Source organism: Ambystoma mexicanum (genome assembly GCF_040938575.1).
Source record: "Ambystoma mexicanum isolate Mex_15411 chromosome 12 unlocalized genomic scaffold, UKY_AmexF1_1 Mex_chr12_unloc.1, whole genome shotgun sequence".
Taxonomy (NCBI): Eukaryota; Metazoa; Chordata; class Amphibia; order Caudata; family Ambystomatidae; genus Ambystoma; species Ambystoma mexicanum.
The window spans coordinates 403975-548153 of record NW_027182322.1 but is presented as its reverse complement, the minus strand read 5'-3'; positions in this window follow the sequence as shown (position 1 = coordinate 548153).

Sequence of the window (144179 nt, the reverse complement as noted above, 5' to 3'; positions counted from 1 at the left end):
CGTGAAAAAGGAGCGCGTTTGGTTGGCAACACCCCCGCCAAAAGAAGATTTGTACGCTGTCTGAGGAGACAGGACAACAGTAGAAGGGAACACTGTTTGAGGGAACAGGCCCAGGTAAACCAGTAAAAGAGAAAAAAGAGAAAAATCTGTCAGAGGTAACAGGGAATACGAACTTGAAACGCTGTGAAGTAAATCGCGTGTGAACCGACAAGAAGTACAGAATTCACCCACTCGCTCTCCACGAAAAGCACGTACAAGGAAATGGTGTTCTACGCGTACCTTTTATACAGGCCCACACGTCCATCGTCACTTACGCGGCGTGTACGCGCTAGGGCCATTTCCACCAATTACACGCTTTGTCACTTATGCGTGTAGGGCCATTTCCACCAATTACACGCTTTGTGACTTATGCGTGTAGGGCCATTTCCACCAATTACATGCTTTGTCACTTCTGCGTGTAGGGCCATTTCCACCAATCACACGCGATGACACTCTGACGTGCAGTCTTTCCACGTGTGCTCTGTCATCACGTGCTGTGTGGGAAACACCCGTGCGGGTCATGTCACAGACGCGCTTACGCGCTGAGGGCCTTTGGTCCAATAGAATCGCGTATGCGTGCTGACGCGCTTACGCGCTAAGGGCCTTTCCTCGGTTGTCACGCTGACGTGCAGGATTTTCACGAGCCAAATCACTCCGTACCAAGCTGGCCACGCGTAAGCACACGGAAGACCACGCTCCTGCCCAGAAGGCCGAACTACTGCCCCCCAGAGCCCCGAGCACGCTCCCACCTGCCATCTGCTGCTGCCTGACTGCCTGCTGCCCACGTGCACTGCCATTTGCTGCCTGCACATCAGCCAGGGGTGCTGTTGCTGTGACCACCCCTGCTGGAACCGAAGACTCCCGACTGGAATTCCATCGCTCCACAGCCCAGCCCCAGGACCCAGTTGCCCACGCACTCCTGCCTCTGGGGTTGTCATGTCGGGGCAAACGCCATCTGTGACCACTGACAACCCCCGGCCAGACAGGCAGAGGGGCACCAGCTTCAGTGCCACCGAAGTTGGTGTCCTGGTGGAGCAAGTCCTGGGGCAGTATGATGCCCTCTTCGGACGTTCCCGCGCCGACAAGGAAGGACGGACTCGGATCTGGACTGACATCGTGACTGCCATCAACGCGGAGGGGGTGGCAGTCCGGGACTTACAACATGTCAGGAAGCGCTGGGAGGACTTCAGGTCCAGGACCCTGAACAAGGCCCGGCGCCTCTTGAAGGCAGCGGATGCCAAGGGGCACCGGGGCCACTTGTCGGAAGAACAGATGGGGGTACTGGAACGCATATCCCCAGCGCTCCACGTCCAGGTCCTAGAGAAGCAGACCCGTCTGGAGTCGAGCGGTGAGTGTACATGCATCCTGATTGTGAGCAGTGCGTGTGGTGATTATTCGGCATTGTGCCGGTTGCACATCTGTTTGTATGGGGTCGAGTATGGGTGGGGGTGTACAGGGCCGTGGGGCTGACACATGCGAGGGCTGTAATGTGTGAGACATGGATGGTGCTTGTGTGTGTGGGCTTGCATGGCAAATGCAGTTGTGCGTGCACACATGTTTGGATGAATGTGTATGTAAGTAGACATGTCCGTGATGTCAGGCATGTATGTTGTTTTCAGCTGCATGTATGAGCACTGTGTACATGTGCATGTGTGTGTATTTGACAAGAATGCAACAGTGATGCAACATGGATGCATGTGACAGCGGTATGTGGAAGCCTGATTGGCAGATGTGACATGGATGCCCGTCTGAACAGTGCGACACTTGGCAGAGGTGTAGACATGCATGCAAGTGTGGTGGTGTGTGTACATGTCTGGTGCACTTCCTGGGTTGCATGTGATGTCTGGCTCCCCTTTGGCTGCTCATGCTGTTGTATGTGTATGGATGGTGGTGGCAGTTGCGATATGGCTGTGGTATGGCTCATGTGTGCGAGTTGCAATGACATGTGTGTTGGGGATTGTGATGACATGTCTGAGGTTTGCCAATGCCACTCATGTGCAACTGTCATGCGTGTATGTGTCCATTGTACAGTGCCCTGATGCCTGTGTTTTGTTTCTCCCTGTCTGCAGCGTCAACTGATGAAGAGGGCGGAGAAGGTGCTGTGGAGCACAGCGGCGGGGATCCGACCGCCAGCCGGAGACGCAAGGCCCGGCTCCCCTCCCGTGTTGTCATCTCGTCGGGGAGTGAGGAGTCCGGTGCCGCGTCCCAGGCCGCAGCTGTCGTGGGGAGGTCCAAGAGGCGGAGGTTGCAGTTGGACTCCTCGGCAGCAGAAGGGGCAGCTGGGACCCCACAGGGCCCAACAGGGGAAGATGGCACGGAGTCATCCAGGTTGGTGGGGGGTTTGGTGGAGGAGGAGGCTGCGCAAGCACCAGAGACGGGGTCTGGAGGTGGGGATCCCACTGGTGCTAGTGGTGCAGTGCAGGACCAGGGACAGGAGGCAGCACAGGCGGCCGCGGAGGTGCCTGTGTGCAATCCTGTCCCCGATCCTGTCCCTGCATCATCTTGCACCAGCAGGGATGCCTACGTCCAGACCCGTTTTCAGGCAGGGGATGAGCTGACGTCAACTGGCCTTCCTCTGCCTGCGGACGTGGCCATCCAGGTCCGGGTTGAGCCTGTCCTGGCAGGTGTGGCGTTGCGTAAACGGGCCATGCGAGGTGACCTGCAGTCTTTTCATGGAGAGACTGCACGTCATCTCGAATGGCTCGTTGACCACGTCAGCTTGCTGGGACAGGTCACCCAGGCCAGATTCCGCTGTCTGATTTGGCTTGCTTCGACCCGCTCCTTAACTGGACCCCCTACGCGCCAGTCGTCCTCTGTGCCATCTTCCCACCCATCAGTCACCTGGGTGCCCTGTGGAGCTGCCTCTGACGGTGCGGCCAGGCTGGTGGAGGAGGCATCCCTGCCACAGTCGGGAGTCGGAGGTCCAGCAGGGGTGGCCACATCAACAAGTGCACCCCAGCCGGCGGAGGATGTGCAAGCAGCAGGAGGCAGTGCACGGGCAGAGGCAGAGCAGCAGCAGCAGCAACATGGTGGGAGACATGAAGGCTCGGGGCTTTCGACATCGGAGGGACAAGCATCGGCCGGAGGGCAGGGGGACCCAGGACAGAGAGTGTCTTCCGTGTGGCAGCGGTTGGGCCACGCCATAGGTGCGGAGCGGCGGCGGGCGGAAGAGGTGCGGCTCACAATGGTCAGGGCGGAGAACTCCATGCGGAGGGCCCTGAGGCGGGCCGAGTGCCTCGAGGCAATCCGCAGGGGGTTGGAGGAGGACACGGCATCGTCCCTGCGGACCCTCGGGGCCATGGAACTGGACCGCCTCCGGGACATCGAACAGGAGTTCGATGATGCCCTGGCCCGGGACACCACGGAGTGAGCCGCTGGACTTGCCCGCCGCCTTTGTATATCGTTCTTTAGTTTTAGGTTTCCTTTCTTTCTTATTATGATTTGGAGTCGACGGACACTGCTCCACTTTTTGTATATAGTTGATTTTTTGGTAGGTTTTTTAGTAGGTTTCCTTTGTTCAGTTGGGCTCATGGACCCTTGGTAGTTTTGTACATAGTTCTTTATTGCATGGAGATTTTTTTACATTTGACTTTGGACAACATTTTTTTGGATTCGGATTTCCAGTTTTGTGTTTTTATACGGACATGCAGCTTTTTTTTTCTCATTCACATTGTAGTTTGTTTTCTTTCTTTAGCATTATTTATTTTTTTCAATACAATTTTGTTTCCATACTTCACTGTGTGGTATCATCTCATTGGTTTCATGCATGTCATGTTGTGTGTTTTCCCATTCAATTGCAACTATTGTGTGTGACGGACATGGGTTCATTAGCTTCATGAACATTGGGGGTGTAACATGTGATTTCCATTTCCATGTGGGTGAATGGGTTACTTGGTAGGGCTTTTTGGCTGTGGAGGCTGACCATTACGCACATGATTGGGGATTGTGAGGACCTGGTGGGGGCTGCCCATGGTGGCAGGGGGGTGGGGGTGGTGGGAGACATGAGTGGGGGCGTGGAGGCTGCCCCTGCACTGCTGGGGGGTGGGGGTGGTGGGAGACATGAGTGGGGGCCTGGTGGAGGCTGCCCCTGCACTGCCGGGGGGTGGGGGTGGTGGGAGACATGAGTGGGGGCCTGGTGGAGGCTGCCCCTGCACTGCCAGGGGGTGGGGGTGGTGGGAGACATGAGTGGGGGACTGGTGGAGGCTGCCCCTGCACTGCTGGGGGGTGGGGGTGGTGGGAGACATGAGTGGGGGCCTGGTGGAGGCTGCCCCTGCACTGCTGGGGGGTGGGGGTGGTGGGAGACATGAGTGGGGGCCTGGTGGAGGCTGCCCCTGCACTTCTGGGGGGTGGGGGTGGTGGGAGACATGAGTGGGGGCCTGGTGGAGGCTGCCCCTGCACTGCCGGGGGGTGGGGGTGCAGGGGGACATGAGTGGGGGCCTGGTGGAGGGTGACCCTGGATGCTGGGGGGTGGGGGTGGTGGGAGACATGAGTGGGGGCCTGGTGGAGGGTGACCCTGGATGCGGGGGGTGGGGTTGATGGGAGACATGAGTGGGTGCCTGGTGGAGGGTGACCCTGGATGCTGGGGGGTGGGGGTGCAGGGGGACATGAGTGGGGGCCTGGTGGAGGGTGGCCATGGTGGCAGGGGGGTGGGGGTGGTGGGAGACATGGGTGGGGGCCTGGTGGGGGCTGCCCCTGGTGGCTGGGGGGTGGGGGTGGTGGGAGACATGAGTGGGGGCCTGGTGGAGGATGCCCATGATGGCAGGGGGGTGGGGGTGCAGGGGGACATGAGTGGGGGCCTGCTGGAGGCTGCCCCTGGTGGCTGGGGGGTGGGGGTGGTGGGAGACATGAGTGGGGGCCTGGTGGAGTCTGCCCCTGGTGGCAGGGGGGCGGGGGTGGTGGGAGACATGAGTGGGGGCCTGGTGGAGGCTGCCCCTGCACTGCCGGGGGGTGGGGGTGGTGGGAGACATGAGTGGGTGCCTGGTGGAGGGTGACCCTGGATGCTGGGGGGTGGGGGTGCAGGGGGACATGAGTGGGGGCCTGGTGGAGGCTGCCCCTGCACTGCCGGGGGGTGGGGGTGGTGGGAGACATGAGTGGGGGCCTGGTGGAGGCTGCCCCTGCACTGCCGGGGGGTGGGGGTGGTGGGAGACATGAGTGGGGGCCTGGTGGAGGCTGCCCCTGCAGTGCTGGGGGGTGGGGGTGGTGGGAGACATGAGTGGGGGCCTGGTGGGGGCTGCCCCTGGTGGCTGGGGGGTGGGGGTGGTGGGAGACATGAGTGGGGGCCTGGTGGAGGATGCCCATGGTGGCAGGGGGGTGGGGGTGCAGGGGGACATGAGTGGGGGCCTGCTGGAGGCTGCCCCTGGTGTCTGGGGGGTGGGGGTGGTGGGAGACATGAGTGGGGGCCTGGTGGAGTCTGCCCATGGTGGCAGGGGGGTGGGGGTGGTGGGAGACATGAGTGGGGGCCTGGTGGAGGCTGCCCCTGCACTGCCGGGGGGTGGGGGTGGTGGGAGACATGAGTGGGTGCCTGGTGGAGGGTGACCCTGGATACTGGGGGGTGGGGGTGCAGGGGGACATGAGTGGGGGCCTGGTGGAGGGTGGCCATGGTGGCAGGGGGGTGGGGGTGGTGGGAGACATGAGTGGGGGCCTGGTGGAGGCTGCCCCTGCACTGCTGGGCGGTGGGGGTGGTGGGAGACATGCATTGTTGATCAGTAGTGCAAGGTGACATGTGGGTTGGCTGGGGGGCATGCCCATGGTGGATGGGCTGCCTGCGGGACATGAGCAGGGGTGCAGGGTAGTCCCCCGTGGTGTGGGCTGCCTGCAGGGGCCGTGGAGGTTGTGGAGCGTACACCTGGGAGGACCCACACGGCCAATTCACGTGTAGTACTCCCCAGAACCCCTGAAATACACATTCCCTGCTGGTATCGCGTGTGCAACTTCCCGCGCACCCCTGAAATACACGTACCCTGCTCGCACTGGGACAATCGCGTGTGGAACTTCCCGCGCACCCCTGAAATACACGTACCCTGCTCGCACTGGGACTATCGCGTGTGGAACTTCCGGCGCACCCCTGAAATACACGTACCCTGCTCGCACTGGGCCAATCACGTGTGGAACTTCCCGCGCACCCCTGAAATACACATACCTTGATGAAATCGCGTGTGGAACTTCCCGCGCACCCATGGAATACACGTACCCTGCTCGCACTGGCCCGTTCGCGTCTGTAACTTCCCGCGCATCCCTGAAATACACGTACACTGATGGAATCGCGTGTGGAACTTCCCGCGCACCCATGTAATACACATACCCTGCTCGCACTGGCCCATTCGCGTGTGGAACTTCCCGCGCACCCCTGAAATGCACGTACCCTGCAGAAATCGCGTGTGGAACTTGCCGCGCACACCTGAAATACACGTACCCTGCTGAAATCGTGTGTGCAACTTCCCGCGCACCCCTGAATTTCACGTACCCTGCTTGCACAGGGCCAGTCGCGTGTGGAACTTCCCGCGCACCCCTGTAGTATACGTTCCCCGCTTGGCGTTTGCTGTTTGCCAGCCCGGTGAACTGGTCCAGGGTTAGCGCAGCCCTTTGCGATGATTTAGCGATTTGGATGGCTTTTCCTTGCGCGAGGGCGTTCTTGGGGGCGTTACTGGCGCTGCTGCAGGGTCGCTACGATTCTCTTCCCCACGGCTGGTTTGGAAGCCTGAAATCCATGAATACGCTGTGCGCGGAAATCGGTTTTAGCGCACGTGCCTGGCGCAGTCAATCGCACGCGGACACTCTGCGTCAGCCGCTTGCGACACTTTTCTGCAAAATTCTATGAATTACCCTGTAAGTGTCAGTATGAAGATAAAGAAGACTTAACTATACTACAATCAAAACTAAACAATGAACAACGTAGCATTTTTGAAGAAGTAACAAAACAAATTGCACATGGTGTACAACATGAAAATAAAAAATGTTCCTGCCATAATTATAAACCTATACTACTGTACGTCAGTGGTGAAGCTAGTTCTGGCAAAACATTCCTAATCAAAATCATCAGTAAATTCCTTCAACAATTGACAAACAACAAACTGTCAGCTGTTGTCACTGCCCCCACAGGTTTAGCTGCCTACAACATAGGTGGTGTCACTTTACACTGATTACTACTATTGCCAGTAGAACACCAGAACAAATTAGACTATTACAAACTTTCTGCAGAAAATGCAATGGAACTACGCAGAGTATTAAAACAAATGAAAATGCTACTAATAGATGAAGTGAGCATGGTCTCCAACCTAATTTTGGCTTTGATTCACCTCAGATTACAAGACGTACTGAAAACAAACTATGAAGAGCTCTTTGTAGGAAAACACATTATTGTTTTCGGAGATCTTCTTCAATTAACACCAGTAAAAGGTGAGCCTATTTTTAAAACATTAGGACACAAACTCTGCCGTAAAACTGTTGGCAGCATTGGAAATGTCAACCTTTGGCAACATTTCCAATACAGAGAATTAACAGAAAACATGCGGCAATCTGCAGATCTCACTTATGCCAACATCTTAAAAAGTATCAGAGTTGGTATACTCTCTAACGAAGCAGAAACAATATTGAAAACCCGGCAAATTAATGCACTTTATGGCGATAATGCATGTGCTACAGATGTTATTGAAACATTAGCCTACAAAAATATCAATTGTATGGCCTTAATGCCAACTCTTGCAAGCTGTTTCAAATTCAATGAAATAGTGTTAAGTAAAGAAATGCAAACAATCATGGAAATTAGCGCCACAGACAAACTAGATGTACATGGTATGACACTACCTATGTGTGACCAAGCCACAACAAGACTAAATAGTTTGGAAAAATCAATCTCAAACACAGCAGGCTTAGAAAAGATATTAAAATTATCCTTAAATTGCAGGGTAATGCTTAAACATAACCTTGACGTGGACCAAGGACTAGTTAATGGAGCACTGGGTACAGTTGTTGGCTTTCAAACATACCCACGTGGCAACAAAATTCAGTTTGTCAATGTACTCTTTGACAAACTTTCAGAAGTTAAAAGGATAGGACGCTCAACAGCTCGATTCCTTTTCTTCAAAGACATGTATGTACGCAGAGAACAATTTTCTCTAACTCTTGCATACGCAGTCACGATTCATAAATCACAAGGTCTTACCCCAGACAACGCAATGATAGATATTGGTAACACAGTCTTTAAAGAAGGCATGAGCTACGTAGCAATATCACGCTTACGTACACTTGACGGTCTATTTCTAATCAACTTTGATGCAAGTAAAATAAACGCTGATATTCCTTGCATTTTAGAATACAATAGACTTCGCTCACTATACACTCCCCATCTAAACACATATTCTGTCCACAAAAAGTAAAACATTATAAAAGATAAATAAATCAAACAGAAAAGCAACAGGATGTCACTGCAAATCCTCCAAAGAGAGTAAAAGAAAGTAATACTTCATCAAGTACCACAAGCAAAAAATAATCAATTAGGGAAAGTAAACCAGGTACTTCCTCAAAGAAGGAAGACAAACTCCAAAAAAAGCAGTCAGATACAGACGTACCTGGTCCATTTAAACTCTCAAATATAGTTGGTGTAAGTTGCTACACAAATGTAGCAATGAATATTCTATTTCAATTACCACCAATTGTTGAGAACATTTACTTACACAGTACAGACCAATTGTGTTTGCAAATGTTAGTACTTCACAGAAATGCAGCAAACAATCCTGACAACGCGTATTGTGTTTATGGAATAAGACAACAATTGGACTACTGTGCTGGAATGGTGAAATTCACTATAAACTCACAGGAAGAGCCACAATAATGTCTAATGTACTTACTACAAGTACTGGAAAACAAAAACATACCTATAAATGAAATCTTCCAGATTTCATACATGTGGAAACATACGTGCACTCTCTGCAACAATGTGACACAAAAAGAAATCCCCAATGAACGCTTCGTATATATATCAATAGCTAATTGTGAATCCATTCCATTTCAGCAACTTGTACAAAATGCAAACCATGGTAGATTATGTTCTACCTGCAATTCAGATAATCGCTCCACGTTAGTAATACAAACACATAGTAAATACGTAATACTAATGCTTCTAAGTTACATTGCAGATGGTACCAAAAACAACTGCAAGCTGACTGGATTCACACATGGTCAAATATCAGTTGCTAAGAAAACCTTCACAAGAATAGGTATAATCTACCACGCAGGAGCCACAACCAATTCAGGGCACTACACTGCATATATAAAAAAAGAAATGTGGATGGTTTCAATGTAATGATAATACCATTACTCTAAAGCAGAGATTACCAGCAAATCTTACAAACGCGTATTTAATTTTCTTAAAACCAGAATTTGATAACTAAACTGTTCTTAAATCTCAAGTAAACTTGTAGTAAAAAATATAAACTGTTAGAATATTCCAAAAGCTATCTAACTGCCCAAAGATTCTACAGCAATTAATCACATAAGTGAATACCACTAAATTAGAGCAAAAACTAGACAATTAGAATACGCCAATTGGTATCTAACTGTGCCAAAATGTAACAATATCCAAACAGATAAATCAATACCACTAAAATATATCGAAAAATAGACAGTTAGAATACGCCAATTGGTATCTAACTGCTCCAACATTTCATAATATTGAAACAAATAAATAATATGTTACTGCTCCAAAAAAATGCAACAACCCAACGTATAAAGCATTAGCCAAAAACAACAAATGAACACTGAAAACAAACAAACAAATAAACTGTAGCATAACAGAAAAAGGTTTTTTTTAATACAACATGGATTTTCTTTTCTCCCACAGACCCAATGATTTTAGCAACGAACACAGAAACTGAGCAAATTGCACAGTACTCTGGTTTGTAATCTACTAAATATGAGGGTAAAAAAAAATGTTGATTATACAATGTAAAAAGTCATTACAAAATACTAATACTAACATGCTATTTTCTTTCATCACAGAAATTAACAAGAAATACATGTACTCCAGTTACTAAACCAAACAGTAAGTATATTATACACTTATAAGCAACTATAAATGTGATATGCTGCTGTGGTTGTGGCCAGGGTATAGAGTGTTGGGTGCATGGCCAGGGTATAGAGTGTTGGGTGCATGGCCATTTGGCAACACAACCACTGCAGCATATCACACCCATAGAGTAAAACATTTCAACTATGGCCTATGGAAACTTTTAATGTCCGCAGACATTACCAGTGTTCTTAGAACACTTTCAATTTGCCAGCGAACAATACGGACAGCGTCTTCAGAACACCCCCTACGAACATTTCAGGACAACGCGAAAGTTCTTAGAACACTTTCAACTTGCAATCGAACAATACGGACAGCGTCTTCAGGACACCCCCTACGAACATTTCAGGACACCGCGAGAGTTCTTAGAACACTTTCAACTCGACAACGAACAATACGGACAGCGTCCTCAGGACACCCCCTACGAACATTTCAGGACAACGCGTGTGTTCTTAGAACACACCCCCATTTTGTTTATGTGCGAACATTTCAGGACAACGCGAGAGTTCTTAGAACACTTTCAACTTGACAACGAACAATACGGACAGCGTCATCAGAACACCCCCATTTTGTTTATTTGCGAACATTTCAGGACACCCTGAGTGTTCTTAGAACACTTTCAACTTGCCATCGAACAATACGGACAGCGTCTTCAGGACACCCCCTGCGAACATTTCAGGTCACCACAAGAGTTCTTAGAAAACTTTCAACTCAACAACGAAGAATACGGACAGCGTCCTCAGGACACCCCCTACGAACATTTCAGGACACCGCGAGAGTTCTTAGAACACTTCAGGACAATGGGTGTGTTCTTATAACACACCCCCATTTTGTTTATCAACTTGACAACGAACAATACGGACAGCGTCATCAGAACACCCCCATTTTGTTTATTTGCGAACATTTCAGGACACCCTGAGTGTTCTTAGAACACTTTCAACTTGCCATCGAACAATACGGACAGCGTCTTCAGGACACCCCCTGCGAACATTTCAGGTCACCACAAGAGTTCTTAGAAAACTTTCAACTCAACAACGAACAATACGGACAGCGTCCTCAGGACACCCCCTACGAACATTTCAGGACAACGCGTGTGTTCTTAGAACACACCCCCATTTTGTTTATGTGCGAACATTTCAGGACAACGCAAGAGTTCTTAGAACACTTTCGACTTGACAACGAACAATACGGCCAGCGTCCTCAGAACACCCCCATTTTGATTAATTGCGAACATTTCAGGACACCCCGAGTGTTCTTAGAACACTTTCAACTTGCCATCGAACAATACGGACAGCGTCTTCGGGACACGCCCTGCGAACATTTCAGGACACCGAGACAGTTCTTAGAACACTTTCAACTTGCCATCGAACAATACGGACAGCGTCTTCAGGACACCCCCTACGAACATTTCAGGACAACGCAAGAGTTCTTAGAACACTTTCAACTTGACAACGAACAATACGGACAGCGTCATCAGAACACCCCCATTTTGTTTATTTGCGAACATTTCAGGACACCCCAGTGTTCTTAGAACACATTCAACTTGCCACAGAACAATATGGACAGCGTCCCCAGAACACCCAAATTTGTTTATTTGCGAACATTTCAGGACACCGCAAGTGTTCTTAGAGCGTCTTCAGGACACCCCCTACGAACATTTCAGGACACCGCAAGAGTTCTTAGAACACTTCAGGACAATGCGTGTGTTCTTAGAACCCACCCCTTTTTGTTAAGTACGAACATTTCAGGACAAGGCGAGAGTCCTTAGAACACTTTCAACTTAACAACGAACAATACAGACAGCGTCCTCAGAACACCCCCATTTTGTTTATTTGCGAACATTTCAGGACACCCCGAGTGTTCATAGAACACTTTCAACTTGCCATTGAACAATACGGACAGCGTCTTCAGGACACCCCCTGCGAACATTTCAGGACACTGAGACAGTTCTTAGAACACTTTCAACTTGCCATCGAACAATACGGACAGCGTCTTCAGTACACCCCCTATGAACATTTCAGGACAACGCGAGAGTTCTTAGAACACTTTCAACTTGACAACGAACAATACGGACAGCGTCATCGGAACACCCCCATTTTGTTTATTTGCGAACATTTCAGGATACCCCGAGTGTTCTTAGAACACATTCAACTTGCCACAGAACAATACGGACAGCGTCCCCAGAACACCCCCATTTTGTTTATTTGCGAACATTTCAGGACACCCCGAGTGTTCTTAGAACACATTCAACTTGCCACAGAACAATACAGACAGAGTCCCCAGAACACCCCCATTTTGTTTATTTGCGAACATTTCAGGACACCGCAAGTGTTCTTAGAACAGTTTCAGCTTGCTTGCGAACAAAACGGACACATATTGAGTTCTCAGAACACCCCCCATTCAGTTTATTTAGAACATTTCAGAACACCTAAGAACTAATGTCCGCAGACAAATCGAACACAAAAAGAACGTCTACCACATAAAAAAGCACAACATTTAACCTATCTCATACCCTTCCATCCTCGCCAAACACTCCTACACACCAACACACTCTACTAAATACACATTTTGAACAAACTTTCACCGCGCTGTCCGCGGACGTCCGCAAATCCAAGATGGCGGGCGCTACCGAAAATCTGACGCGCTTCACGCTTAACACCATCCAATCAGCGAACATGTTGCATGTCCGCGGACATCACGCAAACCGATTGGCCAATCAGGGCACTGTCCGCGGAGCGAACAGGGAAGTGTGTCCGCGGACCGAACACAGATATCACTATTTTTTTTTTACCTACTTTTTGGTCATTTAAAAAAAAACTACTGGACGGATTTTCACCAAATTTGCAAAAGCACGCTTTCGGGACCAAGCCACTGCTCCTGGTCCAAATTTGGTGAAAATCCGTCCAGCGGTTTGGGCTGTAGGCGCGAGCAAAAATCTTTTCCCATTCAGTCTATGGGAAAAAAAAAGTTTTGGGACCCCCCCTATAACTTTGCCCCCCCTGGATGAATCCTCACCAGACTTTGCAAAACAATTCGGAGTGGCCCATATACTGTTTTTGCAAAGTTTGATGAGGATTCGTCCAGGGGGAGCGAAGTAATAAGCCGCCCAAAAAGTGCTCTTCCTATGGAAACAGCAACTTAACCATAACTACATGGCCACCACCGTGGCCATCTAATATATATATATATATATCTTTGGTGGACTTCCTGCTGGGCTGGGCGAGGGATGGAAATGCTCATGCTATTTTTAAACGAATTGTTGATTAAAGGAAACTTTTAAACTTAATTCTTTTGGACAGTGGTACGATCTGTGGAGCGCAAATTTTGTGTAATTGAAGAGTGGTACTTTGCTCCGGGAGTGCGGCTCAGCACTACGCAGTCCTGTCGGCACAGAAAAGTTTGGATATATATATATATATATATATATATATATATATATATATATATATATATATATATATATATATATATATATATATATATAACATGGCCTGCGGTAGCGGCCATGTAGTTATGGTTAAGTTGCTAAACCCATAGGAACAGCACTTTTTGGGCGGCTTATAACTTCGCTCCCCCTGGACGAATCCTCACCAAACTTTGCATATATGTATATGGCACTCTGAATTTTTTGCGAAGTTTGGTGAGGTTTGGTCCAGGGGGGGCAAAGTTATAAGGGGGGTCCCAAATTTCTTTTTTTCCCGTAGACTGAATGGAGAAAAGATTTCTGTTGCGCCTACAGCCCAACCCGCTGGATGGATTTTCACCAAATTTGCGGCAGGAGCGGCGGTTTGGTCCCGAAAGTGTGCTTTGTAAATTTGGTGAAAATCCATCCAGTAGTTTTTTTTTAAACGACCAAAAAGTAGGTCTTAAAAAATTAGTGATATCTATGTCCGCTCTGCTATTACAGTATGTGGAGGGGCGCCTGGCGGTGGCCTGCCCATGGGCACCCTATGTGCCCTCTCTATGGAGAAGAACTTGGAAAAGGCATCGGGCTCGTACAGATCGGAAAGCCATTGTTCTAGAAAGAGTTCCATGCAGGCGCCCTCTGCCTTTTCGGGTATACCCAGGATGCGCACATTATTGCGTTTGGACCTGCCCTCTCCCTCTTCAATTCTGTCTTCCAGCACCTTCAATTTGGACATTGTGTTATGGAGCTGCTGTTGCACAGTGTTCATCCTGTCCTCCGTGTTGGAAATGCACTGCTACGCCTCCCCGGTACGTGCCGTCAGTTTTTGAAGGTCGTGCCCGAGGAGGGAAACATCCATGCTAATTCCGTCCATTTTCTGCTCCATGGACATGCAGGAGTCGGTAATGGCGGCCATCATGTCTTTGAGCGATATTCCTTGGTCCGTCTCCATGTCGTCTGAGAATTGCGGGTGATGTTCAGTAGGCTGGGGTGGAGGGATGGTGTACTGGTCCATTTTGCTTTGGGCATGGAGCTTCCTCGGCCTATCTTTCCCCATGGCACCCAGACCTCCTTGTACGCTATATGGGTCGATGTGGGCACCGGTCCAGCCAGCTTTTGCCTGAGCACCACGCTACCGGGTGTACTTCTTGTCTCTTTTACCATGTTGGCAAGTCGCACCCTTTGTTGCTGCTGTGCTCCGGGGATATGTCCTCACTCCAGGGCCGATGCACCCGCCCGTCGCCCAGCAGCCGCACGCTTCTCGGGGCAAGGCGTATCCCTCGGTCTTGCACCGGCCCACGCATCCATGCATATGCTACTGGGGCAGCGGCTCCCATAGGGGCGGAAAGGGCAGCCTCCCCGCTCCCTTATTAGTGGAGGGCAGGGCTCACACGGGTGCACGGTCCTCTCTCCCCTTGCAGGCCTTCTTGACTTCCCGGCCAGTGATGGTGCTCCGGCTGGGCCTCAGAGGGGCAGGAGCCGGCGCGGAGGCCTCTGGCTGCGCTGTGCTGTCCTGGAAGAGTGTATCCACCGATCGGGGCCTCCCCGGGACTCCGCTGGGTCCGCACCTTTTTTCCGCTGTGATCGACCAGTCCATTGCGGTTTGGACACTGTCTCAGCGCGGCCTCGCTGGGTATGCACAGGACGTACAGCTGCGTGCGCCCGCGACCATTTTGAAGATGGGCTGGTCGCTGTCGCCACGAAACTTCACACGGTTTTCTCCGGGGAATCCGACCGCAGTTCTCTTCGATCTTCGCTCCGGGTGTGCCCAAGGATGTTCACTGTCACATCGGAGTATTTCCAGCTCTTATTACCCACGAAAACAGGCTTTTTAATATCAGGATGTTAGTGCAGCCGCGGGAGCCGAGCAGACGCACGTCTAATGCATTCCACGGTTAGCCACGCCCCCCGAGGATAGGTTTTTAGATGGGGGTATAGAGTGAACACAGTCTTTTGTATTCTAGAATGCAAGGAATATCAGCATTTACTTTACTTCTATGCTTTATCTACGGTAAGACCTTGTGATTTGTGAATGGTGGTTGTGTATGCTAGAGTTAGAGAAAATTGTTCTCTGCGTACATACATGTCTTTGAAAAGAAGGAAACGGGCTGTTGAGCATCCTATCCTTTTAACTTCGGATAGTTTGTCAAAGAGAATATTGACAAATTGAATGTTGTCACGTGGGTATGTTTGAAAGCCAACAACTGTACCAAGTGCTCCATTAACTAGTCCTTGCTCCACGCCAAGGCTACTCTACAGTTTAAAGATAATTTTAATATTTTCTCCAAACCAGCTGTGTTAGAGAAAGAGTTTTCCAAGGTTTTTAGCCTTGTTGTGGCTTGTTGACACATGGGTGGTGTCATACCATGTACATCCAGTTTGTCTGTGGAGCCAATTTGAACTATTGGTTGCATTTCTTTTTTTAACATTGTTTCATTACATTTTGAACTGCTTGCAAGAGTTGACATCAAGGACATACAATTGACATTTTTGCGTGCTAATTGTTCCATGACGTCGGTAGCACATGAGTTATGGCTATATAGTGCATGGATGTGCCTGGTTTTTAATATAGATTGTGCTTCTTGAGATAGTACACCAACTCTAATACTTTTTAAAATGTGGGCGTATGTGAGGTCTGCAGACTGACGCATGTTTTCAGTTAATTCCCTGTATTGGAAATGTTGTCAAATGTTGACATTTCCTATGCTCCCAAGAGTTTTACGGCACAGTTTGTGTCCTAAGGTTTTAAAAATTGTTTCACCTTTCACTGGTGTTAATTGAAGAAGATCTCCGAAAACAATAATGTGTTTTCCTCAAAAGAGCTCTTCGTAGTTTTGAGGACCTCTTGTAATCTGAGGTGAATGAAAGTCAACATTAGGTTGAAGACCATGCTCACCTCAGCTATTAGTAGCATTTTAATTTGTTTGAAATTTCTGCGTAGTTCCATTGCAGCTTCTGGAGAAAGTTTGTAGTAGTCTAATTTGTTTTGATGTTCTATTGGAAGGAGTAGTAATCAGTGTAAAGTGACACCGCCTATGTAGTAGGCAGCTAAACCTGTGGGGGCAGTTACAACAGCTGACAGTTTGTTGTTTGTCAATTGTTGGAGGAACTTGCTGATGATTTTGATTAAGAATGTTTTGCCTGAACCAGCTTGACCACTCATGTATAGTAGTATAGGTATGTAGTCTTGGTAGGTACAGTTTTTACTTTCATGTTGCACAGCATGTTCAATTTGTTTTGTTACTTCTTGGAAAATGCTACGTTGCTCATTGTTTAGTTGTGATTTCAGTACAGCAAAGTCTTCTTTAGATTGCTTATACTGACACATGGTGTTTTGTACTTCTGTCATGGCTAATTCTGCCTCATTTGCTATCCGTGGCTGTCCAAGTGGTTCTTGGCTTCCTGTTGCAGAAGGTTGACTACTGTCATGAGTGTCCACATCTAGTTGCGCCTGGAGTTCTTCTTCATGTTGCTGTTCATTGTGCAACATTGTTTGGTACTGTGTAAAGTTTACTTGTGTTAGAGTGCTTTCATTTGCTTTGAAAGCGTCTTCATAGGAGTCATAGGTATCTAGTAACTCTTCTTCTTTTCTCCATGGTTTAAAAAGTTGTAGCAGGAAAAATGTAATACAGTTCTTTATGATGAGGTGTTTTTAATGACAATTTGATATGATTAATTAAACTGCGTTTGGTAAGCTTCACTAAGCTGCCTTCACAATTTGCCACGCTGTATCTACCTTTCTTTTCATCTGGTTTAATATTATTTTTGTATGTGAAGTTTTGGGCTACGTTGTATAGACACATGTTTTCCAAAGTGGTACTCCTGTTTGGGTAGTATGTGTCTAGTAAATTGTTTTTCAATATGTCTTGGCTGTTGGGATCATTTTTGGCTATTGTTTCTATGTCCTTATATGATTAGAGAACTCTTTTTCTAGATTTAGCAGGACCAAGATTTAGCCAAATTATATTTTAAGAGTTTCCATACAAGGCAGTACCAGTTAAATGGTCTGAAGCTTCATAGCAGCCACATTCTCTATGGGAGAGCATTTTTATGCATAAGCTATACAATTTCTGTGATGGTGTTTTGTCAGATGAGATGTCATCCCAGAGGTCTTGGAGCTCTGTTTTTTTCTGCTTTGGTTAAGTAGGCTGTGACATATTGTTCAACTGCAGTGGAATTGTCTGCAATGTACTGCACATCTATGTTTGCATTCAATAGGAGGGAAATGATTGCATTGTAATCATTGATGTATTTTGATTCTTCTGTTCTTTTTATGTATTATGTATTCTTAGGTGATTTCCATTTGACACTATGTCTGACTGAAGACATGAAGTTGTTTACTTGACCTGTTGTTGAAACTGGTCTAGGGAAACCAAAGCGGCATTTGGTGTGGTATTGCCCTTTGTATTTATATTTGCAACGACAATATTTCCCACATTTGTGTCTTTGAAATGGTAAAATGTGTGCATGAAGGTCACTATGTGTTGTTTGTGAAGGGATTTCACAAGTGACATATTTTTGGATAAACTGCAAAACAGTGGCATCACTGTCCTGACCAACTTTAGGAGCATCTTTAATCCACAAAAGCATGTGGATGTGTGGTGCTCCTCTGGCTTGGTATTCGTATCTCCAAAAGAAGTGTTGCACTTCTCTGAGGGGAGGAACAGTTTTATTACAAATGAAGTGTCGCATAGCAATGAAGCGATGATGGAAATATCTTGATATTTACAGGATCTAGAGAGCAGATTTCTCCTGGTGTTTTTATATCTAGGGTTGTTTTGCTTTTGTTTGCTATGCGTAGGAAATCGTGTAAATCGTCCCATGCATATTCTGCACAATTTAATGTCACAAACCAAGTGGGTGGGCCAAGGTTTCTTATCATACAGCGTACATCTCTGTGACGTCGGAACCAGTATTCTTTTGTAACAAGCATGTTTGCTAAAAGATTTGTAATGCTTGAATGTAAAACCTCATCTTTTTCTTGCACTTTTTGTAGTAATTGCGTAGCTGATATATTTTGAAAATGGGTACCTGATTTTAATGTGTGTGTGACTCTGTAGCATAGAGTTACTAGTTCACTTTCAAAGAGAAGGTGGAATATGTATTCCACATTTTGCCTGAATTTGGGGTCTTCATAATACATTCGTAAAGAGCGGTATCGTGATGATGTTATTTGTGTGGGTCTATCATCGTACATTTCTCCTTTCCCAGTAGGAAAGAGTAGAGGAAAGGCACATGCTTCAATACTTTTTTCCCATATGCTGATTGCAGATCCTTTGGCTTGTTGCATTTGGTACGTTTCCACTGCATCATCTATGATGTCTTTACAGTGTAATGGATGAATTGTATAATGGTCTAAAATATTGGATTCTGTAGCAGGATAAAGAAGTTGAAATTGGCCAGTTTCTGATGACTCTTGAATTATTTCAGTGGTTTCCCTTAGGTTTTCTTCAATATTAATTTCTTTGTAGTATTCATTGTTGTCTTTTAGATATTGCAGGGATTGTCTAACTTTATGTAAGTCCACAAGTTGTGCCAAATTATTTTGTCTTTTGTAGGTACTCCATTTACTAAGACAATTAAAGATTGATCTATTGGATGTTGCATTCCCAGAGTGTGTACAATTTCTTTGAGATCTAATGGCAAATAAACTACTTTGCCACGAATGCCTCTCACTAATTCAGAGGGAGGTAATTTTGCTCTTTTTGGTTGAAGGCGTATTATTGCTTGAAATTGGTGCACTGTTTGAATTATGATGTTCTCATATAAGTTGAGTTGTTGCAGGGGTTTTGGTAGTGGGAATAATTCCAAGTTATTTGTGATAGCACGTGAAGGTGTTTGGTTGTTGTCAAGTTTTGCAGTGCAGTAACTGCAAAGTATTAAGGGGTCAGTCATTTCGTATTTGTTTTCTAGCTAGAAAGCTAATTGGAACCTTTTGGAATCTTCATTGTCTTCTATTTTGTATGCTATGTCTACAGTTTTTGTGGTATTTTTTTTTAATTTTTATTTTTTTTATTTTATTGGTTTTTTCAAACCTTTAAAAATGACAACATATGTACAAACAACAAAACAACATTTAGATATACAAACAATCATCAGTAGTAGACTTTTGGGCGAGCTCCATCCACAAAGTTATCATACAGATTATACCGTGTCAGGTTTTACTAATTTGTTTCCCCTACTGGTGCCATCATCAGACATTTTTCAATTTGCTCCAAAAAACGTGTTAATGGAAATATCAGTTTCAAATCAGTTCCTTGGTACATCTGGTTCCACCAATCATCAGCACATAAGGATGGATGGATTACACTCCATGGGCCCAAGTGGATTGATCTTTCAGATTTTAGCTTAGGGCAAAACAGCACTAAATGTTTGAGTGACTCTTTGACTAGCAGACAAAGTCTACATTCAGGTTTTAGGTGCTCGTTATTCTTCCATAAGCGAAGACGTTCAGTAGTTTTGAACAAATTTAGCCTGAACAATAAAAACAGCTTTCTTGCTTGTGGATCTGGAAACAGAGTGATGTAACGCTGCTGGGTACTGAAGGCACGTGCTTCCAGTGGCACATCACACATCGATTTGGCCGTCGCTCTCTTTGTGCATGTATGCTCCCAGTCAATGCGCCAGATTTTAAGCTATGCCGCATCCGGATTTTCATGGAGCAACTCACTCTTGATGTCGTAATTCTGTAATAATTCTTCACACCTGTTTGACCACATTGTGATGACATTGGAGTTACCAGCTGAACCGTCGTAGAAGATGTCAAATTGAGGGATTTGTGCTCTAGAACATGTTTTATGATACAAGTTTAGTAAACTCCAGCTAATCCTGGCATGAATCGATATTATCGACAATTCGTATCTTATATAGGCAGTCTTCACGCCTTTCGGGAGTGTTAAAACTTTGGACCAAAAGCAGTTCTCTGAAGAGTCCCAAATTTCATAAGAGCAGCCGAAGGCATTTTCAGCCCTGTATGTCAATACGGGGATTACCTTCTGATGGTAGAAGGCCAGAACAGGTTTTAACGAGAATTTACCATATCTTTTGTGGATAATTAGTGCCTGGTTTGCTAGTTGTTTGCATTTTCTTCTTATGTCGGCCTGCCACGGTCCATCCGTTATTGATGAGCTTATGAGCACTCCCAGATATTTAACACTGGCAGATATTTGCAAAGGTTTATGGCCTTGCGTCCAATTTGGGGTGCGTTTCCGTGCCACCCAGCCCCCTTTTAGGTTTTGCAGGACCAGTATTTCACATTTTTTTGTGTTGATCAGTAGTTGATTAGATGTGACATATTGTTGAACAGCGTTTAACTTTCTTTGTAGCCCAATGGGCGTCCGGTCCAGAATGATCAAATCATCAGCATATAGTAGCCAATTTAAATGTGATTTGGCCACTTTCGGCGGAAATGATTTTGTTGCCACAATTGCTTCACCTACGTCCGATATAAAAAGGCTGAATAGTACTGCAGCTAACGGACACCCCTGTTTGACTCCTTTGGAGGTGTTTATTACTTTGGATAGTTGCCCCAATTGATCCAGCCTTACTCGGATAGAGGTGTTTGTGTGCAGTTCTTTAATTGCCACTATTAAGTCTGACGGGCATCCCCAACGCTTCAGTTTTTCCCACAGGATCGCTCTATTGATGGTGTCAAAAGCATATGAGAAGTCTATAAAGGCTAGATAGACCTTCGTATTTGACTTTATCGCTTCCATTTTGATAATGTTTAGCAGGAGTAAATTCAGCGAACATCCCACCTGCTTCACGAAACCTGATTGGCGCTTATCCACGTGGTTCGAAGTTCGTGACCAGGCTACGAGTTTTTGTTGGAGCATGGTGGCGTAGATCTTACCTAGGACGTCTAATAGAGCAATTGGACGATCGTTTTTCGGGTTTGCTCTGTCGCCTTTTTTGAAGATAGGTACAACTACCGCGGTCTTGCAGGATTTTGGCGTCTGGCCACTTAAATTTACTCGATTAAACAATGTTACACAGAACTCTGCCCATTGCTCTGGATGTTGTTTTATACTAAAATTTGTCAGGCCGTCAGGACCAGGTGCCCGTGAATTTTTCGCTTTTTTAATGATGGTCACTATTTCATCTTTTGGATAAGAAAAGGCCCACGGTTTAGGTGTTGGTTTAACAGGGCCGTCAGTTGAGACAGATGCTTTGTATAAACCTTCGAAGTGAATTATCCGATCAGATTCAGACACCATACAAACTTGTATGGCTTTTTGTGGGGCATGCTGATTATTCATAAGCCACCAAAAGTCTCTAGTGTTCTTGTTTTTTAGGACCATCAACATCTGTTCTGCATCGTTTTGGGACATAACATGCTTATGAGCCTTTAGCCAGTTTTTGTATCTTTGCTTAACCGCCTTTACGTCGCGTAAGTATGTTGGACCCTTTGTACACTTCAGTCTTCGGATGTCTTGACGCATAATATGCTTTTGTGTCAGCAATTCCCGGTCGAAGCTGTGTTGGCGTACAAAGGCCATATTCTTAAAACCCGTTTGCTTGGGCTTATAATGTGTCAAAAGGTGATCATAGTCAACGTTTGGGCAGGTCTTGCAGTAGAGATTTACCAGGTGTTCCACATCATGTGTTTCGAGTCTCAATCTTGCTCTATTGGAAACCACCTGGATTTGCTGGGGCCATAGCTCTAGTTTCTGTATTGGCACAGTTATAAATTCTGTTATTAGCATATTGTGATCGCTTTCCGTCTTTTCAATAATTTTCAGCGAGGTTATCCGAGGGTGTAGGGCTTCTGACACAAATATGTAGTCAATTGTTGACCTTTGCCCATCGTGGGGGCTGGTGGAATATCATCACAAGTGTTCCCATTTAGAAGTTGTACGTTTCTTAGGGTCAATTCTTCTGACCACGACTTGGCCAAAGAAGTTTTTTCGGGGCCTGATGGTTTAAATAGGTCGATGTTTAAATCACCACAGATGAGAACATTCGGCCAGCCATTTGTTTCCAGCAGTTCATCAACTATTTCCATAATATGATCGATGAATACCTGTTTTCCAGCATTCGTATGGTGCCAGTACAGGTTTACAACACATAACTGTTCCATAAGCGACACTTTGTGTTTTAATTTTGACATTAAGGTTACTTGGATGAAAGGGGAATAATTAGTCGAACTCGCAATTCTCCAGCCTGAGGATTTCCTAACCATGGTGGCCAAGGCCGACATCGGGCGTCCTTTTTAAGATTTTAGAGCAGGATTTAAGGCCACCTCAAAGTCGTCCATGACTGGGGTTTCTCGTAGTCAGGTTTCCTGGATACATGCGATATCGATTGATGCAAGCCAATTTGATTTGAACAGGTGTGAAAAACCACAAGTGTTCCAAGAAGCCAATCTACACCGAGCTTTAGGGGCCTCATTCCGGCATTATTGGGGATTTTTGCTGCATAAGGCTGCAGACAACCATTGCCACTCTTGCTTACAACCACTTGGGCTGAAGGATTTGTTACTAGGAACACTCGATCCACCTTGTTTGACGTTACAGAGTATAGTAATTCGTATGTTATCTTTTTGTTGCTCCATCTCAGAAACCTCCAGTATCTGGTCATGGCAAGAATTACCCAGTTGTTTCTGTTTGTTTCTAACCAAGGATGCCTTCTGATTTGATGAACAGGGGGATGCTTGAACGTCGATGACACTCTGATCCATGTGTTTCAGCGTACTCACGCACGCGTCCTTACTTAGGACTTTGTGGGTGTATGGGACCTCAACTCCATTAGATATTTTATGAGACGATTCAGAGTATTTAAAGACTTCAAAGCCTAGGGAAAACAGAGCGATATTGGCGTCCAGTATTGTTGAAGCAACAATAGGCGACGAGACGTGAAGCACCACCTTATCGTTCCTTTTTTCGTTGAAGAGCTCAACGATCTTCAGGTCGTTTGAACTTATGGCCCGTAGGGCTGGCACGAGGTGTAAAAGCATGATAATGTTGCCTCGATTCAGTATTAGATTATCAGAGGAATCTAGCCTTTCAATGACCAATTTGTAAATAGGGCACATCGAACTAGCGCCTCTCGACGTTCTGGGCTGAGACATTCGAACGTTGTTCAGGTAAGCCTTTGAATTGCGTATTTGACGCTCACCATGGTCAATCATATCAATGTCTGAGATTTTTACGGTATCGTTGTGCAGCCTTGCTACCGCCAGATTAGCGGGGACATACAGATTAGTCCGAATATTTCCAGAGGCCAACGACCCCTGCTCTGTAGTGACCCGCATCCTTTTTTCGTGTAGGGTCATAAACACTGGACTGTTGAGTGATTTCATATGCCCCTGATGGACTTCCTTTTCATTAATTATTTGACAGGTTCTTCTTGCAGAGGACCATGCATTTTGAATCGTTTGCGTGCCAGTCACGGAACAAGAGCTTGAATTGGTGATACTTGGAACGGTTTGGATAACAGGAGGTTCACTTCCAGGGCCATGTGCCGAAGCATCGATGTTAATTTGGTTGACGTTCTCTACATCTATCAAGGTATGGACGACGTCTACCTCTTGATTCTAATGGGAAGAGTTGCTCTCCACGACCTGAATATCGTGTTTTACTTCGTCGTATGTTGATAGGTTCAACAGCTCACTTGATAAGTCATGGGTCGAACCTGACGCGTCCACCGCGTCAGGTGTTACAGAAACTTCTGTGTCTGAGGGTTTATTTTGCGGTTTCCCACTGATGGAAGAGGCTGCCTTTAGACACTTGTTGATGTTGCTTGCCACGTTCTGGACCACGTTTATATTACGTAGAAATTCCTGTGCACCATGTAGTGCCTTGTTTCTAAGACCTTTTTGGTTTTTAGGTTTCTTCACCTGTTTTACAGGTGGATTAGCCAAGGGCTTAGAGGTCGACACCTTAGGTTGTGACACCTTGTTGAAGGCCGAATAAGTGGGTACTGAAGCCACTGCAGATATTGCAGAGGGAATAGTTTTAGAAGCATCAGCGCCCAAATCTCCCTTAGAGGAAGATGCCACCTGGGAGTCTCGTAATGCTTGGTTCAAATTCCCCCTCGCCTGTTCAAATGCAGTGTTGAATTAAATGTCAGAAGTAATATCTTCGGATGTTGTCATCATTATAGGCATGGGTTCTGCGTCTTGCGTGGGCAGATTCCCCGTTATGTGTATCATACTTGGGGGAATTACCTCACTTATGGTTGGCGATGTTGCCAGCTTTTCCAATATAGGATCCGTCGAGACCGACGGGCCTGGGTGCACGTCTTCATGGATTACAATCGCGTCTGAAGGCTCTTGAGTGTTTTGGTTTAAATCCCCTAAGCAGCGTTCATTTAAAGACTTATTGCATCGAGTCGGTGTCTTACTCACAGTTGGTGGAGTGATTTGATGCTTTTGCAGGTTTGAAGTCAGACCGTCGTATTTAAACAAAGCTAGCGCCTCTCTCGCTACTTCAGCCAAGAGTTTTTTGTCAATTGCATCATTTTTCGTTTGCTCTTTTAACAGCGTACATGATCTGTCTAGTCTTTTCAAACCTTCTTGTTGGTCGTTGTAGGACTGATCACAGACTTGTTCAATCCGGATTAATTTCGAATGCATTAGAGCCACAACAGTTGTCAGGTCCTTAGTGGCTTCATGCAAGGCTTCATATAATTTCATATAAGGGGCCATAGACATCGTCATAGATGAAATTATTAGGGTTTGTAGCTCAGTCTGAGGCATAGTGGCTCTGTTGTCAGCACTGAACACTGGTGGCTGAAGTCGATTAGCCATTTCCGACTTTTCTCTAATATGGCGTATTTTCGGAAATGGACGTTCCATCAACGAGGAGTCTTGTGAATCTTCCGACAAACATTCGTTGGTGGCAGAGCGCTGTGAGGTATGGATAAAAGACGTAAGGGACTTGTTAAAGTAGTGTTGTTGCGTGGTCAACCTTTTCTGGGAGGTCAACACATGTTCGAGTCCCTCGTGTGGTTCACAATTACTTGGAGTTTGATTGTTAATTCTGAAGCGTTTGTAGGACACCTTAGACCATATATCTTAATTTGCGCCACTTAGTTGTGATATTTGGCATTTTGTGGTGTGTTTATCAGGTTTCAATGTAGGAGAAGTAGGACCTTTCTTAGTGTTTGCAAGACACTCTTTATTCATTGCTACTAAGTTTTCCAAAACCTTTGTCACAACACTTAAGGAGTTTCTCCTGTTTTCAGTGAACGGAGCACTTGGGTCAGCATGTGGCATACACACAGATCTGTCAGAGTGGGGATCCTGTTGGCGTTGGACACAATCTTGACCCAAGCTCATCACAGACTGCGTAGAATGAGCAATCTCATCAGTTGAAAAAGAGCGACAGAACGCCGTGTGGGACAGATGAACAGGAGAACTGGCACTTATTGGAGTAGGCTGGACGGGGCTGCTACCGGGCTGCAGCAAGCCTGGAGTCGCTGCAGACAACAAAGGAGCTCCGTCTCTCCATCTGTCCGCCTGGCTCGCGCATGCAGCAATGAGCACACCCCCAGACCCGTCGGGTGCGCGCGCGCCCACAGGCGCCGCCCCCAAGTCAGCCTCCGAGGGAGAAACAACGGCACGCCCACCAACATTGCCCCATCCGGGGCCCTGCACCCCGCCACGGCGGCCAACCCCCCACAATCCCCCGCCTCATCCAGAAGCGGAAAGTCACACAACCCAGCATCAGGTAAGCCAACCGATTTTTCTAGAATCATACACGCATCCTGAACAGCTATGCACGTATTACCTTCACAGCCGCTGGTGTCCGCGGATAACAGACCCGCCTGTGGAGCTACTAAGGGGACCTCGACACAGATCACATTCTCGTCCAACGGGCTCACATATGATAGGGGGCGCGCTGCTCCACAAAGTTTTGAATCAAACAACACCACGTCTGAGTGAAGTGTGCAATTTTCGGACGTACGAGTGAAATCTCCGGCGTCAGGTGTTTCCTGGCAAACATAAAGCTGCTCATCGACAACAGAGTCAGGATTTGAGGAACATGAAAAGAATTGGCTTACTTTTCTTGCAGGTGTACGAGGAGTGATTTCATTCTGCGCCTTCTCCTCGCGTCGTATTTGCGCCCTTGTTCTCAGGGCAGTAGGAATGGAGTCGGACATGATCGATGTGTCCTGGCTCCCCAACTTGCCAAACAGCCAAACAGCGGGATATCTTAGCCCTTCTCACCTCAGGGCTTAACGCCGTAAGGGCGGTGGAGGCGGCCACTTATAGTCAGCTGCTGAAAGTCAGCTGAGTTGGTTAAAGGCACACGCACTTCCTCTTCTCTACTCCAGGTAACAGCCAAACAGCGGGATATCTCAGCCCTTCTCACCTCAGGGCTTAACACTGCAAGGGCGGTGGAGGCGGCCACTTATAGTCAGCTGCTGAGAGTCAGCTGAGTTGGTTAAAGGCACACGCACCTCCTCTTCTCTACTCCAGGTAACAGCCAAACAGCGGGATATCTCAGCCCTTCTCACCTCAGGGCTTAACGCTGCAAGGGCGGTGGAGGCGGCCACTTATAGTCAGCTGCTGAGAGACAGCTGAGTTGGTTAAAGGCACACGCACCTCCTCTTCTCTACTCCAGGTAACAGCCAAACAGCGGGATATCTCAGCCCTTCTCACCTCAGGGCTTAACCTTTGTGGTATTTTTATAAAAAGTCCTGCGGCAACACACACATGGTTTGGTACTTCAGCAGATGCACTTTTAAACTTTAGTATTTCTTTTTGTATGTGTGTAGTATAAGGTTGCCATTTGTACAGTTGTTGCTAGTTTGTTGTAAAGCTATTGCATTTTGTAAGTGGCTTTCACTTCCAAAATATTTTCTTTGGATATGCTCTATTTTTTCGAGTAATTGTTTGGCTGTACCATGTAGAAGATTGTTATTTAAATTTGCTAGTGCTAAAGCAGGACTTTTGGCGTAGTACAGTTCATGGACCAGATTTCTTATAGCTGAATGATGTGTTTATATCATTTTGATATGATGGAAGGTGCTTTTGCAAATAGGTCCAGAAATGCAGGCTAATGAATGTCCTTGTAGTCCTGTGTATTTGCGCACTCGACAGGCATCCATATTTTGTAGTAGTTTCATTTTGACTTTGTCTTTGCCTTTCACATACTGATTGAGGAACTGGCGTAAAGATTTGAAAGATTTTTTGGCAATGTTACACATTGATGTGCTCAGCCATTTGTAGACTGGACGTATTGGTTCAGTGGAATGGAGCGGTAATACTGACTTTTCGAGGATATTTTTGTGAGCAGTGTTTCTTGTTCCATAATGGTATTATTATGTTTTTCATACCCTCGTCTACTGCTATGTATGGCAATTGTTTTTTTTTGCATGCTTCTTCATTGAAATATGGTTCTGTGCTTGTGGTGTGACTCCATTCACCTCCACAGATATTTGAGAAGCTATTTTTGTTGATATTTTGTTTATTGTGAAGTCTTTTTTGTAGTTTAGTACTTAGTTTCGTTAGTGGTTTCATTCTGTTTAAAATTAAAATAAATAATTTCCTTTTGAGAAGTATTGCACTGTCTATGAGAGCTTCTAGGATTAATTTTCTATGGTAGGTTTTAAGGGTTGTGCATGATTTCTCTCTTGTTTTTATAAGGTTCTGAAGGACTCTGTGGTGGAACATGTTTTTGTAAAATAATCTTTTTGATATGCATACTTGCCACTACATCAAGATTTATAGGTGCAGTGTTAGCAGTAGTGGTAGCTGAATTCTTGTTAATCACTTTCTGTTTTGTTTTACATTTTGAAAAAGGAGGAAAGTTTCTGTACTGGAAGCTTGTTTTGTTTTGCTTGATGACTGTATTACCTGTTTTGTTTGAACTTTTTGTCCTATTTCTGCCAGAGGTGGATGCTTATTTTGGAGAGTATTATTTTGATATTATTTACTTTTGCGTTGCTTTCTACAGAGTTGCCTTTTGGTAGGTATTCTTTGAGGTCTGATGGAGACAAAAAGAAAGTGTGGGCTGGGCTGTAGTGCAGTGTAAGTGTTCTTTGTACAATATGTCTGAGTATGATGGTAAGGATGTATGTGGAGGTGTGTGATTGTGCACTGGGCAGCTACATCATGTTGGGAAGGCTATTCTTGTATTTGTGTGTTACTATATTGGGGTTCAGATAACAATACAAAGTATGCAGGTGGTAAGGGGAAGCACTAATATTGAATCTAATGTTACGGGGTTAATACAATTGTTTGTTCTACAATACTAGAATTGTACTGTGTTTGAGTAACAGTTAGAACATTATGGTAGTATTGCATTTACTTTTTTGTATGGAAAGAGTAGGTTTCTTCTGAATTCTTTTTTTTACTTCAGACGCTGCTGCTTTTCAGGAGAGTGGTCTTCACTGCAATTGTAAAAGAAAGACGTTAGTAAACATGTGTGAAAATAGCACTGTTGTTAATGTAGACATTGATTTCTTTGTTTTTGCAGTAGTAGTGCTTTCTGATAACTGAGCATAGTATGTATATGCAGTTTCCTTTGCCTATGTGCATCCTGTATATTTTACTTAGAATCTGTTAGTTGAAGGTATTGGATGTTAGGAGATAGAAGAAATAATTATATGTTTTTTTGATATTTTTACAGGGTAAATGGCAGGAACTGTACAGAAAAGCATGTAATGTATGCATTTGTGAAGGTGTGGGAAATAAAGCAGAAGGATTTGATGTAGAGCCAGTGGGAGCCTTTTAAATGATATTGCTTATCTAAGTGCATGAATAAAGATACATGTACTCATCCTGCCTGCGTGTCATTTCATAACACACTACAAAGCCTTTTTACACATTTACACTGTTATTTCTCTAATTCTTTAACATGAAATGACACTTTCTTAAATAGTTGTGTGTGTAAATAAAATATTGGAGAGTAGATAGGTTTGCAAGTGACACTTGATCATATCAGATGGGAGAAATGACAGTAAGTTTGTTTTACAGGTTAAACAGGGTATATGGCAGTTACTCTGTTTATATGCATTCATACAAGAGATGTACATGTACTGTGCAGAAAATATTCATACCTGTAGTTTGTGTTCATGCATGTGGATGTGCATGAATCTGCAAGTAGAAATGTTGGAGAGTTAACTAGTAGTTGCTGTGAGTGCTTTGCAGTCACAGCCCAATTGTACTCAGAGTGATCAACAGTACATCTAAAGTGCTGAATTGTGATGATGGAGTTAGATGTAGAGTTCATGGATGTGATTGGTGGATGGTTGTGTGACTGATTAACAGTAGCCAATGAAGGAATGGTGCAGAGAGTGAAGTAGAAAGGGTAGAAGGGCTGCCCGGCCGTCCGGCTGTCCGCGGACAGGGCATGCCACATCTGGGGTTTCTCAGCAAATCCAGCATGGAAAGGGGATTTTAGGGATTAGCTATTTAGGTGTTGAGGTCCTGCTTTGTATTGAGAGAGGTTGTGTGTAGTGAAGATGGCTGAGGTGGAGAAAGTCAGGGTGTTGGTGCTTGGAGATATGTTTGTGCATGGTTTGGAGCAGTATGCAAAATGTAGGAATGTGGCAAACAATTTTGATGTAAAAGGGGTGGAGGTGGTGTGGAGCACTGTGCATGGTTTCAATTTGCAGGAAATTGTACAAGTTTGTGAAGATATGGGCAGGGTGAACAGTCCACATGTGGTTGTTCTGCACTGTGGTGCTTTGCATTTGGGCTATGTCAGTGCCCCTACTTTGTTGAAAGATCTCGAAAACTTGTTTGAGGCAGTAATGAAACTACTTCCAAATGCCAAGGTAATTTTTTCTGATTTGGTACCTTGGGCAATATGGGAAAATAGTTCTGTTTTTGTACTCGGCAAAATATTGCTAGGTGTTTAATCAACCTAGGCATGTTTGCTTTTATGCTTAGAGCTGGCATGTTCTTTTGTAACAATTACAACATTGACTCTGATAATGTTGATTATTTTAAAGAAGATGGCATGACTTTATCTTTTATGGGAAATGCCATGCTGTTTTGGAACATAAGGATTGCTTTGGAGAAGCTAATGTGAAGATTTGTGGAGGAAACTAAGGAAAAAAAAATACAAAATAAAAGTTGTTTCTGAAGCATCTTTTTAAAAAAAGGCTCTTTTCAGAGCCAACCGTAAAGTGAAAATGGGGTACACTATTTAAATTTTGATTTCCCACGCTCCACTTTTTCGATTTGTCCGCGGACGGTGCGTATTACATACGGGAATTTTGAGGCTGAGAGTCATTTAAATGAGACTTAGCAGAGAAGGCCCGTTTGCTTGGGCTTATAATGTGTCAAAAGGTGATCATAGTCAACGTTTGGGCAGGTCTTGCAGTAGAGATTTACCAGGTGTTCCACATCATGTGTTTCGAGTCTCAATCTTGCTCTATTGGAAACCACCTGGATTTGCTGGGGCCATAGCTCTAGTTTCTGTATTGGCACAGTTATAAATTCTGTTATTAGCATATTGTGATCGCTTTCCGTCTTTTCAATAATTTTCAGCGAGGTTATCCGAGGGTGTAGGGCTTCTGACACAAATATGTAGTCAATTGTTGACCTTTGCCCATCGTGGGGGCTGGCGGAATATCATCACAAGTGTTCCCATTTAGAAGTTGTACGTTTCTTAGGGTCAATTCTTCTGACCACGACTTGGCCAAAGAAGTTTTTTCGGGGCCTGATGGTTTAAATAGGTCGATGTTTAAATCACCACAGATGAGAACATTCGGCCAGCCATTTGTTTCCAGCAGTTCATCAACTATTTCCATAATATGATCGATGAATACCTGTTTTCCAGCATTCGTATGGTGCCAGTACAGGTTTACAACACATAACTGTTCCATAAGCGACACTTTGTGTTTTAATTTTGACATTAAGGTTACTTGGATGAAAGGGGAATAATTAGTCGAACTCGCAATTCTCCAGCCTGAGGATTTCCTAACCATGGTGGCCAAGGCCGACATCGGGCGTCCTTTTTAAGATTTTAGAGCAGGATTTAAGGCCACCTCAAAGTCGTCCATGACTGGGGTTTCTCGTAGCCAGGTTTCCTGGAGACATGCGATATCGATTGATGCAAGCCAATTTGATTTGAACAGGTGTGAAAAACCACAAGTGTTCCAAGAAGCCAATCTACACCGAGCTTTAGGGGCCTCATTCCGGCATTATTGGGGATTTTTGCTGCATAAGGCTGCAGACAACCATTGCCACTCTTGCTTACAACCACTTGGGCTGAAGGATTTGTTACTAGGAACACTCGATCCACCTTGTTTGACGTTACAGAGTATAGTAATTCGTATGTTATCTTTTTGTTGCTCCATCTCAGAAACCTCCAGTATCTGGTCATGGCAAGAATTACCCAGTTGTTTCTGTTTGTTTCTAACCAAGGATGCCTTCTGATTTGATGAACAGGGGGATGCTTGAACGTCGATGACACTCTGATCCATGTGTTTCAGCGTACTCACGCACGCGTCCTTACTTAGGACTTTGTGGGTGTATGGGACCTCAACTCCATTAGATATTTTATGAGACGATTCAGAGTATTTAAAGACTTCAAAGCCTAGGGAAAACAGAGCGATATTGGCGTCCAGTATTGTTGAAGCAACAATAGGCGACGAGACGTGAAGCACCACCTTATCGTTCCTTTTTTCGTTGAAGAGCTCAACGATCTTCAGGTCGTTTGAACTTATGGCCCGTAGGGCTGGCACGAGGTGTAAAAGCATGATAATGTTGCCTCGATTCAGTATTAGATTATCAGAGGAATCTAGCCTTTCAATGACCAATTTGTAAATAGGGCACATCGAACTAGCGCCTCTCGACGTTCTGGGCTGAGACATTCGAACGTTGTTCAGGTAAGCCTTTGAATTGCGTATTTGACGCTCACCATGGTCAATCATATCAATGTCTGAGATTTTTACGGTATCGTTGTGCAGCCTTGCTACCGCCAGATTAGCGGGGACATACAGATTAGTCCGAATATTTCCAGAGGCCAACGACCCCTGCTCTGTAGTGACCCGCATCCTTTTTTCGTGTAGGGTCATAAACACTGGACTGTTGAGTGATTTCATATGCCCCTGATGGACTTCCTTTTCATTAATTATTTGACAGGTTCTTCTTGCAGAGGACCATGCATTTTGAATCGTTTGCGTGCCAGTCACGGAACAAGAGCTTGAATTGGTGATACTTGGAACGGTTTGGATAACAGGAGGTTCACTTCCAGGGCCATGTGCCGAAGCATCGATGTTAATTTGGTTGACGTTCTCTACATCTATCAAGGTATGGACGACGTCTACCTCTTGATTCTCATGGGAAGAGTTGCTCTCCACGACCTGAATATCGTGTTTTACTTCGTCGTATGTTGATAGGTTCAACAGCTCACTTGATAAGTCATGGGTCGAACCTGACGCGTCCACCGCGTCAGGTGTTACAGAAACTTCTGTGTCTGAGGGTTTATTTTGCGGTTTCCCACTGATGGAAGAGGCTGCCTTTAGACACTTGTTGATGTTGCTTGCCACGTTCTGGACCACGTTTATATTACGTAGAAATTCCTGTGCACCATGTAGTGCCTTGTTTCTAAGACCTTTTTGGTTTTTAGGTTTCTTCACCTGTTTTACAGGTGGATTAGCCAAGGGCTTAGAGGTCGACACCTTAGGTTGTGACACCTTGTTGAAGACCGAATAAGTGGGTACTGAAGCCACTGCAGATATTGCAGAGGGAATAGTTTTAGAAGCATCAGCGCCCAAATCTCCCTTAGAGGAAGATGCCACCTGGGAGTCTCGTAATGCTTGGTTCAAATTCCCCCTCGCCTGTTCAAATGCAGTGTTGAATTAAATGTCAGAAGTAATATCTTCGGATGTTGTCATCATTATAGGCATGGGTTCTGCGTCTTGCGTGGGCAGATTCCCCGTTATGTGTATCATACTTGGGGGAATTACCTCACTTATGGTTGGCGATGTTGCCAGCTTTTCCAATATAGGATCCGTCGAGACCGACGGGCCTGGGTGCACGTCTTCATGGATTACAATCGCGTCTGAAGGCTCTTGAGTGTTTTGGTTTAAATCCCCTAAGCAGCGTTCATTTAAAGACTTATTGCATCGAGTCGGTGTCTTACTCACAGTTGGTGGAGTGATTTGATGCTTTTGCAGGTTTGAAGTCAGACCGTCGTATTTAAACAAAGCTAGCGCCTCTCTCGCTACTTCAGCCAAGAGTTTTTTGTCAATTGCATCATTTTTCGTTTGCTCTTTTAACAGCGTACATGATCTGTCTAGTCTTTTCAAACCTTCTTGTTGGTCGTTGTAGGACTGATCACAGACTTGTTCAATCCGGATTAATTTCGAATGCATTAGAGCCACAACAGTTGTCAGGTCCTTAGTGGCTTCATGCAAGGCTTCATATAATTTCATATAAGGGGCCATAGACATCGTCATAGATGAAATTATTAGGGTTTGTAGCTCAGTCTGAGGCATAGTGGCTCTGTTGTCAGCACTGAACACTGGTGGCTGAAGTCGATTAGCCATTTCCGACTTTTCTCTAATATGGCGTATTTTCGGAAATGGACGTTCCATCAACGAGGAGTCTTGTGAATCTTCCGACAAACATTCGTTGGTGGCAGAGCGCTGTGAGGTATGGATAAAAGACGTAAGGGACTTGTTAAAGTAGTGTTGTTGCGTGGTCAACCTTTTCTGGGAGGTCAACACATGTTCGAGTCCCTCGTGTGGTTCACAATTACTTGGAGTTTGATTGTTAATTCTGAAGCGTTTGTAGGACACCTTAGACCATATATCTTAATTTGCGCCACTTAGTTGTGATATTTGGCATTTTGTGGTGTGTTTATCAGGTTTCAATGTAGGAGAAGTAGGACCTTTCTTAGTGTTTGCAAGACACTCTTTATTCATTGCTACTAAGTTTTCCAAAACCTTTGTCACAACACTTAAGGAGTTTCTCCTGTTTTCAGTGAACGGAGCACTTGGGTCAGCATGTGGCATACACACAGATCTGTCAGAGTGGGGATCCTGTTGGCGTTGGACACAATCTTGACCCAAGCTCATCACAGACTGTGTAGAATGAGCAATCTCATCAGTTGAAAAAGAGCGACAGAACGCCGTGTGGGACAGATGAACAGGAGAACTGGCACTTATTGGAGTAGGCTGGACGGGGCTGCTACCGGGCTGCAGCAAGCCTGGAGTCGCTGCAGACAACAAAGGAGCTCCGTCTCTCCATCTGTCCGCCTGGCTCGCGCATGCAGCAATGAGCACACCCCCAGACCCGTCGGGTGCGCGCGCGCCCACAGGCGCCGCCCCCAAGTCAGCCTCCGAGGGAGAAACAACGGCACGCCCACCAACATTGCCCCATCCGGGGCCCTGCACCCCGCCACGGCGGCCAACCCCCCACAACCCCCCGCCTCATCCAGAAGCGGAAAGTCACACAACCCAGCATCAGGTAAGCCAACCGATTTTTCTAGAATCATACACGCATCCTGAACAGCTATGCACGTATTACCTTCACAGCCGCTGGTGTCCGCGGATAACAGACCCGCCTGTGGAGCTACTAAGGGGACCTCGACACAGATCACATTCTCGTCCAACGGGCTCACATATGATAGGGGGCGCGCTGCTCCACAAAGTTTTGAATCAAACAACACCACGTCTGAGTGAAGTGTGCAATTTTCGGACGTACGAGTGAAATCTCCGGCGTCAGGTGTTTCCTGGCAAACATAAAGCTGCTCATCGACAACAGAGTCAGGATTTGAGGAACATGAAAAGAATTGGCTTACTTTTCTTGCAGGTGTACGAGGAGTGATTTCATTCTGCGCCTTCTCCTCGCGTCGTATTTGCGCCCTTGTTCTCAGGGCAGTAGGAATGGAGTCGGACATGATCGATGTGTCCTGGCTCCCCAACTTGCCAAACAGCCAAACAGCGGGATATCTTAGCCCTTCTCACCTCAGGGCTTAACGCCGTAAGGGCGGTGGAGGCGGCCACTTATAGTCAGCTGCTGAAAGTCAGCTGAGTTGGTTAAAGGCACACGCACTTCCTCTTCTCTACTCCAGGTAACAGCCAAACAGCGGGATATCTCAGCCCTTCTCACCTCAGGGCTTAACACTGCAAGGGCGGTGGAGGCGGCCACTTATAGTCAGCTGCTGAGAGTCAGCTGAGTTGGTTAAAGGCACACGCACCTCCTCTTCTCTACTCCAGGTAACAGCCAAACAGCGGGATATCTCAGCCCTTCTCACCTCAGGGCTTAACGCTGCAAGGGCGGTGGAGGCGGCCACTTATAGTCAGCTGCTGAGAGACAGCTGAGTTGGTTAAAGGCACACGCACCTCCTCTTCTCTACTCCAGGTAACAGCCAAACAGCGGGATATCTCAGCCCTTCTCACCTCAGGGCTTAACCTTTGTGGTATTTTTATAAAAAGTCCTGCGGCAACACACACATGGTTTGGTACTTCAGCAGATGCACTTTTAAACTTTAGTATTTCTTTTTGTATGTGTGTAGTATAAGGTTGCCATTTGTACAGTTGTTGCTAGTTTGTTGTAAAGCTATTGCATTTTGTAAGTGGCTTTCACTTCCAAAATATTTTCTTTGGATATGCTCTATTTTTTCGAGTAATTGTTTGGCTGTACCATGTAGAAGATTGTTATTTAAATTTGCTAGTGCTAAAGCAGGACTTTTGGCGTAGTACAGTTCATGGACCAGATTTCTTATAGCTGAATGATGTGTTTATATCATTTTGATATGATGGAAGGTGCTTTTGCAAATAGGTCCAGAAATGCAGGCTAATGAATGTCCTTGTAGTCCTGTGTATTTGCGCACTCGACAGGCATCCATATTTTGTAGTAGTTTCATTTTGACTTTGTCTTTGCCTTTCACATACTGATTGAGGAACTGGCGTAAAGATTTGAAAGATTTTTTGGCAATGTTACACATTGATGTGCTCAGCCATTTGTAGACTGGACGTATTGGTTCAATGGAATGGAGCGGTAATACTGACTTTTCGAGGATATTTTTGTGAGCAGTGTTTCTTGTTCCATAATGGTATTATTATGTTTTTCATACCCTCGTCTACTGCTATGTATGGCAATTGTTTTTTTTTGCATGCTTCTTCATTGAAATATGGTTCTGTGCTTGTGGTGTGACTCCATTCACCTCCACAGATATTTGAGAAGCTATTTTTGTTGATATTTTGTTTATTGTGAAGTCTTTTTTGTAGTTTAGTACTTAGTTTCGTTAGTGGTTTCATTCTGTTTAAAACTAAAATAAATAATTTCCTTTTGAGAAGTATTGCACTGTCTATGAGGGCTTCTAGGATTAATTTTCTATGGTAGGTTTTAAGGGTTGTGCATGATTTCTCTCTTGTTTTTATAAGGTTCTGAAGGACTCTGTGGTGGAACATGTTTTTGTAAAATAATCTTTTTGATATGCATACTTGCCACTACATCAAGATTTATAGGTGCAGTGTTAGCAGTAGTGGTAGCTGAATTCTTGTTAATCACTTTCTGTTTTGTTTTACATTTTGAAAAAGGAGGAAAGTTTCTGTACTGGAAGCTTGTTTTGTTTTGCTTGATGACTGTATTACCTGTTTTGTTTGAACTTTTTGTCCTATTTCTGCCAGAGGTGGATGCTTATTTTGGAGAGTATTATTTTGATATTATTTACTTTTGCGTTGCTTTCTACAGAGTTGCCTTTTGGTAGGTATTCTTTGAGGTCTGATGGAGACAAAAAGAAAGTGTGGGCTGGGCTGTAGTGCAGTGTAAGTGTTCTTTGTACAATATGTCTGAGTATGATGGTAAGGATGTATGTGGAGGTGTGTGATTGTGCACTGGGCAGCTACATCATGTTGGGAAGGCTATTCTTGTATTTGTGTGTTACTATATTGGGGTTCAGATAACAATACAAAGTATGCAGGTGGTAAGGGGAAGCACTAATATTGAATCTAATGTTACGGGGTTAATACAATTGTTTGTTCTACAATACTAGAATTGTACTGTGTTTGAGTAACAGTTAGAACATTATGGTAGTATTGCATTTACTTTTTTGTATGGAAAGAGTAGGTTTCTTCTGAATTCTTTTTTTTACTTCAGACGCTGCTGCTTTTCAGGAGAGTGGTCTTCACTGCAATTGTAAAAGAAAGACGTTAGTAAACATGTGTGAAAATAGCACTGTTGTTAATGTAGACATTGATTTCTTTGTTTTTGCAGTAGTAGTGCTTTCTGATAACTGAGCATAGTATGTATATGCAGTTTCCTTTGCCTATGTGCATCCTGTATATTTTACTTAGAATCTGTTAGTTGAAGGTATTGGATGTTAGGAGATAGAAGAAATAATTATATGTTTTTTTGATATTTTTACAGGGTAAATGGCAGGAACTGTACAGAAAAGCATGTAATGTATGCATTTGTGAAGGTGTGGGAAATAAAGCAGAAGGATTTGATGTAGAGCCAGTGGGAGCCTTTTAAATGATATTGCTTATCTAAGTGCATGAATAAAGATACATGTACTCATCCTGCCTGCGTGTCATTTCATAACACACTACAAAGCCTTTTTACACATTTACACTGTTATTTCTCTAATTCTTTAACATGAAATGACACTTTCTTAAATAGTTGTGTGTGTAAATAAAATATTGGAGAGTAGATAGGTTTGCAAGTGACACTTGATCATATCAGATGGGAGAAATGACAGTAAGTTTGTTTTACAGGTTAAACAGGGTATATGGCAGTTACTCTGTTTATATGCATTCATACAAGAGATGTACATGTACTGTGCAGAAAATATTCATACCTGTAGTTTGTGTTCATGCATGTGGATGTGCATGAATCTGCAAGTAGAAATGTTGGAGAGTTAACTAGTAGTTGCTGTGAGTGCTTTGCAGTCACAGCCCAATTGTACTCAGAGTGATCAACAGTACATCTAAAGTGCTGAATTGTGATGATGGAGTTAGATGTAGAGTTCATGGATGTGATTGGTGGATGGTTGTGTGACTGATTAACAGTAGCCAATGAAGGAATGGTGCAGAGAGTGAAGTAGAAAGGGTAGAAGGGCTGCCCGGCCGTCCGGCTGTCCGCGGACAGGGCATGCCACATCTGGGGTTTCTCAGCAAATCCAGCATGGAAAGGGGATTTTAGGGATTAGCTATTTAGGTGTTGAGGTCCTGCTTTGTATTGAGAGAGGTTGTGTGTAGTGAAGATGGCTGAGGTGGAGAAAGTCAGGGTGTTGGTGCTTGGAGATATGTTTGTGCATGGTTTGGAGCAGTATGCAAAATGTAGGAATGTGGCAAACAATTTTGATGTAAAAGGGGTGGAGGTGGTGTGGAGCACTGTGCATGGTTTCAATTTGCAGGAAATTGTACAAGTTTGTGAAGATATGGGCAGGGTGAACAGTCCACATGTGGTTGTTCTGCACTGTGGTGCTTTGCATTTGGGCTATGTCAGTGCCCCTACTTTGTTGAAAGATCTCGAAAACTTGTTTGAGGCAGTAATGAAACTACTTCCAAATGCCAAGGTAATTTTTTCTGATTTGGTACCTTGGGCAATATGGGAAAATAGTTCTGTTTTTGTACTCGGCAAAATATTGCTAGGTGTTTAATCAACCTAGGCATGTTTGCTTTTATGCTTAGAGCTGGCATGTTCTTTTGTAACAATTACAACATTGACTCTGATAATGTTGATTATTTTAAAGAAGATGGCATGACTTTATCTTTTATGGGAAATGCCATGCTGTTTTGGAACATAAGGATTGCTTTGGAGAAGCTAATGTGAAGATTTGTGGAGGAAACTAAGGAAAAAAAATACAAAATAAAAGTTGTTTCTGAAGCATCTTTTTAAAAAAAGGCTCTTTTCAGAGCCAACCGTAAAGTGAAAATGGGGTACACTATTTAAATTTTGATTTCCCACGCTCCACTTTTTCGATTTGTCCGCGGACGGCGCGTATTACATACGGGAATTTTGAGGCTGAGAGTCATTTAAATGAGACTTAGCAGAGAAGGGATTGGTCAATAAGGTTTACTGGGTGTGATGTGTAAGGAGAGACTTTGTCAGAAAGTATTTTTCCTGAGAGGAGAGCAGATAGCTTTGGCTGTGTGTTTCAGAAAGCAGATTGTCTGGATTTTGGGAGACTCATGGATAAATTGGTTGGAGGTGCATGCAGATTGCTGTGGAGTGGCGTCACATCTTGAATTCCCTCATGTGTAAGTGCAGTGGCATGGAGTGCGTGGAATGAAGTGGCTGGATTTGGTACCTCTTTGTGCTACTTGCATCATCCAGACATTATTATTATTCATTGTGGAGGAAACAGTTTAGGACATGTCTCTGGAATCTCTTTGCAATTTGAAATGAAAGAAGGACCTGGGAAAGTCATGGACATGTTTCCAAAGCCCCAAGTAATTTTTTCTCGTATTGCGCAGAGACAAATGTGGCTGCGTTCTTCTTCATTTGGTCCACAAATGGAGAAAGCGAGCTGCAATGTCAACAAGGATGTTTGTGATTTTTTGAGAGATGTTGGCATGTCCTCTTTTCACAAAGAGTACATCTTACTTATGCTGGCAATCAGATTTTTCTGCAAAATATACAAAAAGCATTGCAACCCTTTTTGGAATTATAGCAATCCATTTTGCAGTAGGTGTTGACCATGTCAAGTTTTTGAAACACAAAAAAGCTCCACAAAAAGGCTCTTTTCAGAGCCACCACTTCCTCCCAGAGAACAGTGCAATGGTTGTGACAGGGTAGTACTACAAAGATTTTAGAGGTCCGCGGACAGTCCACGGACTTCTAAAGATGTACAGGGCCCTGCAGCATTTCATTGACACTTCTATTTTTAAACTGTGAAAGGCGGCTCTGAAAAGAGCCTTTTTTTGGGGGGGTTTGTTGTTTTACACAGGGATAAGAAAGGCCAGGTGGAGAGAAGAAGATGTAGGGTGGGCCTTATTCAGGTAGTGGGCAGACCTTCTCATGCTTCTTGACTGCAGCCTCGAAAGCACTTCGAAGGTTCTCCCCCCTGCAGAGTACTGCGTCGCATTACATGCACAATACTGTGACCCTCGAAAGGTAAGGGTCAACAGCATCACGTATGGCCTGCGAGGCAGCTGGAGGGATGCGCTGTCCCACAGGAGTGTCTCTTGTGGTGGCAGGAGCAGAAACAGAGGATGCTGCATGGGAACTCGACCTACTATGTTTATCGCAAGGTACAACCTTACGAATAACCCCACCGTGGAACGACCTTAGGTGCCGATTCATTGATGTAGTACCATAGCTATACAAACCAGGTTTGCCGTGACTCAGAACCATCTGGCACTGAGTGCATCGCTCCTTGTTTGCACGTGCTTTTGGTACTCCATCAAGAGTGGTAAATAACCTCCACACCCAAGATTCACGATGATTGCTAGTAGTAGGGACTTCCACTACCTCATCCTCTTCATCCTCTTCATCACTCTCCTCTGCATCCTCATGCCTGTTCCCCTCTGCAGGCCTTTGGGGAGGTGGTGGTGGTGGAGGGGTTGGGGGTGGTGCTGAGGCAGAAGTAGCACCAACAGTAGCAGTAGCAGCCATGGTTGCCATCTTTAATGGTTTCAGGAGGCACGGCAAAGGCAGCAATTAGCAGAATATAAAATTCAGCAGTGTCTGTCCTGCAACTCCAAAAACAGAATGAGGAGCAGTTCTGGGGTGTGGCCTTTTATAGGGGTGCTGGTGCGTACTTTGCAGACAACCGCGCTGTCCGCAAACACTTCGTACACTAAGAAAGGGTTCAAAAAGTTCCAAAAAGTATGCAGATCACCAGGGACATGGTCTGGGACATGTACAAGGGTGAACTTTCCCAGACAAATACCTTGGATTACTAAAAAAATCACTTTTTAGGTGTCCGGGGGGCTGGGGGGGCGGACAGTGTTCGTTACGCTTAGCGCAGGTGCGGTCACATGATGACGTTGCGTACACGTTCGCGAATGGGAAGGCTGTCCGTAGAACACAAAATGCGCGGGTCGGTTGTGCGAATGCGTGTGGGTGTTCTATGGACAGTGTTCCAGTCCACAAACAAATTAAAAGTGCGACACATGTGCGGTGGACAGTTACGGTCAGCCGTGATGTTTGTAGGACCCAAGAGTGCAATACGCATCCACGCGGGTGTCCTGCGGACTGTGTTCAGGTCTCCGAATAAAATAAATGTGCGTCACAACTTTACGGACAGGCGGACAGAAGATGTGTTCTACGGACATATATATTCTGGTTCCAGGGAATGTTCTTAGGACACCTTAATTTGCATAGTCACAAACATGCAGACGTCTTTAGTGTTCTGCGGACACCCCCATCTTTACTACGTACAGTACGAACAGATATAGTGTCCTTAGGACACCCCCCTTTTTGGTTAATTGCGGACACGTGGACATCTTGTGTGTCCTAAGGACACTTCCATCTTGATTGATGACAGTACGAAGAGGTATAGTGTCCTTAGGACACCCCCATTTTGGTTCATTACGGAAAGGCGGACATCTTGTGTGTCCTAAGGACACCTCCATTTTGATTGCGAACAATGCAAACAGGTATAGTGTCCTTAGGACACTCCTTTTTGGTTAATTGCGGACAGACAGACATCTTGTGTGTCCTAAGGACACCTCCATTTTGATTGCGAACAATGCAAACAGGAATAGTGTCCTTAGGAAACCCCCGTTTTGGTTACTTGCGGACATCCCGGACTTCTTGTGTGTCCTAAAGACACCTCCATTTTGATTGCGAACAGTACGAACAGGTATAGTGTCCTTAGGACACCCCCATTTTGGTTAATTGCAGACATCCCGGACAGCCGCGCTGTCCGCAGACAGCCCAACTGCCTTTTAAAAAAATAAGACACAGGAATATACTAACACCACACTTAATATTTAATTATTGTATAACAGTATAAAAATTACAAAAGAGAGGGGGAAGCAGAAACTGAAACAAATACAGGGGAATTAGATGTTTGGACATGATGGATGGGAGGTAGGAAGGAATGAAGCCTCATCGTAACGTTTTTCTTGAGTGGGAGGGTTTGGGGATAGTTGGCTGGGACATGGAGAAGGGGAACAGGTACACGTGGGACAGTGATATTTAATGTTTTCTTTTATGTGGTCCTCCACAAAGTGTTTTAAAAGAATGACATTTTTCATGAACATATCCATTTTTATCTCCATTCGCTGCAGAGGATTTTCTAACGTCTCTCTTGGTATATTATTTTTAGTGTCTGTATGGTCTGTTAAAAAATAAAATTGTTAAGTACACATAAAGTAATGGTTATTAATTGGCTTATATAGAGAAGTGTAGTGTCTACCATTAGTATCACTGTCTTCACTCATTTCATCCCGAGGGAAATTTTCTTCCAGCCAGTCCAAAGCACTTGACATTTCTGTGTAAAAATAAATATTCGTTTTAGTGTACCTAATACAGAAAGTACCTAATACAGAAAGTTTATAAATATATAAAATAAATGTAGTGTACTTACTAGTTTCTTGGTAAGTTTTGCTGTTACTGCTGCGTAGGTCTGCTGTTGCTTTTTGCTGTGCAGTTTCTGTGTCGTAATTATGTTGGAGGCATATTTATTTTGTTTTGGTATATTCCATTTGGTTGCATATGCTATTTAAATGGACGGTTGATGTCTTACATATACTTCTTATTTATTATGAAATGTAATGTGTTTTGTGCTGCTTTTTGAACTTGTTCAGTGTTTCTATTGCTTGATACAACAATGTAAGATACCCCCTGAGTTTTTGGATAGTATTGATAGTATTGATGTTGACCGTGTCCGTCCGCGGACATGCGCATGGTCCGCGGACATCAGAAATCACTAGCGTGGGGCAGGGGGTTCAGTATCTTCGATGTTGTATGTATATAAACTAAGGGAATCCTAGTAAACATTTATCAAATTTATAATATCTATATCTATATAGAGTGAAAAAACTTTTTTAAAGGGGTGTTATGGTTAGGTTGAGCTACTAAAAACCTATGAAATTCAGCAAAAACACTTTGTTAAAGGGATGTTATAGTTAAGTTGTGCTACTAAAAACCTATGAAATTCAGTGAAAAAAACTTTGTTAAAGGGACGTTATGGTTGCAAGTAAAACTGAAAAACCCCAGAAATTCGCCAGTTATGGTAAGCTAAGCTACCATAACTCGCGCCACAGGGCACTGCTAGGACTCATTACGAGATTCCCGCTAAAAATGCAGCCATTACAGCCATGGAGGTATCAGCGTGTCCGTGCACCCTTGACGCCGCCAATATCGGCTGATTACGAGTGCACAAGCATGCATGAACCCCCATGCCGGTAATGGCTACACCGCCATGCCACTAAAGGCCCTCCAACCCCCCGATAGCGGCATCACCGCCTCCGCCAAGGAGCAACCCCTTAATAACAACATGCAAATACCAGGCTCGTAATACCGGACCCGGAAGTAACATCATCGCGTCGGAACGGGAAATGCGCCGGCGGCCATCTTTAAAAACACAATCCATTGTAATCCTCCCAATCCACCAGTGCTACAGAGGAGAGACGAGGGCCATTGTATACATCATGTCCAAGGCTACTCGTAAAACCACCCCCACCGGCGCAAGAAGCGCTTCTTTGATGAGGAGCTAACTATGTTGGCAGATACCCTTGCGGCCCATGCCGATGAGGTTTTCAAAAATAACCTCAAAAGGGAGGTGCAGCTGAGGAAGAAGGAAATCTGGGAGGAGGTAGCATGCAAGGTGTCAGCGGTTGGCACCTCCCCCGCACAGTCAAAGACTGTAAAAAAAGATGGGACGACCTCCGTCTCAGGGTCCGGAACATCCTGTCCAGCAATCGTAGGGAGGCCATGGCCAAAGGCAGGGGTTCCCACTCACTGGTGTAACTCATGCGCTGGGAGGAAACCTGCAGCACAACCATCCAGATGGAGTCGATAGAGGGCTTTGGGGAAATGGAGACAGGTGCCGCGACATCTGGAGATGGAGGTGAGTGACCCTGCAAACCCCAGTAGGCCAAACCACGATGTAGCACAACTAATGTGAAAGTGAGCCAAGGCAATGCATGGCCCATCATACACACATTTACAGATCCATGTCCAGATGGAGGCCCAAACCCTGCCACACTGAAATGCATGCTGTGTGCCAATCCCATTACCAACAGACACCCAACACAGAGGGACCATTTGCATGTGATACATCACACAAACCCCAATACAATGGCATACCACCTGGTACGCATCAGTACCAAATGGAGAGGCCACGGCTAATACCAATATGCCCCCCCCTTGAAACTACCCTGTGTGACACACCTATAAAATTGCAATGCATGATAAATGAAATACTGTAAAGCACCATCTCATGCCTCTTGCATGTAACACCATCACTGCTGTCCTGCATCTCTTCTTCCCCCACAGGCACTGATGGAGAAGGTGGAAGTCAGGACCTGCCACGAAGCCATCTACGTCCAGGGCCAGACCGCTGGGCACTGGTCAATCCACATCCGGGGCAGCACCGCGGCCCACAGTCCAAACCAGGGCATGTGCACAGGCCATGCAAGCACATGAGGACACCACAGCAGCGGACGAGACTGCGACCACAGAGCTGTGAACAACAGCTGAAGGGGAGGTTGATGGCACCCAGTCCCCTGCCACAAGTTCAGTGGGTGAGGCAGCAGCCACAGCCCCACTCAGTGACATGGATGTAGGAGCGGAGGAGTACGTGGACCTAGATAGAACAATCCATGTGGAATGTCCACACACCCCAAACCCCCCTTCCACCCCACAACACCACACCAGAGGCCAGCCCTGCAATGGCCCACCCAGCCTCAGCAGCCTCAACCTCAGCAGCCCCCATTGACATGGAGGCACATGTGTCAAGGGTGGAGGCAAGGCAGGACTCGATGATCGAGCTGGTGTGCCAATATGTGGCTGACGGGGAGGAACCACGCAGAAAGATCCGTAAGGCCAATGCTGGGACCATTGCGGCCATTAACACCAGTGCAGTCATGATCCGTGACAGTTTGGGGGTCGTCACGCAGGTCCTAACCAGCATGCTACAGCACATTCAGCGCCAACAACCAGCACCGGCGGTGCCAATACCATCTGCATCCACCCCATCGTCCACACCTGCATCCTCCACTCCCTCCAGCTTTGTGCGGATGATAAGGCAGAGTGCAAGGCAGACCGAAATGCTGTCTCCGGACACAAAAAAAGCCTGCAAATAGTGTGGGATGACAATGGGTGAGGGAGGAGGCGGTGTTGGTGGTGTAGATGGGGATTAAGGGGTGTTTATTGGGGGTATGGGGTATTTGGGGGGTATGGAGTGTTTGGGGGGTGTATGGGGTGTTTGGGGGGTATGAGGTGTTTGGGGTATGTGGTGTTTGGGTGTTTTGGGGGCGAGGGCAGGGCGTGTGAGTGGTGGAGGAAGGAAGCACTATTTTGTAATTTTCATTAATGCACCCGTTGTGTGCAAAATCATTTAATGCCTGGACATTGTTCATTTCGTGTGTGTCCATTCTATTCATGACAGCGCACAGTGCCCAACTCCCCACACACCCTGTGTCCATGTCCACACGGTCCCAGTGCTCAGTGTAGCACTGACACATAAACATCAACGACCCTGTGGCTCAGAAGTAATCGTCAATCAGTGATTGGCGTACGGCACGGCCATCTTGTGCATCACGTACTGGCAGGGGTGCTGCTTCTCCTCCATCATCATACTCATCATCCTCACCCGGTGCGTGTATGTCAATGTCAGGTGGCAGTGGTACATTTCTCCGGATGCACATGTTGTGCAGCATGACACAGACCATGGTGATCTTTGCCACCTTCTCAGGGCCATAAAGGAGTGCTCCACCAGACCTGCTTAGGCAGCGGAACCATGCCTTCAACAGGCCAAAGGTCTGCTCAATCACAACACGGGTACGGATATGAACCCGATTGTACTCCTCTTCGTGCCTGTTACGCGGGTTCCGCACAAGGGTAAGTAGCCACGGCTTCAAGGGATAGCCTCCATCACCTGCATGGGAGCACAAAGAGGTTTGTGTGATAAGCAATAAGAGCTGACACCCTTAGTATTCACGGCCATGGCCGCAGCTATTTAGTGTTGACATGCACATGTCCCTGTATGTATGCACACAGATTGATTTGATGCATTGTGCACTACAATATGGCCTGCTTGTGCGTCTTGCATGTTGTCATTGATGTACGGCATTGGTCTTATGTATGGCATTGATGTGTCATGTTCGGGTTGAGATGTTCAGGTCAACAGTGTTTAGCTCTGAGTGCATGGTCCACTCCCCGCCCAATCCCACCCACGAAGAGTATGCATCCCCCTCAATCCCACCCAGGTGAAGTATGTATCCCCCCCACCTCACAACCCTGTTGCACTTCCATGGGCCAGTCAAGCAAGTCACCAAGCAGCCAGGCACATCGTCCAGCATGTTGCTCCATGTAGAGGGGTAGCGTGGAGTTACGCAGCACCATGGCATCATGTGTAGATCCGGGATATCGGGCGCAGCAATGTGTGATGATCTTGCTGGAGTCACATACCATCTGCACATTGATGGAGTGGTATTGCTTGCGATTGCGGTACCCCACCTCATTGGCATGAGGGGCCACCAATTCTACATGGGTGCAGTCAAGGGCACCAACGCAATTGGGCATGCCTGCCAGTGCATGGAAGCCTACTTTGGTGTCAACGAGCTCCTGGTCAGTCCGTGGTAGGTATATGTGGATGCTTGCATGCTTCAGGATGGCATCAAGCACTTGGGTCAGCATGCGGGACAAGAGTGGTTGTGATATGCCATGCAGCTGGCCCACTGTGTGCTGGTAGGTGCCTGTGGCCAGGAAGTGGAGCACAGACACAACCTTTAGTAGAGGGGGGATGGCAGTGCATATTTCTATGAGGCTGACAATGTTGTCGTGTATCATGTCCACTATGGTGGTGATGGTGTACCGGTCCAACCGGTACAGGGTGTGGAACTGCTCAGGGGTTCGATTGAATGGACTGGGTCTGATGCGAGGGATTGGTGGCTGCCTACGTGGTACCACTGGCTGCACTGGTGGAACTTGCTGGACCTGTCTCACCCTCCTTCTCCTCCTGCGTCTCCTCTGTTCTGCCTGTTGTTGTAGCTGTAGTTGTTGTTGCTATTGTTGCTGTTGTAGCAGTAAAGGCATGTCCTCCAGCCCCATGATTGCAACAGCTAGTGGGATCATTTTGGTGTAGGAAGGGGTATGCTGTGTGGGTGTACACCTCTGGCTGTTGCCTGCACTCTAGGTTGCTGTTTGCGGGTGGTTACTCGATGCCTGTATTGGTGCCGTCGTGTAGGCCCTAATTACCGCCATCGGGATGCCGATAAGTGCATGCCCGCATAACTTGTGATGTCCTCCTGTTAGCGGCATCCCAGTATTGGCACCGTGAAGGGGCGCATGTACGCGCACATGCCGGTAAGAAGGGGCACGGTATGGGCAGTGGTGGTATTGACGGGTTGTCGGCTCGTAATGGCCCGGACCCGTTAACGATGCCGGTATTGGCATTCACCCTTCCTTTTTTCATTACCTCCATACTCCATACTCGTAATGAGGCCCTAACACCCGGTCATCAAAGATGACATCACAAATGTCATTGATGACATCACATGTGCATTTACTTTTCATGAAAAGTCTGTACATGGGGTTCTCATTGTAATGTTGATATAAAAGTGTCAAGGGTCATTGGAATAAATATCGTGAGGTACGTTGTGTATTAAGCAATGTAGTGATACAAATAGCATTCTATTATGAAGTTCTTTAGTATAATAAGATACTCATGTAGAAACATAGGCATTGTGTGGAGCATACATGATGGAGGTGCAATATTAATAATCTTGCCATGTTGAATAGTAAAATGATAAATGCTTTCTTATTAGAGTTTTGCGTACTGTGAAACATTTAATAAGTAGCTAATAAAACCCAGTTACTACATAATTGCAATATTGCAAACAAACAGAAACAGACAACAACACATAGAAATATGAGCATATACAGGGAAAATGAAGTAAACAAAAAAGCAGCAGTATTACCAGACAATCGCCATAACCTAACTGATTATCTTCATGCACAGAAATGATTGCTCTGCTTTCAACCTACTACTTCCCTATGTACAAGTATCACATATTGTGACTGGACCCTAATGAAAGTAGTGTGAATACAATGGGCCTCATTACGAGGTAGGTGGTAAGGGATTCCCGGCACCGGTAAGGACACTGGTGCCGGTAATCCCTTACCACCCTATTCCGAGGTCCCTTAGCGGGTCCCTTCCTTAACGCCTGGTCTGACCAGGTGTTAAGGATGGGACCCGTTAAGGGACTTCAGAGCTAATAACGGTACCGCAAATTGTGGTACCGTTATTAGCTCCATCCCCATTCCCATTGAGCCCTGTGGGGGCTCGAATGGGAATGGGGAATGGTTCCCAGAATGGGGATTTACCGGGTCCTCCAAGGTTGGAATGACCCGGTAAACCCCTATTTCGGGAACCCGGACCCAGAATGCGGTAAGGGGGTAGCCATGGTGCTAATAGCACCATGGCTACCTTCTACCTCGTAATGAGGCCCAATGTATACAAATATGAGCATATCCAGGGAACGTACAGTAATAAAAAAACAGCAGAACTATAAAATGTGATGATAACCTTACTGATCATCTTCATACATACAAAGCATTGCTGTCTTCCAAGTCTGTGTTTTACCCTATGTATATGTTTCATATGCTGTGAGTGAACCCCAAGTGAATTACTGTAAGAACATATTTGAAGTATAAGTCTACAAATATATTACTCTTTGAATTTTTAGTTCCTGACTGTTACTGGCCTACATATGTTAGTAAAGGAAAAAAGAGGGCGCCAGACATGTGACGTCATCAGTGATGTCATCTTTGATGTCCTGGGTGTTAGACTTAGCAGTGCACGCTGTTGGCGTGAGTTATTGTAGCTTAGCTTACCATAACTGGTGAATTTCAGGGGTTTTTCGGTTTTACTTGGAACCATAACGTCCCTTTAACAACGTTTTTTTCAATGAAAATATATATATATATTACAAGGACGCGGCAGCGTCCATGTAGTTATGGTTAAGTTGGTGTTTCCATAGGAAAAGCATTTTCTGGGCGGCTTATAACTTCGCTCCCTCTGGACGAATCCTCACAAAACTTTGCAAAATAAGTATATGGCCCACTCTGAATTTTTTTGCAAAGTTTGGCGAGGAAATTGACAAAGGGGGTTCTGGGAGGCTCTCTGCCAGACATTAGTCCTGGTTACGAGAGACTTACCCAGAGTCTTTAGCTCACTATCTTTCACAGAGAAGAAATATCCCAAACATATCAGTCTTTGTCCTGCCCTGGGGCAGTCCAGCACTGAAATGCTAGGCAATTCTCCTCTGAACAAGAGTACCAACAGCATCTCCAGACACGTGTTTCGGTCTGGTTGGACCTCATCAGTAGGGAGGAGCTGTGCCTCTCTAAGAATAGTGAGCAAGGGGTCCACGTCTGGATTCCCCTAGTAACTTAGGGTGAGACCCAAAGTTACTTAAATATGCAAATTGACAAAGGGGGTCCTGGGAGTCTCTGCCAGACATTAGTCCTGGTTACGAGAGACTTACCCAGAGTGCCTGCTGGGCCTAGAGACCCAAGCTACTCCTCACTGATGACGCCCAACAAGGCTGAAACATGTCTGGGGATGCTCGTGGTCTCATGCAGAAGGGATGTGACCTAGCAGTTCGGGCTGGACTATCCCTTTGGGGATGGGACCAAGCCTGATTTGCATATGGTTTTCCCCTTTTGTAATGGCTTGGCAGGCGAAGAATGATGGTCTGGAGGGTTGCCCAGAGCAATGCCAGAGGTTAGGATTTATTCTAAACCTTCCAGCCATCACGTCTTTTGTTTTGTTATTGTCACCCTAAGTGGGACGGGTATGCCCAGACGTGGGTCCCGTGCCTGCTGGGCCTAGAGACCCAAGCTACTCATCACTGATGAGGCCCAGCAAGGCTGAAACATATCAGGGGATGCTTGTGGTCTCGTGCAGTAGGGATGTGGCCTAGCAGTTCGGGCTGGACTATCCCTTTGGGGATGGGACCAAGCCTGATTTGCATATGGTTTTCCCCTTTTGTAATGGCTTGGCAGGCGAAGAATGATGGTCTGGAGGGTTGCCCAGAGCAATGCCAGAGGTTAAGATTTATTCTAAACCTTCCAGCCATCACGTCTTTTGTTTTGTTATTGTCACCCTAAGTAGGACAGGTATGCCCAGACGTGGGTCCCGTGCCTGCTGGGACTAGAGACCCAAGCTACTCCTCACTGATGAACCCAACAAGGCTGAAACATGTCTGGGGATGCTTGTGGTCTCGTGCAGAAGGGATGTGACCTAGCAGTTCGGGCTGGACTATCCCTTTAGGGATGGGACCAAGCCTGATTTGCATATGGTTTTCCCCTTTTGTAATGACCTGGCAGGCGAAGAATGATGGTCTGGAGGGTTGCCCAGAGCAATGCCAGAGGTTAAGATTTATTCTAAACCTTCCAGCCATCACGTCTTTTGTTTTGTTATTGTCACCCTAAGTGGGACGGGTATGCCCAGATGTGGGTCCCGTGCCTGCTGGGCCTACAGACCCAAGCTACTCCTCACTGATGACGCCCAACAAGGCTGAAACATGTCTGGGGATGCTTGTGGTCTCGTGCAGAAGGGATGTGACCTAGCAGTTCGGGCTGGACTATCCCTTTAGGGATGGGACCAAGCCTGATTTGCATATGGTTTTCCCCTTTTGTAATGGCTTGGCAGGTGAAGAATGATGGTCTGGAGGGTTGCCCAGAGCAATGCCAGAGGTTAAGATTTATCCTAAACCTTCCAGCCATCACGTCTTTTGTTTTGTTATTGTCACCCTAAGTGGGAAAGGTATGCCCAGACGTGGGTCCCGTGCCTGCTGGGCCTAGAGACCCAAGCTACTCCTCACTGATGACGCCCAACAAGGCTGAAACATGTCTGGGGATGCTTGTGGTCTCGTGCAGAAGGGATGTGACCTAGCAGTTCGGGCTGGACTATCCCTTTAGGGATGGGACCAAGCCTGATTTGCATATGGTTTTCCCCTTTTGTAATGGCTTGGCAGGCGAAGAATGATGGTCTGGAGGGTTGCCCAGAGCAATGCCAGAGGTTAAGATTTATTCTAAACCTTTCAGCCATCACGTCTTTTGTTTTGTTATTGTCACCCTAAGTGGAACGGGTATGCCCAGACGTGGGTCCCGTGCCTGCTGGGCCTAGAGACCCAAGCTACTCCTCACTGATGACGCCCAACAAGGCTGAAACATGTCTGGGGATGCTTGTGGTCTCGTGCAGAAGGGATGTGACCTAGCAGTTCGGGCTGGACTATCCCTTTGGGGATGGGACCAAGCCTGATTTGCATATGGTTTTCCCCTTTTGTAATGGCTTGGCAGGCGAAGAATGATGGTCTGGAGGGTTGCCCAGAGCAATGCCAGAGGTTAAGATTTATTATAAACCTTCCAGCCATCACGTGTTTTGTTTTGTTATTGTCACCCTAAGTGGGACGGGTATGCCCAGACGTGGGTCCCGTGCCTGCTGGGCCTAGAGACCCAAGCTACTCCTCACTGATGACGCCCAACAAGGCTGAAACATGTCTGGGAATGCTTGTGGTCTCGTGCAGAAGGGATGTGACCTAGCAGTTCGGGCTGGACTATCCCTTTGGGGATGGGACCAAGCCTGATTTGCATATGGTTTTCCCCTTTTGTAATGACTTGGCAGGCGAAGAATGATGGTCTGGAGGGTTGCCCAGAGCAATGCCAGAGGTTAAGATTTATTCTAAACCTTCCAGCCATCACGTCTTTTGTTTTGTTATTGTCACCCTAAGTGGGACGGGTATGCCCAGACGTGGGTCCCGTGCCTGCTGGGCCTAGAGACCCAAGCTACTCCTCACTGATGACACCCAACAAGGCTGAAACATGTCTGGGGATGCTTGTGGTCTCGTGCAGAAGGGATGTGACCTAGCAGTTCGGGCTGGACTATCCCTTTGGGGATGGGACCAAGCCTGATTTGCATATGGTTTTCCCCTTTTGTAATGGCTTGGCAGGCGAAGAATGATGGTCTAGAGGGTTGCCCAGAGCAATGACAGAGGTTAAGATTTATCCTAAACCTTCCAGCCAAAGTTTGGAGAGGTGTGGTCCAGGGGGCCAAAGTTATAGGGGGGGTCCCAAAACTTTTGTTTTTCCCATAGACATAATGGGAAAAAACTTTGCGCATGCCTACAGCCCAGACCGCTGGACGGATTTACACCAAATTTGTGGCAGGGGCGGGGGCTTGGTCCCAAAAGCGTGCTTTTGCAAATTTGGTGTAAATCCGTCCAGTAGTTTTTTTTTAAAATGACCAAGATGTAAGGCAGAAAAATGAGTTATATCTCCGTTTGCTTCGCGGACGGACTTCCCGGTTCGCTCCGCGGACAGTTCCCTGATTGGCCGAGCGGCTTGCGCGATGTCCGCGGACATCCGACGTGTTCGCTGATTGGACGGCATGGGGCATGGAGCGCGTCAGATTTTTGGTGGCGCCCGACATCTTGCATTCGTGGACGAGCGCGGACAGCGAGGTGAAACTTGGTTTAATAATTGTATTTAGATGAGTGTGTTGGTGTGTAAGAGTGTTTGGGGATGGTGGGGGAGTATGAGATAGGTGCAATGTTGTATTTTTTTATGTGCTAGATGCTTTTGTTGTGTTCGATTTGTCTGCGGACAACACGGCTGTTCTGAAATGTTCGTAAATAAGCAGAATGGATTCAGTGTCAAGTTGAAAGTGTTCTAAGAAGACTCGTGGGTTCCTGGAATGTTTGCAGGGGGTGTCCTGAAGACGTTGTCTGTATTGTTCGTTGTCAAGCTGAAAGTGTTCTAAGAACACTTGCGGTGTCCTGAAATGTTCGTACATAAAGAAAATGGGGGTGTCCTGAGGACGCTGTCTGTATCGTCCTCTGGCAAGTTGAATGTGTTCTAGGAACTTCCTTGTGTCCGCGGACATTAAAATGGTTGCAATGCTTGAATCCATGGGTGTGATATGCTGCGGTGGTTGTGGCCAGGGCATAGAATGTTGGGTGCATGGCCATTTGGCCATGCACCCAAGACTCTATGCCCTGGCCACAACCACCGCAGCATATCACACTTATATGCCATGCACCCAAGAGTCTATGCTCTGGCCACAAGCACCGCAGCATATCACACTCATAGTGGCTTATAACTTTGGGTCAAAAACAAATTTATAAGGAACATTGTTATAAGCCAGTATGGGTGTGATATGCTGCGATGGTTGTATTTATCTTGTTATACTTACTATTTGGTTTAGTAACCAGAGTCCATGTTTTTCTTGTTCATTTCTGTGATAAAAGAAAATAGCATGTTAGTATTAGTATTTTATAAAGACTTATAACATTGTACAATCAACATTTTCTTCTTTTTTTACCCTCATATTTACTAGATGACAAACCAGAGTACTGTGCAATTTGCTCAGTTTCTGTGTTTGTTGCTAAAATCATTGGGCCTGTGGGAGAAAAAAAATCCATGTTGGATTAAAAGAAAAAACTTTTTGTGTTATGCTACAGTTTATTTGTTTGTTTGTTTTCAGTGTTTTCTTGTTGTTTCTGGATAATGCTTTATACATTGGATTGTTCCAGTTTTTGGGAGCAGTAAGATATTAGGTATTTGTTTGGATATTGTAAAATTTTGGAGCAGTTAGATACCAGTAGGCGTATTCTAACTGTTTATTTTGTCATATAATTTCGTGGTATTGATTTATCTGTTTGGATATTTCTACATTTTGGGACAGTTAGATACCAATTGGCGTATTCTAACTGTCTGTTTTTTTTCTCTATTTGAGTGGTATTAATTTATCTGATTAGTTGTTGTAGCATCTTTGCGCAGTTAGATAGCTTTTGGAATATTGTGACAGTTTATATTGTTTTACTACAAGTGTACTTAAGGTTCAAGTACAGTTTGGTTATCAAATTTTGGTTTTAAGAACATTAAATAAGTGTTTGTAAGATTTGCTGGTAATCTCTGCTTTAGAGTAATGGTATTATCATTACATTGAAACCATCCACATTTCTTTTTTTATATATGCAGTGTAGTGCCCTGAATTGGTTGTGGCTCCTGCGTGGTAGATTATACCTATTCTTGTGAAGGTTTTCTTAGCAACTGATATTTGACCATGTGTGAATCCAGTCAGCTTGCAGTTGTTTTTGGTACCATCTGCATTGTAACGTAGAAGCATTAGTATTACGTATTTACTATGTGTTTGTATTACTAACGTGGAGCGATTATCTGAATTGCAGGTAGAACATAATCTACCATGGTTTGCATTTTGTACAAGTTGCTGAAATGGAATGGATTCACAATTAGGTATTGATATATATACGAAGCATTAATTGGGGATTTGTTCTTGTGTCGCATTGTTGCAGAGAGTGCATGTATGCTTCCACATGTATGAAATCTGGAAGATTTCATTTATAGGTATGTTTTTGTTTTCCAGTAAGTGCATTAGAAATTCTTGTGGTTCTTCCTGTGAGTTTATAATGAATTTCACCATTACAGCACAGTAGTCCAATTGTTATCTTATTCCATAAACACTGTACGGGTTGTCAGGATTGTTTGCTGCGTTTCTGTGAAGTACTAACATTTGCAAACACAATGGGTCTGTACTGTGTAAGTAAATGTTCTCAACAATTGGTGGTGATTGAAATAGAATATTCATTGCTACATTTGCGTAGCAACTTACACCAACTATATTTGAGAGTTTAAATGGACCAGGTAGTTCTGTATCTGACTGCTTTTTTTGGAGTTTGTCTTCCTTCTTTGAAGAAGTACCTGGTTTACTTTCCCTAATTGCTTCTTTTTTGCTTGTGGCACTTGATGAAGTATTACTTTATTTTACTCTCTTTGGAGGATTTGCAGTTACATCCTGTTGCTTTTCTGTTTCATTTATTTTTCTTTTATAATGTTTTACTTCTTGTGGAACAGAATATGTGTTTAGATGGGGAGTGTATAGTGAACAAAATCTATTGTATTCTAAAATGCAAGGAATATCAGCGTTTATTTTACTTGCATCAAAGTTGATTAGAAATAGACCGTCAAGTGTACGTAAGCGTGATAGTGCTACGTAGCTCATGTCTTCTTTAAAGACTGTGTTAACAATGTCTATCATTGCTTTGTCTAGGGTAAGACCTTGTGATTTATGAATGGTGACTGCGTATGCAAGAGTTAGAGAAAATTGTTCTCTGCGTACATACACGTCTTTGAAGAGAAGGAATCGAGCTGTTGAGCGTCCTATTCTTTTTACTTCTGAAAGATTGTCAAAGAGAATATTGACAAACTGAATTTTGTTGTCAGATGGGTATGTTTGAAAGCCAACAACTGTACCCAGTGCTCCATTAACTAGTCCTTGGTCCACGTCAAGGTTACGTTTCAGCATTACTCTGCAATTTAAGGATAATTTTAATATCTTTTCCAAGCCTGATGTGTTTGAGATTGATTTTTCTAAACTATTTAGTCTTGTTGTGGCTTGGTCACACATGGGTAGTGTCATTCGATGTACATCTAGTTTGTCAGTGGCGCTAATTTCCATTATTGGTTGCATTTCTTTACTTAACATTATTTCATTGAATTTGAAACAGCTTGCAAGAGTTGGCATTAAGGCCATACAATTGAAATTTTTGTGGGCTAATTGTTCCATAACATCTGTAGCACATGCATTATCACCATAAAGTGCAATAATGTGCCGGGTTTTCAATATTGCTTCTGCTTCTTTAGAAAGTATACCAACTCTGATACTTTTTAAGATGTTGGCATAAGTGAGATCTGCAGATTGGCGCATGTTTTCTGTTAATTCTCTGTATTGGAAATGTTGCCAAAGGTTGACATTTCCTATGCTGCCAACAGTTTTACGGCAGAGTTTGTGTCCTAATGTTTTAAAAATAGGCTCACCTTTTACTGGTGTCAATTGAAGAAGATCTCAGAAAACAATAATGTGTTTTCCTGCAAAGAGCTCTTCATAGTTTGTTTTGAGTACTTCTTGTAATCTGAGGTGAATCAAAGCCAACATTAGGTTGGACACCATGCTCACTTCATCTATTAGTAGCATTTTCATTTGTTTCAATACTCTGCGTAGTTCCATTGCAGTTTCTGCAGAAAGTTTGTAATAATCTAATTTGTTTTGGTGTTCTACTGGCAGGAGTAGTAATCGGTGTAAAGTGATACCACCTATGTTGCAGGCAGCTAAACCTGTGGGGGCAGTGACAACAGCTGACAGTTTGTTGTTTGTCAATTGTTGAAGGAACTTACTGATGATTTTTATTAGGAATATTTTGCCAGAACCAGCTTCACCACTGACATACAATAGTATAGGTTTGTAATTTTGACAGGAGCAATCTTTGTTTTCATGTTGAACACCATGTGCAATTTCTTTTGTTACTTCTTGGAAAATGCTACATTGCTCATTGTTTAGCTTTGATTGTAGTATAGTTAAGTCTTCTTCATCTTCATACTGACACATGGTGTTATCTACTTCTATCATAGCTAATTCTGCCTCATTTGTTATTAGTGGGTCTCCCAGTGGTTCTTGGCTTCCTGTGACAGAAGGTTGACTACTGTCAGGAGTGTCCTTATCTAGTTTGGCCTGGAGTTCTTCTTCGTGTTGCTGTTCATTGTGCAACATTGTTTTGTACTGTGCAAAGTTTACATCAGTTATACTGCTTTCATTTGCTTTGAAAGCGTCTTCATATGAGTCATAGTTATCTAGTATTTCTTCTTCTTTTCTCCATGGTTTAAAGAGTTGTAGCAGGGACATGTAATATACTTCTTTATGTTGAGGAGTCTTTAATGACAATTTGATATGATTAATTAAATTTGGTTTGGTGAGTTGTACTTAGCTGCCTTCACAGTTTGTCACTTTGTATTTACGGTTTTGTTCATCAGGTTTTATATTATTTTTGTAAGTGTAGTTGTGGGCTTTGTGGTATAGACACATGGTTTCCAAAGTGGTACTCCTGTTTGGGTAGTATGTGTCCAATAAATTGTTTTTTAAAATGTCTTGGCTGTTGGGATCATGTTTGGCTATTGTTTCTATATCTTCGTATGATTTTAGAACTCTTTTTCTAGATTTAGCTGGACCAAGACTTTGCCATACTATATTTGCAGATTTACCATACAATGCAGTAGCAGTTAATCGATCAGCTGCTTCATAGGATCCACATTCTCTATGAGACAGCATTTTTATGCCCAAGCTGTATAATTTCTGAGACACTGTTTTATCTGATGACAGGTCATTCCAGAGGTCTTGGAGCTCTGTCTTTTCTGATTTGGTTAAGGATACTGTGACATATCGTCCAACTGCGGTAGAATTGTCTGCAATGTACTGCACATCTATGTTTGCATTCCATAAGTGGGCAATGATTGCATTGTAATCATTGATATATTTTTCTTCTTCTTTTCTTTTTATGCGATATGTATTTTTAGGTGACTTACCTTTAACACTATGTCTAACTGAAGACATGAGGTTGTTCACTTGACCTGTATTTGTAACTGGTCTAGGGAAACCAAATCGGCATTTGGTGTAGTATTTCCCTTTGTTTTTGTATTTGGAACGACAATATTTGCCACATTTATGTCTTTGGAATTGTACATTTTTTGAGTGAAGATCACTATTTGTGGATTCTGATGGAATTTCACAAGTGACATATTTTTCAATAAACTGTAAAACAGTGGCATCACTGTCTTGACCAAATTTAGGAGCATCTTTAATCCATAAAAGCATGTGGACATGTGGTGCTCCTCTGGCCTGGTATTCTTTTCTCCAAAAGAAGTGTTGCACTTCTCCAAGGGGAGGAACAGTTTTATTACAAATAAAATGTAGCATAGCAATGAAGCGATGGTGAAAATATCTTGAAACATTAACAGGATCCTGAGAACAAAGTTCTCCAGGTGTTAGTATATCTATGTTTGTTTTGTTTTCGTTTGATATGCGTAGGAAAGCATGTAAATCTTCCCATCCATATTCTGCACAACTTAATGTAACAAACCAAGTGGGTGGGCCAAGGTTTCTGATCATACAACGTATATCTCCATGACGTCAAAACCAGTCCTCTTTAGTAACACGCATATTTGCTAATAGATTTGTAAGATTTGCTTGTAAAACCTAATCTTTTTGTTGAACTTTTTGTAATAATTGTGTAGCTGTCATATTTTGAAAGTGTGATCCTGATTTTAATATGTGTGCAATTCCGTAACATAAAGTTGCTAGTTCACTTTCAAAGAGTAGGTGGAATATGTATTCCACATTTTGTCAAAATCTGGGATCTTCAGAATACATTCGTAATGAGTGATATTCCTCCTTTGCCAGTCGGAAAGTGTAGAGGAAAAGCATGTGCTTCTGTACTTTTTTCCCATATGCTGATTGGTGATCCTTTTGTTTGACACATTTGGTACGTTTCCAGTGCATCTTCTATGGTGTCATTAGAGTGCAATGGATGAATTGTATAATGCTCTAAAGTGTTTGATATTGTAGCAGAATCTAGGAGCTGAAATTGACCAGCTTCTTGTGTCTCTTGAATTATTTCAGTTGTATCTTTTAAGTTTTCTTCAATATTAATTTCTTTGTAATATTCATTATTCTCTTTAAGATATTGCAGGGCTTCTCTAACTTTATGTAAATCTACCAGTTGTTGCCATATTTTTTTGTCTTTTGTAGGGACTCCATTTACCAAGATAATTAAAGATTGTTGCATTGGACGTTGTACTCCTAGAGTGTGCACATTTTCTTTTAGATCTAATGGTAAATACACTACTTTTCCAAGAATACCTTTCACTAATTCGGAGGGAGGTAATTTTGCAGTTTTTGGTTGAAGGCGTATTATTGCTTGAAATGGGTGCACTGTTTGAATTTTGATGCTCTCATATAAATTAAGTTGTTGAAGGGGTTTTGGCAGTGGATATAATTCCAAGTTATTTGTGATAGCACGTGAAGGAGTTTGGTTGTTGTCAAGTTTTGTAGTGCAGTAACTGCAAAGTATTATGGGGTCAGTTATTTCGTATTTGTTTTCTGCTATAAGGTAGAGAGCTAATTCAAACCATTTAGATTCTTCATTGTCTTCTATTTTGTATGATAGGTCTACAGTTTTTGTGTTACTTTTATAAAAAGTTCTGCGGCGACATACACACACGTGGTTTGGTACTTCAGCTGAAGTACTTTCAAATTTTAGTATTTCTTTTTTGTATGTGTGTAGTGAAAGGTTGCCATGTGCAGAATTGTTACGAAGTTGGTTTACAGCTAATTCATCTTGTAAGTGGGTTTCACTTCCAAAATATTTTGTCTGGATATAGTTGATTTCTTTTAGTAGGTCTTTAGCTGTACCATGTAGAAGAATGTTATTTAAATTGGCCAGTGCTAAAGAAGGACTTTTAGCATGGTACAGTTTATAAACTAGATTTCTTATACTTGCATGATGTGTTGATATCCTTTTGATATCATGGAAGGTTGTTTTGCAAGTAGGTCGTGTAATGCAGGCCAATGAATGTCCTTGTAGTCCTTGTTACTTGCGTACTGGACAAGCATCCATATTTTGCAGTAGTTTAATTTTGATTTTGTCTTTGCTTTTCACATATTGATTGAGGAATTGGCATAAAGACTTGAACATTTTTTTGGGAATGTTACACATTGATGTGCATGGCCATTTGTACACTAGATGTTCTGATTCGGTTGAATAGAGGGGTAAATTTACGTTTTCAGGGCATATTTTTGTAAGGAGTACTTCTTGTTCCATTATGGTATTATTAACTTTTTCATAACCTCGACCACTGCTATGTATGGCAATTGTATTTGTTTGCTTTTGTTTGTACGCTTCTTCATTAAAGTATGGTTCTGTGCTTGTAGTGTGACTCCATTCACCTCCACAGATATTTAAGAAGTTATTTCTGTTGACATTACGTTTATTGAGAAGTCTTTTTTGTAATTTAGATATTAGTTTTGTTAGTGGTTTTATTCTGTTTAACACTAAAATAAATAACATTCTTTTGGGAAGAATTGCACTATCTATCAACACTTCTAAGATTACTTTTCTACGATAGGTTTGAAGTGTTGAACCTGGTTTCTCTCCTGTTTTCATAAGATTTTGAAGGACTTTGTGACGCAACATTTTGGCTAAAATACTTTTCTTGGTATGCTTACTTTGTACTACATCAAGATTTATAGAAGAAGTTTTATTTGTAGTGATAGTTGATTTTCTGTTAATTGTTTTTTGGTTTGTTTTACTTTTTGGATTGAGGAGGCAAAGTTTTTGTACTAGAAACTTCTTCTGTTTCACTACATGACTGTATAAGCTGTTGTGTTTCAACTTTTATTTACAAATTGTGCTATAGATGGATGTTTATGTTGGAGAGTTTTCTTTTCATTTGCTCTACTTCTGCGTTCCTTTCTACAGAGTTGCTTTTTGGTAGGCATTCTTTAGGGTCTGTTGAAAAAAATACAGAAGATATGGGTTGGGTGTTCTGGAATGCATGTGTGTTGTGTGCATGAGTAAGATGATAAAGATGTATGTAATGGAGTGTGATTGTGCTTTGGGAAGTACAAGTACTAGGGATGGGTATTCTTGAATTAATGTGTTATTATACTGGGTTCAGATGACAGAAAAAAGTAAGCCAGTGGTTTGGAGAAGTATAAATAGTATATCTAAAGCTATACAATTAAAACAGTTGTTTGTTCTACAACATCTAAATTATAGCGGCTGAGTTGGGTAATTTGTGTGTCGAAAAATAGGAAGTTGTGGGCCATTCTGCCAGTAAATCACTGTTTAAGACGGGGGGATTTTTGGTCAGAATGGTGCAGAATCTCTATTTTTAGGCACAGAAATAGCATGAATTAACCTTACAGTGTGTTTGAGTAATGATTCAAATATTATGGTAACATTTTACTTACTTTTTTTTCTAAAATGAGCAGTTTGCTTCTTAGTTGTTCTTTGTACTTCAAATTCGGCTGCTTCTTTTTGGAGAATGGTCTTCACTGCAATTGTAACAGAAAGAAATTAGTAATTTGGTTTGTATACAGCACTGTTTTTAATTTAGACATAGATTTTTTAAATTGAAATGCTAAGCGCCTTCCTCAAAACCATTAAAACTATCTTATGACAAACTGTAGGAAAAAAAATATCTTTACTATGGCTTGTGAAATTCATAATGTACCACTGTATACCACTATTGCTCTAACTAAGCTTTTCCAAGTAATAGTGAGTCAATGTCATAGCCTGCTTATCCACGTAATAGTGAGTTAATGTCATAGCCTGCTTGTCCTATATAAATGTAAGTAATTATATAAATTGAAAAAATTAAAACCAATTATGTGTTTGTACAAATATTATTGTTTGAGATTTGATCATAGAGTATGCATGTAATTTTGTTTGATTATATGCAGTCTATATATTTTATTTAAAAAATGTTGGTTTAACATTATTTGCGTGTGTGTGTGTATGAAGAAATTAAACGGTATAAAGGTTTGTAAATCACAGGTCATTTTAGGACAATGAAAAAATGATCGTAGATTCATTTTACAGATTATACAAGGTAAAAGTCGGTTAGAAAATGTGTTCATGTACTGTATAGAAAATATGCATACCTGTAGTTTGTGTTCATGCATATGGATATGGACGAAGCTGCAAGTAGAAATCTTTGCGACTTGTATAGTATTTCTCGTAGATCGTGCTTGCCAATGGTATGAGACTTGTACTCCGAGAGATTCACCGTACATTTGCAGTGCTGATCTATGATGATACAGTTACATGTAGAGGTCTTGGATTTGATTGGTGGGTGGTCATGTGATTTCTTAGCTACATCCAATGATGGAATGGTACAGAGAGTGAAGTGCAAATGGTAGAAGGGCTGTCCATGTTAGGATATGTTCGCGGACATGGCGGTAGTTCTAGGACACCGCGTATTACATCCGGGGAATTTGGGGTGGGGAGGCATGCAAATGAGATTGAATGTAGCAAGGGATTGGTCATTAAAGTTTAGTGAGTGTGTTGTGCTAGGAGAGGTTTTCTCAGATATTCTTTTTGCTGAGAGAAGAACAGATAACTATGGCTGAGTGTTTTAAAAAACAGGTTGTGTGGATTTTGGGAGACTTGTGGATACATTGGTTGAAGGTCCATGCAGAAAGCTGTGGAGTATCTATATATCTTGGATTCCCACATGTGGAAGTGCACTGGCATGGAGTGCGTGGAATTAAGTGGTTGGACTTGCTACCTCTCTGTGCAACTTTGAAGATAGAGGAACATCCAGACATAATTGTAATTCATTGTGGAGGGAACAGTTTAGGACATGTGTCTGGAATTTCTTTGCAATATGCAACGAAAGAAGGACTTCAGAAGATCATGGACTTGTTTCCAAACTCCAAAGTAATTTTTTCACGGATTGCGCAGAGACAAATGTGGCTTCGTTCGTTCTCATGTGGTCCACAAATGTAGAAACCAAGGCGTAATGTCAATAAGGCTGTTTGTGCCTTCCTAAGAGATTTTGGCATGTCCGCTTTTCACAATGAAAATATTATGTTTCGTAGTACATACATTTTTCGCAGAGATGGAGTCCATCTTACTTATGCTGGCAATCAGATTTTTCTGAGAAATGTACAAAATGCATTGCGACCTTTTTTAGAAATACAGCATCCATTTTGAAGTAGGTGTTAAGTATTTATAATTTTTGACATACAAACAACCCCCAAAGGCTCTTTTCAGAGTCACCACTTGCTCCCAGAGAAAAATGCAATGGTTACAATAGGGTAGCACCCCAATTTTTTTTATGTTCACGAACTGTCTGCATACTTTTAAGATATACAAAGGGCCCTGCTTTATTTATCTTCACTTCTATTTTTTAACTGTGAAAGGCGGCTCTGAAAAGAGCCTTATTTTTTTTTTGATTTTTGTTATTTTGTATTTATTTTGGTTTTGTATCCACAACACACTAGGAGAGGAGGGGAAAGGAGGGTAAAGGGGGGACACCCACCACAGGGATAAGAAAGGGCGAGCTGAGAGAGGAAGATGTAGAGTGGGTTTTATTTGGGTAGTGAGCAGGTCTTCTCGTGCTCTGAGACGATAGTCTCAAAAGCACTCCGAAGTCGCTCCCCCCTGCAGAGTACTGTGTCACAGTACATACATACAACTGTGACCCACGAAAGGTAAGGGTCATCAGAATTCTGTATGGCCTGTGAGGCAGCTTGAGGAAGACGCTGTCCCACAGAGGTGTTCCTTGTGGTGAAAGGATCAGAAACGGAGGATGAAGTAGAGGCAATCAACCTACTACGCTTTTCGCAAGGTACAACCTGGCGAATGGCCCCAGTGTGGAATTAGTTCAGGTGTTGCTTCATGGTCGTGGTCCCAAAGCTGTACGCACCATGCCTCCCGCGACTGAGTACCATTTTGCACTCATTGCAGGTGACACGGTTCGCACGAGCCTTAGGAACATTCCCATGAATGGTAAACATCCGCCACACCCAAGAATCACGCTGAGGGCGGGTAGTAGGGATTCCTCTACCTCATTCTCGTCATCCTCTTCTTCCTCCTCTGTATCCTCACTCCTGTTCCCCTCTTCAGGCCTTTGGGGAGATGGTGGTGGTGGAGGGGGTGGGGGTGGTGCTGAGGCAGATGTAGCACCGGGTGGCAATAGTGGAGCCATGGATGTCATCGTCTTGGAGATGGAAATCTCAAAATCTGCAAAGTATGCAGCAAAATGCAGTGTGCTCTGTGGAATAGCCAGAAACACAATGAGAATGAGCTATAGGGCGTGGTCTTTTATAGGGGTGCTTGTACACGGTTCGCGGACATGCGCGCCATCCGCAAGACAGATCGAACACCAAAAAATGTTCAAAAAGTCACAAAAACTATTTGGAAACTTAGGATTAGTATGTGTGATATGGTGAGTTTTTAATGAGAAATATTGTGGATTACTTGGAAATGTACTTTGAAACTGTTCGGGAATACGAACAGTGTCCGCATTCAGAACACGCGATCAGCTTGGGCGCGGTCACATGATTGCTTCGTGAGCATGTTCGCTAAGGAAGCGGCCGTCCGCAGGACACCCAATGTACGGACATTGTTTTGCGCATGCGTGTTGATGTTCTACGGACAGTGTTCGGGTTCTGAACTAATTAAAAGTGCGTCACACGTAAAACGAACAGTTACGGACAGCCGTTTGTTCTTAGCACAGTTTAACTTACTTGCGAACAATACGGACAGACATAGCGTCCCCAGTACACCTCCATTTTCATTTATTTACGAACAATTCAGGACACCAGGAGTTTTCTTAGAACAGTTTCAACTTGCTAGCGAACACTACGAACAGGCATAGTGTTCTTAAGGACACCTCCATTTTCGTTTATTTACGAGCATTTCAGGACAGTATGAGTGTTCTTAGAACAGTTTCAACTTGCATGAGAACATTACGGACAGATATAGTGTCCTCAGGACACTTACATTTTCATTTATTTACAAACATTTCCAAACAACCGCGCTGTCCGTGGACACCTAAATTGGTTTTAACACAAAGAACTGAAAGTAATTACAACACAATATAAAAAAGTAACTTTATTTGACATATATAAACAATTTATGACTGAGAAGGTGGGGCAGAAACGGAAACAAAAACAGGAGAATTAGGGATTTCAACATAATTGGGATCAGGTGAAGAAGGGATGGCAATGTCATCAAAACGTTTTGGTCCATGGAGAGGATTTGAGGTTAAATGAGTGGGATATGGTGAGGGGGGACAAGTACAGGTGGGACAATGGTATGTTGTTGGTAGTTTTAGGTGATCTTCCACAAAGTTCTTTAAATCATTAAAATTTGCCATAAATTGGTCCATTGTTTGGTTAATGTGTTCCAGAGTGTTATCCACCGCTTCTTTTTCTGTGGTAGTGGTAATTTTTGTAGGGTCTGTAAAAAAAAATGTATATGTTAAATGCATACAAAATAATATTTATTAATTGGTTTATATAGTAAAGTGTGTACCATTAGGTGCACTATCTTCTGATATTTCGTCTTTTGGGAAATGCTCCTCTAGCCACTCCAGAGTACTACACATTTCTGTGAGAAAACAAAAAAGTAATATTTTTTTTATCTAATACAGAAAGTTTATAAATATATGAGTAAAATGAAGTGCACTTACTATTTCAGGAAAGTATGTGATGAGTAGCCTGTACGTCTGGTCTTGCTCTTAGTTGTGGAGTGTCTGTGAGGTAATTATGTTGGAAGCCACTTTATCCTCTTTTGGTATATTCCATTTTAGAACATATTGTATTTAAATGAATGGTTAGTGTGTTACATATATGGGTTACATTTCTTAAGTATTACTACATATACTTTCTATGTGTGCTGCTTTGTGAATTTGTTAAATGTTCCTATGTTATGATATAACAATTACACATACCCCCCCAGAGTTTTTAGGTGGTGGTACTGTTGTTCGAACATGTCCGCGGACAGTCAAATTCAATAGAAAGGGTTCAGTATGTTCCATATTACATGTACATAAAGTCAAAGTTATTATTGTTACGTTGTGCTACTAAAAAACTATGAAACTCAGTAAAATAACTTTGTTAAAGGGACGTTATGGTTCAGTTGCGCTATGAAAAACCTATGAAATTCAGTAACATGCCTACAGCCCAAACAGCTGGATGGATTTTAACCAAATTTGCTTTTTTTATGTGCTTGGTGGAAATCCGAGCAGTACTTTTGTTGCGAAGAACTGAAATGTACATCTCAAAGAATTAGTGATCTCTGGCTCATCTCCGCGGACCCATTTCCCTGTTCACTCCGAGGTCACAAGTCTCATTGGCTTGCAGTATGCCGTGATGTCGGGGAACATTGGATGGGGCCGGTGGTTGGCTGCTCATTTTGGGGAAACGCCGCCATGGTGTATCGGAGGACAGTGCAATGCCGAAAGGGTCTGGCAAACATACTTAACGGCATGTGGTGGTGGGAAGAAGGGATCGAAAGGGTGGGGTAGTGAGAAGTGGTTCATCTGAGGTATGTCAATATTAAGTGGAAGAAGACAGTGGTGTGCCTGCAGTATCCGTGCGTACAGCGTTAAATCGCAAGTCCCTCCACATGCGACTACCATGTGTGGTGAATGCAGGCAGCCTTCATTACGGCACGATAGCTCGTGCGGCGACCTCTTACCGTGATGACTGGTGGCAGTTGAATTGCAGAAGGGGAGTCCATTGTACATGACATGAACATTGTAACATAGCGTCTACCACGGTGTGTTGCGTGCGATAAGGCCGTAGGCCATTGAATGCATGGGTGGAGGCCTTGCACCGACAGATGTGTACCTTGGTTGCAAGTATGTTTGACATTGTTGCCTTGTGTGTGTGTTTCGTCAGCCTTGCATACATTGTTCGTTCCATGGGTGTGGTGATAGTGAGCGCATCCTACAGTGTTTAGTCCATGGCTGCAGTTAATGGAGTGAACAGTCCTCAGTATGTGCACCCAGTGCAGTGTTGAAGAACTGTGTGCATAGAAGTGGATAGGGTTGAACTTCATATTTAATTGGCTTGGGTAGTGTCCATTGCGCCGAGTACTGAGTACTTTACTGCACTATGCAGTATTGGTTTTGTGCACTTAATAGAGTGCTGGGAGCAGGGCCGCGGTTGTGAAGATGTTGTCCTTTGGTTGGTACTATTACAATGCTATGTGAATGGAAGTGGGCACAGTTGCCCGACACTGTGCTATGTTTGTGGATTCTGCTAATTGTTACTTGTTTGCATGTATCGTTGTATTATGGTGCAGGGGTTGGGTAGAAGTGTGGCTCCGTATAACTTTTGTGGATTGTGGTAGGTGGGCAAATGTTCACCTGCATGGCTCTGTTATGTTGTGCTGGGTGTGGGCAAGGCCTAGACTGTTGGGTGCATGGCCAAAGGCCAAGGCCGTAGGCCACACACCCAACAGCCTAGGCTGTAACGACAGCCACCCCAACATAATGTAGCCATGCACTTTGAAGTGTGCATCTCTTTGAGAGTGGTGACCTTTAAAGGACGGTTGTGGAGGACATTTTATACTTAGTAGAACATCAAAAGTGAAGTGATATGCGTACAGTACCATATGGTGTAGGTCATTGCACGTGTTGCACATTAGGGAGCCACATGTGACCATTTGCGGTTCCTATGGTTTGCGCCTTACAATACTTTTGTTTTGGAAGTGTTTTACGATTTTGCACCACGAAAGGAATTCCACAGCATGACACACTTAAAATATGGACAATGTACACAGCCACCCACATAAACGACAGTCACCAAAACATAATGCAGCCATGCACTTTTAAATGTGCATCTCTCCAACGCTGGTGAACTGTAAACAATGGTTGTGGAGGAGATTTACACTTTGTAGAACATCCGAAGTGAGGTGATATGCGTACATTACCATATGGTGTAGGTCATTGCACGTGTTGCAATTTAGGGAGCCATATGTCACCATTTGTGGTTCCTATGGTTTGCGCTTTATAATACCCTTGCTTTAGGAAGTGCTTTACCATATTGCAGCATAAAATCAATTCCGCAGCATGACACATTTAAAATATGGACAATGTACAGAGCCACCCACATACCGTTCCCCACACCCAATGCAACATCAGGCATGTATGCAAACATGTGGGCAGGGTGAAAGTTGGCAGGCTCAATTGTAGGTGGGGAGTGCATTGTACATGATATTAGCATTTCAAGATATGGTACACTATGGTGTGCTGTGTGTGGTGAGGCCCTACCACCTTGGATGCATGGCAGCAGTCCTTGCACCGAGAACTATGTGGCCTACTTGCAAGTAGGTTTGACATTATTGCGTTCTGTGTGTGGTCTGTGAGAATTACATACATTGTTGGTTTCATGGGTGTGGTGACTGTTAGCACATCCAACAGTTTGTAGTCCATGCCTGGAGGTGATGGAGTGAACACTCCTGCAGTGTGTGCAGTGGGTGCTGTGTTGAAATACTGTGTGTATAGAAGTGGATAGGGTACAACTGGATATTTTATGTGCTTGGGTAGTGTGCATTTCATAGATTACTGAGTACCGTACGCACTTTGAAGTATTGGTTGTTTGCACATACTAGAGTGTTGGGAGCAAATAGAATATTGCTACCTGTTGTTTGTGATGATGGGTACCACTCTGGGTGAATCTGGATGCTGGAAGCGTGCATACTTTGGGTGGACTTGGTAGTGGAGGTGCTTTGAAATCACATGAGACGTGTACTCTGAGTGTGTAACGGTACATATGGAGTGCTGTACAGAAATTATAGTGTTAGATGCAGAGGTCTTGGATGTTATTGGTGTATGCCTGTATGACTATATAATAGTACGTAATGAGGGAGTGTTGCAACAAGAATAGTGGAAAGGGAAGAAGATGTCTCTGCTTTACTGCGTCACGGCCCTCGCTGTAGCTGGGAAAGAGTATGTGCCACACCCTCCCCTTTTCAACATGCTGGGAATAGAAATGCAACTGTGGGCATTATCCAATCAGGTGTCGAGGGTGTGGTTTATAGGAAGGGCCGGCACTATTTTTTCCCAATAATTTGTGGACTGAGGTTGGCAGAGATGGAGAGACACAGAGTGCTGATAGTGGGTGATACCTTTGTGCAAGGTCTGCACAGGTATGCCGTGCCAAGAGGTATGGCTGCTAATTTTGAGTTGGAAGGCATGGAGTCTTTTTGGGGCACTCTGTGTGAGTACATTTTCCACGGTATGATTGACCTTTGCAATTGTGTAGCCTCTGTCTGTACTGTTGATGTTGTCGTGGTGCACTATGGAGCTCTACATTTCAGTACATGTCATGTGGATGTTTGCTTCGTAGGCTAAAGAAGTTAATGAAAGCAGTGATGCAGACTTTTCCCACCACCAAGGTGGTTTACTCATCCATACCACCAAGAGGAGCATGGGACCATGCCGGTGTAATTTGTTCCCAGCCAGGGATCGGAAGGTGTTTCATAAACGGAAGCCTGTGCCAATTTATGTGCAGTGCTGGGATGTTCTCCACCGACTATGACATCATTAATGAGCAAAATGTGCACTGGTTCCATGCAAATGGCCTTTCTTTTACCGCCATTAACAATGCTGTTTTGTTTTACACTGTGCAAAAAGCGTTGAAGACAACCCTGTAAAAGTGTAAGGAGGAAACCAAAAGAGACACTGAGATGAAGAGGAAAATTAAGCAAGGGTACATGGAAATGGTATTTCTGTAACCGACATTGGCAATGCTGTTTGGTTTTACACTGTGCAAGAAGCGGTGAACAGAATCCTGCAAAAATGTAAGGAGGAAAAGGAAATCGAAACTGATATAAAGAGCAAACACAAGCAAGGTTCAGTGCAATCACATAAAAATAAAAAACACAAAAAAAGGCTCTTTTTAGAGCCACCACTACAAACGACATCTGCTACCCAGTTGCAAATGTATTCCCCCCTGTTGGTTCGTAGCATGATAACTCCACTGACTCTGCGGTACTGTCAGGATTGCACGTAGCCCATCCAGGCCTTTTCAGGATGGCAGCCATGGAAATGGGATTGTGGAGGCTAAGGTATTGCTTAATCAAGTTTGTGGTTGTTGTGTGAATGCCAAAAACTGTGGCAGAAGGTCGATTTTTAGAGACACATGCAGAAACCTATGGTTGAAGTGTGCAAGGTAAATGGCAGCCATCCTGGTTGTATGCATGCACTGTATGTACTTCTTGTACATTGCTAAAATACATGCATTGCTGCTTTTGAGCTATATTTTTATGAATTTTGTATGAGATGGGTAAGTGCAGAACAACATTTTTAGCATTGTCGGAAGGCACGAAGAGAGTTCCCGTTTGGATATTGCAATGGCTGATATGGGTAAATTAGTAAGTTGAAAGCATACTCCATTGCAGTGGCACTTGATGTAGGTGATGGGAGGAAAAACGGTCCTAAGTACGTTGTAGACGTTTAATGGCACACAGCCTGCTCAGAGGCCCTTATAACAGCACTTATAACAGAGTTTTAAAAATAGTGCACACAAATGATTTCTACCTGTACTTTATGGTGATGGGTGCCCATGTGGATGAATGTGGATGCAGAAATCTGGGATCTTTTTTCAGAACTTTCCACTGGAGGTGCTTTGCAAGCACACAACACTTGCACTCTGAATGTGTAATGGTCTATATGAAGTGTTGCAGAGAACTCACAGTATTACATGCTGATGTCGTGGATGTGATTGGTGGATGTGTGTGTCACTGTTTAACATTATCTAATGAGGTATTGTTGGAAAATAATTTGTGGAAAGGGAGGAAGGAATGCTCCTGCTTTACTGGGGCGTGGCCCTGGCGGTACTTGGGGAAGCGCACATGCCACATTGTGCGCTTCTCACCCTGCTGGCCAATGGAAATGGGACTGTGAGGATTATCCAATCAGGTACTGAGGGTGTGGTTCACAGGAAGGGTGGTATCACTGTTTTTCATTGCTCTGCGTAGTGAGGAGGTCTGACATGGAGAAGCAGATTGTGTTGATTTTGGGTGATCCCTTTGTGATAATCTGCACAAGTATGCCCGAGAAAGACACTTTGATGGCGATTTCGGTTTGGAAGGAGTGGACGCATTGTGATGCGCTGTCCATGTCCATAGTTTCAGAGTTTCCTTGACCTTTGCAGAAAAGTAGCCAGTTTTGCTACTGTTCATGTTGTCGTTGTGCAGTATGGCGGCATACATTTGGGTTACGCAGCTTGTTCATGTTTGTTCCATGACCTTAAGAGGTTGCTGAATGCAGTGAGGAGGCTTTTTCCCACTGCCCAGGTGCTTTCCTCATCCATGCTACCAAGAATAGTATGGGACAATGCTAATGTATGCTGTTCCCAGCCAGATTTTGGAAGTTGTCTCATCAACAGAAGGCTGCGTAACTTTTTGTCCGCTGGTGGGATGTTCTTCTGCAACAATGACATGATTAGTTGTTGAAATGCAGAGTTTTTCCATGTAAATGGCATTTCCTTGTCACCCATTGGTAATGCTGTTTTGTTTGCCAATCTACAGTATGCGTTGAAGAGTTCACTGTAACAATGTGAGGAGAAGGAAACACAAAATCATATTAACCCGAAAAGAAGTTGTTTGTCTAGAAGCGCCTAAAAAACAAAAAAGGCTCTTTTTAGAGCCACCACTCAACATGCAATCCCCTACCCTGGTTGCAATTTATTCCCCCTTGCCCGCACACAGTACGAAAGGCACATTTGGGGCTTTTGAGGATGGCGGCCATGGAAATGGGACTGTGGAGGCTAAGCGAGTGCGTAAGAACGTTTCTGGGTGTGGTGTGTACGCGGAGGACTGTTGCACATAACTGATAGTGTTAAATGTAGAGCTCTTCAATGTGATATATGGATGCATGTGTGAATATTTCACAGTACCCGGTGAGGGGGTGCTGGAAAGAACATAGTCGAAAGGGCAGAAGGACTGTTTCTGCTTTAGTGGGGCACGGCACTCGCAGTACTTGGGGAAGCACACGTGCCACATACTACCATTTTCAGCGTGCTGCCCATCAGAATGGGACAGTGGGGATTGTCGGCACTGAGGGTGTGGTTAATAGCAAGGGGCATTAATAATTTTCTCCATTACTGTGTGTAGTGAGTCGGGCTGACATGGTTGCTATTACTTGGAAAGGTAATATAGCACAGCAGGTTTGGGCCGGCATCAATTACAGTGCAACGCTATGTGGCCAGCTATTGTGTGCTGAAAAGCTACAAACAGATTGCGGAACAGATCTATGGTGTGGCCTTTTGTAGGGTTCTCTGGAGACCGGGCACCCAGAAAATAGGCTTACATTGTTCAAACAAATACATACATCTGCAATGGCAGATTGTGCGGTGTTTGTAAGCGTGTACTTTCTCAATAACACTCCATAGATTGTACAACAGTATATTTTTCCGCTTTCCAAGAGTGTGGATCATGCCCGCCAAATAGGGACACACGAGCAGCATGGGTGTGGCCGCATGGTGACGTTGCCAATGTTCTCGATTGGCACGGCTGTCTGCAGGATTCGTTTTGGGCAGAATACTTTGTGCACATGTGGATAGGCATGGTATGCACACTGTTGGGTTCTGTGGCCAGATTATTAGTGCGACAAATGTGCGCCCACCATTTTGGGACAAGCTGGGTTTTTATAGGGTACAGCAGGTGGCATGTTTATGTGTACAGCTACCTGTGGGACATGCGTTGGCTGCTCGAACTAAATAAAGTTTGTTACAAGTTTGTTGGCATATGCTGGACAGGGGCGGTCTCACCAGCAGACAGAGGAAGAGATGCGCATGCGTTTACTTGTGCAACGGACAAACGCCCTGTACTGAGGAGCGGGGTTTTCACTGACGGGCCATAGATCAGTGCGCACCCTCTAGTACCTGCAAGACAAGATAGCTGCACCATGTGAGGACTGGGGGTGCAGGATTCACTTACTCCAACACGACTCAATAATGAGGACTCAGTAATTTGGCAAAGGGAAGTCCGTTCTAATGGGGTACCGTGCTGCTCAGGGCTGTCTGGTTATGGGCGCTTCAACAGGTACAGCTCTTCTAATGTACACTGGGCACAGCCCCAGTGCAGCTCTTTGTTGGTTCATCTTCTCCTCATACGTCACATACCTCAGCGAGTACCTTCCTGGTACCTCAAAATGAGGGGCAGGGGTGCAGGCCATGTCTGGGACCTCCTCTACACTCCCCCCTCTGGTCGGTTCATCGACCACTTCTGCTTCCTCCTTTGTATTCATTTCCTTTGATTCTTCAGTGTTTTATTCATCGTCTTCAGGGTTGGTACATGATGGTGTAAATGTGTGCGTCTTTGGAGTCCATATTTTTATCACATATTTCAAACTTCCTGCAGTTTTTACATGTTCGTCTTTGTTCCAGGTCATTAGCTGGCATTGTCCATTTGGACTGCAGTAGATCCATTTTCCTTCATACCTTCTTCGTTTCTTTGGATAGGTGAACTTTGTTCCTTCTGGTGCAAATTTGCTGGCTTTCACAAAGTCTCTTATTTCTTCATCAGTCACGTCTCTTGGCTTCCACCCTGGTTCGACATCGACCATGATTTTCATCCCAATTGGTTTCTTTGCAATTTTCTGGCACTGTGTGATGATTATTCTGATAACACATAAACCTAGTAATATCATTACTAGCAGGGCTCCCAGAGACGTGAATATATCAGCCATCCATTGTGGGACCCATGAGAACAGGTTCCCAAACCAGCTGTCATGGTCTACTTCATCCGTTTCATCGATCATCTGGTTCTTTAGATTTGTCAACATGCTTGTGGCCTCTGTTAGGGTTCCATTTTCTTCATCGTGCAATGGTATAAATGTGCAACATGATTCTCTGATTTTTGCACCAACACATCCATCCATTGCTGTGATCATGTCAAGCACATATCTGTTTTGGAGGGTCATCAGTCTGATCGCTCTCAGCTCTTCTTTGATCGCGTTAAATCCTTTTATAGTGGTATTGATGGTCTGCAATAACTCCCATCTGGTTATCTGCAACCATTTAGCATTCACTCCAATTTGGATGTGTGGCAAGAGCATCGTGGTGAACACTGTTGAGGTGAGGCTGAACAGCCTGTGTTCGTATGGGATTGCATGGAATGCATCTTCGATTTGGCAGAGAAGTAATTTTCTCTCTTCATTCTGGACATCAGTTACACAGACCTCCTTTTCCTCAGATGAGCATCTGCTTTGGGGAAACTGTCCAACTTCAGGTCATGCTTAGGGATCACTAGCGCGGGAACATGGACGCTCACCAGTGTGCATATGCCTCCCCAGTTCTTCGGCAGTCTTATGTATGGCTTGGATCCACATGCCCAGTAATGGTCCATGATGACTGTGGTTCCTTGTGTCATTCCTGGGGCTTCAAAGATTCGCCCGCAGTTTACATTCTCTCCCATCTTCCTCGTGCCATTACTTCTGAAGCATAGTTTTGGGCTTTCCAGTGGTACTATCTGCAGGGGTCCTCCCCTGTCTTCGACCCATGTTAGCAGCTTCACCAGTTTTGGCCATAGAGGTTTGCATAACCTCTGTGAATTCTCTATTGCTTCTCGGCAGGCTCAAAAGACCATCCAAACTCGGTAGATTACTACTCCTTCTTCCCATCCATCTGGGAAAACCACTGTTCCCCAAATCTGCATTTATCCTCCGTTCTTCCAGATTTGAGCTTCGTCTGCAGTTTTTCCTTGGACGTTCAGTCTTGGGTTTATTTCCGATCTTATCCCTGATCCTTTGACGCCAGGGTTCTCATACCTGATCATGTGATTCCTTGTGTTCACCCTGTTTCTTGTTTTAATGTCCTGGACGTAGCCATCTTCGTCCGGGTAGTCCTTTCGTTGGCCCATATCAACGAGGCGTCTCTTCCCATAAATTGTCCTCTGGTGTTGCACATTGGTACATGTGACATAGAGTGTGCTGTGTGTACATCAATTTCTACAGCCACAAAGATCTTGGATTTTCCCATGCTGTATGGTAGAAGAGCAAAGACGAAGCATTCTCTTTCTGACTGCCTGCGTCCTACTTCCTTCATGTGCTGGTACAATATGTTGTTTCCGAGATGGGCTGTGCTGTCCAGGTAATCATTAAGTTAATTGTTATCTTCGTGAGGGCTTCTCTTGATTCTCAGCGTTTTTCTATAGTTTGCTATGACTATGTCTCTGAATGCGTCTCTGCTGCTTTTCCACTCTGGGCGTCTCGGTGGAGCAGGGTCCTTTGACTGCATTGCTATGGTAGGAAAAGGTTTTTCGTTTCTCTTTCTTTCCTTTTGTACATTTTCATCGAGGTTCTCTGGCCGCCATTGGCTCACCAACTTCCCAACGTGTGGCTGTGTCGTAGATCTGGTGCTTGTTAGCAGTGTTCGAGCTGGCGTGCTTGTCGTTATAGTTTCTGTAGTTCTATTTTTCAGCGCCTCGTGTAGTTTCTTTGCTCTGCCTGTGAATGGGAACAAATAATCTATCAGTGCTTGCGTTTTCTCTGTGAGTTCCTTTGTGGCTACTTCTTATTCTTTTGAGGGATTTTGCCATGCCCTCTCTCTTGGGTTTCTCACTTGACTTCTCTTGGTTACTTCCACTATTTTCTGGAACTGATTGTTCGGCAGGCTGTCTCCCCTTCTCTGCAGCCTTCGTTGGAGGCCCTGTAACCATTGACACTTGCCCTTGTCTGTGTGCATCCTGTGTGTGGGTGCGTGCAGTGGTCAGTGCCGCGTTTTCATTAATTCCGTGCTGACCCTGTCTCCAGCTTTTCTTTTCATTTGTTACCTCAAATGTCTCTAAATTACTGCTAATTACATTTCATTTTAGTTCGTTAATTTTACCATCATGTTTTCTTGGGACTGGAATGACTATATAGGGTCTGGGTGATTGTGTTCATTATCTGGTGGGTGCTCTGACATTGGGACACTTCGTGCACCAATAAAAAATGCAGTTCTGATAGTCAAGGACAAAAACACAACGATAATTACTATGCATATACACATTATAGTTTTGTAAGACAAATGGCAGCACTTCCTCCCAGGGAAGCGGGGGCGCCCCTCTGCCGGTGGTAATACTAAGTTACTGTTTTGGGCCCCCATTTTGACCAAGTCCATAGTCAGTGGTTTATTTCTGTTCTTATTTGGATCTCGCAGCTCAAGAGTTTATTAATACTTAAAGTGACGCGTGCATTTCAAGTGTCCCCCCTCTTGCGTGTGATACCGTAAGTCTCTGGGCGGGGAGTACAGTTATTTTGGCTAGACTATGGAAAAAGGTTAGGCTAGCAACTTTGATACATCACATTCATTATGCATATCTATAGTAGGTGAAGTCTCAGTGCACTCCTCGAATTTCCTTTGGTCCTGAGGACATGCTGGAACCTGTTCAATGCGGAGGAACGAAAAGATGGAACTGCTAAAAATCACACAAAAATAAAATGCTGTAAAAATAAAGACAAAAGTAAAAATAAAAGTAGACATGTAAAAATGAGAAAAAATCAGAAAAAAATAGGAAAACCTAGAAGGAAAAATAAGATGGTGTATTTCTCGTTTCTGTTCTTCTCGATCTGTCCTTCGGCGAAAAATAAAGCACTATGTCTCTTTCTCTCGGTCTTTCCCACGGCGGAAAGTTGATGACCTGTGTCTTTGTCTCATCGATCTGTCCCACGGCGGAAAATCTCACTGGAACCTCCTTAGGTATTCTCGCTGGAAGTTGGATAGTTCTACCTGGAGCATAATACCGTGGAGAAGTGTGCCCATTGGAGCAAGGTTGGCTGGATCCCTAAGGAAGGTGATGACGTCAACTTCTGCAGGCCTTCCCACCATTTTTAGACTAGTCTGTGACTAGTCCTGGGCAACCTTCAATTATGCGAAAGAACAACATGAAGGTAAGTTCTTCAACGTCTGTTTGCGGTGGAAGCATTTGTGTCTTTTTCACTGTGCTCGGGTAACTCGGCGAAGACCTCTGCGATGACGGTCAGCAGTTGCCTGACTACCTTCTTGTTAGCTGGATCTTGAATAAAGTCTGTGACACTGACTTCTCTCCCTATGAGTGACGGATAAGATAACACCACGAGTTGAAAATAGGTGAGTACATCCCACTTGAGACTTCTGCTGGAATGTACCATAAATTCTGTGAACAAAGTCTCGATACTGGTTGCTTCAGGATACTGTGTTGGGTTCTAAGAAATGTCTTGTCTGTAGTTTATCAGAGTCTTGATTCTTTGTTCTACTTGGGCATGACGTGATTTCAAAAGTTAATTTTATTAATGTTGTTGTGGCTTTGGATGTGCTTCTCTTTACCCTGCAACTAGAATGCACAGAGTGTTCGTTTTATGTCCTTTATTATCTTTTACTAGTTTGTGAAAATGACTTGTTTAAAAGCCACAATTTAAAAATGAGTTCTTTTCGCCTTTATTTCGCTGCTCATTTGTCCTTCTTTCTCGTCATGGATCTTGTCTGCAAGTGCTGAGGTTCTTCCCCGTTGTCTGTGGTTTCTTCGCAGTTGGATGCAGCAGGAGGGTTCTCCCCTATGTAAGGTTTAATGTCATTTATGAAGATCCATGCCCTTCTGCCCTGGAGCTTGACGGCAGAACGGGGTGCAGTCCCCTACGATAAAAGGGCCATTGAATCGTGGCTCATCCCACCTCTTCCTGGTAAAGTTCCTTACGAGCACATTGTCACCAGGGAAGACGAGGGCCACATGTAGACTTTGCGCGGTATCTGCTTCAGCACTTCCTGATGTGTTTTGTGCTGCGCTGTCCCCTTTTCACCGTTGCTGCAGCTGGCCTGAAATGACAGAGGCACTGGATGTCATACAGTTAAGGTACTCCTGCATCTCTGTTCCCAGAACCTCTCTAGTCGGCTGGGTATCACATCTAGCTCTATTTCGGGGGGCTAGAGGGGTCCTCATCCTTCTGCCTGTAACTTTCTTGTGCGGCGTGAGATGATGGTCGGAGCCAGGTTGGTTCTGAAGTGCATACAGTGCCAGTGGTAGACGGTGCAACCATCCCTTTTTTAATGTGAGCTTCAACTTGGCTATCCTCTCCTTTAACAGGCCATTCAGCCGCTCACATATTCCATTCCCTCCGGAGGATACGCCGACGAGAACTTGTGCTTTATAGCAAGCAACAAGCTGATCTGTTCGAAAACTGCATTAACAAAGTGAGCCCTGTTGTCTGATCTCATTACCTCGCACACCCCCCATCTAGGGAACACTTCCCTCACTAGAAATTTGGCAGCACAGGTAGCGTATGGGTGTGTACAGTGACCTGCTTCTATCCATCTGGAAAATGGACACACCTCCACAATTAAATACCTGTACCCGTTGCACACTTGAATCATGTCGACATAGTCGATATGCAAGTGCTGGAATGGCCCATTTGGCCGGGGGATAACTCCTCTCATTACTTTTAATGTGTGCCCAACAGTGAATTGCTGGCAGATTATGCAGTTCACCATGAAGACCGCAACGGTGTAAACCAGTCTTCTGCGAGCATTGCAGCAATATTTTCTTTAGACATGTGTATAGGGTAGTGTAGTTGTTCCAATGCTAGCTTCAGTAGGGCGACAGGCATTACTGGTTTACCAGTGATGTCTTGCCTCCACAACCCGTCAGAGGGGTTTAAGGAACACCCTCGACGGTTCCACAAATTTTTCTCCTCCTGAGGTGCCTCCTGTTGGAGTTCCATTAGCTGAGTCTGCCTCATGTTACTATAGGCCTCAGGTGTGGCTCGTTCTACCATCATCCTCTCATGGGTACGTGCCACCTCCAAGTCCATGATTGTTTCATTTGTGGACGCCATGCGCTTGGCTTCCGTGTCCGCTTCATGGTTTCCACGTGACACGAAATTTGTCCCCTTGGTTTGGGCGGCGCATTTCATGACCGGTATGCCCACTGGGAGCTGTAGTGCTTTTATCAACCTGTCCAATAAGGCTGCATGCTGCACCGGCGTGCCGTCCGCTCAAAGGTAGCCCTTCCATTTCCAGCGTGCTAGGCCTGCGTGCACGGTAGATGTCACATAGGCAGAGTCACTGTACACCGTTACTTCCTGGTCTGCATGATTCTCAATGGCGAGTATCAGCGTCAGGTTTATAGTGAAAAGGTCGAATTTAAAAAAGTCGAATGTCAAAATCTCAACAAAAAAAATCTTGAAAAAAAAATGTTGAATTTTTTTAATGACATTTTTTATTCGAAATGGGGGGGTTCCCCCTAAACCCCCCCTTTTTTTTGTTTTACCCATTTTTTTTATTCCCGGACCCCAAAATAAATATATAATTAAAAAAGAGGGAATTCGACTTTTTTTTTCGAGTTTTATTTTTCGAGATTATTGTCATTCGACTTTTTTTTTCTCGAGATTTTGACTGGATACCTCAGCGTCACTCGTTGTGCAGCTAGTCAGCGTCATAATTCGCACAGTCGTGTATAGGTTCTCCTTCTGCGACTGGCTCAGCTATGAGTGTAGCTGGGTTCACAGACTTACATCGCACTATTTTGATCGATGGGTTAGAGATAATCACTTCATATGTGGATGCTCTCTGAGATGTCAGCATGCCCTTTGGTTTTTCTAATATGGCGAATAATGAGTGCTCGATATACAATGTCATGGAGCACCCCATCACAATGGATGACGCCTTTTCAATGGTGAACGTGGCAGCAGCTAGATTTTGTTTGCATGGGAAGTGGTCCCCAGTGGTCCAGACTCCTGCTGTAATACGCTAGGGGCTTGTACCCCAGTGATGTTTGTTGAGCGAGTACTGCCATCATAAAGTTGCCATCGGTATGAGAGAACAGGTAGAATTCCTCTGCATAATTAGGAATCCCGATCACTGGGGCCATACCAATTGCCCCCTTAAGTTCTGCAAACCCCTTCTCCATTGCCTCTGTCCATTCAATTTCTCCTTTTGTTGCCTGGACTTTCTTCAAGGCCTGGAGCAAGGGCTTGGTATACGAGCTGTATTCAAAGACCCATGCTCTGACATAATTGCACAGACCTAAGAAGCTCTGCATTTGTTTTATCGTCAGCGGTTTAGCTGTGTTCATGATAGCTTCAGCCCTTTCTGGGGTTACCTTTTTCCCTTTGTCTGAGATTAGCTGGCTTATGTACAGCACTTCTCGCTGACAGTATTGTAACTTTTGCTTATCAACTTGATATCCTTTCTCAGCCAGGATAGTAAGTAGCTGGAAAGAGTCGCGCCTGCATTGTTCCTCAGTGATGCTGCAGATCAGAATGTCATCTACATACTGCAAAACAACACTGTCCACCACAATATTGCTTAGGTCCATTTGCAGGACTCTGTTAAAAATGGATGGAGACTCACAATACCCTTGTGGCAACCTCGTGCTTTTCAGGCGCATTTGCATGAAGGCAAATGATGTTAGATGATGTTAGATCTTGCGAGTCACGGTGCAATGGGACAGAGAAGAATGCATTTCTCAAATCGATCACCGTGAAATATTTTGCCTCTGTGGGTATATTGCATAGAATTGTTGATTGGTTAGGGGCTAAAGGGAACTCGGCTTCAACAATATCGTTTAATGCCCTTAAATCTTGGATTAAATGCCAAGACCTCCCTTCGATTTCTTGACGGGGTAGATCACTGTGCTACAGGTTGATTCTGACGCCGCTAGGATGCCCTGCTCCATCATGTCGGAAATTGTCTTTGTGATCCCTTCACCCGCTTCTCTGGACATGGGATATTGTCATGCTCTTGGTAAAATTGCTCCTGGTTTCAGTTTAATTTTTACTTCACCAGCCCCCTTCAGGAGGCCATGTCGTCATCAAAGTATTCTGGACGTATCAGCGCCAACATCATTCTCTGTGGCACCTCCTGTTTGATCATTTTGACCCAAAATATGAGACTTACTTCCACCCTTGTCTCTTCTAGGTCGGGGTGTTCTTCGAACAGATCGTCATCGGTGATGTCATCATATCCTTCGACCAATACCACTTTCCCTCGCACTGCGGCAGATTGTATCGTCAAGGGAAATACTTGTCCTTCTTCTTCATGCATAGGTATTCTAGGTCTAAATAGGAACTCATCAGGTGTCTTTATGGTTCTATCTGCGAGGCCTGGCAATCCCACCATAAGCACAGGCACGCCATATGTGGAAGACGTCTGGCTCTAATGGTATAGCTCTCATGGCTATACGTCCTGAGTATGCTCTGATCATTTCGCACACGTTCGAATATTGCAATCCTGGAGTGGAGCACACTATACCATTCTCGGTAAACAAGATTGTCATATTCAATTTTGTCATCAAATCCCAACCCAGGATATTTACTGGGGTCTGACGTGAATACAATAAGGGTACATTAATTTTGCACTCTCCTACAGAGACTGGGAGTGCGTCTGTAAAGGGAACTCTACTGTGAGCTCCTGTGAAACTCTGAGTATCTATGGCCTCGCCCGACAAGGAAAACTTGCCTTCTTGTATGCATGAGCGCGTCGCACCCGTGTCAACTACGAAGGAATATTCTTTACCCCCATGACGACATTCACCCTAATTTCCAGGTTGGATGCCATCCAATGTCTGCGACCAGACGTATACTTCGTGACTGCTGTGTGCATTAACATGCTGCTTGCGGGTGCAGCATGTTGTACAGTACATCTTTACAAACTAAGGGTATCTTGGTAAAAACCTATCGAATTCACTGAAAAAACGTTGTTAAAGGGACGTTATGGTTAAGTTGCACTAGTAACAACCTATGCTATTCAATGGAAAAAACGTTGTTGTAGGGACATTGTGGTTACAGGTAAAACCGCAAACCCCCAGAAATTCACCAGTTATGGTATGCTAAGCAACCATAACTCGCGCTACCACTGTGCACTGCAAGGACTAACACCCATGACATCAAGAATGACATCACCAATGTAATTGATGACATCACTGTGCATGGATCTCCTTACCGATGTGTGGCCTCTGTCGGTACTGTTGATGTGGTGGTCGTGCATTTTGGAGCACTACATTTGGGGCACATGTTCTGCTCACGTTTGCTCGCTCACTTAAAGAAGTTGATGACAGCAGTGATTCAGATGTTTCACACTGCCAAGGTGATTTTCTCATCGATAACACCAAGAGGAGCATGGGACCATACAGGTGTAATTTGTCCACAGCCAGAGGTCGGGAGGTGTTAGATAAACAGAAGCATGTGTGACTTTTCGTGCAGTGCTGGGATGTTCTGCACCGACTACGAAAGCATTAATAACCAGCAAGATTTCTAGTGGTTCTAAGGAAATGGTATTTGTTTTACCTCCATTGGCAATGCTGTTTTGTTTGCCACTCTGCACAAAGTGTTGCAGAGAATCCTGTAGAGATGTGCAAGAAGCATTCATCTTCAGTCAATAGAAATGTGAGGAGGATAAGCAAACAGACAGTAAGCGAAAGAGAGAAAACAAAAAAGTAATGTATGCACGCACGTACATACATAACAAAAACACCACAAAAAAAACAAAACAAAAATAAGTCTTTTCAGCAACAGTACTAAAGACACAATCCCCTACCCTATTTTACCTTGCCCCGCAACCCCCCTCCTCCTCCTGTTCCTAGCACGGTAACTCTGTGGATTCCGCTGTACTTTGAGGATTACACGTGTCACGTCCAGCTCTTTTCAGGGTGCCATCTATGGCATTGCCATTGTGGAGGCTAAACCATTGCGCAATGTGGTTGCTGGTTGTGGTGTGTCCAGAAACACTGTGGCAGAAGGTCTGCTTGTCATGAGCAATGTAGGAGGCTATGGTGAAAGTGTGCAAGGTAAGGGGCATGGCATCCTGTTTGTATGCATGCACTGCACGGACTTGCATGACGTTGCTAAAATAAATTCTGTGTTGCTTTTGTGGAATCACTTTTTCAACATTTGCAGTACATGCATTACAGTGGAAAGACCATTCTGTGAAGTGTAGAAGGTATGTGGCTGGCATCCTGTTGTTATGAATGCAGTGTTTGTATCATATGATATGATGTGATATGGTATTCTGTGGCATTTGCACTGCGCCTACACACAAGTGTGTGAAGGTGCGACGAGGAAAGGGAGCCGGAACAGAGGCCACACAGGGACATTGATCCCACTAGGCCAGTAGACACTGAGAGTGCGCAGGTGAATGGGAAGGGGGAGGCCAAAGTGGAGTACATGGGAACTCCAAGAAATAGCAATAAGTGCAACTACGACTGGTGCTGGCCAATGTTCCCTCTAATTTATCTGGGCTGTGTGCGCCAAAGAATAGTTGTGTGCGGGCTGTTTTTCAGTCATGTGCGCAACTGAGTGATGCGCTGCCAGACCGGGGGTGCCCCACCAGTAAACAAGGCTTAGTGATCTGATTCCACAGTGTGCAAGCAAAGTGAGGAATGCTAATTTGCGGCACAATAAGCTCTACTTCAAAGGACATTTGGGTGCTCTATTCTCCTCCCAAGAATTTCGTTCATCTCAAATTGTGTCCTTTTTCATCTCTAAACATTAGCAAGATCTTTCGTTTTATGATGGTTTGGTACAAGAACAGAGGGGTTCTTGTAGTGGAACACAGATTCTGCCTCACAAATTAATATTAGTAGCACAGCATTAGCTCCTCCATTCTCAGTTCACTAAATGTATGGAATATAAAGGAAATGCTTTCTATTGGTTTAATGAAATAAACGGTACTTGAACATTTTTAATGACAAAGACGACTTGATGGAAGGGGAGGTGGTATGGATGGTCATTGGACACTGACTGACAGTTAAATAAAGAGCACTGAATCATGTAATCATGTAATCTCAGATTGTCCTGGAAGTTAACCCGACATTCTCAGAAAGTCTGCCAAGAAATGGGTGACTAGAAGACTACTACTACAGCATCATAAGCGGACTGCAACCAAATCAGAGGTCCAGCAAGAGGCAACACTCTAACAAGGAAGGGTTTAGTATATTATGTTTACTATTTTATTCAACATGAACAATACATATAAAGATGAAGGAACTGGGAGGCGGGGTGGTCCTGGGGGACTTTGGGACTGGTACAGTGCACTAGCAGCCAGGTAGCACATAACAAAATAAATTGTTTTACAATCAATTAAGACAATAAATTAAACTATTATGTAAATAATACAGAAAATAAACATTTCTCATCAGATAGGAAAACAACAGGATGGAGAGCACCACCAGTTTTGCCATATATTGTAAGCTGATGACATGTTAATACAAGATAAAATACAAATCTAAACATTTTCATTTACATGAAGGGATATGTGAATGGCATACTTACCAAGTGCTGTTCGTTAAAGTTGGAACATTACAACAGCATAAACAGGTTTCCATTGAATGCTTCTTTCTAATATGCTTTTGTTTTTAAAAGTCAAAGTTCTCTTTGGTGAACAAAGCATCAATAAGCTTGAAAAGCCAAAAAGTGAGAAGTCAGGCCAAACAAAGTGTCAACAGCAGTGGCATTGATGAGAAGTTGACGGTGTCTGTCTGTGGTTATCTACACTTCAGTACCTTTCCTCATCAAACTAGCCTTGACAGGTTTCCACGCCCCTTTAGGGCGGGATATCCGGTCCCTATGACGTCATATCCTGGGCGTGGCCCCCTCGGGCTTCCCCCGGAAGTTCTGCCTGGGCAAAATCCTGTCCCGGAAGTGATGTAGGTGTGTTTAATAGGCCCTGGGTCCTTAGCGGGGGTGTCCCACCGGACGTGACAACATGGGTGCTAGCAGGAAGGTCCTCCCAAGGGTTGGAGTCCCTAGGGGTCACAAGGGGGCTTCCCCCAGAGGTCCCCACAAAGAACCGGAAGTGTGGAGCTGATGTTTGAGCGGCGGCCATCTTTAGGGGGTGTGGCGTGTAGGTTGTATATATACAGATGAGTCTTGGTGGATGTACAAGCCGCTCCTGAAGCCCTGGAAAAAAACGAAAACCCAAAAGACCTCAATACCAGGAATTATGAAGCGCTACAGCTACTACTCTAAGGACAATGCAGCTGCTGAGGATATGAAAACCCTTAGAAAATACTACAGCCCTGAAAGTCCGCCGGCACCGGCGCTATCCGTCAATGGGGACCCTGATGGCGCAGCGGCTATGGATACAATATGTGAGCATTTTGATATGTTGAATCTTGGGAGTGGGAAATCGCCGGGGGTCATCGACTCCGGTGTAGATGACTCTTACACCGATGCAGACTACGTGGATATGGATGAGGCTGTTAAGGCTCTTAGGGAGGCCCTGTATGAGGATCTGAATGTTTTAGAGCAACTGTTTCCAGAGGCCGCGATGACCCCGCCGTTAGGCACACCATCCGATGAAGACAAGCTGTTTATGGACGTTACTAGCTCCTCTATGCTGGAAGATGGTGGTTCTGAAACGTGTGCTACTTCTTTCTTTTTGAATTGCAGAAAACGCCAGATAACCATAACGGAGCTGTGGGCCTGAACAACTCGTTTAACACCATCAATTATTATTGCGTGTGCTGTTCAAAAAGGATCGAAAGTTCAGCATTCCCAGACGGTGATAAGTGTAAGAAATGTGAAACTTTGAAACGTTTTTAAAGTTCTGATGAGGAAGAAGATGATAATATTACCCTTTTGGAGACTGTAACGGCTCAAGCGTTTGCGGCGGCTGTTGTGAAAACGTGTTTAAAGCGGGACTATTACCGTTGGTGTGAAGGGCATACATACGGATAACCGCAACAGGATGCTCATGATTGTTTACTCCCGAATTATCAATCTGTAGCAATACGGGCGATATGTCAGATGTTGAAGTCATATAACGTTTATCAGATGCTTAAAAGTGTTTATAAAACCATGGGTATGCGTGTACATGCGAGTGTGGGGGGCCTGCTAACAAAAACAATCTTGGAAATTCAAATGTGTCGCAAGCCTGAGAAAAAAATGAAATCTTTACGCCTGGCAGGACCCGTGATATTTAGAAACCATATAACCCGTTTAATGCAGAGAGACTTTTCTAACCTGTACATGCTGAGGAGTAACCCGCAGAGGTGTCTGGTAACGCAAAAGCTTGTTTTTTTAAAAACATGAAAACACAATAATACTGCTCCTTATATGTGTACCGTTGTTTCTAGGGTAACGTTTCTGGAGGAAAAACCGGACGTGTGGAGCGCTACCTGATGCCTGTACGTAAGTGTGGGGAAAAACTTTTATACGCTAGGCGGAAAGCGAGTATGGCGGTAAACAGCCCACACCGGCTGTGGCGTTTTTATGTACCGAGACTTCAAGATGCACGGATTTGTGAAAGTGTAATCTGTAGCACCATCAAGATGTCGGCGTGTGATGAATACGGTTCTGTATTCCGATACAACTTGGCTTCTTTATACCTGGGTCCTAGAACCGTTTTGAAGCACCATGTGGCTGAAATGTATGCAAGATTCCTACGCCTTAAAGGTCGTGTTTTACAGGCCTCTGAACTATTCGAAATATTAAATGCTACAAGTGTCTGGTGTCTACAGAGTTACAGGCGGGGTAACCACATTGATGTGTATAGCTTGTTATATGATGTGTCCAATAAAATATCAGGGGTGTTAACTGTTCAACACCCCGTACATGTATACCAAACAGTATAAAGAAAAATAAAATAAAACGTCATACACCAACCCTGTGTCTGCTAATTCTTTTGTAGTGCATCAATGACTAACAACACGCGTTCAAGATTGCATGATAGTTATTATGATAAATGTTGTGTTGGGAGTTATGGGGGTGTTGATGCGCTTTATGGAAAATTACAGCATGATAAGCACCCCATCACGCGAGGAGCTGTTAAGACATGGATATCCGGCCAGGAGACGTATACCCTCCATAAAAATGCTAGAAAACGTTTTAAAAGAAGAATGACCATTGTAGGGTCGGAAGGTACGCAGTGGCAGGCGGACTTGGCGGATGTTTCTAACCTTGAAAAGCAGAACGATGGTGCGCGGTACATTCTGACGGTGATAGATGTTTTATCAAAATATGCATTTGCAGAGGCCTTGCGGGATAAGACTGGTTCAAGAGTGGCTGCGGCCTTCAAACATATCTTCAGCAAGGGCCGCGTACCTGTAAAATTACAAACTGATGCCGGCAAGGAATTTCTGAATAGGCCCCTGCAAAACCTTCTAAAGCACCACGGCGTGCATCATTTTATAACCCACACGGAAGTTAAAGTGGCGGTTGTTGAACGTTTTAATAGAACCCTAAAATCTAAACTATGGAGATATTTTACAGCCTATAATACACAACGCTATGTGGATATATTACAGACTTTTATCGATGTGTATAATGACAGCTACCACCGGTCTATTAAAATGCCTCCCCGGGCTGTAACCTCTGAAAACTCATTATCAGCGTGGCGAAACCTGTATGCTGTCCGGATATTGGAGAAGATCAAGAAAGCATCCTTCCGCGTAGGGGACCACGTCCGAGTATTCAAGTTAAAAGGGGTCTTTACAAAAGGATACCAACAGTCCTTTACAGACGAAATATTCATAGTGGCAAAAGCATCCGTGAAAGAGGGGGTATACATATATCAGCTGAATGATTATGCTGGTGAAGTTGTAAGCGGTAATTTCTACACAGAGGAGTTACAAAAGGTGATTGACGATCCCCAGCATCTTTATAGGGTTGAGAAAATTATTCAGAGTAAAGCTAAGGGGTCTAAGAAACAGCACCTGGTAAAATGGCAGGGATGGCCTGCGAAATTCAACAGTTGGGTCAATGCGGCCTCTCTAGAGAATCTAAAAAACAGAGACGCTCCCTGAGAAGGAGAAGAAGATGGAAAACACCGGATTTTATATCACCTTGCCCAGTAACGCCTCTTTAAATATATTCCCCAAAAACGAAATATTGGATTATTCCGTTAAACTGGCTAAACCTGTTAATTTACATGGTCTGTGGGAAGCGGGGTTGATGGAGATTCAGTACCCCCATACCTGGGACACCCTGGACAAAAGAGATTCCTGGTATACCATCTGACGCGGAGAACCTGCTGAATTGATAAACGTGGGTTTTCCTCACGGCTTCTACCCCACAATACAGGCGCTGCTAGATACTATCAACAAATCAATTGCGAGTCTTGAGCACTATGGAGATATACATCTGTTTCTAAATAACTCACGCCGTAAAGTATTTGTAAGATCACCCGATCTTACCGTGGAGTTTATATGTAGCGGGAAACTTTCGATGGTGTTGGGGAACGTTCAGCATATAAAAAATACTACTAAAAATACGGACAAAACACGTGCAGATATTGATGGTGGATTTTACAGCCTCATGATCTACAGCGATATAGTAGAATACCAAAGGGTTGGTGACTCATACGCCCCCCTGATGTGGACCGCACAAGTCAATGGTGAAAATAACGGCATTGTTAATATACAATACATGAAGCCTGATTATATTCCTGTTTCTAAGTGTCATTTTGACACCATCAACATCCAGATAAGGGACGATCAGGGAGACCTGGTCTCATTTAATTACGGGAAGGTCCTGGTGAAACTACACGTGCGCCCTAGACGCGAGAGAGACAATTAGAACATGGTGATCATGAAGAATTACGGGGAGCCGCACGCTTATAGGGATTATTACCACAGACAGGCCGGTTATGGAAATTAACCCTACTTCCAAGGTGCGCCTGTGATGTATGGTGAGGGGCTAGGAAGTATTTTCAGAAGTCTTTTTCGGAGAACCATGCCCTTCCTGCGCAAAGGGTTGGAATTAGCCAAGCCGCATATGAAAACAGCTGCTACAAACATTGCTAAGGATGTGGTGTCTACTGCAACAACATCCATCGCAAATCGTTTCAACCAACCAGCACAAGAGGGCTCTGGTCTGGTTTACGTGGGTAAAAGCCCTGCAAAAAGAAAAAGGCGAGCTTTGCACTGGCGGGGTCCTCCGAAGCCGCATAAAAAACGAAGAACAGCAACCAAAGCCGCTCAGAAGAGAAAACGCACGTCAAAGAACAGACGGGTCAAGCGAAATAAAAACAGACCCGGCATCAATATTTTCTAAAAGATGGCCTTTATCCACTGTGCCTCGGGGGAATGTGTGAAATCGGAACTAGATCTGTTTGTCGTGCCCCCGACACAGACGAGCATCGAAAACAGTTTTTTCATGGAAGGTGCGCCCTTAGCGGCACTATCACCATTAGCCCCCATCGAGTTTTACATATCGGGCTCAACGGAGACGTACCTGGATTTGAATGACACCTTACTCTACCTAACCTGCAGAATAACAAAAGAGGATGGGATGGCTATTGGTGCAGCGGCGAAGGTGGCCACGATTGCCTATCCGGTGGCCACTGTTTTCAGCCGGGTGGACATCACTCTAGGTGATCGCATGATTACACAGAGCGACAATATGTATGCCCATAGAGCGTATATAGAAAGCATTCTGAACTACAGCAATGACACTTTGGACACCCAGCTGACTGCGGGGCTTTTTTATAAGGACACGGCGGGACATATGGAGGATTATGCTCTAAATGGAAACAACAAGGGTTTTATAAAGAGATCAGCGTATGCGACAGGTAGCAGAAACTTTGATTTACTAGGGCGTCTACACTCGGATCTGTTTTTCCAGGAGAAGCTGATGGTGAATGGTGTTGATCTGACAATTAAACTCTCTCGAAATAAAGACGCTTTCTGTCTGAACAGTGATGATGCAGAAGCCTACAAACTGGTAATAGAATCAGCGAGTTTTTTCATTAAAAGTGTCAATGTGTCGCCGACGGTCAGACTCGCACATGCTGATGCTCTACAAGTATCTAACTTGAAATACCCTGTGGAGAGGACCTCCTTGAAAATCTTCAGTGTACCAGCGGGCAGCCGTGTCGCCAGTCAAGATAATTTATTCTTGGGCCAGCTACCTAAAATAATCGTTATTGGCTTTGTGGATAACATCGCTTTTTCAGGGGATTACGCAAGCAATCCTTTTAATTTTAAACATTACAACATTAACTACGCCGCCCTTTTTAAGGATGGGGTCGTCATCCCCGCCAAAGCCTACAGCTCTAGTTTTCAACAGAAAAATACAATTAGGGAGTATCTGGGACTAGTCTCCATCAGCGGCAAGCACATGCGCGATAAAGGATTTGTGATACCACGTGATGACTATGATGGTGGCTACACCTTGCTGGCTTTTGATTTGAGACCCGATAATGCATCATCAGGACATTATAATCTGATTAGGAATGGTAATTTACGACTTGAGGTGCGGTTTGCTGCAAATTTACCAAGTACTGTGAATCTCATTATTATGGCCCTATTTGACTCTGTCATAGAACTCAACAACCGGCGACAGGTGCTGTACGATATGTAATGGATACCTACTAGATCATGCGTTTCCTGCGTAAAGACAAACATGCTGTGAAAACATTTCGACGCGTGTATTCGTGTGATAACATTCCACGGGGTATACCGGGGAACTGCCCATCAGCTTTGTTGTGAACACCGATCCCCATCATCAAGAGGGAACACATTGGATAGCTATGTTTATAGACACTGCTGCAATAACTGTTTTTGATAGTCTGGGGTGTTTCCCATGCCACCCTATATATGACAGCGATCTATTGGACTATGTTAAACATATAGCACCCATAGTACATTATAATAGAGCCCAGGTGCAGCATTCTGAAGCCGTGACATGTGGGCAGCATGCTTGCTACTTTGTATCTAAAATGTCTTTGAAACAGGCACTGCGGTCTGTTATGCAAACCTATTCTCTTGATCTCAGGCAAAATGATCGGATGGTGACGGATTTTGTGAACAAACATAAATATCGCCGGCCACCTGTAAATATATATAGTTTTTGCCAGAAATGTAAGTGTGTTAATAATCAGTAGATATGTGTACAGGGCTAAATAAAAACATCTTGTACTTTTAAACAACCGTCTCCTTCTTACTTGTGTCATGTTTAATATTTTTTATTTTATTTTTATTTATTTTTTAAACAAACAAAATGTTGCACTAGACATGCTTGAAATAATTAGACGCAAAACGTGTGGTTGGTATAAATAATAATGTTCTTTTATTACAAACAGAACCTTTGTTTATAGGATGTGGTGGGTATAGATATAAAGACATTTACATTAACACGAATTTTATTACAAACAGCGCATTTGTTTAATCAACAGGTGTGCATATACTTATAAAAAACAGATACATAAACCATATACATATACATATGACAAAGGTTAAAAAACTGTTCTTAAAATTAAGAGAAAACACAGTTACACACTAAACCAGACATCGCGTTTGGGTTTATTTTTCTTTCTTCTTCTCTTTACGGAAATATGTAGGGACTCAACATCCTCAGACGTGGTTTTAACACCAGTGTCTTTCAATGTCTCAAGCAGCTCGCGATGCCCCATGTTTCCCACTAAAGTGGCAGGAATGTTTAAGTCCGCAGAAGATTGCATGAACGGATTCCAGCCTCTAGGCTTTTTGTGTCTTCCAAAGGCCTGCGGGTTGGTAATGCTGCAAACTAAATCATGGACATTTGAACCTTTGAATGGTGTGCCTTTATATACAAACGCCCCCTTTGCGTTCCAGAGTACCAGCCCCTGCTCACCGGTCATCTTGTTCAACAATAATTCCGCATTCTTACGATAACGGGGGTTAATGGTATTCAGGATTTCAGAGACCAGGGGATCAGAAACGGGGTGTCCGGGATTTGTGTTGCCGAGACTCGTGGACTCTTCTGGGGGCATGTACAAGTTTAGTTTGTTCTTCTCACTGTCGGCTTGTCTAAAATGTGTTAAGTATTTCTGGAGAATAGATGAATAGAGGGTAGCTTTGTCGTAGTCTGATAAATCATGCCTGCGTAGGACATCTTGCATTTCAGAATCGATCCGGAGGGTTGCTGATTTTTGAATATCAGGCTCTTCCCGGTTATGGGTGCTCAGCCCATCCAGCTGACGCTTGTCAACCAGATACATCTTCTGACTGTGCTCCATTAACCGCCCCCTAGAAGCCTGGTGATCAGAGGCAATGCAAGGCCTAGGAGCGCTCCTATGAAACCTCTGGATTGTTTTAAAAGTTTTCTTTTAATTTTTATGGATGCCCGCTTGTTATCCAGTTTCTTGAGTATTAGCTTCTTCTTTTTTAAGACACCTAGTTGACGGCCGGATAGCGGTACGTTCCCCCTGGCGGTATTGAAGGCAATCTCGGCTATAGCCGATACTAGATCATCAGAAGCCGAGCATAGAATGGCCCTGCGTTGCTGGGGTGGTGCCGTTACTAGAATTTTAAGGAGAGCATAGTTCCAACGTATACGTGCCGTCATGATGGTCGGTCGCTGGTACTAATGAGGTCTGCTTTGCACCTCACCGGTTTTTTCTAGAGGGCTTCTTTATGTAGACGACCGGTAAATCCGGATGGAAAATACCCGTGCGCAATCGGTAGTCCTCTAAGGTGTTTGTCTTTAAATCCACCAATAAGTAGTCATAAGGTTTACGGGTCGCGTCTTCAAAGGCCTCCATGAAAAATCGGCTGTTACCCGGATACATCTGGCGTGCTAGAACCGAGAGTTGTTGTTTATCTCTGGGGTTCTTAAGCAGAATGATATAACTGGCGTTTAGAGTTATCGAGCGGTTGCCTTTGCCCTTGTAGAATACATTCTGTACAATGTAGCAGATACTAAGGTTCCTATGATATGAGTATTGAGTAAAAGCCTTTTCCAACTCGGAGCTCTGACCGATATTCATATTTACAAGGTTTGGTGGTAGCAACCGATCATCATTCAGAGTCTCTGGTAACCCCTCCACAAACTTCAGATGCGGTATTTTAGAGGCCAGTTTGTTATACAAGTTGTTCCAGCACGAATAAAACCAGATGACATTATCAGGTGGGGCTGACATGGTGGTGCGGGCATTTTCTAGGAGCTGTTTAATAAAATAACTTTTACCGCAGCTGGAAGGATCCGCTAGCACGCATGAAAAAGGGTGTTGAAGGCGCGTGTCCATCATACGCGATGCTTCCTTTTCAGTAAACGTAGGGTAATGTTTTGTAGTCGCCTGTGAGCACCCTTTTATCAAACACCACCCTCAAAGTCTTCTGCAATGTCTGGGTGCTGATCTCCCAGCGTTTTTTCTACCGCACTATGGATGGCTGCTGCACCACAATAGATTTGATGGTGTTTTCTAAAGTGTACTAAAGTGTACTCACGCACCAGCTCTTTCAAACTGTCAAAATTGATCTTCAAGCTGTTGCTGACGTTCAAAGTGATGCCTTTTACTTTCATACAGACCGCCCCTGAGGGTGTGCGATAGGAATATGTTTTGTGCCCTGCAGAAACAAATTCTATAATGTGCTCACCAGGAGCTAATTCACTTGTTAGATTACCTAGATAATCACCCAGTGGGGGATTCTCCTGACCGGGGGCGCTAACAAAAATGACTGTGGTACAGAAAACCGGTGAGGTGCAAAGCAGACCTCATTAGTACCAGAGACCGACCATCATGACGGCACGTATACGTCGGAACTATGCTCTCCTTAAGATGCTAGTAATGGCACCGCCCCAGCAACGCAGGGCCATTCTGTGCTCGGCTTCTGATGATCTAGCATCGGCTATAGCAGAGATTGCCTTCAATACCGTCAGGGGGAACGTACCGCTATCCGGCCGTCAACTAGGTGTCTTAAAAAAGAAGAAGCTAATACTCAAGAAACTGGGTAACAAGCGGGCATCCATAAAAGTTAAAAGAAAACTTTTAAAACAATCCGGAGGTTTCATAGGAGCGCACCTAGGCCTTGCATTGCCTCTGATCACCAGGCTTCTAGGGGCGGTTAATGGAGCACAGTCAGAAGATGTATCTGGTTGACAAGCGTCAGCTGGATGGGCTGAACACCCATAACCGGGAAGAGCCTGATATTCGAAAATCAGCAACCCTCCGGATCGATTCTGAAATGCAAGATGTCCTACGCAGGCATGATTTATCAGACTACAACAAAGCTACCCTCTATTCATCTATTCTCCAGAAATACTTAACTCATTTAGACAAGCCGACAGTGAGAAGAACAAACTAACATTGTACATGCCCCCAGAAGAGTCCACAAGTCTCGGCAACACAAATACCGGACACCCCATTTCTGATCCCCTGGTCTCTGAAATCCTGAATACCATTAACCCCCGTTATCGTAGGAATGCGGAATTATTGTTGAACAAGATGACGGGTGAGCTGGGGCTGGTACCCTGGAACGCAAAGGGGGAGTTTGTATATAAAGGCACGCCTGTCAAAGGTTCAAATGTCCATGATTTAGTTTGCAGCATTACCAACCCGCAGGCCTTTGGAAGACACAAAAAGCCTAGAAGCTGGGATCTGTTCATGCAAATTCCTGCGGACTTAAACATTCCTGCCACTTTAGTGGGAAACATGGGGCATCGCGAGCTGCTTGAGACATTGAAAGACACTGGTGTTAAAACCACATCCGAGGATGTTGAGACCCTAGATATTTCCGTAAAGAGAAGAAGAAAGAAAAATAAACCCAAACGCGGTGTCTGGTTTAGTGTGTAACTGTGTTTTCTCTTAATTTTAAGAACAGTTTTTTAACCTTTGTCTTGTGTATATGTATATGGTTTATGTATCTGTTTTTTATAAGTATATGCACACCTGTTGATTAAACAAATGCGCTGTTATAATAAAATACGTGTTTATGTAAATGTCTTTATATCTATACCCACTACAGCCTATAAACAAAGGTTCTGTTTGTAATAAAAGAACATTATTATTTATACCAACCACACGTTTTGCCTCTAATTATTTCAAGCATGTCCAGTACAACATTTTGTTTGTTTAAAAAATAAATAAAAATAAAATAAAAAATATTAAACATGACACAAGTAAGAAGGAGACGGTTGTTTAAAAGTACAAGATGTTTTTATTTAGCCCTGTACACATATTTACTGATTATTAACACACTTACATTTCTGGCAAAAACTATATACATTTACAGGTGGCCGGCGATATTTATGTTTGTTCACAAAATCCCTCACCATCCAATCATGTTGCCTGAGATCAAGAGAATAGGTTTGCATAACAGACCGCAGTGCCTGTTTCTCAGACATTTTAGATACAAAGTAGCAAGCATGCTGCCCACATGTCACGGCTTCAGAATGCTGCACCTGGGCTCTATTATAATGTACTATGGGTGCTATATGTTTAACATAGTCCAATAGATTGCCGTCATATATAGGGTGGCATGGGAAACACCCCAGACTATCAAAAACAGTTATTGCAGCAGTGTCTATAAACATAGCTATCCAATGTGTTCCTTCTTGATGATGGGGATCGGTGTTCACAACAAAGTTGATGGGCAGTTCCCCCGGTATACCCCGTGGAATTTTATCACATGAATACATGCCTCGAAATGTTTTCACAGCATGTTTGTCTTTACGCAGGAAACGCATGATCTGGTAGGTATCCATTACATATCGTACAGCACCTGTCGCTGGTTGTTGAGTTCTATGACAGAGTCGAATAGGGCTATAATAATGAGATTCACAGTACTTGGTAAATTTGCAGCAAACCGGACCTCAAGTCGTAAATTACCATTCCTAATCAGATTATAATGTCCTGATGATGCATTATCGGGTCTCAAATCAAAAGCCAGCAAGGTGTAGCCACCATCATAGTCGTCACGTGGTATCACAAATCCTTTATCGCGCATGTGCTTGCCGCTGATGGAGACTAGTCCCAGATACTCCCTAATTGTATTTTTTTGTTGAAAACTAGGGCTGTAGGCTTTGGCGGGGATGACGACCCCATACTTAAAAAGGGCGGCGTAGTTAATGTTGTAATGTTTAAAATTAAAAGGATTGCTTGCGTAATCCCATCAAAAAGCGGTGTTATCCACAAAGCCAATAGCGATTATTTTAGGTAGCTGGCCCAAGAATAAGTTATCTTGACTGGCGACACGGCTGCCCGCTGGTACACTGAAGATTTTCAAGGAGGTCCTCTCCACAGGGTATTTCAAGTTAGATACTTGTAGAGCGTCAGCATGTGCGAGTCTGACCGTCGGCGACACATTGACCCTTTTAATGAATAAACTCGCTGATACTATTACCAGTTTGTAGGCTTCTGCATCATCACTGTTCAGACAGAAAGCGTCTTTATTTCGAGAGAGTTTCATTTTCAGATCACCACCATTCACCATCGGCTTCTCCTGGAAAAACAGATCCGAGTGTAGACGCCCTAGTAAATCAAAGTTTCTGCTACCTGTCGCATATGCTGATCTCTTTATAAAACCCTTGTTGTTTCCATTTAGAGCATAATCCTCCATATGCCCCGCCGTGTCCTTATAAAAAAGCCCCGCAGTCAGCTGGGTGTCCAAAGTGTCATTGCTGTAGTTCAGAATGCTTTTTATATACGCTCTATAGGCATACATATTGTCGCTCTGTGTAATCATGCAATCACCTAGAGTGATGTCCACATGGCTGGAAACGGTGGCCACCGGATAGGCAATCGTGGCCACCTTCGCCGCGGCACCAATAGCCATCCCATCCTCTTTTGTTATTCTGCAGGTTAGGTAGAGTAAGGTGTCATTCAAATCCAGGTACGTCTCCGTTGAGTCCGATATGTAAAACTCGATGGGGGCTAATGGTGATAGTGCCGCTAAGGGCGCAACTTCCATGAAAAAACTGTTTTCGATGCTCGTCTGTGTCGGGGGCACGACAAACAGATCTAGTTCCGATTTCACACATTCCCCCGAGGCACAGTGGATAAAGGCCATCTTTTAGAAAATATTGATGCCGGGTCTGTTTTTATTTCGCTTGACCCGTCTGTTCTTTGACGTGCGTTTTCTCTTCTGAGCGGCTTTGGTTGCTGTTCTTCGTTTTTTATGCGACTTCGGAGGACCCCGCCAGTGCAAAGCTCGCCTTTTTCTTTTTGCAGGGCTTTTACCCACGTAAACCAGACCAGAGCCCTCTTGTGCTGGTTGGTTGAAACGATTTGCGATGGATGTTGTTGCAGTAGACACCACATCCTTAGCAATGTTTGTAGCAGCTGTTTTCATATGCGGCTTGGCTAATTCCAACCCTTTGCGCAGGAAGGGCATGGCTCTCCGAAAAAGACTTCTGAAAATACTTCCTAGCCCCTCACCATACATCACAGGCGCACCTTGGAAGTAGGGTTAATTTCCATAACCGGCCTGTCTGTGGTAATAATCCCTATAAGCGTGCGGCTCCCCGTAATTCTTCATGATCACCATGTTCTAATTGTCTCTCTCGCGTCTAGGGCGCACGTGTAGTTTCACCAGGACCTTCCCGTAATTAAATGAGACCAGGTCTCCCTGATCGTCCCTTATCTGGATGTTGATGGTGTCAAAATGACACTTAGAAACAGGAATATAATCAGGCTTCATGTATTGTATATTAACAATGCCGTTATTTTCACCATTGACTTGTGCGGTCCACATCAGGGGGGCGTATGAGTCACCAACCCTTTGGTATTCTACTATATCGCTGTAGATCATGAGCCTGTAAAATCCACCATCAATATCTGCACGTGTTTTGTCCGTATTTTTAGTATTATTTTTTATATGCTGAACGTTCCCCAACACCATCGAAAGTTTCCCGCTACATATAAACTCCACGGTAAGATCGGGTGATCTTACAAATACTTTACGGCGTGAGTTATTTAGAAACAGATGTATATCTCCATAGTGCTCAAGACTCGCGATTGATTTGTTGATAGTATCTAGCAGCGCCTGTATTGTGGGGTAGAAGCCGTGAGGAAAACCCACGTTTATCAATTCAGCAGGTTCTCCGCGTCAGATGGTATACCAGGAATCTCTTTTGTCCAGGGTGTCCCAGGTATGGGGGTACTGAATCTCCATCAACCCCGCTTCCCACAGACCATGTAAATTAACAGGTTTAGCCAGTTTAACGGAATAATCCAATATTTCGTTTTTGGGGAATATATTTAAAGAGGCGTTACTGGGCAAGGTGATATAAAATCCGGTGTTTTCCATCTTCTTCTCCTTCTCAGGGAGCGTCTCTGTTTTTTAGATCCTCTAGAGAGGCAGCATTGACCCAACTGTTGAATTTTGCAGGCCATCCCTGCCATTTTACCAGGTGCTGTTTCTTAGACCCCTTACCTTTACTCTGAATAATTTTCTCAACCCTATAAAGACGCTGGGGATCGTCGATCACCTTTTGTAACTCCTCTGTGTAGAAATTACCGCTTACAACTTCACCAGCATAATCATTCAGCTGATATATGTATACCCCCTCTTTCACGATGCTTTTGCCACTATGAAAATTCCGTCTGTAGAGGACTGTTGGTATCCTTTTGTAAAGACCCCTTTTAACTTGGATACTCAGACGTGGTCCCCTACACAGAAGGATGCTGTCTTGATCTTCTCCGATATCCGGACAGCATACAGGTTTCTCCACGCTGATAATGAGTTTTCAGAGGTTACAGCCCGGGGAGGCATTTTAATAGACCGGTGGTAGCTGGCCTTATACACATCGATAAAAGTCTGTAATATATCCACATAGCGTTGTGTATTATAGGCGGTGAAATATCTCCATAGTTTAGATTTTAGGGTTCTATTAAAACGTTCAACAACCGCCGCTTAACTTCCGTGTGGGTTATAAAATGATGCATGTCGTGGTGCTTTAGAAGGTTTTGCAGGGGCCTATTCAGAAATTCCTTACCGGCATCAGTTTGTAATTTTACAGGTACGCGGCCCTTGTTGAAGATATGTTTGAAGGCCGCAGCCACTCTTGAACCAGTCTTATCCCGCAAGGCCTCTGCAAATGCATATTTTGATAAAACATCTATCACCGTCAGAATGTACCGCGCACCATCGTTCTGCTTTTCAAGGTTAGAAACATCCGCCAGGTCGCCTGCCACTGCGTACCTTCCGACGCTACAATGGTCATTCTTCTCTTAAAACGTTTTCTAGCATTTTTATGGAGGGTATACGTCTCCTGGCCGGATAGCCATGTCTTAGCAGCTCCTCGCGTGATGGGGTGCTTATCATGCTGTAATTTTTGATAAAGCGCATCAACACCCCCATGACTCCCAACACCACATTTATCATAATAGCTATCATGCAATCTTGAACGCGTGTTGTTAGCCATTGATGCACTACAAAAAAATAAGCAGACACAGGGTTGGTGTATGACGTTTTATTTTATTTTTCTTTATACAGTTTGGTATACATGTACGGGGTGTTGAACAGTTAACACCCCTGATATTTTATTGGACGCAACATATAACAAACTATACACATCAATGTGGTTATCCCGCCTGTAACTCTGTAGACACCAGACAAGTGTAGCATTTAATAGTTTGGATAGTTCAGAGGCCTGTAAAACACGACCTTTAAGGCGTAGGAATCTTGCATCCATTTCAGCCACGTGGTGCTTCAAAACGGTTCTAGGACCCAGGTATAAAGAACCCAAGTTGTATCGGAATACAGAACCGTATTCATCACACGCCGACATCTTGATGGTGCTACAGATTACACTTTCACAAATCCATGCATCTTGAAGTCTCGGTACATAAAAACGCCACAGCCGGTGTGGGCTGTTTACCGCCATACTCGCCTTCCGCCTAGCGTATAAATGTTTTTCCCCACACATACGTACAGGCATCAGGTAGTGCTCCACACAACCGGTTTTTCCTCCAGAAACGTTACCCTAGAAACAACGGTACACATATAAGGAGCAGTATTATTGTGTTTTCATCTTTTTAAAAAAACAAGCTTTTGCGGTACCAGACACCTCTGCGGTTTAATGCTCAGCCTGTACAGGTTAGAAAAGTCTCTCTGCATTAAACGGGTTATGTGGTTTCTAAAAATCACGGGTCCTGCCAGGCGTAAAGATTTAATTTTTTTCTCAGGCTTGTGACACGTTTGAATTTCCAAGATTGTTTTTGTTAGCAGGCCCCCCACACTCGCATGTACACGCATACCGATGGTTTTATAAACACTTTTAAGCATCTGATAAACGTTATATGACTTCAACATCTGACATATCGCCCGTGTTGCTAAAGATTGATAATTCGGGAGTAAACAATCATGAGCATCCTGTTGCGGGTATCCGTATATATGCCCTTCACACCAACGGTAATAGTCCCGCTTCAAACACATTTTCACAACAGCCTCCGCAAACGCTTGAGCCGTTACAGTCTCCAAAAGGGTTATATTATCATCGTCTTCCTCATTAGAACTTTCAAAACGTTTCAAAGTTTCGCATTTCTTACACTTATCACCGTCTGGGAATGCTGAACTGTCGATCCTTTTTGAACAGCACACGCAATAATAATTGATGGCGTTAAACGAGTTGTTCAGGCCCACAGGTCCGTTATGGTTATCTGGTGTTTTCTGCAATTCAAAAAAGAAAGAAGTTTAGCTCTTGAGCATGTGTTTTCACAGGTTTGTTCACACACACACCCACATCGTCATACTTCATTACTTACCATAGCACACGTTTCAGAACCACGATCTTCCAGCAATGAGGAGCTAGTAACGTCCATAAACAGCTTGTCTTCATCGGATGGTGTGTCTAGCGGCGGGGTCATCGAGCCTCTGGAAACATGTGCTCTAAAACATTCAGACCCTCATACGGGGCCTCCTTAAGAGCCTTAACAGCCTCACCCATATCCACGTAGTCTGCATCGGTGTAGGAGTCATCTACACCGGAGTCGATGACCCCCAGCGATTTCCCACTCCCAAGATTCAACATATCAAAATGCTCACATATTGTATCCATAGCCGCTGCGCTATCAGGGTCCCCATCGACGGATAGCGCCGGTCCCGGCGGACTTTCAGGGCTGTAGTATTTTTGAAGGGGTTTTCAAATCCTCAGCAGCTGTATTGTCCTTAGAGTAGTAGCTGTAGCGCTTCATAATTCCTGGTATTGAGGTCTTTTGAGTTTTCGTTTTTTTCCAGGGCTTCAGGAGCGGCTTGTACATCCCCCAAGACTCATCTGTATATATACAACCTACACGCCACACCCCCTAAAGATGGCCGCCGCTCAAACATCAGCTCCACACTTCCGGTTCTTTGTGGGGACATCCGGGGCAAGCCCCCTTGCGACCCCTAGGGACTCCAACCCTTGGGAGGACCTTCCTGCTAGCACCCATGTTGTCACATCCGGTGGGACACCCCCGCTAAGGACCCAGGGCCTATTAAACACACCTACATCACTTCCGGGACAGGATTTTGCCCAGGCAGAACTTCCGGGGGAAGACCGAGGGGGCCACGCCTAGGATATGACGTCATAGGGACCGAATATCCCGCCCTAAAGGGGCGTGGAAACCTGTCAAGGCTAGTTTGATGAGGAAAGGCATCATAGTATACTACTGCTGCCCACCGTAGCACTACTGAAACTTGAGTCTTTTGAGCTCCTATCAGACTCCCCTTGATTCACATGCTTCTCTCGCCTGTCTTTGCCGCTCTTCCAGTGCTGATACACATCATCAAGACTTACTTCATCGTGTAATAGGTACACCTTTGTTCGCATGAGCATGTCAAGGTGACTTTCTTCCAATCGATTCCTTGATTTGGTCTTAATGCTGTTCATGTGACTGAACCCTCGCTCACACTGCGCTTGAGGCTTGAAATGTGGCGCAGATGTCCATGAGCTGTGCCACTACATTGTACTCTGTGGCATGTTGAAGCGTGAAATTCACTATGTCTTGAAAACATTTTAAAGAACCACACTTATTCCTCTCTGCTACCACGTACTTTAAGGCATTATACTCCGCAACGATGGAATCCACCGCAAGCATGGTAGGTTCTGATTCTAAACAGTCCACCTCCTTACAATCTAAAATGTCTTTGTATTTTTCAACAAGATGCTTAACATTTTCTATTCCAAAGCCAAAGCTGCATTGTTGAGTGGCTAGTGAATCAAAATCAAAACTGGCCCAGTCCTTCAGTTCGTTTTCTGGAAACCTTTTCTCCATATGCTCATACACCAAGCCAATAAAACTCAGAATAGATGCAGTACTGAAGTCCTTCTCATTGTCTGAGTATGTTGAGATCAGATCTCTAACTGTGCTGCTCCAGAACACTTCCTGACCAAGGTACTGTCCCCTAATCTGGTTGATCTTGCCGCGTGCAAACTGCATGGCTTCAATTGGGGTAAAACTACTTTTTTTGAGTATTTTTATTTTTTTTATTGCATCAATTAGTTTCCAAGAAAACTTTAAATGCATACTGAAAACAAGATTTTCTTACAAAAACGTGAAGTTACATCAATTATATATACATATAGGGAGGAAAAGTAATAAAGATAAAAAAGTGTAGCTAAGTATCCAGTTTTGTGAAGATTTCTGTCACAAAGTTCAACAATGCCAAGGTCCTGGATACTTTTCCTCCCCTTCTTAAGATTGTCCACCTGTCTTGCAAGGATAGAGTAGTTAGATTTTGGAAGTGCGACCCTAGCCATTTTTCTCTGGGCCTAGATAAGGTAACACAGTTCATCACCAAGTGCTGTAAGGTTTCAGTCTCCAGCCCACAGCAACGACACAACAAACTAGGTTGCAACTCCTTTTTTTGAGTAACTTGGACAAGCCTGCTAGATCGCGGAGAATATAATTTAACACTGCCAAAGAAATGTGATAACTTGGGCCAGACAGTTTCTTGAACCAGTATTTCGCTATAGGATCATTTTCCTCCCCCATTTCCTGATCAAAGTATTTTAGCAACACCTCATAATTGTGCATTAATGCATTCACTGCAAAATGCCTTGATAACCACCTCACTTCATTGAGGGGTCGAAATGACAAAGCATCACATTCAATGACGGATGGCATTTCTTCAAAGTTAGATTTTCTCAATGGAGATCTGCAAAACACAGAATAAACAGCTCTTAGCAAGGTTTCTACTTCCCTAATCATTGGCACCTTCTTCCAAGCATCCCTGATGCCCAATTCTTTGCGGTGAGCTACACAGTGTTGCTCAATTAAATGTGGATCAGATTGTTTAAGCCTTGTAGCAACACCATTGTTTTTGCCAAGCATAACGGATGCACCATCTGATGTGAACATCACCATGTTCTGCAGATTCAGACCATTGGCAGAGTAAAATTCAGTAATTGCTGAAGTGACAGCTTCCGCATTGCAAGACGTTAACTTGACAATCCCACCGAACACAGTTTTGCACATTGAATGTGGTCTGTTGGTGCAAGAGATCTGATTTTAAAGTAAATAACTAGCATTTTGCTGACTGAAATGTCAGTGCTTTCATCAGCAATTAGAGTGTGAAATGGAGCATTGCGAACTTCTGCCAAGATTTCTGATTTTATTACGATGCTGATGGACTCCAGGAATTCAAATGCAACATTTTTACTTCTCCAGCTATCTGGTATTTTGGTGTACTGCACTATGTGATTGTGGATTTCTTGCACAGATAGCATGGAAGTGTTTAATTTTACAGCTAGTAAAACATTGTGCAGTAGAACTTTCACCTCTTCAGGCTTGGACCGTTGTCGCTCAACCATGGCCAATCTATTACCTCTCTCAGTTGATGTTTGTGCCACCATACTATGCAATCCAAACCCCAGTTTCTCTGCTGAATTCTTGCGCCTGAGAGCCTGAACAGCATAGCCATGAACTTTACCAACTAAATGGCATTTCATGTAGTCCAATTTCCAACCATCGGCCCATTTCTTTCCTGTAGAAAATTCTCCAGTAACTTTAGCTTATCCATTATCTGGTTTAAAAGGAAATAGCATTTATTTGCATGGAAACAAATTACTGTGCTTCTGCTGTCTATGTGCAAGTGGAGAACTTGTATTCATCACACCCCAGGCCAAGGGCAGATGCTTTTATGCCCGGCTATTCGCTTGCATCTTGAATTGTTTACCCACAGGCAGCCACACAAGTACAAGTAGCAAAATGCTTATCTAATATGAGCTAGAGAACACTTGATGACTAAATGGGCAGATTACACCTCTCAGTTGGACTTGACTGACTGCCCATAACAAGCTGGTCTAGGGAAGCACTGTGGTATGTGTTACAACTTGGCTGTCTAGAACTGCAGTACCACTGCCTGTTGCACTTGAAGATGCCTAATGTTGGTTGTCCTCCCAGACCACCATCAGTCCACCACCACACCACACCCATGTCAAGTGGCCAGGTTGAGATTCAGCCCTCACCCTCTGAAATGTTGGGTTATGGTGAGTCAGAGTCTGTTGACATTGCCTGCCTGACGTACACTACAGATCCTTTGGCAGTCAGGGCACAAACGAAAAACCATGCTCACCGCAGCTGCACAGTTAACAAAGGTTCTGCAATTACTAATGTAAAGGGTTTCATTGTTAGCAACCCCATTCATATGCATACTTTTTAGGCAATTGATGGGGTTAGTACTTGCATGTCAGGGTAGGGACTGGGTGGGAGTGATTAGAAGGGTACTAAGGGGCAGGAGACAGCTCATTCTCACAGCACCTTCTCTGTGTGGTTTCAGATGTGAAGGAGAGAGTTAACTGCTAGTAACATTGAAGCTGCACAAGAATAGTCTCATTAGAATGTGTGAAGAAGTTAGAGGACCCCACACAAGTAAGTTTGCTCTGACACCACAATCTATGAAGTTGGCATCTCTCCCACATTTAAAGGGTTAGACTTCCTCCACCCAACATTTTGACTTAGGTGCACCCCTGCTTCCTTGTAGATCGCTATATGCAATGAAGAGGGCCAGGACAAAAGTAAAAATTCAGTAGAACAGCATGCTTAGATTTGGTACAGCGCAAAGTTAGAGTCAATCTGCTACTTGCCTACTAGATAAAGGCACAAAACATGTTTAGCCCCAATCCGGGGTTGTATTTATTCTGGTGTGAAGGACTCTAGGGGCTTTCCTACAGTGTCGCTAAAGTGCTGGCTAATAACCAAAACTAAAAACGCGATTTAGCATTTTCCAAATGAAAGACGGAGGGAATGTTATCAATGTCTGCATCCGCCTCACTGGGCCTCCTGGTCTGTCTTTATTCCCTTGACGAATTTACCATCCTTCCAATCACAGAGCTCTAACATCAATCATCTGGAGATCCTTCATACTGTCCAATAATCTGCAAATTTTAATTGGCCTACCCAGCCCCTGTATATTTAAAGGTGATGACTGCTGCCGACACCATATCAATTAAATTGGTTGTGATACCATATTAGCCCCTTGCTCCTCGTCATATCCCACCCCTTCCTTACTGAACGGGTTTCCAACCCATCCCAGTCTATTTCTGGCATTTGCTGGGTTAACCATTGCCCTGGTGTGTGCCGCTTGTAGGCCTTCCAGAGGTCAATGCACCACCAACAATTGCAGTGTTATAGTTGAGAATTGCACAGACACTCATACCGCACATGAATACACCAGAGACAGGCAGGCAGGCAGGACGGCACACCTACCCTACCCCACAATCGTATACCATAAAATGCAATGTGCAAGCCAGTGCATCATCATTCACTTCAGACAGCACCATTCAGGATTTGCAGGGTTATGTATCACTGCAGTAAAACACACCAGGTAAGTGATGCACAGGGAAACAGACTTCCCTGCCACCGTTACTCACTTCTCAAACACCACAGATGCATATCCACCCAGTCAACCTTGCTCCGCTCATCACCAGGACTACTCACTTCCCACCCAAACCATACCAATCATAAGTAACACTGCACAATTCAAATGAAATCAAGCAAAGCGGTCCTTAAAGTCACACAATGTCATGTAAATGGCAATGGTGCACTTTATAAATATCCTGTGAAACAAATACAACATAACAATTACGAGTGGCTTTAGATGGGGCCGAAAACACAACATTTCTAGCAAGGGATATCGTATATATTTAGACAATATGAAACTGCAATTTTTCAGGCTAAATAACATGTTTTCGTTTTTTAGCTGCAGACAAAAAGGTGCACAGGTGTTAGTACAGGTAGCAGACAAGATAATCACTAGGACACACTTACAAAGGCCTTATCGTGCCTTCTATATTTTCGCATGAGAAACAGTAGCCTTAAAACCTCTCGCTGTGAGAGATTGCTTCCAGTTTGGAAGCTAAATAACAACAATTTTAAATAAGCATAAATGTTGCAAGATGTACATGTTTGTGCCACCCAATATTTCCATTTTTGGCTGCTAAATTTGGAAATCAATGAATATTCTGGGTCGGCACAAGGAGAGACAAGGCTCAGTGTTCGATGGTCGTGTTTGTAGCGCTTTTAATCAAATATGTATGTGTGTCTGGAATTGCCAACCTCGCCCAATTAAGCATTTACATCTCGCAATGTGCCCTCTGCCTCGAGAAAATGAACAACTGGGCTGAACATACGCCGGATGTCCAAACTCAAGATCACAGCAAGAAACCTCATTTAAGGTCGGCTCATGCCCTTGTCAATTTAATTATTGTAGGACAGATGTGCTCCAAACCATGCCACCTCCCGAATGGGTGCCATGGCAAGCCATGCAATGGGGGTCCCTGTTTGATCCATAGTTGGGTGAGCTGCTTCTGAACTCTGGACACCCACGCAAATCTCTAATCTCCGGCTATCACCAACCCCTCCCAACACCTCCTGCCTCCACTCTTATTCTAATGCCCCCCCTTACGAAACTCCATCTCTCTCCATCCCAGCCCCACTCTTTGTTGCTCCACCTACGACGTGCATTCGGCCACCTTTGTTTTATTACAGAGATAACCCTGATGGGTCAAAGAGGCTCTAACCCACACTGCCGAGTGCCGACCTTGGTGTGTCCACATGGATTTATGGTGCGTGAAGGGGGTGAGATGGCTGCATGTAAAGTACACGAATAAAGGTGAAATGGATGAGTGTAATGCACCTTGGAAATAATAAGAGTGTACAGTAAAGAAAAAGGAATCCAGAAACCACGTTACTCCTGTGCCCTCACCTGCACATACATGCAAGACTCGGGCGCGCACACACAATCACACCTTTATTTGCTAAGTAAATTAGACAAATACTGCCAATGTAATTACGCAGGAACATAAAATATGACATGTTCTCCTTACTCTCGCAGAATGAGGGGAAATAAGCGGCCCGTGGGACAGAACAGAGTCGGACAGAGGGAAAGAAAGAACGGGGTCACGTTAACGCACCAGAGCAGAGTAAGTACCCAAAGGGGGAAGCGGCCTGTGGGACAGAACGGAGTCGGACAGAGGGAAAGAAAGAACGGAAGGGAAGAAGAAAAACAGTATAGTGGTCCTGTGTGGGGGGGCTGCTCACTCATCTTTTAAAATCCTTGGCACAGCACTGACAACAGGATTTTTTATGGTGCCCGAATGGAGTGCTGCTCAACTGTCTCTGACAGTGAGGTGGTTTCACATGCCTTCGTGAACAATCAATTCTGGAATGTTCCAGTCTGGCTGGGCCCGGGCAAACTCCACATCCTCCAAGCTGCAAACTCCACCTCCTCCAAGCATGGTGAAGCAGCCCAGCCCACGCGGGGCCCAGGCAGACTCCACGTCCTAGGCCCTGGCAAACTCCACCTCCTCCACCCAGCAGGCCCCTTCCTGAAGCCCTAGAAACCGAAGCAGACTCATGCGAGTGCTGAGTGCTGCTGACAGGGCCATCCTCCTCCTAGTCGGACACTAGTTCGGCACATTACCAGCCCAGCCAACGGGTCCCCAAAAAAAGACATTTGTTTTATTTAAAAAAAAAATGTGAAAAAAAAACAAATGATTTGCAGCAAAATTAGCAAGTGCGCCGTAAAATATGCAATATGCGCAGCTCCCAAATCAAAGGTTAGTGGCCGCACATGCGCGTACCTCACAGGGAACGTTGGTGCTGGCAAGTGATAGGATAAGTGTAGCCATCAAGTGGTGGCTGGACTGTTAGGGTTACAGAAAATAGTCCTCAAATGCGGGTGTTGGCAGAAAGCCAGTGCAGGGGTGGAACTGTCTGGAGGGAGGTGGCATGGGACACAGATTACAGTGTTGGTAGGAAACCAGTGCACAGTCATTTTTAGGCAGGAAGAGAGCAGGGGAGAGGAGGGGAAAAAGAAGAAGCACATGGAAACATTTTGAGGTGCTTCCAGACCGTAAGATGTTCTGCTCCAGTTCCAGGGAGGCAGGGAGCCTGTTCCAGAGGGAGGCCCCTGTAGAAGAAAGACATGTAGCACCAACTGGTTGCGTGCAGAAGCAAGTAACCCTGAGGGAGTAGGAGGCGGATGAGGGAGGAGCTCGGGCAAGCACATATTTAGGAAGTGAGAGTGGAAGGTATTCAGGTCCCATGGACCAGAAGGCCTTCTGCATAATGCACAGGCCCTTCCTTTTATTCCTTGCAGCCACTGGGAGCTATTGCAGACATTTTAGTTCAGCAGCGATATGATCCCTGCCGTTCAGGCCAAGGACAAGTCGCACAGTCCTCTTATGGATGAGTTGCAGAGGGCGCAGAGTGGAAGCTGGCAGATTTAAAAAGAGTGCAGCGTACAAAGAACAACACCCGTGCACACACTGACCTTTTGAGAACTGTCTTTAGGTTGGTAAGAAACATTCAGTGGTGGCTTTGGTGCCATCTTTTTACGATGTGTGTAGGAGATGGGTTAGTGGGGAACACAATTCGTAGCATTGTCGGAAGGAAAGAAGAGAGTTCCTGTTTCGCTAATACACTGTATGATACAGGTAAATTAAAACGTTGCAAGGAAATACCGTTAAATTGCCACTTCATGGTAGGAGATGGGAGGAGAACCAGTATGCTTTTGAAAAACGTAATGGACGCTTAGTGGCATATATCGTGCGCAGAGGCACTTATAACAGAGTTGAACACAAACTGCCAAAAAAATCTGCATACCTTTATTTTATGCTGATGGCTGCTCATGTGGATGAATGTGCATGCACACATCCTGCAATGTTTCACTGAACTTTCAACTGGATGTGCTTTCGAATAACAGCACTCTTGCAGGCTTAATTTGTAACGGTACATATGACGTATTGTGGAGAACTGACAGTGTTTGATGCTGACGTCTTGGATGGCATTGGTGGATGCGTGTGTGACTACTTAACAACACCCAATAAGGGTGTGGTGGGAAGAAGATAGTGGAAAGGGAAGAAGGACTGGTCGTGCTTTACTGGGGCGCAGCCCTCACGGTAGTTTGGGGAGCACATGTGCCACATTCTGCACTTCTCAGCATGCTGCCCAATGGAATTGGCACAGTAGGAATTATCCAATCAGGTACTGAGGGTGTGGGTCACAGTAAGGGGTGGTAATGCTGGTGTTCAGTACTGTGCGTAGTGAGGCTGGCTGACATGGAGAAACGCATTGTGTTGACTTTGGGTGATGCATTTGTGATAGATCTGCACAGTCATGGCCAGGAAAGAAACTTTAATGGCAATTTCGGTTTGGAAGCACTGGACTCATTGTGGTGCGCTGTAGATGTCAGTTTAACCAACATGCATGTACTTTGCAGAGAACTGGCCAGTTCCGCTATTGTGCATTTTGTCATCATGCGCTATGGCGGGTTGCATTTGGGTTACGTGTCTTGTTTACGCTTGCTGTGTCGACTGAAGAGGCTGATGAATGCAGTGAAGAAGCTTTTTCCCACTGCCCAGGTGGTGTTCTCCGCCATACAACCAAGACCAGTATGGCCCACTCATATTGGCTGTGGAAGGTGTCTGATTAACAGAAACATGTCTGATTTTATGTGCGCTCATGGCATGTTTTTCTGTAACAAAGACTTAATTAGTTCTGCAAATGCAGAGTTCTTCCAATCAAATGGCATTTCGTTGTTGTCCATTGGTAATGGTGTTTTGTTTGCTCATCTCCAAGATGCACTCAAAAGGTTCCTGTAAGAATCTGAGGACGAAAAGGGAACACACAACTTTCTGAAACCAAAAACCAGCTATTTGTGTGGAAGCAGATAATTAAAAAAATTAAGAAATACCCCTACAGATGAAAACCCTTACCCTGGTTGACATTTCTTCTCCTATGCACGCATGCAGCACGAAAGCCTTATCCAGGGATTTTGATGCTGGTGGCCATGGAAATGGGACTGTGGAGGCTGTAACGCTCACCTGATTCCCACGGAGGCGCTGATCCCGGCTGGGCTGCTATCGTTTCTTCAATTGAGAAGCGTAGAGCTCGGACGACTCTCAGGACTGGGCTTCCTCTTATCGAATGTCTGACTTGCAGGGTAAGTTTTCTGCAGGTGGAAGAAAAAGGGTTAATCACCGTTTGATGGGATTCCTTCTCCCACCAATCGCCAGTTTCTCCCACAGCCTAGCTTTCTACTTGTCTTGGCGAGCTCTCACCTTAGGCGTATAAATGCTGAGCTCTCCATCCTGCGTCTGGTGCAGGGGTGCGTGGATTCCAGTTACGTCACTGGATGAGTTCAGTGTTGAGGCTCAAGTCTTTTGCGGCCTTAGTTGTGGCACTGGTGCTGGGATGCCGAAGAGCGATGCCTCCGTTACTGCACGAGCGGATGCCTGTAAGTATACTGTAGTCTTTAGGCTTTAAAAGATGGGCACCTCAATAATGTCCCTTTTCCTTTGTTTCAGGCCTCGGGATGCTGTGGGCGTAGTTTTCCGTTGCCGCTGCACGTGCCGATGCACCTAAGTATAATGTTTGTTGGCCGCTTTTAATGGCACCTCTAATAATGTCCTTTTTCTAGTATTCAGGTGCCGGGATGCTGCGGGCTTTATATCCGTTGCCACTGCACGTGCCGATGCACGTAAGTATAATGATCGTTGGCCGCTTTTAATGGCACCTCTAATAATGTCCTTTTTCTAGTTTTCAGGTGCCGGGATGCTGCAGGCTTTATATCCGTTGCCACTGCACGTGCCGATGCATGTAAGTATAATGATAGTTGGCCGCTTTTAATGGCACCTCTAATAATGTCCTTTTTCTAGTTTTCAGGTGCCGGGATGCTGCGGTTGATGCGGCCGCTTCTGCGCGTGCAAAAACTGGTAAGTTAAGATGAATGCGACTGCCTTCACCCGAACCCCTTTTTAATTATGTCCTTTGCCTTTCAGGTGCAGAGAAGCTGCCGAAGAGAAGGCCGCGGTTAGCTCCGTTGCAATCACGGATGGATCAGTTAAGCGGGCGCGGCTGCGAGCGAGTTGCACTTTTCTAACCTTATGTTTATTCTTTGCAGGTTTTGCCGGTGACTGGATTCCGGGATCTGGTAAGTATTGTTCTGTGTCTTTCTTCATCCACAGGTTGCTGCGCGGAAGCTGAAGATGACTCTGGACCTGGAATGCAGGCGCCGACTCGGTGAGCGTCCTGCTGCTGCTGCAGAATAACGCGAAGCACGTGTTTTCCATCCGGCGTGGTTTAAATAGCAGAGAAGTGCTTCCAGTGTGTGTTCTTCCACCGGTTCCACCCGGGTAAGAAAAGAGTTCCTGAATGGAGGGAATAGTTCCTCCCAGCCCTGATGGCTGGGGACTTCAACCAGACTGGATTGTTCTGGGTAAATATGCAGCATGGTCTGCCTCAGGTAAGTCCACCCAAGCATTATTACACTGTTTATCAATATGAGCCCGGCGCCTATGGCGCCGGGACTGAAACCCTTCATGAGCCTGGCGCCAAAGGCGCCAGGACACGGTCCAAAGGGCCCCTGTAGGGGTCTGCTGGGTCCGGAGTAGTGGAAGACGGGTCTGCTTCCGAGGGCGCTGGGCCAGTCCTGGCCCCTCGGGAGTAGCGCCCATGACAGCACCCCCCCTCAAGGCCCCTCCCAAACTTGTCCTCCCCGGGGGTTTTGGTTTATCGGGAAAGGTTTGGTGAAATTTCTGGACTAGACGAGGAGCATGGACGTGGTCATAGGGTTCCCATGACCTTTCCTGAGGTCCGTAGCCTTTCCAGTCGATTAGGTAGAATAGCTTAGATCTGATGATTTTAGAGTCCAAAATGTCTTTTACTTCAAATTCGGGCTCCCCATTCACTTGAATGGGCTCTGGAGGATTGGTCAATCTGGTTCCAGGTTGCATGGGTTTCAAAAGAGATACGTGAAATACAGGATGTATTCTCATATGGGTTGGCAATTCTAATTTAACGGCCATTGGATTAATTATGGCCGTAATTGGATATGGTCCCAGGTATTTGGGGTTGAAGGTGTGAGGCCCTTTAAGCGATAAATGTTTGGTGGACAGCCAGACTTGATCCCCAACCTGGTATTGAGGGGCATTGCTTCGGTGTTGATCTGCTCCTTTTTTGTACCTCTCTTTAGCTTGTTGTAGATGTGCAGTCGCTTCCTTAAAAGCTTGGGTAATAACTGTGTGCAATTGTCATGACCACTGCTTCCAAAGAGTCAGGACCTACCCAACATCCTTGGAAGCAGGCTCATAACATATACTATCGGCACCAGCAAGTCCCAATAGGGACCTTTTGGACCTTGTCCTGGCACCGGTGGTGCCAGGCTCATAGCATGGACCCGTCCCGGCACAGGAAGCACCGGGCTCATAACAAGTGTGAAAGTGCTTGGGTGGACCTACCTGCAGCAGACCATGCTGCTTACTTACCAGCAAGATGATGTTTCACTCTCTTCTGGCAGGGACTACTTTTCCTTCTGGGTGGGGCAGGCACCACTCCCTGGATCATTGATGCTGGACCCCTTCTGGAAGCAGGAACTCTTTTGCCTGGGCGAGGCTGTGGAAGAAGACACCTAAGCACTCCTATGGACTATTTAAACCACACCCGATTGGTGCAACGTGCTTCGCGTTATTCTGCATCTGCAGCAGGACGCTCACCGTGTCAGCTCCAGCGAATCTTCAGTTCCGGATCCTGTGAATACGAAAATTACCTGCTGGGAACCAATCTTCAGTCTTCAGCAGCTCCTGCAAAACAAAAGACACAGGTTAGGCAAAGGCAAAGTTAGCGGTTCAACTTATCCGATTCATCGGCAGCATTCAAGGCGTTTTTTCTGCATTTCTCGTCCGGCATCGGGCCTGCAAAGACAAGGAACATTGGTTAGTAACGCTTAGTTACAAAACTGCTTACCTGTGTTACGCTCGCTCCAACTCTGCTCGCGCTGCATTCCGGCACCTGTAAAGACAAAAGAGACATTAAGGTGCATTCTACAGCCCTAGAGCAGCCTTTCTACTTACGTGCCTTCGTATTCACCATCTTCTTGTTGCGCTCTCTGCCACGAACCTGGGGGAGCATCTTCTTCGGCACCGACAGCATCTGAAAGGGAAAAGACATAGGCCCTCATTACGACCCTGGCGGAATACGAAAAACGATGGCGGAAATGTAATACCGCCATCGAATACCTCCCGTTGCGATTATGACCCGTCACCGTAAAGTACGATGCGATTAGCGACACCGTAATGAACGCCAACGCTAACTGCACCAAGTACGCGCACGCGCGCCGTGCAAAACCGCAATATCCGCCATGGCGCAATGGTACGCGAATGCTGACCCCAGCGGACATTCACCTAACGCCATCAAGCATGGTGGAAAGTACCATTCCGCCATGGTGAGAACTACGGCATCGCGAACCAACCGTAATGGCCCTACTGAGTGCCTGTACTCCACTCCCTGGCCACATTGCACAACTCCTCGTAGGCGCAATGCAGTCACACCATGCAACCAGTGAAATGTACAAGTCACCCATGCATGCCAACGAACAAATGCATGCAGGGGCCCCAAGTGCCCTGTGAGTGGCCATCCCCAATTGGCAACACACCATTGCCGTACTGATGCAGCACAGGCATCTGAAGGTGCAAGTACATCAAAATGAACTGAAAATTCCATGACACAAAACAACAACAGTCCCCCATCGCTTGCCACCAGTGTAAACCAACAGTCAAAGCAGTAACCTGAGGGAGACTGCACCAGCCCTGTACACATGGCAGTAGTCAAACCAACCATCAGCATAAGCACGTACCACACAACTGTCCCCAGAAGCCGGAACCCAATGCAGAACACCTCACAATACATCGCGCCACAAATCAGAATATGCCACATTACTAGCAAAGAATAACGCTACACGGTTAATATCTGAATATAAATTTAATGCACATCAAAATCACCAAGCCCATACAGCCATTTGAGCATAAACTCACAAATGATCAGCATTACTGTGGGCTGCATCCGCAATAAATGACCAGCTTCCCCATGTGTGACGCCCTGTACCTCCATGGCACACAGGGGCTACATCCACGTCCAAAAAGGCAACATGGAAGCGCCTAGGACCCCAGGCCCGTCCCATGAAGTAGGCACTAGTCCAGCTGGAAGCTAGGTATGCTGCACCTAGCCACTAGTACTGCGTAAGGGCATGTGGGCCATTGGCGATCGTCCCATAAGATCGTAATGGTGCTCCACTGATTAACTCGAAGCTGCAGGTGTCGACTGTAGAAGCCATCTGCAGGAGTGGCGTACAGATGGCAGCGGCAGAAGGGGAGGAGATACCTGTCACCCAAATGAAAAAAAAGATAGTATGGGCATCCGAACTCCATATGTATTTTACTCACTACATTCAACACAACCAACCTACAACCATATGCATGCTAGCCCACTCATAAGGATCAATTGCACTCAAAATTCACTTGCGAATCATTACGACACAAATCGAGGTGAATACACTATTTCAAACGAGTGTCTGTGTGCATGCGCCTGTCAGAACAGGATCCATCAGATGGGATCATCAATGTGCATAGACACAAGTGATTGAAGGCGCGCCGAGACAGGGAGGGTTCAACAAGGGCAGACAGACGATGGTCCCACTATGGCAGCCTTGCATCACATAGCGCAGGGGAAGGGGATACATTCCAAATAGCCATGTACATGGCCGACTCCCAATTAAAACATCTTCCCATGCATCCATTCATCATTCCCTCATCCCGTAATGAAAACGCCTGAATATTCACTCACATCACATTCGAAATTTCCATTGAGTCTGTGCGTAATGCAGCCTTCAAAATCCACTGTGCTCCTGCCCGGATTCCTTGTGTAGTGAAGTCACATGTATTTGGGAACGTCCTGCCTTATCGTCCACTACGCTATAGCGCATCCCATTCAAATCATATCATTCATTGCATTCCCGTCATGGGCCCTGTCCCAAGGACATTCAACAATAGAACGTTACATTTCCAGTCAGACCTGTGGGCGCCTCCACGCCGCTAGTTAAAAACCGAAAGCGCTGTCCTTCGAATTCCTAATTTGCAACATCACGTTGAAAAGGCATCTGTGAACGCTTGTATTCACAAATACATCTATGCAGTGCGTCTGTGTGTGAAAATGGTAACTGCCCTCAATCACTGATGGGACTCCCCGCCGTCGGTGAACCTCGGTACAGTGCTGCATGAGGGTCCACCGTTGATCGAGCACTACATTCCACTGACCCTTCACAAGTCTGCTCGCGAATGCAAATATCGTATGTGCAACAATGGGACCATAGCAGAATCAACATATAAACCAATATTCAACAGCCTTCGGGATTAAGAACATGAATGCAAATGCAAGATGCATTCGTCGAATTGCAGCGTCGTGTGTGGGACGTGCTCGAACGAAAGGCATTGCAGCTGACACAGGTGGAATGAATCACCACAGGTGAAGGCTATACAGCCTGAAAACACATAAATTGCATACCCAAACCCCTCCCACAACCACACCCACTCCAGAATGCTACCGGCAGGACTAGCGATGTTGGGCCTGGGGGACCTGATTGCACTGCAAGTACTCCAACTTCAAGAAGAAGACGAACGCCAACGACTGCAACAACCGGCCGCACAGAGGAGACGCAGGAGGAGGAGGAGGGCAAGGCATGGCCAGCAAGCCCCACCAGCACAGCCACTACCACCACGCAGGCAGCCCGCAATCCCACGCCTCCGAGCTAATCCGTTCAACCTCACAGCTGAGCAGATCCACACCCTCTACCGTTTGGACCGGGACACCATAACCGCCATTGTCGACATGACACACGCTGACCTTGTCAGCATGATAGATAGCCCAACCGCCATCCCACCCCTACTGAAGGTGGTGTCTGTACTCCACTTCCTGGCCACAGGCACCTACCAGCACACAGTCGGACAGTTGCATGGCATTTCACAGCCCCTATTCTCACGGTCACTATTCCAAGTGCTTGATGCCCTCCTGAAGCACTCAGACGACTACATCACTTTACCACGCTCGGAGCAGGAGCTTACAAACACAAAAGTGGGATTCCATGCACTTGGCGGCATTCCGGGTTGCATTGGTGCCATCGACTGCACCCATGTGGAATTGGTTGTCCCACATGCCATGGAGGCCCAGTACCGCAACCGGAAACAATATCATTCTATCAATGTACAAATGGTGTGTGACTCCAACAGGATCTTTACACATTGTTGTGCCCGATTTCCAGGATCAACACATGATTCTATGGTCTTGCGGAACTCTAGAATACCACGCTACATGGAGCGACACGCAGGGCGCCGATCCTGGCTACTCGGTGAGTCTCATTTAATGCATGAGTATGTGGGGTAGGTGATGCGTGAATGACCTTGCAGGAAGGGGGGGGGTGCGTACGTAGCAATGACATTCCACAAACATCCTTTCTTGTCCACATACAGGTGATTGCGGGTATCCACTGAAGAGATGGCTCCTCACACCAATCCGGAACCCACAGGACCAGCATGAGGAGGACTACAACCATGCCCACTCACGTACCCGTGTGGTCATAGAACAGGCATTCGGCCTACTGAAGGCTCGTTTCCGCTGCCTCAGCAGGTCTGGCGGGGCACTCCTGTACCACCATAAGAAGGTGGCAAAGATGGTCATGGCATGTGTCATGCTACACAACATGTGCGTACGTAGGAATGTGCCCATGCCCCCCGACGCAGAACTGCTAGCACCTGAAGATGGTCATGATGAGGGTGGGGATGTGGCAGCACCTCAAGGGGTCCGCGAGGCACAGGAGGCCCGTGAATTACGTCAGAATCTCATAGATGCATGCTTCTAGCACTCACGCCTGGTGGCTGTTACATGGACACGGGACTTGTGGCACTGTGTGTGTCTGGAACATGCACAATGTGGACTGTACGCAAAGATAGGCCTCGTACACAATGATCAATGTCCACACATCTCATTGGATGATTGTGAAGAGTTGTATTGCATATGTGAAATGACATTACACACCCAATCGACCCGCCACCCAATGAAGCCCAACACACCCCCTACACCCTCCCACCTCCCCCCCGAACACCAGTGTCCGAAGACGCTCATCGTCAGTGGGCAGACGCTATTGCAAGCCCCCTCTCCGGGTATCAGGGGCACCCCTGCCTGTGGAGCGCCGGTTCCTCCCAGATCTACGTTGGGGGCTGCCCTGGACGGAACTTGCAACGGATGATGTCTCTGCCTGCTCACGTCCATGCATGTCCCTAAGGGTTTGTGAGAGCTCAGTGAGCACACGGCGCACAGCGGCAAGTTCACCACATACGTCTTTGGACGTCGCATGCAGTTCCCCCCTCAGGCTCTCGGTGCTTCTCTCCATTTGTCCCCTCAGGCTCTCGGTGCTTCTCTCCATTTGTGCCCTTAGTGTCTCTGTACTACGCTCCATTTCTGCCCTAAGTGTCTCAGTAGATGTTTCAATGGCTGCCTTAGAACCCCCACATTCATCAGCATGCTCCTTGAGGAGCGTGGCCATTTGCTGCTGTTGCACTATCATCTGCTCGAGGGACTGTTGCCTCTGCTGGGCCATGCCCATTTGCGGTGGTGTCACAGAGGGGCTGGACGCCTCATGTTGCCTTGCAACAGGCCTTGTGGGGGTTGGCCAGTCGTCGTCTTGTGGGTGCCCCTGCGTGGTGTCCTCATGGTGTATGGGATGAAACATACAGGGGGATTGGGACAGGTCATGGATGGATCCTACATCTACAGCACCGTTTTCTGTGTCGGAGCATGCTGGCATGAAAGCAGTGTCACCTATGGTGCTGCTGCCACCAGAAGCAGTGCCTTCTGTGGCATCCATTGGGGGGACCTGTGGTGCTGCTGTTGTGGACATGCTGGCTGCTGGGGTGCCTGTTGATGTCCCCTCCAGTGTGCTGCCACTCGATTTGTGCTGCTGCCGTGTCTTGATCCGTGCAGCTGAGGTGGAGGGTCTTTGGCCGTTGGTCTTGGCCCTCTTTGCAGGTGTGCTGGTAGGGGTGTCCTGAAGCTCGTCGTTGGAATCTGACCCTGTGGTGGAGTAAAGGAGGGCGAGCGTTATTCATGGGTCTGTGGTAATTGTAATGGCAATTGTATCACATGCATTGGGGTGGTACCTGGGGGTGATTTGGGTCAGGGCCTTGGAGGTGGTCTCATTTTTGTGTGCATTGGGGATGCAGTTGTTTTGCAGTCTGCAGTTAGGGTGTGCATGCTGCACATGTAGAGTGTGTTTTTTGGATTTTTAAATATTTATTTATTTAATCTGACTTTTAAGGGGCGCTGTCATGGCAATGTATGTGGTCGTTCTTCTGGACATGTGTTTCTAGTGCACTATGGGGACACATGGTACTTCACATGGTTGGTAATTGTGGATTTGGCATAGTTTTATTTGGGCCACCTACCTGATTCTTCTGATGTCTGCACTCCTTTCTCCATCCCTCCGACTCCCTCTATGCTCTCCATTCCAATGGCGGAGGCACAGATTTCTTCCCAGGGGGTCAACTTGATGGGTGATTCCGATCCTCCCCCGGTAGCTGTGGCAATGTTCCGGTTGGCAGAGAGTATGCTCCGGACGCGTATCCGTAGGTCGTCCCATCGCTTTCTGCATTGCTGTGGGTTGCGGGGTGCGGTCCCCACCGCACTTACCCGCTGTGCCACCAGCGCCCATATGGCCTTCTTGTTCGCAAGTGCCGTCCTGGTCATTTGCGTCGAGAAGACGACGGCAGCGTTCTCCTGGAGGGTCTCTGTGAGCACGGTGAGTTCCTCGTGGGAGAAGTGGACCTGCCGCTTGCGGTCGCACGCTTTTTTAGCAACTTTTCCCATATTTATTTTTTTAACTGGGGTGGCTAACGGGTTGGGATGTGTCTCAGGGTCGGATTTTTAATGGTTGTGTTGGGATTCTGATCTTATAGGTGTACGGCGTGCTGTTTCCCGTTCCGGCCCCATGTTTTTACTTCCGTTTCCGTATATTTACGGTGACCGTATTTTGCGCTGACCGCTCATTACGGTGACCGCTAATATGGGTGGCGGAATTGCACCTAGGGCGACGTACGACGGCGGTAAGGGGCGTTTTGGGGTCATTTCCGCCATCGCGGACTTTGCACTTCCCCCATGGCGTGATGCTCGTGCCAGATGGGTCAGAATTAGCCGCACTTTCCTCCATCGTGCAGTGGCGGAAACGCTATTTACGCTATGGCGGTCATGTCAGTTGATTTCCGCCAGGGTCGTAATGAGGGCCATAGACATTAAGGAGATAAGACATTTGAAGAGAGCAATCTAAAGGGAACTTTAATACTTACAAGTCACGCTCGTGCAGCACACGGCGGCATCGCTCTCAACTTACCCTCTGCAATCAAGAGGCTGAACTCATATCCAGTGAAGTAACTGGACCCAGCGCCCCTGCACAAGACGCAGGATGGAGAGCCCAGCATTCACCTATTTAAGGTGAGCACAACAATCGACCAAGTACCACGGGGAGAGAGGGAGAGAAGGGCTTGGAACTTCTCCCCCTTCCAGCCACTAATACCTTGATTTTCCACTTGCAGACACCTCACCCTTCAGGTCAAACTTTCGGTGAGAAAGGGGCCAAATCCGGGAGCCAAACGAATCCTACGCCTAACGTTGAAGACGGTTTCACCGCCCAGTCAAGACCCACGCCTCCGAGGGAACCAGGTGAGCGTTACAGAACGCGAAGACTTACCACATATTTCCCGCCCAGGCGCAATGGAAACTTCAGACACAGACCAATTGGCCCAGTTGCTCGGGGAGTTGAGAGCAGAAGTACACGCAGCGCGCCAGGAAACAAATGCCCTAAGGAGGGAGTTAGTGGTTTCCAAGGAACGAACAGACGATTTGGCTAGACAATTGGTGCAAGCCCAAGCGGGACAAACTCCTCTGCCTACCCCTGGGGGGAGCCATGCTCCAACGACTTCCTCTAATCCGGTGCAAATTAATCTACCAGGAAATGTACCTTTGGCCCCGCCCGAACGCTTTTCAGGTGATCCGAAAAGATATGCTGTGTTCATCAATCAGTGTCGTTTGCACTTTTTGTGTAGACCTGCCGCTTTTCCAACGGACCAGGCTAAGGTGGCCTTCGTGCTCTCATATCTTAGTGGCAGTGCCGCAGATTGGTCTATTCCTTTAGTGACTCAGGATAACCCTATTCTTTATAATTTCCAGGACCTCCAAGCTAGTATGGAAAGATTGTTCGCAAGACATTCTCAGGGACAGGCCCTGGACAATGAACTTCTTTCACTACGACAGGGCAATCAAGATCTTCTGGCCTACATTGCATCATTTAACAGACTAGTGGTTGAAACCGGATGGCCTGAGGATAAGAGGATCACCCTTTTCTACAGAGGCCTGCGTGGAGAACTTAAAGACGGTCTGGCTCAGGTGGTGAATCCTCCACAAGACTGTTCCGAATACATCGATCTGGTGGTTCAATTGGATCATAGAATACAAAATCGAAAAGCCGATCGTTCCAGAATTGAGACTCGAACTTCTTCAAGACCACAGAGTTCCGCTAAAGGAAATGATACCGTGGAACCCATGCAGATTGGGGTTGTGAAAGGACCTCTAACCCAAAAGGAAAGGGAAAGGAGAAGACAACTGCAATTGTGCCTCTATTGCGGAAACTCAGGGCACTTCCTTCAAGATTGCCCAGTGAAACCAAGGAAGAAGACAGTAGGAGCTTCTGATAAAGGTGCCAAAGGTTCAGAGTCGGAAAACGACCTCGCCCGACAAGTGTAGAGGTCCGCTTGCCGAGCGTTAAAACCAGTTCTTTGACCTCGCATTTCATCATGCCCATGGTCCTCGTGAGTCCAGAACAACCCAATCGTATGCATGCCATTAAAGCATACATTGATAGTGGCGCAATCGGCAATTACGTGGACTGTGAATTGGCCGCCAGGATGAATCTATCTCTTTGTCCTAAGACGGTGAAAGACGTCATCACCACCGTGGATGGTACGGAAATAGCTTCCGGACCAGTAACTCACACCACCATGGAAGTGACGTTGGTAAGCCAAGATGGACATCAAGAGAAGATCGTGTTTGATGTGATCAAGGCTCCGCAGTTTCAAGTTATCCTGGGAATCCCTTGGTTGGAGAAACACAATCCCCAAATCGATTGGCGAGCAAAGACAATCCGGTTTCCAGAATGCGCTCCTACCTGTTACCCTCAGCCTCCCACTAAGCTAGTAGCAACTACTTCTGAGAGTCCTCACCTGCCTCCTGAATACCGGGAATTTCAAGATGTCTTTCGGAAAGATCAAGCTAATTCGCTGCCTCCTCACAGATCATACGACTGCCAGATAGACTTGGTTCCGGGATCCACTCCTCCGTGCAGTCGAATTTATGCCCTCACAGAACCTGAAAATCTTCACCTGAGGCAGTATTTGGACCAGTACCTGGCTTATGGATTTATCCGTCCTTCGAAGTCCCCAGCCTCTTCAGCTTTGTTCTTCGTTCCAAAAAAAGAAGGGGACCTAAGAACATGTATAGATTACCGTGCCCTGAACCAGATTACGATTAAGAACAGATATCCGTTACCATTGATCCCTGAACTTCTTGACCAAGTTAAAAGTGCCTGCATCTACACAAAGCTGGACCTCAGAGGAGCTTACCATTTAGTACGAATAAAAGAGGGCGACGAATGGAAGACGGCCTTTCGTACTAAATATGGACTGTTCGGTTATCAAGTAATGCCCTTTGGGTTATGCAACGCACCGGCTGCTTTTCAGTATTTTATGAATGACGTCCTCAGAGAGCTCATTGACGTATGTGTAGTGGTCTATATTGATGACATTCTGGTCTACTCGTCCTCTGAGGCGGATCATCGAAAACACGTCACAGCAGTACTGGAGAGGCTCCGAAAACACAGACTTTTTGCAAAGCTGGAGAAATGCGTTTTTCATGTCACTGAGGTCGAATTTTTGGGATTTATTTTGTCACCTAATGGAGTCCACATGGACTCAAGAAAAGTGGACGCTATCATTAAGTGGCCCTCACCAACGTCTGTGAAAGGAGTTCAAAGCATGTTGGGCTTCGCCAACTTTTATCGTAGATTTATTCGTGATTTTTCTCGAGTAGTCCAACCCATTACAGCCCTTCTCAGAAAGAATAAACGCTTCGAGTGGTCTACGGAGGCTGAACAAGCTTTTCAGGAACTAAAAACAAAATTCACCTCGGCTCCAGTTTTAAAACATCCTCGCCCGGAACTTCCCTATATCGTGGAGACTGATGCTTCCAGTCTCGCAATGGGAGCAGTGCTTTCGCAAAGAGACCCAGAAACAAACCAGTTACACCCAGTGGCATTTTGGTCCCGCAAATTTTCGGCTCCCGAAATCAACTATACCATTACAGATAAGGAACTTTTGGCTATTAAGTCCGCCTTTAAAGCCTGGCGGCATTATCTCCTGGGAGCCTGACACACAGTCACCGTCATCACGGATCATCGTAATTTACAGTACCTTAAATCAGCCAAAGCTCAATCCTCTAGACAACTTCGCTGGGCATTATTTTTTGCCGAATTCGACTTTGTGATAACTTACCGACCAGGCAACAAGAATGGTAAAGCAGATGCTCTCTCCCGAATTGGAGTAGATGAACTCACGACCAATCCTGAACCCGTACCCATAATTCCGGAACAGAGAATCCTGGGTTTGATAAATGCACAATCCATTGAAGACATTGAAGCTAAAGTTAAAGAACTTCTGACTCCAGCAGAAGTGCAAGACTGGCAACTCAAGGGAAAAGATTTCACAATGGATAAGAACTTACTATACTTTCAAGGAAGATTATATCTACCATGCACCGATTTACAAAGACAGGTGATCTCTTGTTACCATGACTCCTTAATGGAAGGACATCCCGGCATTGCCAAAACGTCGGAAAAGATAAAAAGACATTTCTGGTGGCCGTCTTGGAGAAAGGACATTAAGGATTTCATAAATTCCTGTGGTGTGTGCGCTCAAAGCAAAAGCCAGAAGGAGAAGCCAGCAGGCCTCTTACATCCAATAAACATTCCTCCACACCCGTGGCATACTCTCTCCATGGACTTCATCACGGATTTACCACCATGCTCCGGATTTAATACAATCTTAGTGATCGTGGACCTATTCTCGAAGATGGCTCATTTTATCCCATTGAAAGGGTTACCTACAGCTTCAATTCTGGCCCGAGAGTTCCTCGAAAACATCGTTCGGTTGCACGGCTTTCCTTCAGTTTTAATCTCAGATAGAGGAAGTCAATTTATTTCCCACTTCTGGCGGAGTTGTTGTCGCCTAGCCCAAATTGACGTAAGGCTTTCAACCAGCCATCATCCCCAGACCGACGGGCAGACCGAGAGGACCAACCAAACCCTGGAACAGTATCTGCGCTGCATGTTACAACAGTCGGAGGGCACTTGGAAAGACATTCTCTGGATTGCGGAGTACGCTTATAATAATTCAGTCCATGCCGGAACCGGAAAAACTCCTTTTTTTCTTTTATATGGACTCCACCCTCGCACCTCAAATCTTGATCCACCTCAGACTCTTGGGACACCCGCTGTAGATCATCTGCATTCTACAATCACTCAAGCCTTTAAAGAGGCCACGTCTCACCTTAAGCGGGCCAAGGAACAATACAAGAAGTGTGCGGACATACATCGAAAGGAAGCTCCTCAATATCTTGTGGGAGATCAAGTCTGGCTATCCACCAAACATTTACCTCTAAAAGGACCGCGTACTTTCAATCCATGATATCTGGGACCTTACCCAATCACTGCCATAATTAATCCAGTGGCAGTTAAATTGGGCCTACCTGCCCATATGAAAATACATCCAGTTTTCCACGTTTCTCTACTGAAACCCATGCAAACTGGAACCCGTTTGACGAAATCTCCAGACCCTATTCTTGTGGACGGAGAACTGGAATTCGAAATACAAGACATCTTAGACTCCAAGATTTCCAAATCAAAATTATACTATCTGATTGACTGGAAAGGTTATGGCCCCCAGGAACGATCTTGGGAACCGTCGGAACATGTTCATGCACCCCGTCTGGTTAAGAAGTTTCATCGAACTTTTCCTGATAAACCGAAACCCCCGGAGAAGACGAATTTGGGAGGGGCCTTGAGGGGGGGTGCTGTCATGACCACTGCTTCCAAAGAGTCAGGACCTACCCAACATCCTTGGAAGCAGGCTCATAACATATACTATCGGCACCAGCAAGTCCCAATAGGGACCTTTTGGACCTTGTCCTGGCACTGGTGGTGCCAGGCTCATAGCATGGACCCGTCCCGGCACAGGAAGCGCCGGGCTCATAACAAGTGTGAAAGTGCTTGGGTGGACCTACCTGCATCAGACCATGCTGCTTACTTACCAGCAAGATGATGTTTCACTCTCTTCTGGCAGGGACTACTTTTCCTTCTGGGTGGGGCAGGCACCACTCCCTGGATCATTGATGCTGGACCCCTTCTGGAAGCAGGAACTCTTTTGCCTGGGCGAGGCTGTGGAAGAAGACACCTAAGCACTCCTATGGACTATTTAAACCACACCCGATTGGTGCAATGTGCTTCGCGTTATTCTGCATCTGCAGCAGGACGCTCACCGTGTCAGCTCCAGCGAATCTTCAGTTCCGGATCCTGTGAATACGAAAATTACCTGCTGGGAACCAATCTTCAGTCTTCAGCAGCTCCTGCAAAACAAAAGACACAGGTTAGGCAAAGGCAAAGTTAGCGGTTCAACTTATCCGATTCATCGGCAGCATTCAAGGCGTTTTTTCTGCATTTCTCATCCGGCATCGGGCCTGCAAAGACAAGGAACATTGGTTAGTAACGCTTAGTTACTAAACTGCTTACCTATGTTACGCTCGCTCCAACTCTGCTTGCGCTGCATTCCGGCACCTGTAAAGACAAAAGAGACATTAAGGTGCATTCTACAGCCCTAGAGCAGCCTTTCTACTTACGTGCCTTCGTATTCACCATCTTCTTGTTGCGCTCTCTGCCACGAACCTGGGGGAGCATCTTCTTCGGCACCGACAGCATCTGAAAGGGAAAAGACATAGACATTAAGGAGATAAGACATTTGAAGAGAGCAATCTAAAGGGAACTTTAATACTAACAAGTCACGCTCGTGCAGCACACGGCGGCATCGCTCTCAACTTACCCTCTGCAATCAAAGAGGCTGAACTCATATCCAGTGAAGTAACTGGACCCAGCACCCCTGCACAAGACGCAGGATGGAGAGCCCAGCATTCACCTATTTAAGGTGAGCACAACAATCGACCAAGTACCACGGGGAGAGAGGGAGAGAGGGGCTTGGAACTTCTCCCCCTTCCAGCCACTAATACCTTGATTTTCCACTTGCAGACACCTCACCCTTCAGGTCAAACTTTCGGTGAAAAAGGGGCCAAATCCGGGAGCCAAACGAATCCTACGCCTAACGTTGAAGACGGTTTCACCGCCCAGTCAAGACCCGCGCCTCCGAAAGAACCAGGTGAGCGTTACAGCAATTGATCCACAGCGGGTGTTCCAAGATCTTGAGATGGATCAAGGTTGGAGGTTCGAGGATGAATCCCATACAAGATGTAGAAGGGACTCTTCCCGGTACCCGAATGAACTGAATTGTTGTAAGCATATTCAGCTATCCAAAGGATGTCCTTCCAGTTACTCTCCGACTGTTGTAGCATGCATCATAAATATTGCTCGAGAGTCTGGTTTGTTCTCTCGGTTTTCCCGTCGGTCTGGGGATGATGGCTGGTCGAAAGTCTTACATCGATTTGAGCTAATCGACAACAGCTACGCCAAAAGTGGGAAATAAACTGGCTCCCCCTATCTGAGATTAGTACTGACGGGAAGCCGTTTAGCCGGACGATGTTTTCAAGAAATACTTTGGCTAGGACTGATGCTGAAGGTAAGCCTTTTAGCGGAATGCAGTGGGCCATTTTAGAAAACAGGTCCACAATAACAAGAATGGTGTTGTACCCGGAACAGGAGGGTAAATCTGTGATGAAGTCCATGGAAAGGGTATGCCAGGGACACGGTGGGATGTCTAATGGTTGCAGAAGACCAGCCGGCCTCTTCTTCTGACCCTTGTTTTGAGCGCACACACCGCAGGACATCACAAATTCCTTTATGTCTTTTCTCCACGAAGGCCACCAGAAGTGTCTCTTCACCTTTTCTGTGGTTTTGGCAATGCCAGGGTGACCCTCAATTAATGAATCATGATAGCAGGAGATTACCTGTCTTTGTAAATCGGCGTGTGGTAGGAACAATCGTCCTTGGAAATAAGGCAAGTCATTGCTTACGGTGAAATCTTTTCCTTTTTGTAACCAGTTCAGTAAGTCTGGTGAGGTTACAAGTTGTTTAGTTTTTTCTTCAATATCCTCAATGGATTGTGAAGAAATCAGACCCATGATCCTTTGTTCAGGAATTATTGGTACAGGTTCTGGATTGGCAACGTTATCTCCCATTCCAATTCGGGAAAGAGCATCCGCTTTGCCGTTCTTGTTGCCGGGGCGATAAGTGATCACAAAGTCAAATTCAGCAAAGAATAGAGCCCAGCGAAGCTGTCTGGAGGATTGAGCCTTGGCGGTTTTCAGATACTGCAGATTTTGATGATCGGTGACCACTGTGACGGTGTGTCTGGCCCCAAGGAGATAATGCCGCCATGCCTTAAAGGCTGATTTAATCGCTAGAAGCTCTTTGTCTGTGATGGTGTAGTTGATCTCAGGCGCCGAGAACTTCCGAGACCAGAATGCCACAGGATGCAGTTGGTTAGTCTCTGGATCTCTTTGTGATAGGACTGCTCCCATTGCTAAGCTGGAGGCGTCGGTTTCAACGATGTAACGGAGGTCCGGGCGTGGGTGTTTCAGTATTGGCGCTGAGGTGAATTTAGCCTTTAGCTCTTGGAAGGCTTGTTCTGCTTCTGCGGACCATTCAAAGCGTTTATTTTTTCTTAAGAGGGCGGTGATGGGTTGTACCACTTGTGAAAACTCTGGAATAAATCTACGGTAAAAATTGGCAAAGCCTAGCATGCTTTGAACGCCTTTCACGGAAGTAGGAGACGGCCATTTGAGGATAGCGTCTACTTTTCTCGAGTCCATGTGGACTCCTTTGGGTTTCAGAATAAATCCCAAAAATTCGACTTCAGTGACATGAAAAACACATTTTTCGAGCTTGGCAAAAAGTTTATGTTGGCGAAGTTGTTCAAGGACCGCCCTAACATTATTTCGATGGTCAGCTTCTGAAGATGAGTACACAAGAATGTCATCTATGTAGACGACAACGCAGACATCAATGAGCTCTCTGAGGACATCATTAATAAAATAATGGAAGGCGGCCGGTGCATTGCATAGTCCAAAGGGCATCACTTGGTATTCAAATAGCCCATACTTAGTGCGAAAGGCCGTCTTCCATTCATCTCCTTCCTTGACCCGTACCAAGTGATAAGCTCCCCGGAGATCAAGCTTAGTATAAATACAGGCGTTTTTTACCTGGTCAAGGAGTTCCGGGATCAGAGGTAAGGGGTACCGGTTTTTTACTGTTATCTGGTTCAGAGCACAATAATCTATACAGGTTCTGAGGTCACCTTCTTTTTTTGGTACGAAGAACAGAGCCGAGGATGCAGGGGACTTCGACGGACGGATAAAGCCATTGGCCAGGTACTGGTCTAAATACTGTTGCAGATGAAGGTTCTCAGGCTCGGTAAGGGCGTAAATCCTACTGCAAGGGGGCGTTGCGCCGGGTAGCAAATCTATCTGACAATCATATGGTCTGTGGGGTTTCAAGGTGTTAGCCTGTTCCTTTTGAAAAACATCTTCGAACTCTCGATACTCTAGAGGTAATTGTGGACCATCAGCCATTACTGACGCTAGGCCAATGTTGGGTCGTGGATAACAAGTTGGTGTGCACTCTGGGAACTTTATCGTCTTTGCTCGCCAATCAATCTGAGGATTGTGTTTCTCCAACCAAGGAATCCCTAGAATTACTTGGAATTGAGGAGCCTTGATCACGTCGAACACAATTACCTCCTGATGCCCGTCTTGGCCTAGTATCGTCACTTCAGTAGTGGTATGGGTCACTGGTCCGGAGGCGATTTCCGTCCCATCCACCGTGGTAATGACATCTTTAACCACCTTTGGACAGAGAGGTAAGTTCATCCTGGAAGCCAATTCGCGGTCCACATAATTTCCAACTGCTCCGCTATCAATGTATGCATTAATTGCATGCAAACGATCCGGTTGCTCTGGGTTTACGAGGACCATTGGCATTATGAAGTGCGAGGTCAAAGAACTGGTTTTTACGCTCGGCAAGCGGACCTCTACACTTGTCGGGCGAGGTCGTTTCCCGGCTCAGGCTTTTCAGAACTCTTATCAGAAGCTCCCACTGTCTTCTTAGGTGGTTTCATCGGGCAATCTCGAAGAAAATGTCCTGAATTTCCACAATAGAGACATAGTTGCATTTGTCGTCTCCTGTCGCGTTCTTTCTGGGTTAGGGGACCCTTTACAACCCCAATTTGCATAGGTTTGACGGCTTCAACTCCTTTGGTGTGACTTTAAGGCTTAGGGAACACTCGTGTTTCAAACCTGGATCGATCCGCCTTTCTGTTTTGTAGTCTGTGATCCAATTGGACCACCAAATCAATGTACTCTGAACAATCCTGAGGAGGATTCACTACCTGGGCAAGGACGTCTTTGAGTTCGCCACGCAAACCCCTGTGAAAAAGCGTGATTCTTTTGTCCTCAGGCCATCTGGTTTCCACGATTAGCCTATTGAATGATGCAATGTAGGCCAAAAGATCTTGATTGCCCTGTCGTAGGGAAAGGAGTTTGTTGTCCAGGGCCTGCCCCTGGGAATGCCTTGCAAAAAGTCTTTCCATATTTGCCTGGAAAGTTGGGAAATCACGAAGGATCGGGTCATCCTGTGTAACCAGAGAGATCGACCAATCAGCGGCACTGCCGCTAAGATACGAAGGCACAAAGGCTACCTTAGTCTGGTCAGTCGGAAAGGCTGCAGGTCTACAAAGAAAGTGCAATCGGCATTGATTTATAAACACCGCAAACCGTTTAGGGTCACCAGAGAAGCGTTCAGGCGGTGCCAATGGCACATTTCCGGGTAGGTTGATTTGAACAGGATTGGCTGAAGCCGCTGGGATAAAGCTCCCTCCTGAATTAGGTAGCGGGGTTTGCCCCGCTTGTGTCTGTAATAACTGTCTGGCGAGATCATCAGTTCGTTCTTTCGATATTATCAATTCCCTCCTAAGGGCATTCGTTTCCTGGCGGGAAGCATGAACTTCAGCTCTTAATTCCCCTAATAACTGGGCCAGTTGGTCTGTGTCGGAAGTTTCCATAGCGCCTGGGTAGGAGGTTATTGGTGGGCTTCGCGTTCTGTAACGCTCACCTGATTCCCACGGAGGCGCTGATCCCGGCTGGGCTGCTATCGTTTCTTCAATTGAGAAGCATAGAGCTCGGACGACTCTCAGGACTGGGCTTCCTCTTATCGAATGTCTGACTTGCAGGGTAAGTTTTCTGCAGGTGGAAGAAAAAGGGTTAATCACCGTTTGATAGGATTCCTTCTCCCACCAATCGCCAGTTTCTCCCACAGCCTAGCTTTCTACTTGTTTCGGCGAGCTCCCACCTTGGGCGTATAAATGCTGAGCTCTCCATCCTGCGTCTGGTGCAGGGGTGCGTGGATTCCAGTTACGTCACTGGATGAGTTCAGTGTTGAGGCTCAAGTCTTTTGCGGCCTTAGTTGTGGCACTAGTGCTGGGATGCCGAAGAGCGATGCCGCCGTTACTGCACGAGCGGGTGCCTGTAAGTATACTGTAGTCTTTAGGCTTTAAAAGATGGGCACCTCAATAATGTCCCTTTTCCTTTGTTTCAGGCCTCGGGATGCTGTGGGCGTAGTTTTCCGTTGCCGCTGCACGTGCCGATGCACGTAAGTATAATGTTCGTTGGCCGCTTTTAATGGCACCTCTAATAATGTCCTTTTTCTAGTTTTCAGGTGCCGGGATGCTGCGGGCTTTATATCCGTTGCCACTGCACGTGCCGATGCACGTAAGTATAATGATCGTTGGCTGCTTTTAATGGCACCTCTAATAATGTACTTTTTCTAGTTTTCAGGTGCCGGGATGCTGCGGTTGATGCGGCCGCTTCTGCGCGTGCAAAAACTGGTAAGTTAAGATGAATGCGACTGCCTTCACCCGAACCCCTTTTTAATTTTGTCCTTTGCCTTTCAGGTGCAGAGAAGCTGCCAAAGAGAAGGCCGCGGTTAGCTCCGTTGCAATCACGGATGGATCAGGTAAGCGGGCGCGGCTGCGAGCGAGTTGCACTTTTCTAACCTTATGTTTATTCTTTGCAGGTTTTGCCGGTGACTGGATTCCGGGTTCTGGTAAGTATTGTTCTGTGTCTTTCTTCATCCACAGGTTGCTGCGCGGAAGCTGAATATGACTCTGGACCTGGAATGCAGGAGCCGACTCGGTGAGCGTCCTGCTGCTGCTGCAGAATAACGCAAAGCATGTGTTTTCCATCGGGCGTGGTTTAAATAGCAGAGAAGTGCTTCCAGTGTGTGTTCTTCCACCGGTTCCACCCAGGTAAGAAAAGAGTTCCTGAATGGAGGGAATAAGGGAATAGTTCCTCCCAGCCCTGATGGCTGGGGACTTCAACCAGACTGGATTGTTCTGGGTAAATATGCAGCATGGTCTGCCTCAGGTAAGTCCACCCAAGCATTATTACACTGTTTATCAATATGAGACCGGCGCCTATGGCGCCGGGACTGAAACCCTTCATGAGCCTGGCACCAAAGGCGCCAGGACACGGTCCAAAGGGCCCCTGTATGGGTCTGCTGGGTCCGGAGTAGTGGAAGACGGGTCTGCTTCCGAGGGCGCTGGGCCAGTCCTGGCCCCTCGGGAGTAGCACCCATGACAGAGGCTGAGGGATTGTGCAACAATGTCTGTGGGTGTGGTGTGTACACAGGGAACTGTTGTACCGAATCCCTAATGTGAAATGGCAAGCATACGTGCCAGAATCTGTGCTTGTCACCATGCTGGCCAATGGAAATGCGACTGTGGAAATTGTCCAATAAGGTGGTCAGGGTGTGCGTCACAGGAAAGGTGCCTTGCCCAGACCACCCCAGCTTATCTAGCTGAAAGAATACACCAGGCTCCTGCCCACAGACCAAGACGGGACCAGTACGCACCCCTACTGTCTGTCCCTACATTTAACAGAGCCAAAGCTGGCTGCACCAGCTTTGAAGTACTAGCCCCTAAAGCTTGGAACTTGCTTCCACTCAGCTTAAGAATGGAAGAATCCCTCACAACGTTTAGAAAAGTACTAAAAACAAAGCTTTTTAAGTAAACTGTTACTTACTGCACTGCTTCTAACATTGTTCCTCTGTAACCTCGGAACACCCTCAACACTGCCATTGAATGTCGATAATTACTTTTGTAACAAATGTCACAACATGCATTAAGTGAATATTCTGTAACAGCGCCACAATGCCTACGGGCCGCTGGGCGCTTTATGAATCCAAATAAATAAATAAAAATAAATAAAAGGCGACCATATTTTGTTGGATTACCATGTGTAGTGAGGCTGGCAGAGATGGCAGAGATGGCGAGTCACACAGTTTTCATAGTGGTTGATCCCATTGTGCAAGATCTGCTCCAGCATGCCGTGGAAAGAGGCTTTAATGGCAATTTGAATTTGAAGGAAGTGGAGGCTTTGTGGTGCGGTGTGGATGTGCGTACTTTGGCCCATTTGCTTGCAGAATGTCAACAAGTGGCCACTTTCGCTACTGTACACGTAGTGGTCGTGCACTATGGAGCCTTGCTTTGGGTTCCATAGCTTGTTCACGTGTGTACCGTCAATTCAAAAAGATGATGAAAGCAGTGAAGTGCATTTTTCACACTGCAAATTCCAATTAATGTTGTTGTCAGCCAGAGGTCGGAAGGCGTCTTATCAACAGAAGCATGTGTACATTCTTGCGTGCAGCTGGGATGTACTCCTGTGAGAATGACAACATTGGTTATCGATATGTGCACCTTCTTAATGGAAATGGTATTTCAATGTCACCAAGTGGCAATGACATTTTGTTTTCCATCTACAGGCTGCACTGAAGACGCTAAGAATGTGAGGTGAAGTACAACAAACAAAAACACATAAAAACCTGGAAAAGAAATTGTTTCTATGGAGCCACCTTTTAAAAAATATACATAACGGCTCTTTTGAGAGCCACCACTACAAACGAAATCCCCTACCCTGGTTGACATTTTTTATCCCACTCCCACGTGCACAGCCCGATAAGTCCTCGGACCGCGATAGATGCAGGGTTGCACGTACCACATCTGTTCCTTTTGCAGATGGCGGCCAAAGCAATGGCCCTATGCACGCTACAACATTGCTGAATAACATTTCTGGGTGTGGTTTTTACACACAAAATGTGATACACAGTATATTTATGGATACAAATGCGGAAGTTGTGGTTATGGCTGTGTACTTCACGAGCCACAGTGTACGGTTTTTGGGGGAGTTCGGAATACATTGATTGAAAGTGAATGGAACACACTGTGCATTGCCTGCTCATTTTGGATTCTACTATGTGGATTTGTACTGGTATGGTGTACCTGCAATGCAGCAACTGCTTTTGGTTTGTTTTTGTGAGACTTTGGTGACACGCGATCATGCCACCATTATTGTTCTTCATTTTGGAGGGAAAAGTCCACAATATGTTACTAGAGTTTCCGTACCGTTGGCGATGAAGGAGGCACTTGCCCAGGTCATGCGCATGTTACCGTCAGACGCATAATTCTTTATGGCATTACGCAGACACAGATGTGGCTGTGTTATTTTCCATTTTGTAGGGAAATGGAGAAAGCACGGTACATTGTGAAGATGTCTATTAGTGCCTTTCCAACTCTGAAAGCAGCTTTTTTCATTTAACTTTTTTCCTCTTCCAGTTGCTTTCCATTTATTTTCATTTTGTAACAGACCGCACAGAAGGAAAGGAAGCCAAGGCCAGGTACAGAAGGGGCACAACCTACAGGCATAACAAAGGGGATGTTCACAAAGAGAGGGAAATGTTGGGTGGCCCTCACTTAAATAGATGTCGGTCATTGTCATGCTCCCGGACCGACCCTTCCCAAGCACTTCCAAATACTTTCCCTTTATTTAGTTGCGCGTCCCAGTACATGCACAATACAATGCCCTTTTCCAGGTAAGGGTCTGCAGCGAAGCATATGGTGTGCAAGGATGTTATAAGGATCCGCTGCCATACACGACTGTTCCTGTTGGTGGTCGGAGCAGCTGTGCAGAATGCTGTACATGAAATTATCCTACTGCACTGCTGGTAGGCCAGTACCCTGCCAACTGGTGCCTTGTGCTTCGATTTCAGTTCACGGCACATGCAGTACGGACACTTCATGGTACACCATTAGCCATAGGAGCAGCTTTTACAGACATGAATACATTCTGAAATAAAAGAATGCTTACAACAAGTTCAAACGCAGCTTCATTACATGTAGCAGGAAGAGAAGTATTCAGCGAGATCCATGCGCTACACTACTTTTGTAACCACGACTGATTTTCTTTGCGCTCCGAAGAATCTGCAGTTTCTTTACTTCTCTTTACATACACTTGTATGTGAGTGACCAAGGCGCATTAGCTTTGCCATTTTGCATACTCACTGCAGACTGTTATACCTGCAATTAAATGTGTACTGCAACTCTACGACCCGCCGGCGAACCCTTCACACTTTCTGTCACAGTGCTCACTGCAGAGACGGTGTGTCTGTTTCATGGGAAATGAATGCGACATTTAACACGCCCACCGCACATTGGAGGTTGCTGTTGCTTGTTTTCCAGTGGGCCTCATAGAGCCAGGCGTGTGGCAGCCATCCATTGGTAGGTTTGCACAGCAACCCACGCAGTCGCCATGACTGCTTCAAATGCGCTAGCCTACCGTATGAATCCGTAGACCAGGAGACAGGGGCGGTCTTACCAGCACAAAGAGGATGCCCTACGCATGTGAATAGCTGTGCAACAGACAGACGTGCGCACCCACAACTATTTAAACGTGCATTAGAAGAGGTGCCCAGTACTGGAGTCCTACGGAAACTTGCATTGTGATTGCACATACGGCGGACAGGTGCGGTCTTCCTAGGAAACCTCCATATTACTCCCCTGCAGCCATCTGATACAGTACTGTGCACCGCACACTCACCATGCATTGTGAACAGAAAAAAGAAAAAACACTCACACACTCCCCAACATTTAACACGTACACCTTCAATTTCTTACAGAGACACTATTAGCAAAGGGAAGGGGTAGCACAAATGGATACATACACAGGGGAATTTTCCCTTTCAACAGGTTCGTCATGAGGGCAGCCAAGGATTCCATGAACAAATGTTGATAATGCCACGTTATGGTTCAGTTGCCCTAACACAAACCTTTCACCTTCACAGAAAACACTATGCTAAAGCTACATTCTGGTTACAGTGCCCTACTAAAAACCTATCAGATTCACTAACACAAAACCCTGCTAACGGGACATTATGGTTACGTTGCACTACTAAAAACATGTCCCCTGCACTGAAAACATTATGCTACAGGAACTTTCTGGATACACTGCCCTACTGAAAACCTATGAAATTAACCCACAAAAAGCATTGTTAAAAGGACGTTATAGTTAAGTTGCGCTACTACAAACCTATCACCTTCACTAAAAAGGGTTTACTGAAGGAACTTTCTGGATCGACTGCCCTACTAAAAACCTATCAAATACACCAACCAACAAAAAACATTGTTAAAGGACGTATTGGTTTAATTGCACTACTAAAAAACCTATGAAATTCAATGGGAAAACATTGCTACAGGGACGTTATGGTTACAGGTAAAACCGAAAAACCCCAGAAATTTGCCAGTTATGGTAAGGTGCGCAACCATAACTTGCACTACCACTGTGCTACACAAACTCCCGTCAACTTGTACAACATAATGGAGCTTAGGCCCCTGCCTTCTCTATTAACCTTCTCCTCTGTCTTTGCTCCCCCATTCTCTCTGTCCTAGTTGCCTACCTGTGTTGGAGGCTTAGGGTAGTACGGATCCGGACCACGCCAGAGCAATTTACCAGGCCCGGTGGGAGTCATACAGACATACGTACATTTTGTCAATGTGTTTTTATTAACAACTGCATACAAGCGGTGAAACAAAAGCGCATTACACGCGTAATAAAGACACATATACCACTGCGCCCTCTACAGGCACAAGCACAATCATTTGGAAAGTGAAGCTGACTCATGACAGCTGGAGTTCCCCATGAGACGTAAACATAATCCACCCGAGAAAGACGCAGGAGGGACGGACATTAGATCACAAAAACACAGTTGTTTGTAATTGTAACGCCACCTACAATTGGAAGGTTGTCAAATGCAAGACATTGTTATTGTCATTGTCATTGCTACGCGGTGACGTAAGGCGTTACAAATAAAAGCCCTGCCCCCGCTCAGCAAGGGCAGTTCCGGGCAAGACAGCAACATGTTTGGTGTCCGTGTCATGATTGCTCGCGCTGGAGCTGCACAACGGGGCCTGGCAGCCTGAAGCCCTGTTATCCCGCTTCCCGCCGACGCATCGGACGCATCGGACAGGGAACAGAATCCAAAACTGGCGACGAGGGGAGTGATTAGAACACCGCCGCACAGCAAATAAAGCCTTCGGAATCACGGTGGGACCCACCCACAAAAAAAAATGAATCATATTTTTTTTTTCCTTCATTTTCTGCAAATCAACCCAGCAACCTAATGCTGGAGTTTGCCACAGACATTCCTATCACTGCAACAATCTCCAGCACTGGGAAGCCAAACACTAACAGGCAGACATCTGGGAGCACAACCACAGGTGAAAAGGAGAAGCCTCGTGCCCCTCACATGGACAAACGACGTGGAAGCCGAGCAGAATCGCCCACAGCACACAAAGGTGAGGGGACATTGCCACACGTGCGCACAGGCGGTCACCAGATCTACGCACCATGGCAACGGGCAGCTCCACTCCCAGGCCCAACACGCCATCTAGGATGGCCGGCAACTTGTCATCCACACCTCAAACACGCCTGCAAGGAGGAACAACCATCGCGCTCAGCCCTTTTGACCCATACACCGACCCCTCCTTGGTTGGTCCCCGATGGCAGCTGTGGATGCAAAAATTTGAGATGGCCATGGATTGCAAAGACATTACCACGTCAAGGAAAATGAGGTCGCGCCTCCTACTGAATGTCAGGGATGAGGTTCTACGTATATTCAACTCGCTGGCGATCACAGACGGCCTCGATGTCTACCAACAAATGAAGGATGCCTTGACGGCCCACTTTATGCCCCAGCTTAATCCAGACTTTGAAACATTTATATTCTGCACCACCATTCAAATGGAGGACGAGACACTGGATGCCTATCACACCAGGCTCCGGAAACTCGCAATCTCATGTGACTTCACCGACATTAAAAAGGAGATCCGACGCCAGCTCATTAATGGGATACACTCAGAAAAGCTAAGGAGGATGGTGCTAAGCGAAAAAGGCATATCCCTGACCAGAATCCTGGAACTTGGCCGCCAGAGGAAGTTGGCACATGCCAGAGCGGCACACATGGGCACGACCCTGCAGAAACTCCAGCCTGCACTCACAATGGTGACCGTGGGCCAAATCTCGAACCGCCAATACACGAGGGATGAGGCCAGTGGAAACAGTACACACCCCAGATGGCAACAGAGGATCCCAGGACCTACAGAATGTGGATGGTGCGGAGGACCACACCATGGAAGACGCAACTGCCCAGCCCAAAGCACTACATGCGGTGCATGTGGCAGAAAATACCATTACGCAAAAGTATGCAGGTCGTTGGGGCCGCAACAACAACCCCAAACACCCCAGGATAAATCTTTGGGAAAGAAAAAGAAACAAGCCAGCGCTCGCCGCGTCGAGACTGCGAATTTGTCGACGAGGAGGAAGGGTACGATGTGACACACACCCAGCAATAAGCTGCGAACGACCAATGGAAAAAAGGAAAGAAAGTGTACCTGGTGTCAGCACTAAACTACAGAGACACAATACCCAAAAGGAAACTGCAAAGGCGGAAATGCCAAGTAGCAATCCAAGGACAAGACACGAAAATGACCATAGACACTGGGGCGTCCGTTAACGTCATGCCACTAACCGCATCCAGAAAACTATGGCCCCAACCAGTCCTGAAAACAACAGACACGCTACTGTTTGCGTATGGGTGCAAAACTCCACTGCCTATAGTAGGCAGGTTCCGAACCACACTCAGCAAGGGTGATAAATCACTCAGTCAAAAATCTACGTCGTGAACGCAGGGATTGATTGTCTTCTGAGTGGAGACGCGGCAGAAGACCTGGGACTCATAAGGTTAATATGCGAGGTGACAGAGCCGCAAGACATCGACAGCATTCTCGGGAAGTACCTGAACCTCCTCAAGGGGATTGGATGCCTCAAAGGAAAGTCAATCAAGCTGCATATCAACCGTGAGCAGTGCGACACCGAAGAACGCCGTTTCACATACGAAACCTGGAGGAGAAGGAGCTCCGGGCACTTGAGAAAGCAGGCATCATTGAGGAAGTGACCGGGCCAACATGTAACGCTCACCTGGTTCCCACGGAGGCGCAGGTCTAGCCTGGATTGCTGTGGCCTCTTCAAGCGTGATGCACAGAGCCCGGAACACCGATTGAACTGGTTCCCCAAATCTTGCTTGACTGGCCCGTAGGAATATCCTTCTGCAGATGAGAAAGGGAATTAACCGTCTGCAGAATAGTGTGATTGATTCCCCCCTTGTTCCCCTTCGTTCTCCTCTAACTTCCTGCTCCAAACCCCCAGTTTAAGCTCACCTTATGGTTTGGAAGGATGAACTCTCCATCCTGCGTCTGGTGCAGGGGCGCACGTTAGTCCAGTTACTTCACTGGTTTTCAGAATGGCACTGGCAAAATCCTCTTGACTTTTCTGAGCGAAACGCCGTAAGTATGAAGATTCAAAAGTTCAAGAGTGAGCCCCCTTTTATGTTGTCTTCCTAACTTGTGATCTGTCCTTTATTTCAGATGCAGAATGAAGACGATGCGTTGAAGGGGTTAATTGCCGATGGTAAACTCAGGTGAGTTAGTGAGGGCGATTCCTCTAAATGTCTTTATCATTTCCTAGTAATGTCTTTTGTCCTTTCCCCATAGGGGCCGGGGTGCGGTACCTGCCAACGGAGCGGCGCCGACCCGAAATATGGGATGACACCAAGAAAAGCTGGTAAGTATTATGGCTGTAAATTAGGCTTTCCTCCGGTGTTCCCTTTGCTCACCTTTTGTCTCTTCTTCTCTCCCCTAGGCGCAGAGATGTGGCGACATGTGCTGACAGCCGCGATGGAGCCGGGAGATGTCTCGAGGACAGGTGAGTGAAGAGCGCGCTGCAGCGAGCAACGCGATGCTTTTAAATGGAAGTCCTTCTTCAGGGATGCTGGAGTGAAGAATCCGGATGCAGGTAAGAAGTTTTAAATAGTTCGTGGTTTTCATCTTTCTCTTCTCTTCTTTCCTAACAGGAGTTCGAGGTTCGAGGCGGGCGTGGCTGGAGTCCAGGAGCAGGAGCAGACACGGTGAGCGTTCAGCTGCTGGAATGCAGAACAACGCGAAGCATGAGCTGCTGTCTGGGCGTGGCTTAAATAGCCCCAAAGAAGTCCCAGGTATGTATCCTTCCCCAACTAGGTATGTATCCTTCCCTGGCCACGCCCGAGTGAAAAAATAGTCCCTATGAAAAAATAGTCCCTTTCAGGTCTCAGGGAGGCCTGAAGCGTGCAGCATGGTCTGCATCAGGTAAGTGCACCAAACACCTCTCTTTATGAGCCTGGCGCCTATGGCGCCAGGACTGATGTCCAACATGAGCCTGGCGCCAAAGGCGCCAGGACTGAGTCCAAAGAGCCCCTATAAGGGGCCGCTGGGCTTTTACCCGAGGGCATGATGCCTGCTTCCGAGAGTGCTGGGCCTGGCCTGGTGCTCCGGGGGCAGGCATCATGACACAACACCGTGGGTGTCACCCATGGTCGTCACCAAGAAACCCAAACAACCCAGGAAAGTGAGAATATGCATTGACATGCGCCTCCCCAACGCGGTGATAAAACGGGAGCGTCACATCACCCCGACCCTAGATGAAATAGTAGCAGACCTCACAGGATCCAAAATATTCTCGAAGGTCGACCTCAACGCCGGATATCACCACCTGAAACTTCACCGTGAGTCCAGGTACATCATGACGTTTTCCACTCACATAGGCCTACGCAGATACAAGAGGCTCAGCTTCGGAATTTCCTCTGCGGCCGAAGTGTTTCAGCAAACCATCCAGGAGGTGATACGTGGCATCCCAGAGGTACTAAACGTCAGTGATGACATTCTCATACATGCAGAGAACAAGGAAGAACACATACGACGGCTACACATGCTACTCAGCAGGCTAGAGAGTGCAGGCCTAACAATCCACAAGGACAAGTGCGAGTTCCTAATGGAAGAGATTTATTTCTTTGGGTACACCTTCAACTGCACAGGCATCTCGGCAGACCCCCAAAAAGTAGCAGACATCCAGGCTGTCTCACCCCCCATCAGACCAACAGAGTTTCGCAGTTTCCTAGGAATGGCAACCTACTGCGGAAGGTTAATCCCCAACCTGGCCACACTATCAGAACCCCAACGACATCTCACGAAGGCCTGCACAAAATGGGTTTGGGGCCCCATCTGCCAAGAGGCGTTCGAACAAATCAAGGCATCACTCTCGGCAGACACCACCATGGCATATTACGACCGAACATTATCGACCGAACTGTACGTGGACGCCAGCCCAGTGGGTCTAGGAGCCATACTCATACAGGTGGCCAACACAGGAGAGTCAAGGCCAATCGCATATGCCTCCCACGCCCTGACACCGACGGAGCAACGGTACTCCCATATTGAAAAGGAAGCGATAGTAGTGCTGTGGGGCTGCCGCCATTTTCATCTATATCTGTACGGCCGAAAGTTCAAGGCCTACATGGACCATAAACCACTACTCCCCATCTTCACAGGCTCGTCATCACACCCCCCAGCCAGGATTGTAAAGTGGCTACTACACTTACAACAATATGACTTTGAGTTAGCTATCAGCCAGGTAGTGGAAACCCAGTGGATTTCCTGTCTAGACACCCAAGAGCGGCCACACCGGGGGAAATACAGGTGGCGGAAGAAACGGAGGAACACATTTGCCAGGTGATCCACACCATGAAACCAAGAGCCATCAGAATCGAAGACATTGTAGAGGCAACGCAAGATGACCCATGCTGTGATCTAGTGAAAGACACGATCATCTCGGAGGAATGGAAATCTTGCCTACGGAACATCCACAATCGAACAACTGAAGCAAAAGAATTCCTCACTGGCATCTTCCCAGTAAGGCAAGACCTATCCATCACAGAGGAAGGGCTCATCCTGAGAGGGACCAAATCGTCATCCCTGCAAGCATGCAGGACAGATTTGTGGCATTGGCGCACGAAGGTCACCAGGGAATGGTAAGAACCAAGGCCCGGATCAGACATCGTGTTTGGTTCCCCCACATCGATGAAAAAGTAGAGCAGCTCATCACCACATGTCTCCTATGCCAAATAACGGGGGCGGTGCCCAATCCCGAGCTCATACGATCAGCTGAGCGAGGGTCCTCTAGATGGGATGCCATCAGCATAGACATCTGCAAGACACAGGAGGGCATGCACCTATTGGAAGCGATCGACGACCACTCCAGGTGCCCTGAGGTCGAAATTGTTAACTCCACGGCAGCAGAGGTGGTCATACCCGCAATAGAAAAAATGTTCGCAACTCAAGGCCTTCCCAGGCGGATTCAGAGTGACAACGGCCCACCATTCCAAGGAGAGGAATTCAAGAAATACCTCACCAAACTCAACATCCACTACCACCACATAATGCCTAGATGGCCGCAGACCAACGGCGACGTTGAACGATTCATGCAAACAATAAACAAAGTCCTGGGCCTGTCGCGTGTAAACTCAAGCCCCTGGAGAGTGGACCTCTACAGATTCCTGAGGAATTACAGAGTAACACCACACAGCACGACAGGAATACCGCCGGCGGACATAATGTTCTGAACCATCATCAACTCATCCATCCCACATCCCCCGAGCAGAAGCACAGACGCGTACGACAGGGCACGCACTGAACTAAGAAGAACCATGGCTAACGAGCATATGAGCAACAAGAGGAATGCCAAGAGGTCACGCCACCGAGTAGGCGACCAGGTGGTAATGGTGAGAAACCCATCAAAGTCTAAACTAGACACACAATACGACTCCGTCCCATGGACCATAACCCAAAGGCACGGGACTATGGTAACAGTCAAGAGGGGACAAAGACAAGTCACAAGAAACACGTTGTGGTTCAAGACAGTCCCAAAACATCTATGGACGGATGGTGAACCGCAACCTGAAGAAGAAGACGACCAACCAAGGGGAGAAGAGCGTAATCACCAGGAGGGCGAAATGACCACAGACGACAGAGTGGAAGAATTGTCTAGTGAACCAGAGTTGAGTGAGCCCAACTATGAAGGTGAGCAACCCGAGGGGGGTCCGGGGATAGAACCCAGGGGTGGACGGTATGAACTAAGAACTGCGCCCCGGCCCCCAGCCAGGCTCAGAGACTATGAGTGGTAGAAGACCAGCCCGAGAGACTACCAAACTCACTGTCTGAAACTGTTGTCCAAGAGAGCATTGTTTTGTTAATGTTTGGTTAAAATAAAGGAGGAATGTTATATCCGTCTTAAGTCCCGCTACGTGGTGACGTAAGGCTTTACAAATAAAAGCCCCACCCCCGCTCAGCGAGGGCGGTTCCGGGCAAGACAGCAACACGTTTGGTGTCCGTGTCATGATTGCTCCCGCTGGAGCTGCGCAACAGGGCCTGGCAGCCTGAGGCCCTGTTATCCTGTTTCCCGCCAACGCATCAGCCAGGGAACAGAATCCAACAGACATGTGACCAGAACCACCATCACCCCCATTGCGTGTCGGTGTAAATTGAATTTATTTCCTTTTTTTTTTTGTTTACTGGGGTGAATTGGATTTATTTCCTTTTTTGTCTACTTCAAATCCATGAGAATGGAACATTGATTCGAACAATGTATGTTTTCGTAGGATGAAAATATTTTTCAAATGCGTTTCTCCTGTTCACATTGCATGTGTTAGACTCGTTACGAAGTGATTAAAATGAGTTCTCATTTCAGTAACTTGTTGTTTTTCAACTGCTCCTAATTTCAGCCAGTCAGAATGACATTGTATAAACATTATAACTAGGTGCTATTACAATCAAAGTGGTTCAATCCCCCCTTTTTGATACTACTTATCCTACAGGTTCTCCTGCCTGGGTTCTGTGCCCATCTCCCAGGTCTTCATGTGCAGATCAGGCCCATAACGGGTAGCTTCATGTCCTGCCCTTTCCATCAATGCCACCACACAACCTGTGTCAACCCCTGCCCCATTCCATGCCTCTAGCGACCTAAAGGAAACACAAGCTCGAATAGTTGTGCTGTGCACGCTCTGCCCGTGACTTGTTAACAAGCCGCTCTTCCCTCATCATCCCTTCACCCTCTCTGTATCCTACTGAAAAGCTCCCACTAGGTGCAAGCAGGCCCAAACTGGCAGCCGTTACTTCATCTTCTAGCAGAGTCCAAAGAGGAAGTCCCTCCCCTACACTGTTTCCCAATAAAATGGATGTCTGTTACCAGCCAATTAGTTGGCCCCAGGGCTTTAAGGCTTTAAGTAAAGTAGACCGGGGCTAGCCAATGCAGAGCCCCAGCAGTCTCCAAATAGGGCTTGCAAGCCGGAGCCCTGCCAGGGCTAAACCCCGACTAGCCCCAGTTACGCCGAACCTTCAGGCTGCCCTTTTAGCCAAAGCGCTGTATTGTTAAAGGGCTGCCTAAGGCCGACGCCTCTCAGTTTTTCTAAACAGAAACATTGGCACCTAAAGGCAGCCCTTTAGCAGCCCCTTAACCATCTGACACCTTGATGAAAGAGCTGCCTGCTGGGAGTTGGCTTCTCACTAAGAAACAAAAGGAGAGGGTAGGTGGCCCAGCCCGCCTTCTGTTTCTTAGTCAGAGGAGCTACCCTCCAGCAGGCAGCCCGTTCACTCAAGGTGCTGCATGGCTAAAGGTTGCCTATGGGGGAGTTCAATGATACCCACAGGCATCCCTTTAACCACGTGGCTCCTTAAATGAAAGGGCTGCCTGCAGAGGTTAGCTCCTCTCATGAAGAAACAGAAGGAGAGCTGGGGTGCAGTGTTATCATACCTTTGGTGTGCCTGGCCTCTCTTTTTGTTTCTTAATCACAGGATCTGACCCCGCCAAAGGCAGACGGTCAGCATGGCTCGGAATCCGTGATTTGGAACAAAATGGAGAGGCTGGGGACATCCGGAGATGAGGGGCTCAAGTGTGGACTAAGAGCACCCAACTGTACTTAGGCCACGCCCCCAACTACAGCGCCCCTTGACAGTGGCTCCCACTTAAAGCACTGGTTGTCACTATAACAGGAGTGTAAATTACATTGTGTAATAGCCATTGATCATCAGGAGACGACCATCTACAAGGGAGCTGTGTAACACTAAACTTTTCAGCTCCCTGCTTGCGGACCATCTCATGATTAGTCCTTCTTTATCAGCAAGGGGCTAGTGTAGAGAAAAAAGGTACCACAGAGGTCCAAGGATACGCCTTGAAGAACTCCAACAAATGCACCTTGCAATGTGCGCACTGACATTTTAAGTCCCGAACGAAAGGCAAACATTGCTGTGCAATCAGTGCTGGTCATTGGGCCGGCTCTCGGCGGATCCGAGATCCAGCACCAGGTGTGTAGCCGGATCTCGGGATCCGGCCAGAGTCAGCCACCCAAGCCCATGAACCACGCTGGAATAAAGAAAAAAAAAAGCATCCGCGACGGCAGCATTGCCGTTTACTGCGACTTTGGCACTGATGTGTAATTCACAATGCTCACTACATGTACAACTGAGTGGAGTCAGTTGTACATGTAGCGAGCATTGTGCTTTACACACTAGTGCCAGAGCAGCGTGAAAGGCAATGCTGCCCTCGCGGGCGTTTTTTTTTCTTTTCGTTTTCTTATTTTGGCATAACACAATGAGCCAGGGCTCATCAAGGGGGCCTGGCCTAACTGCAGGGGTCCTGCTGGCCCGTTAGGCCATGCTCCCCCAGGAGCCCCGGCTCAATGGGCCACTGGCACCCCTGCCAGGCAGCCTTTTGTAGTGATCAA